Genomic DNA, 124,356 nt, shown 5'->3' with positions numbered 1-124,356 from the left:
CCATAATGAACAATGTCCTCTTACCCACGTGTTCACTTTCTGCATTTCCGTTAACCATGGTTGAAAAATATTAAGTGGAAAATTATAGAAATGACTCATGAAACTTTTTCTTGTTACACTAAATTCCATTGTCTGTTAGACCAGTTTTTCATTCACCTCTGGTGGGCACCTTGGTTCCTTGCCACAGGTGAGTTTTTGTCATGATGCAAGTATTCAGCTCCTTTAGGCAAAACCAAAGAGCAAACTGCTTGATTGTGTGGTAGCATGTGTTTGGTTTTGTAAGAGACTCCCAAAGGGTCTTCTGAAGTGACTGTACCACTCTGCGTTCCACAGCTGTGAACAGGTGGTCCTGTCCACCTCCTCACAGCACATTGGTGGCGTCTGTTCTGCAACTGCTGTTCAGATGGAGCCCTAGTGGTAGCTCACTGATCCCTTGGTTTGCATTTCCCTGTGGACATAGCTGTGGGGCATCTTTGCATATGTTTCCATTTCATCTCTGTGTCTTTGGTGACATGTTGGCGTCTAATTTTTATCATTGATCATAACTTCATAATAGGGAAGGGTTTCTCAAAATATATATTCTAAAGATCTCATGAACAGCTTTGTTTCTCTCAGATATACACCCTAATGGAGAAGAGTTTTGTGATGTCAGGTGAGGGTTGCATTCCACTTTCTCCAGCACTGCCTTGTGGTGGGGTCTGTACTTTACCCCCACAAGCCTTACCTGCCCTGGCCCGCCGAGGGCTGAGCTGCTACACTTTTGTACTGGGAGAGCTTGGCCAAGCACCTTGTTCCTCAAAGCAACCATGGCTGTCACACCCTTTATAGTGTCATATAAATGTTAGAATAAACTTGTTTCACAAAAAAATTTTATGAATATGGGATCTCACTGAATCCGTAAGGTCACTTTAAGAAGAACTGCATCTGTATGATGTGGAGTCTTGGATCCCTGAACATACCTGTTGTTTTTACTGTCTTTCAGGTAAGTTTATAATTTTTCATATAGTGGACTTACATGTATTCTTTTTTAGATTTTTGCTTTTTTATAGCATTGTACCTGTCTTTTATCAGTGTTTATTGTCTCTTGCTGGTGTTTAGAAATCATTGATTTAAAGAAAAAAGAAATCATTGATTTTGCCTGTTAATTCTTGTGTTCAGAAACCTTCCCAAAATCTCTTCATTTCAATAATGTACAGTGGAACCTCAGTTCATGAATGCTTTTCTTTGCAAACAATTTGGTTCACAAACAGAAGTGTTTGGCAAAGATCAGGTTTTTTTATTTTGTTCTGAGACAGGGTCTGTGAGGTGCAGGCTGTCCTTGAACTCACTATGTGGCCCAGGCTGGTGGTGGACTCGCAGCAACCCTCCTGCTTGTGCCACCACACGCAGCAACATTTAGCAAAATGTTGTTTTTGTTTGCAAACTCTGCATTGGGTGACGAACACAACTGCGGCTATCTTTCCCACACGAACAAACATCTTTTCTAAAATCATAGAACGAATTGTTTGTGAACCAACGTACCACTATCTTTCTAGTTTATTTTGCGTTTTTCCAGTAACACAGCCATAACCTATCTGAGAGCTTTGTTTCGTGTCTCCATCTTCAGACACTGGATTTCTGTTCCTTGCCTCCCTGCACTCTCCCATGTGTCCTGCTGTGATAGTGGCGTGGGACAGGGCCCAAGGCTGTTGCTTTAGCACATCATCTGTAAGGACAGTTTTGCTGGAAGGTTTTGGAGAATGGCTTTACAGGCTAAGCAAAGTCCTGGCTTTCCTTGGCGAGTTTCTGTCATGCCTAAGAGCATTGCTCGCATACCTCTGCTACAGCTGTCAGGGTGACCCTGACTCTCTCCTCCTTTGATATGCTGGTGAGCTGCATTAATCATTCCCAGAGTAGACTCCAGTTGGTCGCAGTGTCTTATGCTCACTTGTGTGGCTGGGTTTGGTTTCGCACACGCACACACGTATGTCCATCTCTGCAGTGTGTGTGTGTGTGACCCAGATGCGCGCATCTGTGAGGAAGAGTGCCCTCCCGTCCCTTCCCCAGCCTCAGTGGCCTTTGTGAGCATTGTCTGAGCTTATAAAACAGGGCCCCAGTGTTCCTCGTACCATTCCTAGACGAGCTGATGAGACGGGTCAGTTCTTCCTTGAGTCTCTCGCATGCTGCCCGGGCCACCTGGGCATGAACTTTCCTGTAAGATTTGTGACCACTGATTCGATTCTTTTAATGATTGTTCAATTACCTAGATTTTTGCTTTTTCTAGAGTCAGTTTTGCCTGAAGTGTTTTGGGGAAACTATAATTTTCTAGACATTTATACTGATACATTTGAAAGTTTAGATGGAATTTACAAAGTTGTTTACATGTCTTTATTTATTGTGCTACTGGGGATTGACCCCAGGACCTTTGCATAGAGCTACACCCCCAACCCTGTATTCTGGATTTGAGTACTTTGTCAGATTTATATATTACAAATATCTTCTCCCAGGGAGGGTCCTATTTTTCACTGCCTTAAACAAAAGTTCTTAATTATAACAAAATCCAGTTCACTCCTTTTCTTTCATAGCTAGAAATTTTAATGTTAAGTAACCTTTGCCTATTCCAAATTGTAGGAGAAATGTTCACATTTATTTTAGACACTTTCTTGTATTGACTTTCAAATTTACATCTGCAGTCCATCTGGAAATATTTTTTGTTTCTTTTTAAATTTTTAGTTTTATTAGTACATGTTTCAGTGCATAGTGATATCATTCCTTATGGGGAATTGGAAAGTCCTTATGAAGTCAGCTATCATACATACAGATTAATAGCAGGCCAAAAACCTGTAAAACACCCAAGACAATTATACTGAGTCAAGCTACACTTTTTTTTTTTTGGTACCCGGGATCAAACTTGGGTCCTTACGTTTGCAAGGCAGGTGGCGGCACCACTGAGCTAACTCCCCGGCCCTAGCTACACTTTTAGATACATTCTCCATGCTGTATTACAATAACTTTGTTCTCTTTTTCCCTCTTGTCTGTTTTTTATTTTGCACTTTGTGTAAATATTGAGTTTCTCGTATAAGAGAGACCATGTGATATGGAAGTAATTTCTGCCCATGAGTTGCAGGAGGATCCAAGACTTTCTTTGGTAAAGGTGCTAATCGCAGACTCCGTCTCAGTTTGCTTGTAAACATCTTCATGTCTTCATTCAGGCACTGTGTTTTGAGAGTACAGTCCTATTGGCTGTTCTCTTCAGCCACACCAGGTGTTCCTCCCACCTGCTGGACTGGAAGTTTCCCCTGTGGGCTACCTGCATGGTGCTGGTCTGGAGCGATGGATGGATGGGCGTCCTCTGGTCTCCTGCAGCCCCCTCTTCCTGTCTGTCCTCTGTCCCTCTGGAGTGTCTGTACATGAACTTTTTCTGATCCTGCTTGAGATTCTTTAGGCTCCTGGAATTGCCGCCTTTCAGCAGTAGTGTGCTTGTGTGTTGTCTGCCTAGCCCTTCCTCGGTGGCTCTGTGTCACGTACTGAAACCATCACTGCAGCCTCCATACCTCACGCCCGAGTTCTTGGCTGTGTTCTGTGTCGTGTAATGGTAATTTCATCTGAATCATGGCCGAGCAGATTGTGAAAAAAATCAAATAGAACACGTAGAAATGAAAACTGCAATAATTGGATGCTTAAAACCCAATGGGGAGGAATAACAAAAGATGAGACAGGACCAAGGAGAGATTTTTAAACCTAGAATATAGGTCATATATTTGCTTCTGCTTAAAGTCTGGTACACCATGATTTGTGCTGCACAACCTTGTGAAGCTCACAGCCCTGGTTCACCCACACAGTTCCCCTAAAGCCCTACAATGAGCTGGGGGCAACAGTTGGTTTCAAGCTCACTGTCATGCTAAGGGGTGTTTCTTTGGGTGCCAGTGCCCTCCTCCTCATCCCCAGCAGGAGCACACCAGGTCCCTTGGGGTGCTGGGAATGCATGGGGCCTGATGCATGAGGTGTGATTTCTGGTGACTGCTGAAGACGTGTGCCAGGGTCCCAGGTCTGTTGGGTACCCAGACGGCCCCTTCCTTGGCTTCCTGATGGTATTAGGACTTCTTTTGGGGGATTCAGAGGGATACTGTATTAGACATGATCTAAATTGGCTGTGGGTGGGTTGTAGGGTGTGTGTTTAGAAAGTTGATTTAGGACTGGGGATGTAGCTCTGTGGCACAGTGCCTGCCTGGCAAGCGCAAGGCCCTGAGTTCGATTCCCAGTACCAAAAAAGAGTTGTTTTAAATTCCAAATTTACGGGAATTCTTCCCCCAGTTAAGCTTGTGGTTGAGTTTAACCATGAAGTGGCTCTTTTGTGATGGTAGTGTGTCTTTGCCTCAGGATCTCAAGCGTCCTGTAAGAGGGTGCTTGTAGTCAGGTTTACACCCTGTTCCAACCCATGACAGAGATGATCATCCCCATTTAACTCTGAGCAAGTGGAGCACGAAGAGCTACGTGATTCATGCCAGCTGGGAACCAGGCCTTGGGCCCAGAGCTCCCTTCCCATCCTCAGCTCCAACCCTGAGCTGCTTGGCCTCCCTGGAGTGAGTGTGTGTGCATCCAGTCACGCGGGTCTCCTGCAGGGATGTTTCCCTGAGCGAGTGAGGCTGGAGGGGACACTGCTGCAGAGGAACCAGCTGCACCCAGGACACCAGACCAGCGCACAGGCAGGGTGTTGCCGAGTGCGTGGGGAGGGGCAGCCTGGGCACAGCCTCCACTCATGGGAGTCCCGGGGGAAGCTGGTGTGCTGACGGGTGCAAGAAGTGATGGGAAGTGAGCTGCCTGGTTCAGTGGCCCTGTGAGGAACACTGGGCTGCTGGCCTGATACCAGCCCAAGAGCCACTGCACAGAGGAGCCCATCGGTGCCACCCACCCACTGACACCACACAGATGGGCGTGCTGGCCACTCTGCAGCGCTCAGTGCCCACAGGCACTCAGGACCAGCACCGGGGGGTGTGCAACCACAGGACGACCTGCCACGGCGGACAGCTTCCTGTCAGGTAGCACTGGCCTCTCAGGACCCCAGACACTGAGCTCCTCAAGCCCTACAGAGCTGTAGCGAGGGCTTCAAACAGTGGGCTGTCGCCAACAGAGAATGGCAGACTGGAGGAGCAAGGCACCAGCTTCCCCTCTTCCTTTCCCAGGCTAGGGTGCCCTCAGCACATCCTGTTATGTGTGCAACTTACGGCACCCACCATGCCAAGGTGCCAGCTAACCGTACAGGGAAGAGGCCTCTGTGACCTCGTTTAAGGGGGGGGGTCCCCCAAACATGTGACCATGCACAGCTGCAGGCAGTGACATCTACTGCAGTGTGCTTTGAGGGAGGACTGGAGCTCTGTCCAGGCAGCAGACCATGGCACTCAGCTGCAGACGGAAGCTCCCTGTGCAGCCCACCAGGGCCACTGTAGGTTCTGGCAACTCCCCGCTTCTCCCTCCTCCCCTTCTCTCCTCCCCTTTCCCTCCCTTCCCTTTTCTTCTCCCCTCCCCTTTCCCTCCAGAGCCCAGCTTCACGACACACAGGAGCGCAAGTAGGTGGGGAACAACGTGTTCTTTTATTGATGCAAGTATGACCAATCACACCTAAATTGACATCCTGCATTATGGTACAGCTTTATACTCAGAGATCATCTCCAGAGACCAAAACATCAAAGTTAGGCTATGTATCAAATCAGGAAAGGAAAGTAGCAAACATGGACACTGTTCCAAGTACTGGAACTGAGACCAAGCACACACTGACATGAAGGCTCCTCAACACACAGGGAAATGTTCTAACTTTGTATCCAAATATATATTCTCAATTTGAGCCTTTCTTATCCCAAAGCGTAAACAGAGCAGTATGCACTGTCCTGTGCAATCCGTCCCATGGGCAGGAAAGTGCAGACACCCGGGCACGTGCAGCTCAGGCCCTCAGAGCCAGGAGAGGGCAGGGCAAGGTGCTCCGGGGGAGACAGTCGCCGTGGGTGACAGCGCCACTGACCCAGGGCTCGTGCTGGGTCATCGTGAGACACGGGTGGGTGCCTCAGGTGGGCATGCGGACCCGTCCCGATTGGGCAGTTTCATGGAAAGGACTCCAGCAGACTTGACTGGCTATCTTTGGGTTCTGACTGTGTGCACTGGCCACTGCACACACACCCAATGGGGCTCCTCGTCCCTCTGCGGGGTTTCAGGAGCAGCTTTGAACATCACCTTCCCCAAGTCTACTCTGATCTCATGACAGCCCAGGGTGCTTTTCAGTTAAACTCCCTAACGGGAGGCCAGGACTCACTCCCCTGTTGTTTTACATTTGTTCTTTTCCAAAATGCAATTAAAGAATCTGCAAGCTGCAGTCTCACAGAAAACACACTGCCAGGCCATCCCTTTGCCCTCCCTGACCCCTAAATCCCTGATAAAGAAAATGAAAATGTAAACTTTGGAAAGCCTGCATCAAAGGCTTGCCACCCTCCGGCCGCCCCAGCCCCTCCCCAGGAGCTGCTGCCAGGGCAGAGCTCGAGCAGAAAGACCGGACCCCAGTACCCTGTAAGGCACTAACCTGACATCAGAGACTGGCTGGGAAGGCGTTCGAGCAGGCAGGGCTCACGCTGCTGCTTTTGGTTGGGTTTTTCTAAATATTTTCTCATAAGATGTTCATAATCAAAGTAGAAAATAAAACTCTACATTTCATTAGAAGATGCTATCGTGGATACCATCTCCCTTGATACTCTTTCCCCACCCCTCCCCAAAGCAGGGCCCTGCCCTGTTACTCAAAATAAACAAAAATCTTTGTAAGTGCCAAAGGTTGATGCATGAAATAATTACCATTTTCTTTTTCATAAAAGTTATATACAAAATGGACCCCAACCAGTGAGGCCTCCTGGTCTCAACCCACATCCACTGAGACAGCGCACACGTGAGCGTCTTGGCGTCCGCAGGTGCAGGTGCAGGCGACCCACTCAGGCTCTGTGAAGCAGCGTGGTCCTGCGAGACAGGGCACAGAGGCGCTCAGTCTCCTGCAGGAGCACCAAGGGCGGGGCCTTCCTGCCACACAGCCCAGCCTCCCACCGTCCTCCGGGTGGCCTTTTGTCCCTGAGTTCCTACCTGAGGGCCTTCCAGCTGTCCTTCTCCATGTGATTCTCGGGGCCTTCACTCTCAAAGGAGGCGATGAAGAGAGCTGAAGGGTGGGGAGGCCTTAGAACCCGCGCCCTTGGTGTCTGCCCACCGTGCCCAGCTGTCACAGCAAGCGTCTGAGGCTGCCTGTTGGGGACTCCAGCATATCCTCCTCCTGGCAACCTCTCCTGTCCTCTGTCACCTGCCCACACCCACCTGCCCACAGACCCTCCTGGCTGGTGGCCTGGGTGTCCTCAAGGCTCGGGCCTGGGTGGAGTTGGGGCGCTCACCTTCCTCACTGTAGATGGGTGCTGTGAGCAGGTAGCTCTGAATCTTTTTGTCCTTTTCGAAGGGGCACTCCACCTGCGTCCAGGTCATGAACTCGTGGATCTGCCGGGAGATCTCCCAGAACTTCTGAAGGGACACAAGGCCAGTGGGATGTCTGTCAACCTGAGCTTAAAACCCGTGGTCAAAGGCAGGGACCTAGGCTGGGTCCGTATGGCCAACCTGCAGCCATGCTGGCCATGAGCCTCAGAGCTGGCCCAGTCCTCAAGGCCCTCTGTCCTGCTGCCCTGCTGTCTCCCTTTCAGGCCCAAGCAGGAGCCACACACCTGCCCAGGGCCACACAGGCCTCCCCAGGCACCCTATCCTGCCCTCCTCTTCTTGCCCAAAGTCCTCCTAACCTAGGGCCTAGGGCAGCCCCTCCAGCTCTCCGGTGAGGTTGGCGCTGAAGTCAGCACCCTGGGTCACTACAGCTTGCCACAGCCCAAGCTCTGTGACCAGGTCGCCCCTAGAAGGCAGGGGCCACACCTCAGGCCTCATTGCTGGACAGCAGCCCGCCCACCCTGACAGCCCTTCAGAGCCCCAGCGGGCTCAGGAAAGAAAATATGGCCTCTTCAGCCGCCACGCTGGGCACCTTGAAGTTGATGTGTCCATTGGGCAGGTGGTTGGTGTGGATTTTGTGCAGGAAGTAGATGTCCTTGACGAAGAGGTTGAACACAGGAATGACGATCTTCTCTCGGCTGCTGTTGGCCGTCTGGGACCGTTGCGTAGCGCCCTGCAGGGCCGTGCGGTAGTTGCAGAAGTTGCTGGATGGGTCCATGTGGTGCTGCAGGCAGGGTAGGGGACTGCTGAGCCCCAGACCACCCTGGGGCATCCTGGAGCAGGTGCCTACTGAGTCAGGGCCTTGCAGACTGTGGTGGCCACGGCCCTGCTCACACCCATCGTGTCCCCAGCTCTCCCTTCCTCTGGGCACCTCGACACCTCCCAGATCCGAGGCGTTCCATAAGACGTAAACGTTTTGCAATAAGATGGATTTCATTCTCAGACACATCTAGGCAGAGCCACAGATGATCTGGTCTCCCAACCTCCTGGCTGCCCAGGGGACCAAGGACAAGGATACATCGCCCAAAGAGGCCATCAGGCTGCTCAGTGGGCAGGGTCCCCTCTGTCAGACTGTGACACCAGTCCTCTGGGTTCCCTGCAGAAATCAAGGGGTGCTTGGGCACCCGCCGCCTGAAGGCAGAGTGAGAAGGAAGCCCCACCTCTCCCTGGAGCCCTGGCCCATGCAGGATGCTATGTAGGGTAAGGGCACTGCATCCGGAGACCTACCTCGAGGACGTCAAACTTGGCCGTCTTGACTTTCGACCACGTCTTCTTCAGCCGTGCCACAGGACTGAGGTTCATGCCAGCTGCAGGGACAGTAGCAGGGGTCAGGGTCCATAGAGGAGGCAGCAGGGCCCCTGCCCAGGCTGGCCCGGCCACTCACAGATGATGGCCATCATGGAGTTGAAGTTCCCGATGTTGAAGCACTCACGGGCCACATCGATGAAGAACTCCAGCATGCGGGTCCGGTGCTTCTTCTTCACCACCTGCGTGTCGGGGCAGCTCAGCAGGGCACCACCGGACGCAGGGCCTGAGACCCCAGACGCACTCTGCCCTGCTCAGTTTGCCTTGGGGGCCCGAGGACCAGTGAAGCTCCCACCCCAGGCTGGGGGAAGGCTGCTGGCCACAGGGGTGCCACTGGCCCTTTAAGACCCCTAGAGTAGGGGTCAGGCACTGCCTCAGCCCCGGCAGTGGGCACCTCGTGCATTTCCTTCTAAAGTCACATCTTCCACCTTGAGTCAGATGAAGCAGGTGTTGGGGCCTCCCTGGAGTGCAGGGCCAGTTGCCGCCCTGCTGTGATGCTCACCTGGCACACCTCAGCACTGCCCGCCCTGGCGCTTACCCGGCACACTTCGGTAGCCACCAGCATGCTCAGGCAGTTGAACCAACTGTCATAGGCCTCAAGGCTGTAAGTCTTGGCCACGTCTCCTCGGCACTGAAGGGTAAGGCAGGTCACAGGTTCCGAGGGCCCTGGCTGGACAGTGAACCCCATGCCGGCCCTGGTCCCCCACCTAGGCCCAGCCAGGCCTGCCAAGCATGAGCACGCTGTGCGTCCATCACAACCCCAAGGCAGGCACTAGAAGAACCCCTCCCTGGACCCAGAGAGTGCCATGCCTGGCCCACCCACCCTGTGGTTGTCCAGCGAATCTGTGTGGCTGATGATCTGCATCAGGTCCTCAGGGTGAATGCTGCTGACCCTCTCCTGTGGGGACAGCAAAGGAAAGTCACCTGCCCGCCTGCCTGAAGAGGGGATGGCGCACTGGAGCAGTGCCCTCCACTCCCACCACACCAACCTTCCATCCTGGGGCCACCACAGCACCTACCAGCCAGCCCCTCCATTCCCGGGGCTGCTGTGCTCCTGGGGCCCAGTGCAGGCAGAGACACCCGCTGCCCTGTGCACACAGACAGCAGCCTGGGACACCAGTGTGGCCAGCAGGATCTCTGTGGCAGCAGCCCTAGCCCTGTGGGGGTGAATGTGGCTGCCCACCCAGGCAGTGCAAGGCACTGACCAGCTCAATATGGGTCAGCTGCTGGGCCAGCACCAGGGGGTCACAGCACACGCCCAGGATGTCCTTCTGTGCTGCCGGCGGCTTTGCCTTCAGCACAGGCCCCTTGTCCACAGCTGGTGGCCGCAGCTTCTCCCGCAGCTCCTGAAGCTGGCTCCGGGCAGCCAAGGACAGCAGCAGGCTCTGGATCATCTGTGTGATGGCTTTCTTCACTGTGCCATTCTCCTGCCGGTGGGGGACAGTAAGGATGCCACCAGGGCCCACCCACCACAGAGGGACCCCCACCTCTGGGATGCAACCACCCAGACCTGCATGCACGCAGCCCACTCCTGGGCCAGGAGACATCCATGGCTGCTGCACGTGCACTGTTGTGAGTGAGCCTAGCCCACAGCTCACCAGCTGAGCCACCACCTGGGGGCATGGCGGGGTCCCTTGTAGCCACATATGGGGCTGTCCCTCAACCCCTCCTTCCCGAGGCCACTGCACACACCCTCACCTCATCACACTGGGTGACGCGGTACGCAATGGCCTTGAGCTCGCCAAGGGCCTTCTCATCCTGAAAGTCATAGGGAAAGGCCTCTGTCCACTCCTTCAGGAGCTGCACGATCTTGGCGGAGAAGGACTTCAGCTTGGCCTGGGCAGTGTAGACAGTGAGGCCCCCAGTCAGCCTGAACCCTGAGACAGCAGCCATCCCCACCCCACCAAGGGACTCCTGTGTGTTTTCCAGCCCCTGGGGTCAGCTTTATCACTTAAATGCGTTTTCAAAGCCCTACTCCATCACCACCCTGACACAGAGCACTGGTTTCATTTATTGTAATTATACATCGTGCGTAAAAAGCATGAGTTCAATAGCGTTAAATGAAACTCTCCACCCGTCCCTGTCATGGCACGCTGGCCTTGCTGGACTGGGCTTCGACTGTGCATCACCCAGGCCACTGCATGCCCACAAAGGGCAGAGGGGTGAGGGAAGTGACTGTCCTGCTCAGAAGATGCTGTGGGACCTCTGCCCAGGGAGGAAGGCAGGGATGTGGTGCTCACTCTGACCCCCAGAACACCAGACACCACGAAGACCAAAACCCCTCCATGCCCCAGAGCTTCCCACGAGCCCTCCTCGCTCGCTGCCTGCCCTACCCTAGGCCAAACTGATCCCACAGTGCAGGGTGACTGCCTATTGCTCTGGGGACCTGGACACTGTGGCTGGCAGGTGCCCTGGGACGTGCTACTTGCAGCCAGCCACCCTGAGGAAACAGATGGGCTACAGGGCGCCCGCAGCCTCATCTGCACACCTGTGTCAGGTGCCTGGCCATGCAGGCAGAGCCAAAGGGTAGCCAGAACAGCTCACGGCAGCCTTCTGCAGGAATGCTGGGTTCCTGGGACCTGGGGGCCAGCGGGGGCTTTTGGGCATTCCAGTCAGTGATGCTGAGGATGCCTGCAGTGAGCAGGCACCAGCCTAGGGGAACTACACCTGGGCTCTGCCACCAGCCTAACCCACCCTTGCCTCTGCCAGCAGGGCTGCCAGTGTGACTGAAGACTCAGGGCTGCAGCCTGGCAGAAGCTCTCAGCTGCCACCCAAGGGTGCCGGCAACTGCCTCCCCAGCAGCTCCCCTCCAACTCACCTTCTCAGGCCCAGGCTCCAGCTGCTGCCTCTGCTCCAGGCAGATCTGCCCAACGCGGGCCAGCAGGTCGTGCGGGGGCATGAAGACTCGGGAGGTCAGCAGGAAGGTGAAGATGAATGTCCTCTGGGGAGGGACATAGAACACAGGCCATGCCATAAGGGGCACCTGCATGGCCCCCACCTCGGGCATGGCACTGCTGGAGTCCCTACACCCTCCTCTCCTGACTGCTGCTCTACCCACCTTGTGCCCCAGGACGACCCAGAGGCCTGCGGGGTGGAGCCCAGCTGAGGAATGGGGGCTTCGTGTGGCAGAGAAAGCCCAGCCGGCGGGGGGCATGGCTCGCATGGCAAGGGCAGGGCTGGTCAGTGGGGGCGTGGCCTGTAAACAGGAGCATCCCTGCCAGCTCTGAGCCCCACCACCTCCACAAGCAAGCGTGTGCCCGGGGACACTGCTCTGAGTGGCCAGGCCTTTCTCAGTCTAGGGTGCCTGCTCCTGGCTCTACCCCTGAGCCTGAGCTAGGTGGACAGACGGGCATGGCCATAATGGACACATCTGCCCACACACCTGGGCCAGGCAAAGGCACTGGCCCTGCATCTCCACACTGTGTGGACTTCAGGGCCATGACTGTCCTCATGGTGAGGGGCGAGAATGCCCAGCTGGCATCCTGCTCCACAGCAGGCAAACAAGGGGATGGTCTCTGTAACCAGGGTGGAGACAGAACCATGGGTCCTTGCTCAGGTGGCTGACCCCTCTCCTTCCGGACCGGGGGTCTCATGCACAAACCAGGCTTCTGTTCCTACATGTCCTTCCCTCCCCTGGGGCTGGCAGCCTCCAGTGCCCCAGGGGCCGTCCCAGCTGCCTAGCCCCAGTGTCCCCTGCTGCTCTGCAGCTTTGTCCCCTGACCCCGAGCCAAGTCCCCCTGCATTCCTCCCCAGGCCCAGGCACTCACATCAGGGTAGTAGTCCACAGTGGGGACCAGGTGCTCCATCAAGGCCTCCAAGGACCCGGAGACAAGGCGTCCGTCTTGGAAGATGAGGTCCCCAGCGCCACTGCCCCTCTCCCCCATGCCGGGCTGCACCTGTCCGCTACCACCGGGCCCAAGGATACCGGAGAAGACCACAGATGTCTGGGGCATAGTTTCCTGTGGAGGAACAAGGCCATGAGGCTTGGGGCACTGTGGGCCTCCTCCCAAAAGCCTGCAGCAGTGTGTGGGGTCTGAGGAATGTGTCTTTGGCTCCTGCTCCTGCATACCAGGCCTGACCCTGGGGTGGCACCCAGGCAGAGGGTGAGTATAGAGAGAAGTGGAGAAAGCACAGGACCCGACCCAGGTAGGCAAGGGTTGGTGTTGGCCATGCAGCTTCCAGGAGAAGACAGGTCCTAGGCATGAAGACAGCCGGTATCAGGTCCTGCAGCCCAAATATGTGGAAGGGGCAGGCGGGATAGTGGTCTGAGGCCTGGGCTGACCACGTTCCCAGCCTGGCATTAGCAGGGACCAAGGGCAGTATCAGAACCTGAGGGCATATCCTGCCATAACCCAGGGGAGCTGGTAGGCTGGGTGTGGCATAAGAGGGCAGACCCTGAACACAGAGAAGAAGCCCAGGCCGGGGCCAGGGAAGACCCAGGACTCAGAATGAGAGAGGGCTGTGAGGGGGCAGAGCCCAGCAGGGCTTGGTTATCCAGGCAGGGACTACAGTATCCCTCCACTACCACCTCATGCTGCAGCCTAGCCTCTGCTAGGAGCTCTCGGGAGGCGGGACATGGAGCAAGCCCCCAGGCCTGTTTCCCCACTGCCCAAGGCAGCAGATCAGCACCTGGGAAGCCCACCCTCTTGCTGGCCAGGAGACGCCCAGATCTCAGGGCAGTGGGCACAACCACAGGGGACTGTGGGCCGGTCACACAGGGTGGCCCCACCCTCTGCCCATCCTGGCCCCACACAGGCCTGAGACCTTGCTGGCTCCTGTGTGGTGGCCCTTAAAGGCCCCATTGTCGGGAGGAGCTTGCTCAGGAGGTGGTGGACAGCGGCCCATGGTAGCCTTGCCGACTGCCACAAGCCCAGAGCCATGCTGGCTCAGTTTCTCCACTGTGCAGGCACAGGTTGCCATGATGGCTCCACTGCTCCAGAGGCCCAAGGCTGCTGTAGAGTAGGTGGCCTCGCCCCGTGCCACAGCAGCCAGGGCCTGCACCTCACTGAGGAGCAAAGGGCCTGGGCCCTGAGCTCAGATGCACGGGTGGGCAAATGGCAGAACACAGCTGGCAAGGAAACCCTGGGCTCCACACCGGCCAGGCAGCCCACCACCTCCAGGAGGCCTCCTGGGTACGGCTGGGCAGCTGGCTCGAGGTAGAAGCAGCTGTCCTTCCTGAGTCCCTACACAGGCCCCAGGGCTGCTCCATGACCACCTGTGTGGTGAATGGTACAGGTGGCCCCATCACTCCTATCCTGCTAGGCCTGGTGCCTCACACAGGCTCAGGCCCAAAGTGGGTCCCCAGGTGACAAGTGAGGCACACCTTGATCAGGACCCACCCTTGGATCATAGAGGGAGTGTTCCCTCTGCAGATGCATCAGGCTGTGCTGTGGGAGGCCCTAGGGGCACAGTCCTAACACCCATGGTGTGCAGGGAGCCTGGGTGAGCAAGAGCCATGCCAGACTTCACCCAGAGCTGTTCCCTCTGTGTGCGCTCAGCACCCTGCAACCCATGCAGGCACCTGGACCCACAGCCGACCCCACACAACACTCTAGGCCAGGGGTGGCAAACCTTTTAGAGCTTTCAGTGATGAAAACAGCCCACTGCAACACACATACCATAGGTTTGCCAGCCCTGCTCTGAGCCCTGCACGGTCCGCAGGCCAGCAGCTCATGCCACCCCCCAACCTCAGCCCAGGCCTCATTTGAGCTGAGAGTGCTGTGCAGCAAACCTGGGTGCCCAGCCAGGTGTGCACCAGGACCACGTGGGACATCCCAAGGCCATCCTGAGGAGCCTGACTGGAGTCTGGGGGAGCTTGGACTCCCCCTCTCTGAGGTCTTCAAGGGCCCAGGAAGCCCTGGCTGTGCCTAGCACCTAACCCACTGCAGCACCAGGCATGGCAGGGCCCCGGCTAGGCAGGGCCCTCAGTGCATGTGTCGGGGCAGGCTGCACCCGACAGCCAGCGGCCCTCACAGCCATCCTGTGCCGACGGGAAAGCAATACCTCGTAATTATAGAGCAGTCGACACAGAGAAGGTGTGAGTGACTCACAGCTTCCTGAAGAGCTCCCCACCACCTACGACACATGGGCCACCAGGGGGTGGAGACACTGGGGCCCAGGTCCTTGGAGAGGGAGGGTCCTCTGCCAGCTCCGGTAGCCAGTCAAGGCCTCCCTGTGTGGGGGCCAAGTCCCACTGCTGGGCCTTGAAGGGGATGGAGGTGGCCACCTGCCCGGCAGCAGTGCAGCAGCTCCCTGCCGGCCAGACTCAGCAACCTTTCAGTAGGTGCCTGGGGCAAGAGGCCTGGGGACATGGCAGGCACCTTGGCTTCTGAGAATTCTCAGCCACCACAGCACATACACACAAGGGAACGCAAACACACACACAGGTGAATATAGGAACACATGCAGGTGCACAACAGGCACACAGACGGTCACACACGATCACGCCTAGTCACACACAGGTGAACACCGTCACACAGCCGCACACACAGGCACACATAATCACACAGTCACACACCAGGTGCACACAATCTCATACACAGGTGCACACGCGGGCCGACAAGTGCGCACACCCATGCACGTGTAAGGGACAGCTGTGCCAGAGCAGTGGGGGCCCAGGCTCACAGCCTCTCGGAACTGCAGAGCTGAGAGTTGGTGCGGAGCCTTGGTGGCCCAGGGCAGTGACTTCAGGAGGGGAGGGAGGTGTGGGGCGCTGCCAAGGGGCAGTAAGCTTCCTTCGCATCCTCGCAGGATGTGGGGTGCCAGTGTACTTCCCACCCGCTTCCCACGTGGCCCCCAGCATCCCAGGCAGCACAGAGGCGGGCACCTGACAGACACAGCTGCTCTGGGAACAGGCCAGGCCACTGCCCCGAGGAGGCAGTCAGGCCCACACACGCCAGGACCCTTCGTGCCCCAACAACGTCCTCCTCCCACTTGCTACCTCCACCTGTCCCAGTGTCAAGTTGGAGGGTGACACCTGCCACCCAGGAGCCTCTGGACCCCAGAATGGCCCTGTCCTGGAGACCCGGGGGCCCGGCTGTGCCCCAGCCTCACTATGCAGGGCTTGCTATGTGCGGCATCTTCGTGTCCATGCCTGTCCGGGCCTGACCACACAGCGCCTGAATGTCCTAGATGTGCTCCCTGCCCCCCAGACCAAAGACCAACCCATGGGCAGGGCGACACGGCCCTGTGGCCCCCAGAAAGACTGACTCCTGCACACAGGGTGACAGGCCTGGCAACCCGCCATGCTGGCCGGAGCAGTGACACCACGGCACTGCCCCCTGGGCCATGTTGTCACACCCAGGCAAGAAGGTGAGCAGGGGAGGGTGGTCCAGCTGGGCTTCAGGCTGAGCAAGAACTGTGTCCTTGGAGCCCTGGAGGGTCTGTGGCATCTTACCCATGCCACCACCCTGTCCAGTCCCAGGAGACTGTGACTCAGGTCTGTCCAGCCCAGAGGGACCGAGGCAGCAATGTGGGAAGGTAGCCAGGTGTCACAAACATCACCCAGCACAGCCAACCCAGGATGGGCCAGGCCTCCTCCATCCACCCGTCCGTTCTCAGGACACTCAGGATTCTAGGTCCCCGGATCCTAGTCTGCAGCTCTGGGAACCGGTGGGAAATGCAGACACCACGGGTCAGCCACCCTTGTGTACTTCAAACATCCACCACAAGGGGGCAGAGTGCCCAGCATGGTGCGCTCCTGTCCACAGCAGAGCCCACGGAGACACCACTCATCTGGGGATACGCAGGCTGCTTGCCCTGTGCTGCCTCCCCCTCCCTCAGCTCTGCCCCACTGCTCCATGAAGGCCTGGACCCTCAGGCCTCCTGCCTGGGGGTGGGCGAGCGTGCCTTCCCACAGCATCCTGCGCAGGCTCCCAGGCGTGCAGCCAGTGTCTTGGGGACAGGGGACTGCGTGCATGGGGGGTGGGAGGGGCAGCATTCTGAGACGGCGATGCGGGTTCTATTTTTCAACTCAACAAGAGCGGAGGCTATTTTTAGCTCAGCAAGCTGCAGGCATCGCAATTAGCAGCTGAAGATTGCACCTCCTGCCAGTCTCACCCACCAGGAGGGTCCCCAGGGGCTGGGAGGGGTGGCACCCCAGGCTGGCTCAGAGGCACAGGGGCCATGCCAGCCACCTGAAGCAGGGCAGTGACACAGCTGGTTCTGCCAGGGCCACTGTGAGGGGACCAGGTCGCCCTCCTGGGCTCGAGATCTGGTTCCTGGGGGTAGGGCTGGGGTGCTGCTCAGAGACCTGCTCCCTGAGCATTTGTTCATTCATTCATTCATTCACTAGTTCATTCATTCACGCACTCACACAGGCATGCTGGCAAGGACTGGCCAAAGCTGGAAACCAGTGAGGCAGCTGCCCTGGACCTCCGGCCCCTCACACACCCTGGAGCAGGCAGCAGGCACCAGCAACCTCTTACGTCAGGGCTGCCTGCCTGGGGAGGCTCAGGGAGTCAGTCAGGAGAGCTGGGCAGGCGTGGGGGGTCCTACCCTAGGTGTGGAGGGGTGGGCGTGTGCCCCACTATCCCCATCTCCCCTGGAGCTGTGTCCCTAGCCCTGGCCCCACCTTCCCCCAGGCCCCAGTCCCATCCCTGCCTGGGCCTGGGGCACAAGTGCTTAGTGTGGGCCTCGGGACCTGCTGTGCCTTCATCAGTGTCCTGGGCCCCAAAGCTGCCACCACCCTGGTCCCTCCACAGCCCGCCCAGCCTGCAGGGGCACCCCTAGGACGTTCCCCTCCCCAGCCCAAAGCCCCAACTGGTCCCAGTCCTGTCTGTGGCCCCACATGGTGGGAAGGGTCTTGAGTGGCTATCGGCCACCATGATAGTTTTTGTCCTACAGCTGCCCACTGTGCCCCAGTGGAGGGTGAGGTGGACACTGCCCTTTGGGTCCCTCTGGACCCCCTTATCTCTGACACAGCACAGCAGTGAGCCATGCCACAGGCACAGAGTGGACAGGAGCCGCCCCTGCTCCTGACAGGTGGCCATGCCCCACTGGCCTGTGGGGTGGGAGATGCCTGGGGGCCTGGGCTATGCCTGGGGCCCCTGGGCTCTGCAGGGTGGGTCCTGGGGGCTATGATAGCTCCTGGGCCCCATGTCATCCTCCCAGCCCAAGGGCATCAGCTGGCCAGGGGCTGAGGGCCGCCTCAAGGTCGCCTCACCTCAGGATGCATGACAGGCCTCCGTTTACCTTGCTGTGACTCCAGAGTGGCTGCAGAGCCTCGAGAGGCACCCTCTCGACACAGGCCAGGTCCCGGGAGCAAGGCCCCAAGCTCTGCAGCAAGCTCATGTCCCGGCTCTCAACGTTCCCCCCTGTGCTGGGTGCTGCCCATACTGGCTGAGGAACCTCACCCTCGCCCTCACACTCCCAAATGTGAATTCTGCCAAGCCTGGGCTTTCTCCTCTTTTCTTTTTCTGTCCAGTCAGCTTCTTCTGGCAGCTGCTGGGGACAGATTGTCATTGTCCACTATAATGGTCCCATTCTTGAGGCTGGAGGCCCGGGTGGGGCAGGTGGGACTTCTGAGGACCCTGCCCTTTCCACCCTTCGCTCCCCCTCAAGCCCTGGGGGCCAGGGTCAGGCCACCCCAGGGATCACCGCATGAGGGCAGCCTGGGGCCTCCCCAAGGCCAAGGTTTCTGGGAGACACTCCCTGGGGGAGGAGAACAGGCAGGCTGTGTAGGCTCCGCCCCAAGCAGCCACCAGCCCCCGGACAAGCCATTCTCTGCAGACGGAGAAGGAGGTGCTGCTGTGAGTATGACCAGCATTCGGCCACAGACAGGACACGGGGCCAGGTCAGAGGCACTGACTCCATGGCTGCCTGTGGATGCTGGGGTTGGAAGAGGACCATGCAGTTCTTTTAAGTGACATCTTATCGGATGGAGCAAAGTTGCTTTGTGTGTTTAGAAACAAATAAAGACAGCATGGGCTGTCGTCCTCTTGGCTGGCCGTGGTGCGTCCCTGGCCACAGCCTCTGGGGCAGGACAGGGTTGTGTCCTGCAGTTCAGCATGGCCGCCTCTGTCCTCCCCAGGCTGCTTGCCCCAGCTTCTGGCCTTCAAATGAAGGACAAAGGTGCTAAGGGCTGAAGCCCCCATCCCAGTACACAGCTCCTGAGGGGCAGGGCTGGGACTGGAACCTGCACCACGGCACTGTGGTCAGATGTGTGGTAGGGCCAATGTGAGCTGCAGGGAGAGGCCACCCTGAGTGTGGGGCCACAAAGCCAAGTTTGGCCTGGGTCCGAGGGCCATGCTGGGCAGCTGAATCATGCCTTCCCCAAAACTGCCCAGGACTGAGTGACCCTGGCAGGGTAGCCAGCTCCCACCCCACACCACTGCAGGACCAGTGCTGACCAGCACAGAGCAGCTATGCTACTGAGTCACCTAAGATCCACATCTGGGCCTGTCACTTCTGTTGCCACATAGCTCTTAAGCCCCCATCCCGCAAGGTGCCAACGTGCTCTGCGTGGAGACAAGGTGGTGGGAGCCGGGGCTGGAAGTGCAGTGGGTGGAGATGGGCAGTCACATCACTGACCGGCCACATAGTAATGCCCCCACAAGCCCCAAGGGCCAGGCTGCAGAGTAGGTCACGCTGGACCCCCGCTCACTGCGCCTCTCCCCCCAGGGACCTTGTGTCCTTCGTCCCTCACAATCAGCCAGCATGCGCAAGGGTCTCCCGAGCCCTGTGAGCTGCCCGAGGAGAGAGGCCGAGGGTGGCAGGAGTCCTGAGGCATCATCAGAGGCATGGCTGCAGTGGCACCAGAAGGGGGTCAGTCATGAGGACCAAGCCCTGCCCTGTGGGACCTCCAGGCCAACAGTGTCAGGACGGTGGGAGGGAGGCCAAGCGGGGTCCGCCAGGGGCCTGGTGTCCAGCTGAGAGTAGACAGCAGGAAGCCCTTTTCCTGTCCCTGTTGGAAGCAACCTCTGGAAAACACAGAGCTGTGAGCACCTCCTTGCGGGCAGGGGACAGTGGAGGGCGCCAGGACCCACCATGATCCCGACAGGTGGCGGATGTCCACCCTTGAAATTCTGCAGCTGTGTCCTGGGCCCAGGCAGTCAGATAGCTACACAGATGAAGCCCAGATCCTGGGCCTGAGAGCCAGACAGGCACATCCTCCTGTGCAAGTTCCATCCACACTGTCCATGCCACTGGGGAGCTGAGGGGACAGAGGGCAGGGACACAGCGTCACACAACTAGACACTCAACTCAACCAAAATAAATCGCCTACAGGTTAGAAACATTCCCTAAACCATGTCTGTGTGAAAGAACAATGCAAACTCCAAACCCAGACTCATCAGAAAGGAAGAGAAAATCCCACGTCGGGTGACAAGGACGATTCAGCCAAAGCTGTACACAGAGAAAAGTCGGGGACTTCATGCGCCTTAGGAAAGCAAGATCAAGCTCTCAATCCCAAGGCCCAAAAGGCTCTTAAACAAGACAGGCAGCCGCAAAGGCGGTGGAGAAAGGTCCGGTGAAGAGGCACATAGGAGGATTAATCCGAGAATGAGCCCAGCGCTGTGTGTGAAATTCCAAGCAGAATGAAAATGCACCAAAGAAGTAAACTCTGGGTGGCCAGGCAGCTCAGGGCGGGCGCTTGACCAGCTCACAAGGCTGGGCTCAGTCTTGACCTCCAGCATAGCCAGAAAACCTTAAAAAAGAGAAGTCCTGGGAATTCTAATCCAGAAAAGGAAGAGAGGAAGGAAGGAAATGCAAACCTACACTGGGCGTTGAAAGGGCTCTCACTGTGAACATGGAGAAGAAACTGTAAAAGAATCCACAACGATGTTAGACACAATAGGAGGCTTTGGGATATTTCTAGGAAACATAAATAACCAGACCAGACTAAGCATGTTTACAATCCAGAGAACCAATAACCACATTCAAATTACGTTGGCTGACAGCCAAGAAAACCCCGGGAAAAATGGAGCAGAGCCGATGTCCATAGTGAGTATCCCAGGCTGCAGGGCTCGGGTGACCTATGTGATCTTAAACCATTTCCATGACACAATCCAGGTTGAAACACCAGCCTGCTCATCCTATGGAGCCTCCGTGACCATGACTCAAGCCAGGACAAGTGTGTTCCCACTGGGCAGTCACACAGATTCCTACCTGAAACTAGAGAGGAAAAATTTTGAGAAGCAGCAAAAGGAACTCGAGCAGCATGGGCACAATGGAGCCAGACCCCAAAGGTTATTCCAGGATCACAAGAAGGGCTTGTCTCAGGAAAGCTCACAAGTCAGCACTGGAACAGGCCATGGAGGACACAGATGCTTGTGCCGGACCCGGGCCAGCCCCAGATGGGTGCTGAGTATCCATTCCCAGTGCCTGCTCCAGATGAGTCCAGATGGGGCAGTGGTTGGTGAGGGGGTATCTGTGTGCTCGGGGCCAGCTCAGACTTTGGCAGTCAAGGCCCCTCATTCCCAGGAGGATCTGGCCAAGGACAGCTCTAGACAGGACAGCAGGCAGGAAGCCCAAGAGTAGGGTTGCTGCTTGGCTGTGAAAACAGAGGACAAGGGAAGGCAGGCCAGTGTTTCTTTAGCCTTTCATGCCGAGACCTCACCGTGCAATTCCCACATGTACACCCAAGATGCCTGTCCTAGGTTCCTTGTCACGGGACAAAGTACCCAACATCTGCAACTTAAAGAAGGAGATTCTTTGTCATTATATTGTATGCCTACAGTGTACCAATGATTAGAATGGATAATCGATAATGCAAAATAGGACGAAAAGGTCCGAAGGGGTAGGGGTAGTGGGAGGGGCAGGGGAAAGGAAAGAAGAGAAAGGAAAAATGCTGAGAAATGGAAAAAGTGGAAATAAAGTCTTTGTAAATAGGGAAGGGTGGAGGGGGTGAAGGGAGGGCTAGGAATGGGGGAAAAATAAGAACCAAGATGCATTATGTAAAGGTACAATTCCCAGTGAGAAATGGAATTGTGTTGTATACCTACAATGTACCAACAAAAGAATTTAATTTTTAAAAAAGGGGATTCTTGGCCGGGGATGTAGCTCAGTGGTTCTGCCGCCTGCCTCGAAAGTGCAAGGACCCGAGTTTGATTCCTGTACCGAAAAAAAAAGAAGGGGATACTTATTTTGGCTCAGTTTTAGAAGTTTCAGTCCTTAAAGGGTAGAAGGGCCTGGCAGAGGGGAGCTGCTCGCCTCACTGTGGCCAGGAAGCAGAAAGAAAAGCAGGAGCTGGAGAGGAGACACAGTGAACCACATCTTCCCACCAGACCATCCTCAGGTAAATGGGCAAACAATACGGGGTTGATTCACAGGCTGGGATCTCCTGTGGCAGCAAAGAGGAAGGAAGTATTCTTGTGCGTTCCAATGTGGACGGATGTGAGAGTCTCATGCTGAGCAAAAGGAGCCAGAGCTGGAGGCCTGTGTGTTTTCTCTCGTTTATATGAAATATCTAAGACAGCAAATCCACAGAGTCATGACTAGATCCGCAGTCTAGGGGTGCAGGGTAAGAGGTTGCTAGTCATGGGTACAGGTCTCTTTCTGGGATAATGAAAATGTTCTGAAGTGAGATGCCACATGGGCATGGTCCCACAGCGCTGAATCTGCTAAGATCGCAAAGTTGTGCACTTGGAATGGGGAGCTTGCCACTGTGTGAGTGATGTCTCAGCTGTTGAGAAAGGAGGGTCATAGGACCACCCCTAGCTCCCTCCATCCTCCATGAAATCAGGGAGAGAGACCTGCCACAGATTAATCTGCATTTCCCTAGCTGTGAATAAACAGCTAATGAGGTTTTCCCTCGCATTGCCTGCATCCTGTTGTTTTTCCGACTCACTCACCCAATGGTCTGTCCCCTGCTGAGGTGAAGGGCCCTCCCATGCTCCAAGCCTGGCAAATAGTTGACCATAACCAACCAAGTCTGGCCCTCATGAGGCTGCTCTGCTACAGGAAGACACAAATACCAGACCACAAGTGCCAAGGGGAACCCCAGAACGGCCAGGATCAAGAGGGGTGAAGGGCAGCTTCACATCCCCAATCACATGACTTCTGGGCAGAGGCCACATGACCCAATCCACGTGTCCCAGGGAATGTCACGTACCAAGCCTGGAGCAGGCGCACCCTTGCCTGCTGAGGAACGACTAGGGACAAGCTGGGTACAGAGGGGAGAACAGGCCCTAGGGGGCCACACAGGCCTGGTCGAGGGCTGTGCCCACTCCCGAGGGTTGCTCCACAAGTGACAGTCATCTCCCCTTACCCACGAGGGGTGCATCCGAAGACCCCATGGGTATCTGGAACCATGGACAGCACTGAGCTCTGTACCTACTGCTTCCTGCTAGATGCATGCACCCATGCTAACCGGGTCTCTGCGGTGGATCCAGGTGCCAGAATCACAACTCATGTGGTTTTGGGCCACTATCGAGTAAAATAAGGGCAACCTGAACACCAGGCCTGTGAGGCCTCGGCAGGCAGCCCAATACCTGGCAATTGTGTGAAGACCTGCAGATGGGCGGCATGGACAGCACCGATATGCTAGGCAGAGGGCCGGCCCACATCCAGGTGGGATAAAGGGGCAGCGAGAGCTCTCCCTGCACCCTCAGAATAGCATGTGATTTAAAATGTGCAAACTGTTTATTCGTGGGCTTTTCCATCTGCTATCTTTTGGTCACAGTGGACTGTGGGTAACTGAACCACGGAAAGCAAGTCAGAAGATGAGGGGCTGCTTCACCCCACCTGGTGACAAATGATTGGCGCTTACCCACCCTGAGTTTGGGGGCTGAGGGACTGCAGCCAAGGTGTGGGCAGGGCCTGCCCCAGGCCCAGAGGAGCCCCTTGCCCCTCCCAGCTGCAGGACAATAACCCCAGCCACCACACGGCCTTATCTCTGCCTCTCGGGCACTGGGCTAAGGGCCCAGCCCACCAGTGTGGCCTTTCTGTGACTCGACTGCATCCGTAAAGGGCCTGCTCAGGTTCCAGGGGATGTGGGTTTGGGAGACACTGGTCGCCCAGGCTAGGGCCCCCTGCAGGGCCTGGAATCTGCCTACGGTAGTCCCTGTGCTTTGCCCCACATTTTCCCTGCTTCCAACAGGGCATCTGAGTGGAGCACAGCCCCACCTAACCTGAACCACTTCACTTGAGTCAGCTGAGGAGGGTCAGCTTGCCTCAGAGAGGTGAGAGGCCCTCGGTGCCCTCTGTGCCCTCCAGGGACGGAGCTGCCTGTGTCCATGACTCCACCTACTGTGTGGCACCTCCCCACTGGGCACGCAGGAGCTGCCTCAATTATCAGCAGTGTCCATGTTCAAATCGCCCTGCAGTGCCAACCCCACAGTTACACAGGACGCTGCCAGCGTCTGACTGGAGGGAGGGAGGTCTGCCCCAGCACACAGGGTGAGAAGGGGCAGGCTCTGGACTCTACTGAGGACCAGAACTTGGGATTTGCTCATCTGTCAGTGAGGGTTTGAGAGGAAGCAGCTAAGAATGGTGTTGCACTGTGCCTGCGCTGAGGAAGGAAAAGTGAGCAGCTTGCAGGGGTCACCACGCCACTCCTCTGGCTCCTGCCAGCCTCAGGGACCACAGCACAGAAGGCGGGAACACGGGCTGTCCCACGAGGTTGCCAGGGGTGGGGGAAGGAGCCAGGCAAGAGTAGCAGAGATGGGGGGCATGAAGCGGAGCAGGTCCTGGTGAGGGCATTCTGAACAGGATCCAGTGTGATCCTGTGGGGGCGGGTGCCAGCCCTGCACCCATATGTGACTCAGCACAGAGAGGACAGGGCTCAGCCCGGGCTGCTGGGTATGGGTGTGGGGCACAGAGACACAGGGGACCACCCGGCACCTTAAGATCTGTGTGGTTCCTCTGCTGGCTTCTCCCTTTCGGAATGGGACATCTACTCCACCCCACCCAGCAGGGCCAGGCAGCACCCTGTGCCACCAGAAGCCTTCGAGACCTCCACATGAGGTCGCAGGGACATGAGGACAGCCCCTGGCTTGGTACCCAGGCACACGCCAGGGGAGTCCTCCCTGGGCCACCAATGCCAATAGCACAGCAGCCCCAGCTCAGTGGCTGCAGGGACAGCAGCAGGCAGCAGTGGTTCTGTGTTAGGTCAGATCTATGGGAGGCACCTGGGGACTGGGCCAGTGATGTGAAGACGACGCCCAAGAGCCGGCACTGGAGTCCAGGGCTGACCAGGGCAGAGGACACAGATCCAGGCTTGGGGGTGTGGGCAGGTGGCACATGCCAGGGCCCCTTCAGCCAGGGTGGGGGAGATCAGGGTGCCAGGCCCAGGGGCACAGTGGGGTGGGGAAGCTGTGCTTCAGGACAGGTGGATCTGTCTCAGCACCCCCACTGGCCTCCAGGAGAGGGTTCTAGCCCCTGCCTGGGGGCGGGGTGGCAGCCGGATACAGGTAAGGACACCAGGCAATGTGCAGACCCCAAAAGGCTTTGTGGTGTGGCTTCATCTGCTTGCTCAACCAGTCCAGCGACTTCTGGGAGCACTACCACAGGGCTTCTTCCTGGGGATGCAGCATCTCTCCCCAGCCCAGGCTGCTGGTGTTTAGGAAAAGGAGCCAGGGGCCATCCATAGTCCAGGTTTCGAGAACTTCAGCATGGTGTGGGCAGCAACCCCTGTGCAGGGGGCCTGCAGCTGTCTGGTGACGCTCAGCACCTCAGGAAGGTGGTGCAGGCCTCAGCTCCCGCTGGCTGCCCCACTGCCACACAGGTTGGCTCCACCACCACCACCCCCCCGACCTCAGCTGCGCCTGGGCCAGGGTCCCTGCACAGCACCAAGTCCCTGTCCACAGGACCTGGGCTCCCCGCCACAGGCCAGACTCCCATGTGTCCTGTGTGCCAGTGCCCAGATGGGAAAGGCTGTGCTGAGGGCTGGGAGTTTGCCTCCATACTCCATGCTTGTCTGGGTGCAGGAGGGGCTTGGCCAGGGCCACCTGCGGCCCCCACCCTGCTCGCCTCCCTAGTCCTGAGGCGTTGCCAGGGCAGGGGCAGCACGTGACTTATGCCAGGTCAGCTGCCCACGCTGCAGTCCCTGGGCCGCAGGGGCTGTCTCTGCCACAGACAGGCCCACAACTGATCTCCAGAGCTTGGTCTCCTGCAGAGGGGACTCCATGGGGGCCTCTGAGATAGGGAAAATCTTAGTTGCCTTTCTCATTGCTGAGACAAAATACCTGACACCCAAATATAGGCAGGAAAGGTTTATTTGGCTCATAGTTTGTAGAGGTTTCAGTGCATAGCGGGCTGGCTCCAAGGCAGGGTAGCATGGCAGACAAGCATCGAAGAGGAGAAACAGTTCATGGCAGGCAGAAGGTAACAAGGCAACAAGGGAGCTATTTAGGGTGGGCAGCACTCACACCCTTAATCCTGGTGCCCTTGATCCTAGCACTGCACCATGAATCACTCCCAGTGTCACACACTCAAGATCCAGCCACCTCTGAAAAGCCCCACCTATGACCACATGAGGCTTGGTGGGGGACCTCTAGACACAGCCATGATAGGGAGGTTATCTGGGATCACGCAGCTTGTGGGTGCTCAACACCAAGGAGCCCTCCCAGCCTAGCTGCGGTCACAGACACAGAGATCCAGCAGTAGCACAAGAGGCCCAGATGCTGCAGGGCCTCCCTCAGATGTAAGAGGCCAGAGCCAGACTCTCTGGGCAAAGAACCTATGGGAGCCTGGGAGAACAGGGCCTGATACAGCAGAGTAGCAGATCCCCAAGAACATAGTTCTGACCCATGGAGATCCCAACTTCCTGGCCTGCAGAGCCACATGACAAGAAGACTTGTTATGGTAGCATCAGGAGACACAGATGGTCCCTGGGCTACAGCAGCTGGCTCTGCCCCTGAGCACCAGGGGACGCCATGGTGGTGCTGATATCTCACCCTGCAGCCACCCTGCTGTGTCGGAAGCTGGGAGCCAGGGTCAGCTGTGCTCCAGAAAGGGTGAGCAGGCTCAGGGGCTGCAGGGGCAGCGGCAGGACTGTCACAGGGCACCAGAACAGCTGGGGACTCTGAGGGGCTGTGAGGGGATGGAGCCCACCACCACCCAAGGCTGCACCCCTGGGTCTTCCAGATCTAACTCCCTGGTCCAGCACTGCAGGCCATGGACCACCCTTCCCATCCTCCTGCTCCACCACAGGGCTCCCTGTGCCCACCCCACTGTCCACCACAGAGCCAGGACAGCTTCCCCAGGTGTGGACTAGCCCGGCACCAGGATCACCCCTAGCTGGAGGAACAGGCCCTGGCAGGGTATTCTGACAGTCACTCAGTGCCAGCCAGTGTCCCTGGGCTCAGAGTGGAGCTGCTGGCCTTGGGTGACTGTGGCAGCCCTTCCCAGCCCAATGCAATACCAACAGTGACACTGGAAAAATCCTCATAGATCCAGCTGCCCACCCCAGGGCCTGCAGGAGATCCCTGCACCCCATTCCTGGCACAGTACGCTGGGAATGTGGAAGGGTTCCTCCACAGGCAGCCACATTCCAGAGGGCACGGGGGATTTCCTGGGAAGCCCTGGCCACCACTGTCACTGTCCTGCCTGCCTTAGCCCTACAGCCACCTGGATCTGGCTTGGTGAGGTAAAAATGCCTGGAGGGAAGGACAGTCACTGCTCAGGGAGGAACAGCTGGCCAGTCCTGGAAGGCCCTCAGGGACAGGGCCAGCACTCACAGCACCTACTCTGGGCAGTTCCATCACAGGGGTACCTCCCTCCTGAAGGAGTGGCCACTTCATAGACCCACACGTGGGCTGGAGATGGATAGAGCACACTGGTCAGGCCAGAGAGGAGACCAACACCTGGACTCCACGGCAGGGCACCTGGCTGCAGGCTGTCCCCTGGACTGCAGGAAGAGCCTGGCCTGGGCCACCCACGCCCCCACCCACTGACACTTGTCCAGGGCCTGGCCCAGAGGACCAGCACACTGAGGCCCTCTGTGGCCCCCAATACCCTCCTCCCTCCGCGGGGACCAGCAGTAGGAACTACTTCGCCCCTGCCCTCCTCCCCACTCTCCTAGTTCACACTCCAGCAGAGGCCAGCGCCAGAGTCCTGGCCAGCTTTGCCTGGAGCCTGGGTAAGAGCAGGGAGCCCGGAGCCCAGGGGCAGGAAACCACACAACCCCACCCCAGAGAAGGGGCCCAGGGCTGGGCGGTCACATGGGCAGCTGGGGCCCGGCCTAAACACAGAAGAGGTGCAGGTCTGCGCCTGCCAGAGGGCCAGGGAAGAGACTCCAACTCACCAGGAGCTTGGGTAGGTGCCTGGGGATGGGCGGGCTCTAGGAGAGCAGGGAGCAGCTGGAGTGTGGCAGGAGGGGCAGAGCCTGGCAGGCAAGGGCCAGGGGCGGGGAGTAGGAGAGGGGGTGGGGGGGCGGGGGGGGATAGGAGGGAGGGGCTGGGCCTAAGAGGGTGTGGCTGTGTTGTGGGCAGGGCATGCCAGCTGAGGTGGGGCCTCGGGGAGGTAAGGAGCACTAGAGCAGGGCCTAGTAGGGCGGGCGGGGTCCTGGGTAAGGCCAAGCAGATAGGGTTGGATGTAATGGCTGAAGTAGTGCAGTTGATGGTAAGGGTTAGGCCTTGGGCGGGGGGCAGGGGCCAAGAAGGCAGGTCACAGGGCTCTGCCAGAGCAGAGCAAGGCCCAGGGCAGGTTCATCAACCCCCTGGGTGGAGGGCCAAGGTGCAAGTCCATCGTCCACATCCATCAGTCAGAGGTCTGGGCCAAAGGCTAGGAATGTGGGACAGCTCTGTGTAGCCAGGAAGCCACTGGAAAGGGCTGCAGGGAGTGTGCGCGTCCAGCTCCTCCCTGGACGGGAAGGGCCGGCTCCTACTCCCAACACACACCCAGAACCCAGAGGAAAGGGCCCACCAGATGGTGATGGTCCCTGGTATGTGAGGGGAGGGCACTGTGGCCTGGGCTGGGTGAGGGAGGAGCTGCACCTGCCTTGGGTAGACAGGGGTCCCTCTTGACCTCCCTTCAATCTGCCCTCCACACTCCCCAGGCCGTGGCTCCCTGCTCACAGAGTCCTACCAGGATCATCATGAACCACACTACATCCCGTGGGACCATATATCTAGGGAGGTGGATGCCCCAGGCTGAGTGCTCACTCCTAGAGGCCACTCTTTTCCTACGGGGGTTACTGGGGGAGCTGCCAGAGGCCAAGTCCCTTATGGCGGGGTGGCTTCTGTGGACTCCTGGCCTCTGAGCCTGCCTGTGCCTCTGCCGAGCAGAGGCCCTGGGGAGGGCACTCGCTCCCAGCATGACACCCCCCATCTCCTTCCCCTCCAGGGTTCCCTCCACCTCCTCCTTGGCAAAGCCAGCAGCCATTTGTCAAATGAGCCACATGGACAGCTCCATGGGGTGCCACTTCCACCACATCTCCTAGATTGGGTACTGCTTGGCCCAGGGCAGTGAGAAAGATGCCAGGGAGTGAGGTCGCCCAGGGGTTGTGGGAGCCTGTCCAAGTCTCAGTTCCTACCTGCCAATTAGGGGACGTCAAATCTGGGTCATCTGTGCAGAGGAACTGGGCCATGACACCAGGAAACACTGTCTGAGCTGAAGATGAGAGCCACCCCAAGGCCACTGTCATGTCCTCTGCACCCTGGGGACCCTTGAGGATGGATCACACTCGGTTCCCAGCCCAAACCATTGCTCATCACAGGCAACACTGGCCCCGACTCCCCTCGCTGTCCTGGCCAGCCTGTGGTCCCAGCAACTCTGCAGGGCTCAGTAGACTTGGAACCGCAGGCAAGGATCTGGGAAGTTCCAGAACCATCCGGCAGAGTCTGGCCAAGGCGTGAAGCCCAGGCTTCTCAGGTGTCAGCAAGCCCCAGAACCCCCAGAGGACCTGTGGAAACATGGTGGCCCTGGCACATCCAGGAGGCCCAGCCAGGGTCCAGCAGTTCCCAGGGCTGCTGACAGCTGCCCAGGGACTCCACTGGGAGGACCATGGATCAAACAGTGTAGCTAGGGGAGCATCCCCTATCCTGCACGAGCCGGCATCTCTGCATCCTTGAGGGGAAACACCCCAAGGTCAAATAACTGCAACATCCAAGGACTGGTGGAAAAGCAGGCTGGGTGCCACTCCAGTGTGGCCACACAACAGGGGAGGTCAGCTCGGTGACTGTTGCCCTCCAGAAGACAAGGGTGCTGGGGAGACGGCTACCGAGAGGGTGGCCACGGGACAGGGAGTGGCTAAGCTACAGAGAGCAGCAATGGGGAAGACGGGGCCATGCCAGCCCTGGAAGGTGTTTGGTTCCCACGCACAAACCAACTGTGGCAAAGTCTCCAGACAACGGAGCAACAGTGTGTGCTGTGTGACGAGAAACGCTATTGACTGAAGCGATGACGGCCAGGAGGTTTAGTGAGAAAATGTTCACATTTGCATTTTGTTTTTTTGAGTCCACATCCAAAAGTCTACAGGGCCCATGACTGAGGTCAGTGTGCAACCAGATACTTCACCCAAAATGAGAAAGAACAAGAGAAGGGGCCAGGGATTTAGCTCAGTGGTGCCACAGCCTGCCTCGCAAACGCAAGGTCCTGAGTTCAATCCCTGATACAAAAGAGAGAGAGAGAGAGAGATGGAGAGAGAGAGATGGAGAGAGAGAGATGGAGAGAGAGAGAGATGGGGGAGGGAGGAAGGAAGGAGGTAAGGAAGGAAGGAGGGAAATAAAGAGAATAGAGAAGGGGGAGGACAGTGCAAGGGAGGAGGAAAGGAAGAAAAAGAAGGAAGGGATTGGACAGAAGGGAGAAAATGAGCACACGGAGCAGGATGGGGACTCTTTGTGCTGAGTGCCGGGGTGAGGAGGTGGGGTGCTCACTGCTCTTTCCACGTTTCAGTACGTTGGAAATTTTCAGATTAAAAGTTCAGTTTGAAACACGGCATCAGCACATGACCATACCATCCGGGCAGCAAACAGGAAAGGCTAGAAATAAGCCGACACGCGTGCCACACTGCTCGTGCTCAGGGAAGGCGGGACTGGAGATGGAGGAGGGACGTGCTGGGAAGCGGTGTGGACACACGCACACAGGAAGGCTTCGGCTCCACCCAACGGCTCCAATAGCCACACTCGGAAAAGGACGCTGGAGGTCTAGGACATGCCAGGACGTCTCTCGGAGCAGAGAAGTCCTTTCTGTTCATTTGAACCCTGAGAAAATACGGACTGGCAACCACTCGTGACGCACAGAAGCTAAGGTCACAAGACTCCCACCTTATGTGAACACTACCACACCCCCAATCATCCGAAACACAAGACAGATCTCGCTACCTACATTTTAAAAATTCTCCAAGCAAAATCCTAGTACACACAATTAACACAATAAATTGAGGAAAAAAATATTTTCAATCCATCCTCCAAAGTATTGTTTCCTTTCTTAAAGAGCTTCTGTGCACCAATAAGAAAGCAGCCAGCGCCCTGGCAGAAACACTGTCACAGACACCAGACGAAGGCGGGCGACACGCAGGAGAGAAATGCTGACTGAAACCACAGTGGACACCTCTCAGCAGACGGTGAGGGCGCAGGGGCAGTGGGCACCACGCACATCCCACAGAGTGGGGTTAGCACGGCAGGGAGCACCCACCACCACGCACCCACATCAGCTGGCAGCACAGCCCGCGGGTCCAGCCGAGAGGCAGCATCCACCGTGACACCCGCCCCTCGGGCACCAAGAGTGACATTCTGCGTGTACCCGGGGAAGCCCAGGACAGCAGATGACATGGTTCCCACTGCAGCAGGGGCAGCCTGGGCTGGGGAGACCCCCAGTGCCCTTATGACACGACACTGGGCTTTGTGCAGGAGGTGGGGCAGCTCTGCCACCACCTGCTGGGGACCCTGAGGAAGTTACGTCCCTCGCTTCCTCCCATCTGGGGACAGGGCGGGGGGACACTGACCTGTGGCCTCTCTGTCCCCTGCCTCCTGCAGCATCTTCGGGTGAGGTGGACCAAAGGTAGCCTGGCGCCCGTTGCCACGGCAGCCAAGGACTGAGAGGCAGGAAACTGAGGCGGAGCCAGTGCTGCCACCTACAGAGGATGCAGAGCTGCCTTGAGATCCTCGAACCATGGCTCCAGGACACACACCAATGGCTCCAGTCCGCCCAGACCGTAGCACACGACAGCCTGCAGGGCCTTGTGGCTCTGGAACCAGGCCCCTCAGGACTCCCACTCCAGCCCAGGACCCCAGTGACTCCTGGGCCCCACTGCTTCCTGAAGGACCCCAGGACAGGTGCTCCCCACCAGCTGGTCACCCCAGGCCCCGCTCCGGGTGTCACTGTTGGCTCACCCTATCCTCCACCTTCCTAAGCAGGAAAGATGGATCCCGCTCCACAGAAAGGGAAACAGGCCCAGAACTACAGACCTTACACAGTTTAGTGTAGGCTTAGGCTGAACCCCAAACGGATAATCCCAACTCCCACCTTGTCCCTTCCACACTCTCCCACCTGTGGGAAGGCCCAGGACCCACGGCAGGACTCTGCTCCCGTACCCCGGGGTGGGGCCCCCTGGATGGACCATTCCTGGCAGTCAGGCCAGGCTGGGATCTGTAGCCTTTTGGCCCTGGCTGTGCAGTAGTGATGATTTCCCACTGGGGACACCGTGTGGGCTGCTGCGGGGAGCACACTGTCCACCTCGGCTGCTCAGCAAGTCCCATGGGCCCCATATAGGGGAGACAAGGCGCAGAGCAGGCCCAGTGGAGGCCACACCACCTTCCACCTCATCCAGAAAATCCCCCTGCCTCTCCCACAGTATCCCCATCACCCTTACACAGCTCTGGGGCCACACATGGGGCTACTGAGGCCAGACAGCCGCATGAAGCCCTGGTGTCTGCCGGGTCACCAGCAGGCAGCCCCAGGGAGTAGTGGGGCCCTGCCCCTCAGGCACCCACAGGCCGCTGGAATCAGCCCCTTGCTGACCCCATCCCAATGCCCCCCCGGAATCCAGCTCCTCCCACAGGCCAGCCAGTTTAGGTACCACCATGACCACACCTACAAATACTCTCCACTGCTCCCCCACGTGCTGTATGATCCCCGTGTTGCCGCCTCCGGGCCCTTTCTTGTGCATTTCCCAGACCCGGCTTCAGAGCTGTGAGTTCCCAGAAACATCTCCAGCCATGCCCTCAAGAGCCCACCTGCCACAGGGCTGCTTCTCTGTCCACCAGAGTGTCACAATCAGCGCACCTCTGGCCGCCCAGAGCTCTCCACGGGCCCTCCTGCCTTGCTGGGGTGGTCCAGAGGAAATACAGGTTGCAGGGTCCCTGCTAGGACCCCACCCCAAAGTGCCCTGTGGAGAACAGCCAGGCCAGTGCCTTCCCTGCCACCCGGGCCACTGTCCACGGCTGTGCTAGCACCCCCGAGGGCCTCAGCTCGAGTCGCACCTCTTTCCGAAGGTCCAGGCCTGCATGGGCAGGGCTGGTACCCACAATGTTTACAGGTTGGGCTGGCCTCGGGGACGCAAATCTTCATGGAGCTCAGTGGGGTCCCTACTGCAGAAACAGCACAGGTAAGTCCCACCTGGATGGTCACATGGGTGATCTGAGTGTCAGAGGCCCGAAGAGTCCCATGGGCAGAGGACGGGGGAGGTCCCGAGATCTGTGTTACCTTGGGAGGTACCCCCTCCCCATACCCCCGAGCACCCTCCAGCACCTCCCCTGCACCCCCAATACCTCCGGCATCCCCTAGCACCCTGCCCAGCACCCTCCCTAGCACCCTGCCCAGCACCCTCCCTAGCACCCTCTGCCTCCTCCTCCACCTCCTCCTCAAGCCACTCTTTAGCAGCGTTGCCAAGGCAACTGGATCCAGGGAGAACTCTCTTCAAGGTAGAGTCTGAGGGTGACACTGGGAACGGAAGTGGTGGTGACAACAGCAGTCGCTGGCCTCCCACCCACCCCCACTCCTCCAGCACCTGCCGGCTGTCCAGTGCCACCTCCCCACCCCATCCAATGCCTTCCAGTTGCCCTGCACTGGTTCAGCCAGTCCCTGTCCTGCTCCCTCCCCTGTCCCCGAGGACAGGGCTGGGCCTCCCCAGAGGTCTGCACCCCTGCCCACCTGGCACCCCCCCCCGTACAGCCACTGTCTCCAAGCTGGGCCCAGGGATCATGGGCAGCCCAGCTACAGAGGCCTGGGCACCTGTGCTTCACCCCTGAAAGATGCTGAAAGCCAGGGGATCCTGCAGGGATCACCATCCAGGCCTGGGGACAGAGGTGGCAGGAGCAAGAGAGGCTAAGGAGGGGCGGGGGGCCAGGGGTGCAGGCAGGGGAGGCTTGGGGGGCATGGTGACAGTAGACAGGTCACCTACAGTCCCTGGAAGTGTCCTACGGGCACAGCACACTGCTCACAGGAAGATGGAAGCTGTGGGTGGGGAGCGTGGTGCAGTCCTGGGACAGGAGGAGGAGCCACGGGGCCTACGAGCTGGGAGGTGGAGGACAGGGAGGAGGACCAGGCAGGGAGGCCAGGCTCAGAGTCAGACTCAGCCCTGGGACTGAGGGAGCCTGGGCCAGATGGCTGCGGGCGGCAAGTGCGTGGGAGGTGAGGACGTGGGTGAGCAAGGACAGGTGCTGCTTTTGCTGCGTCTACTATGCAGCCAGCCTTCCAAGGAGCACTTCCTCCAGGGCCAGGCACCATGCACATGCACGGTGCAGGGACCTGCAGGCCGGCGGGTGCAGTGGGGAGGGGCGCGGGGCCGGGCCGGGGGTGCTCCTCCTCAGCCTGGCCTCGACCGCTAGGGTCAGCCGCCGGCCCTGGTCACCATGCACTCTGACTCCCTGTACGCCCCTGTAGACAGGCAGGCAAGACCTCCTGGGCAGGTCATGCCCAAAGGCCCCCACGTGATTCTTAGAGCCCCCTGAAGTCTCTGCGACTCCCTCTCCACTGTCCTCCTAAGGCTGCGGGGCCGTGACAGAAGCACCCAACCCCTCCCTGGCAGGTGACACTATGAGACCCTCTCGGTGCCCAGGACCTGAGGCCCTGACTGAGCTCTGAGCTCCTAGCAGGTCAGAACTCCCCAGGGCACAGGACAACCACAAGGTAGGTAGCACCAACCCAGGCCAGGCCAGGCCAGGGCACTGCATACACCCTCTTGCACCCACAGCCCAGGGCCCCCGTGCCCACCGTCACCCACCAGTGCCTCCCTCCCTTCCTGGGCCTGCCCACTCCCCTGCTGAGCACCCTCCCTGCAGGGCCAGGTGGGCAGAGGCACTGACAGTGGTCTGGAGACAAAGGGGTAGGGAGGCTGGGTTGACCTGAGGCCCTCCTGCCCCTCCCCTCCTCTAGCCAGGGCTCTCTGGGGTGCAGGGACTCAAACCCTTGCTCTGCTCCCCGAGGCGCCCTGGAAGCAAGGGGTTCTGGGGCTGACCACCAAAAACCAAACCCAGCGCCCCAGTGTCCCCCAGCTGTCCAGAGCCCCAGCTTCCCAGTGCTTCCAGCTGTCCAACGCTGAGCCCTACAGGTGGCGACAGTTGTGCACAGGGACCCCTGGGTCTCTCCTGCACCCCGGACTCCACTGTACCACCAGGTCTGTTCCTTCCATGGCCAGGGGGCTGGCCCGGCCCCTCCCACTGGGGGCTACAGGTGCAGGTGCAGCCCTGTCCACCCTGCTGGCCATGGGCCACTGCCTGGTACCAGTGTGGGGGCAAACTGTCCCCTCCCCCTCTCCCTCTCCTCCTCCCCCTCTCCCTCTCCTCCTCCCCCTCCCTCTCCTCCTCCCCCTCTCCTCCTCCTCCCCCTCCCTCTCCTCCTCCCCCTCTCCTCCTCCTCCCCCTCCCTCTCCTCCTCCCCCTCTCCTCCTCCTCCCCCTCCCTCCCCTCCTCCCCCTCCTCCTCTCTCTCCTCCTCCTCTCCTCTTCGTCTTCCTCCTCCTCCCCATCCTCCTCCCCTGCAGTTGCTAAGCTACACCAAAATCCTTTGCTGTGTGAGTGGCTTTGCTCCGTTTCCACAACTGCCAGGTGGACTGGAGCCATGAGGCAAGCAGCTCCAAGATGCCTCCCAGAGAAAAACAAGCTAGCTGCTGGCTCTCGGGGCGGGGACCACCTGGGGATATCCCCTCACCTGTGCACCCGAACAAGCTTCCACGCCACCCACAGCCTACCCTCTCTGCTCAGGCAGGACCCCGGTCCCACCAGGCCGCAAGATCCGAGGTTCCACCCACGTTCCCAGACCCGAAAGGCCCACGTCCTCCCATTCTGAGCTCTTCCTCCTGGGCTAGAGTCCGGAGGTGCCCCAACAGTGTCGCGGGTGTCACCGTGGAAACGCCCTCGGGAGGCAACAGAACCACCAGTGCCGCGGCGCTGATGGGGAAACCGAGTCTGGGGCCTGTAGGCTGACAGTCAGGACTGGCTGCCAGGACCGAGGGGCTGCTGCTTTGCTTGGACCCAAACCCAGCGATGGTCCAGGGTCGGGGGGGCGGGCGGGGACAGAAGTAGCCAGAGGGTCTGGGGCAACTGCTGGGGGGACACCTCGTGGGGAGCACCGCCTGGAGACACGGCCACCGGGCCCTTCTCGTATCCACTTTGAGGGAGAGGGAGGGAATCACTGCCCTGAGCAGGGATCGAGGCTGGAGACACAGGGGCGGGGACCCCGCACCCCACACCCCACAAACTCGGTGCCCGCTGCACCTGCACAGCCCTGGCCGGCGCGGGCCCGGGTCCTCAACACCAGCAGCGCTGGACCCGGCCGGTGGGGACGGAAACTTCCATGGGCGCTCGCGCCCCAGGCCCCGGACTCAGGACCCCGGACCCTGCCACGCGCGCCCTGGACCCTGCGCCCTGCAGCCCGTCCCCTGCACCCAGCTCCCCGCATCCCACGCCCCTCACGCCCGGTGCCCCCACCCAGTCCCTACCACCCCCCCGGGCCATTCGACCCCGCACCCTGCGCCTACCTCGGTCCCAGCCCGCGCCGCGCCCCCGCCGCCCTTGCCGAGCCGGACCCCGCCACGCGCGCCGCCGGCGGCTCATGCTCGGCTCTGCTCGGCTCCGCGCCGCCCGCCCCGCGCCGCCCCGCGCCGCCCCCGCCTGGCCGAGCGGCTTCTCCGCGCCGCCGCCGGGATCGGGGTGCGGGGCGCGTAGCTTGGGGTGTGGGGCGCGGGAAGAGGGTGCCAAGGCAGGAACAGCCCAGAGGAGGAGGCGCCACGGCCCCGCACCCCTTGTCAGGTCCCCTGCGCCACAGCAGAGGGCCGAGGGTGGGGTCCTCGCGACCCGGACCCGGCGCAGGCTGGGGTCCAAAGTCACCTTGAGGTCCGTGGCCTGCGTCTCCCCGCGCCCTGCAGGGGGTTTCGGGCCTCTGCGGAGGCGCCTGAGCAAGGAGAAAGCCCGTGTTGGGGCAGGTCGGGGGGCTCTGCGTGGAAAATGGGGAGTCCCCAGCAGCGTAGAGAGGCCAGGCCTCCCAGCATTCACACTGCCTGCTGTGTGCCAGGTGCAGGGCTGGAAGGGGATGCAGCTGTGCGCCCTGCCCCGCTGCAGCTTTTCGGGAAGACGCAGCCAACTGACACAGAAAGCCGCCCCAGGAGAACAGGAGAGAGGGGCCCCGGGGTGCACCATGGCCTGCGGTGTTTGGGCGCCCTGGGAAGTCCTTACTGTGAAGGGGATATGTGCACACAGAGGATTCCAGAGCGCTGAAGAACCAGTGCTTGGGGCACTGCACTCTGTGCTGTAGGTGCAAAGGCCCTGGGGTGGGGTGCAGAGAGGAGTCACAGGGACAGATTGGTGCCAGGAGGGGGACAGGCCAGGCGCTGCCCAGAGCAACTGTGCAGCAGGGCAGGGTTTTGCAGCAAGTAATGTTATGGTCTGACTTTTCTTTTGATGAAAATATTTTCTAATGGGAAATCTCAAACGTTTATATTAATAGAGGCTAGGGCCAGGAGTGTGGCTGGATGCTAGAGCAACTGCCTAGCATGCACGAGGCCCAGCGCCACGTACAATAATGCCAGTGGTGATGCCAACGACAGAGCCCGCCCAGCTTCAGCCCAGACCGTGCTCCCAGCGCTGTCTCTGCAGTGCCCACCGGCCCTCCTCACCAGCTGCTCTGTTCATCTAGATCTGTACATCGTGCAGACTCGTAGGCTTTCAGGAAGAGTCGGCTGCTCCGGGCAAGGGAAAGCCTGTGCAGTGGCGGCCGTGCCCTGGGGAAGGCCCAACACAGATCCCTTTCTCTGCTAGGGGCGGAGCCTGTGAATCCTCCATTTCTTCTCAGGTCGCCGTTGCCAACCCAGTTTTTCAGACTTCATTCTGTCTAAATTTTCAGGCTCACTGGCAAGTTGTTCATGGCACCCTGTGTTACTCGGGCATTTGTAGGGTCTGTGGTGACCACTTTTCTTCTGCTATTGTCCATCTTTGTTTTTTGCTCTTTCTTCATCAGTCTTGTTAGGATTATGTCAATTTATACATATATATATATATATATATATATTTTAAGACAGTGTCTCATTGTGTAGCCTAGTTTGGTCTGGAAATCATGGTGATCCTCCTGCCTCAGCCTCCTGAGTGTTGGGATTACAGGTGTGTGCCACCACACCTGGCTAATTTTATAATATTTTTAAAAACAACGGACTTTGGGGCCGGGGGTTTAGCTCAGTGGTTCCTACGCCTGCCTCGAAAGAACAAGGTCACAAATTTGATCTCCAGGGCCAAAAAAAACAACTGACTTTGTTGAATTTTCTATCTGGGCCTTCGATTTCATTATCTCCACTTGGTTGTGCTATATCTGTATTTCTACTTTGGCCTTTTCCTCCTTCTTTTCCTCCTTCCTGGTGACGTTGGAAGGTGGGCTAAGTGGTTTTCGGTCTTCTTTCCTACTCTGCATTTGAGCTATAAATTCACCTTTTGAAAACTGCTTTACTCTCTCACAAGTTTCAATTTGTTTTGTTTTGTTTTCATTTCACTCAAGATTTCTGGGTGCACTTTTTTGTTTTGTTTTGTTTTTGGTACTGGGGATCAAACTCGGGACCTTGCACTTGCCAGGCAGGTGTGGTGCCACTGAGCTACATCCCCAGCATTGCATCCATGTTTACAGAGGTACAGTTTGTAACAGCTAAATCTTGGAAACAGCCCAGGTGTCCATCAACTGATGAATGGATAAAGAAGGTGTGAGGTTTTTTATACAGTGAAGTACTATTTTGCCATAAAGAAGGATGAGCTTGAGACATTTCTAGCTAAATGGATCCCCGTTGAGACCATACTCCTTAGTGAAATAAATCAGATACACATGGTTCTGGGGTTTGTTGTGTTGTTTTTGGTACTGGGGATTGAATGGATACACATGTTTAAATACCACTTTGTTACTCTGGTGTGAGAAACTGAAAGTGGAAATAAGGACCAAAATGTATAATGGATATTGGGAAACAGGAAGAAAATGTTCAAATGCGAAGGAGAACAAGGGAGGACAGAGGGAGAAAGGAAGGAAGGGAGAAGGAAAAAACTGAAAATAGAAGGAAAAAACGGAAACAAAGCTTTTGTACCTAGGAAGGGGAGGGGGCTTTAGGGGAGGGGGAATGGTAAAAAAGAGGTGGGATAGGGCCGGGGATTTGGCTCAGTGGTTTTGCCGCCTGCTGCGCAAGCAGAAGGATCTCAGTTCGGTCCCTGGCACCAAAAAAAAAAAAGAGAGAGAGAGGTGGGATGTACCATGTAGAGGTGCAAATTTCCTATGATGAGTGTTATCATTATGCCTAAAATGTACCAATAGATGTTTTGGTACATAAAAAAAAGATTTCTGTGTGTGAATGGAACTCAAGGCCTTGAGCTTCATCCCCAGAATTTTTTTTTTTCATTACTGGGGATTGAGCCCAGGGCCTTCACAATGAGCTACATCCTCAACACTTTTTTAAAAAATTTATTTTGGCCAGATGTAGTGTTGCACACCTCTGATCCTAGCACTCAAGAGGTTGAGGCAGGAGGATCACCATGAGTTCAAGGCCAGCCTGAACTACATAGCAAGGCCCTGTCTCAAAAAAATTTTTTTTCTTTATTTTGGACAGGGTCTCACTAAATTGCTGAGTTGCCAGGCCGAGCTCAAGAGAGCTTGCGACCCTCTTTCCTCAGCCTTCCAGAGTGCTAAAATGACAAGTGTGCATGATCATGCCTGGCTCTGAAAGAGGTATCTTAAAATCTCCAATATGGCCCCAAACTGGAAACGACCTTAAAGTCCTTCAGTAGGTGAATGGACAAACAGACTGTAGTATATCCATAAAATGGAATATTGCTTGACAGGAAAAAGGAATGAACCACTGTGAAACACAGCAACTTCAGTATTCTTACGTACATTATGTTCAGTGAAAGAAGCCAAGCCTGAAAGATCCACACTGAATGATTCCATGTGATGACTTTCCGAGAAGGTAAATGACGGAGCTGGAAACTGGCTGAGGTTGCAGTGTGTCTGTGTGTAGCACGGGGAAGGCCTCAGGGGCAACCGCAGTGCTGTGTCTTGAAGGGTGGAGGTCACACAGAGATGTGCCTTGTCAAGATTTAAAATGGCCAGGGCGGAGGATTTAGCTCAGTGGTGCCGCCGCCTGCCTCACAAGTGCAAGGTCCCCGAGTTTGATCCCGGTACCAGAAAAAAAAGATTTAAAATGGCCATTTATCAAGAGTGAATTCAACTGTATGTAAATTGTAAGATAATTTTAACTTCCAGTATAAATGGAGGCCATTGTGACCATGAATTCCGGGATCTCCCCTTTTTTTTTTCCACTCTACTGTTGTCTGGGGAATCAGCAGATCATTGGTGCCTGGAATACACAGCCAGGTGCAGTCTGGATGCAGCTGTGTGTGCAGCTTGGCTCCCAGAACAGGCAAGAGGGGAGCTGCTGGGAGTGCAGTTCTCGTGGGACCTCATAATTCTTGGGAGGGGATATTAAAAAGCAAGGCTTACCCCTCCCTCCTCTACAGCTCCCCTCACTGGGCCCCGGCATGGCCAGAGACCTCTCCAAGGAAAGTGTCTTCCACAGCCCATCAAGGACTTGTGCAGGCTTGGGTGGGGCCCAGGGAGGGGTCTCTGTGTCTTTCCTGGCTGGGACCGGAATCGTCCCCAAGGGCGCAGGGCACCAGGCCTGGATGCTGAGGGCCTTTGGGGAGGTGACAATGTCACAAGGTTCTGACCCTGTCGTCAGTCAGGGTGCTGAATCCACAGAGGAGACCGTGTCTGGCAGCACTGTGGGCAGGTGACAGAAGGGGTGGGGCCCGGGTGAAGGGCCTGGGCCGCAGAGTCTGGTCTTGGGAACTACAGCTGATCCCGAACTCTCTCCCCCTCTCCCTCTTTCCTGTTCCCTTCCTGCTGCCATGACACCCTGCCTCTCCAGAGGCCACAGCAATGGTCCAGCTGATGAGGAACAGGAGCCAAAGTGGCCCTCTCTTTGCAGTGACCTTCGTAGGTACTTCGTCACAACCACAGAAAGCTGAGCAACAGGCCGGCCCTCTTAGTCATCACTGCCACTTTGCCCTCAAGTGACCCTGGCACACCTTCCAGACCTGAGGACAAAGGAAGGGGGAAGACAGTCCAGGGGGCCTGTGGTCATGACACCCACTTTACACTGGGGTGGGCCAGGGCCAAGGTAGGCCCTGCTGCTGTGGCCCATCTTCCCCTGCCAGCGCAGCTGTCCTCCTGTCCTTCCTGTCTCCTTCTGCCTTGCTGCCACCCGGGAAGTGCATCTGCCCCTCAGTCCCCAGTGAGCCTTCAGATGTTCCAGTTTCATCAAAAAAGATTAAAAACTTCAGAAGGGAGGGAAACCACATGTAGGCAAAGGCCTTAACTCATTCTGCTCCTCTTGGAGACATGGCTCGGAGACATGGAAACCCTGGCTACAGGTGTGGAAGGGGATGCACATCTTCCCTGAGCACAGCCATCCTCGGAGCAAGGGCAGCTCTCACTGTTTTTCTCTCATCAAGATTCTGGGCCTGCTGGGTGCGGCTGGAGCACAAGAAACCCTGCTGCCAGCGCTTCCTCACAGCATCACCTCTGCCTCCATCCAGAGAGCACGATGCAGGCCTGCACCACAGCAGCAGGGCCCGAAGGTTTTGTTGCCTGTGACACAGGATGTGCAGTTCCAACATGGACTCTGTGTTCCTCAGGTTTCCCGTCACTGGAACAAAAGCCCAACAACCTCCAGCTCCAGTGAAAACCAAGTCCAATCACCAGCATCAAAAGAAAGATCTTGGGGGGGTCTGAAAAAAAAGAAAGAAAAGAAAAGAAAAACAGAGCTGGGGATTCACTCTGAGCTCCCTAGGTTTGATCCCCCTACTGGATGGAGAAAGTTTCAGGGAACAGATGAAGCTGGACATGATGGTGCACACCTGTGATCTCAGGATTCAGGAGGCTGAGGCAGGAGGATCACTATGAGTTCAAGGCCAGCCCGAACTGCATAGTGAGACCCTGTCTCAAAAAGAAAGAGGTGAAAAGTGTGGTAAAAACACTACAGAAAATTGGAACAGAAGGTCTTTATCTCAACCTGATTAAGGCTATCTATGAAAAACCAACAGCCAACATCATACTAAATGGTCAAAAACTGAAAACTTTCACACTAAAATCAGGAACAAGACAAGGATGCCCACTATCACCACTCCTGTTCAATATTGTTCTGGAAACATTAGCCATAGCAATTAGGCAACAGAAAGAAATAAAAGGAATAAAGATAGGAAAAGAAGTGAAACTGTCATTATTTGCTGATGATATGATACTTTACATAGAAGACCCAAAAAACTTGGTCAAAAGTCTTCTAGACCTAATTGACAGATTCAGTAGAGTACCTGGTTATAAGGTCAACACTCAAGAAACAATAGCCTTCTTATATGCAAATAGCAGACCCATTGAGAGAAATTCAGGAAATAATTCCTTTTACAATAGCATCTAAACAAATGAAATAACTAGGAATCAACCTAACAAAGGAAGCAAAAACTGCACTCCGAAGAAGGAGATCGAAGAGGATATAAGAAAATGGAAAGATATCCCTTGTTCCTGGGTAGGAAGAATCAATATAGTGAAAATGTCCATACTTCCAAAACTGCTATATAGATTTAATGCAATACCAATTGAAATTCCAACAATATACTTCACAGAACAACAGAAAACAATCCAAAAATTCATTTGGAACCAGAAGAGACCTAGAATAGCAAAAGCAATTCTAGGCAACAGAGACATGGCTGGGGGTATCACAATCCCCAACTTGAAACTATACTACAAAGCTACTGTGATAAAAACAGCATGGTACTGGCAAAGAAACAGACCCAAAGATCAGTGGAACAGATGAGAAGATGCAGAAACAATGCCAGACACACTCAGCCACCTCATCTTTGACAAAGGAGCCAATCGCCCTCATTGGAGAAAAGATAGCCTGTTCAATAAATGGTGTTGGAAAAACTGGATTTCAACCTGTCAGAGATTAAAACTAGACCCATACCTATCACTGTGCACTAAACTAAGATTGAAGTGGATTAAAGAGCTAAATATCAAGACAGAAACAGTAAACTTGCAGGAAGATAAGTTAGGTAGAACTCTCAATGACATTGGCATAGGAAAAGACTTTATGAACAAATCTTCAGTAGCACGGGAGCTAACAAAGAATCAACAACTGGGATCTTATCTTATTAAAAAGCTTCTGCACTGCAAGAGAAACTACCAACAGAGCTAAGGGACAACCTACAATATGGGAAGAAATTTTTAGCAGCTGTACCTCAGACAAAGGACTACTATCTAGAATATATAAAGAATTGAAAAAATCAGACCCCCCAAATTCAAAGACCCAATTCAAAAATGGGCATCCAAAATGAACAGACATTTCTCAGACAAAGAAGTAAAAACAGCAAATAAATATATGAAAAAATGTTCAACATCACTGGTCATCCAAGAGATGCAGATGGAAACAACACTGAGATTCCACCTCACCCCACAGAGAATGGCTGCTATCAAGAAATCAACCAATAACAAATGCTGGCTGGGGTGTGGAGGAAAAGGAACCCTTCTCCATTGTTGGTGGGAGTGCAAACTGGTGCAACCACTGTGGAAATCTGTATGGAGATACCTCAAAGTACTGGGTCTAGACATCCCATTTGACCCAGCTATTCCCCTGCTGGGGATCTTCCCCAAAGAATTAAAAGAATCATACCACAGTGATATATGGGCACCCATGTTTATAGTGGCACAGTTTGTAATAGCTAAGGTTTGGAAACAGCCCAAGTGCCCATCGACGGGAAACTGGATAAAGAAGATGTGGTTTTTTTATAAAATGGAGTACTACTCAGCCATAAAGAATGAGAAACTAGAGACATTTATAGCTAAATGGATGCATATTGGGCCATACTATTAGGTGAAATCAACAGGACACACATGTGTAAATACCGAATAGTTTCTCTAGTGTGAGAAACTGAAAGTGTAAATAAGGATGAAAATGATTAAAATGAATAATTGATAATTTGAAATAGGAAAAGGTCCAAAGGGGTAGGGGTGGTGGGAGGGGAAGGGGAAAAGGAAGAAAGGAAAAGAAAAATTATGAGAAAGAAAAAAAAATGGAATCAAAGTCTGTGTAAATAGGGAAGGGTGGAGGGGGTGAAGGGTGCACAGGTAATGGGGAAAAAATAAGAACCAAGATACATCATGTTCAGGTACAAGCACCCAATGATAAAGGTAAATGTACTGTATACTTGAAATGTACCAATTAATATATAAATTTTTTTTAAAAAAGGAAATGGTGAAAAGTCCCAGGTTAGGGGAGGAGGAGGAGGAGGCACCCAGCTGACAGGGACTCAAGGTTTGGAGGCGTATGGCTGGGCCCTGTGTCCGGGCATCCTCAGAGGGAAGCAGCTGGGGTGGGGCTGCACAGTGCAGCAGTAGTAACACCTGCAGTGAGCGTGGACTGCATGGGCTGCACATGCACCAGTCGTACTCTTGGGGGTTCCTGTGACCCCAGGAGCAGCTCATGGAGCTGAGTGAGCACTGTCTCAGGTCCCAGCTTCGCTACAGCAAAGGGTCCATGTCAGGGCAGTCAGGTCCCAGAGGGCACTGTTAAGAGGGCCTGGCAGTGTCCAGTCACCTGCCGGGGTCAGTCAAGGACGCTCCAGATGTGGTGTTTTCTTGGAATATTGTTATATAAACTACATTTTTCCCTGGTATTGGGGATTGAACTCAGGGCCTTCACACTGAGCTTTGTCCCCCGCCTTTTATTTTTCAGGGTCTTGGTAAATTCCCCACGCTGGGATCAAACTTGCAAGCCTCCTGCCTCAGCCTCCCTGGGTGCTGGAATCACAGTCCCGCATCCCCACACCTGGCTGGGTCAGGCACTGGTTTCACAGGGTGGCTGGCTGCAGGATCAGTGCACAGCTTCAGGGCTGTGTCCCAGGCTTCACCAGGGACGACTGAGTCATTGTCACCATGGGGCTGGGTCTCCAGCTCCCCCACCCAGTCAGGCTGGTGGCGCCCTGCCAACTCCTGGTCACATGCTCTGTCTTTCCGGGTGACCAGCCTGTCCAGAGCTATCTTCTACATGGAGGCTCAGATGTGGCCCTAGGGACCAGGGACCTTGGAGACCCCAACAGCTCGGCTCAGGGCCGTGGTACAGCATGCATCCAGCAGTAAGGGAGATGAGGAGCACAAGGGCGTGGGCCTGCTGCAGCTACCGGCCACAGGATGCACACCTGCTCTGCTGTCCCAGGAACGTCAGTGTCAACCCCATCGTGGTGTGGTGCGGTGCCCCAGCGTTCCGACCTGGGACAGGAAGTGCTTGTGCAGCGGCAGTGGGCAATGCTGGGGTCCAGGGCAGCCTGGCAGGTGCATCCTGCGACCTGGAGATGGAGCAGCCTTAGAGCAGCTCGAAGTCGTGTACCCAGGTGTGGCCTGGGCAACGCTCTGGGTCCCAGACAGGCCTGGGACGGGTGCCACGTTCTGTCCCACGGGTGTACCTGGCGCATCTTCTGCCGCGCTGCACGCTCGGTCTCTCCCAGTGTCCTCCGATTGAACATCTAACTCTCTCCTCAGAAGATCCCGGAACCCTCCAGGCCCAAGCTCCCTCCACCTGTCCCCCACTCAGAGACAGGCTGGGGCTGGAGGGAGGGCCTCCATGTGGAGCCCAGGGTTCTGTCCCGGCCCCCAACACACACAAGGACTCCCACCCCACCCTCCACCCCCCGCTCCTCCAATCTGTCTGCACCTGAGCACTGGGGTAAACCTTTCTTTTTTTTGGTGCTGGGGATTGAAGGATTAAAACTATTCTTGCTGAGCTGGTCGAGGACTTGTCAGGGATTTCAAACTGCTAAATGTGATGAGTCCCTCCCTCCCTTAAGAAGTGACAGTCATTTGCCATCCCATTTAGGATCAAGAAAAAAGTTCCATTAGTGTCAGTGATTTGAAACTCTTGTCCCTTTGTCATAGAAAAAGGTGTAACACTATGAATTTCAATGGCTCCTGTGAGGAATTTGCCACCGTGACCAGCAGACTTCCCTGTGGCACAGAGGACTCTTTCGGTCACCATCCATCTCCACACAGAGTCCATTGACATCCAAATACTTGAGTTTCCGGCCCAGCTCATCTGCATCCTGAGCGCCTCATTACCTCCTAAGGTTGAAAAGCTGGACAGACTGAAATCCAGCTTCTCGTCTTACACCATCAGAGAAATGGGGTCCCACTTAGGGAGACAGGAGATGGGGCCGGAGCGGAGGCCACCATGGGACACTCCAGTGGGAGCCGACACTCATGTCCCCTGCAGTGTCACCAGGTCCTCAGTGGGTCCTGGAGGAAAAGTCGTCCCATAAGAACTCCAGAGCATCTGTCCCCAGAGGGGTGCTCAGGAGGGAGTGGACCCCAGGAGATGCCCCGCCTCCCCAGCCTGGATCCCACTGAGCAGGGGATGTGAAGGACATGGGCAGCCCATGGGGAGGGGGGTGCCCCAAACCTGAGAGCTAGGGTCGGGGCCACCCAAGGCTCCTCCCCTCTTCCTAGAAGCACCAAGTTCCTTCAGCCACCTCATAGCAGTGGATTTCAACAGGAAGTCACTAGTGTTGACTGAGAGTGAACTCAAGTCAACCAGATCAAAGAAGATTGCCTTGGTATGGCGCTGATGAGGACTGCAGTCCTGGACACAGATGGAAGGAAGCGATCTTGAAATCATGCCCCCTGGTATTGGGAATGGCACTTGTCCCCTGGCTCCAGGACATTAGTGGGGAGACAGGACAGGGCAGGCAGAAGGGCCAGACACAGTGAGGCCTCTGGGCCTTGGAAGAAGGGGCCCTTGTATGGAGGTCAGCAGTGGTCAGCAGTGTCCCAAGAATCTGCGCCTAGCTGGGTCCCAAGATCATCCCACACACTGGGCCCTGGTCAAGTCTCTGAGAGTGGCCCAGAGTTTAGGGCTGTCACAGCTGAGGAATTCAGGTTATTTTGTTGTAAGGTACTCGAACTACCTGTGAAATCCTACACTGTCATTTAAAAGTGACTTCAACTGGTTTTAATTCTACGTTGCAAATTCTAGGGCAACTACGAAAAGAATAAAGAAAAATGTATAACTCGTACACTAAGAAAGGACAGAAACTGGAACTATATAAAATGTTCAACTAAAACCAAAAAAGGCAGAAAAAAATGTAGAAGACAAAGTAGGAACAGAGGAACAGCATGACACAGAGAAAGTAGGTAACAAGCCAGGCATGGTGCACACACCTGTGACCCCCCCCAGCACTCGGGAGGCTGAGGCAGGAAGGTCACCATGAGCTCGAGGCCAGCCTGGGCTCCACAGTGAGTTCAAGGCCAGCCTACATCACAAGACAGAAATGGACAGGTCCAGCAGGAAGGAAGGAAGTCATACAGACCTCTTCACCCACTGAGTATGTGGGCACCCACTCCTGGCTCTAAAGCACAAGGAACAAATTTCAAAGGGTAGAAATCCCATAGTCTAGCTATCAGAACACCATGGAATTAAACTAGAAATCAATTATAGGAAGAAAGCTGGGAAATGCTAAAACAATGGGAGATTAACACCCTTCTAAATAACATGTGGGTCAAAGAAGAAATCTTAAGAGAATTTTAAATATTTTTTACTAGATAAAAATGAAATGTAACATATCCAAATATATAGGATATACTTTGAAAACTGGCACATGAAAGCTACAAAACCTTTGTTTTTCTGCATGTTGGTGTACATGTGGATATCATGTGTGCATGCAGCTTTTATGTCTACATATATGCTTATGTGTATATATGTTTACATGGTGCCAACTTGACATAGAAGCAAATAAATGTTTATAAATTTTAAAAATTGGAAAAGAGAAAGAAAGAAAAAAAAAAGGTTGGGGATTTAGCTTAGTGGTTCCACTGCCTGCCTCGCAAGAGCAAGGTTCCAAGTTCGATCTCCAGTACAAAAAAAAAAAATTGTGTGGAAGCTGGGCATGGTGGCACACACCTGTAATCCCAGCACTCAGGAGACTGAGGCAGGAGGATTGCCATTAGTTCGAGGTCAGCCTGGGCTACATAACAAGACCCTAAAAATAAATGAATAAATAGATAGATAAATAAATAAATAAATAAATAAATAAATAGTGTGGGATATAGCAAAAGCAAAGCTTACAGGGCTGGGGACTAAGCTCAGTGGCACCACGCCTCCCTGGCAAGCGCAAGGTCCTAAGTTCGGTCCCCGGTACCACAAAAAAAAAAAGGAGCAAACCTTACAGGAAAATTTATGGCATTGAACGTATGTATTAGAAAGGAGAGTGGCCGGGGATTTGGCTCAGTGGTTCCGGTGCCTGCTGAGCAAGTGCAAGGTCCTGAGTTCGATCCCGGGTACAAAAAAAAGAAAAAAAAAGGAGAATCAATCTAGCTTCACACTTTAGGACAGTAGAAGAGTGAACTAAGTCCAAAATAAAAGGAAGAAAGGAACTAACAAAAATTAGACCAGGGCTTTTGGCAGGATTCAGAAGGTGTGGACATCAAACTGGGTGTATGTGCTCATGGGCTCCTCATTTACTAAGATAGACTGAGAATCAATCATTTTGCTTGGCCAAAAATCCTGGAATTTCCTATAAGCGCAGTAACTTCTACATTAAAGTTGGGTCAGCAGAGCTGGAACAGTTCAGAGCACCATTGGATTCAAACTGCCAAACCATCGGGCAGCAAAAAGACTATGGAAAGGGTGTGTGGAGCGTCATACTCTCTACAGGCTTGTGTGTCCAGAGCAGCCACCAAAGGCCAAGCTCCTGACCTTCGGGTCCAAATTCCGCTACAGTGGTCACACCCAAGTGCAGACCCACCAGGGGAGCACCCTCATAGATAGGCCAGCACCTCTAGTAAGTGAGTCTCCAGGAGCTTAGATGGAGCTCTGATTGGTGTTGGGGACCAAACTCCTGTGAGGGGTATTCCTGGTGCTGTGGGGGAAGCCTCAGCGTTTGGCCCTGGGGTTGGCGGCACTGCCAGGGCCCAGGATGAGGGCCCCGGCCAGAGCCCCTTACTCTCAGCTCTCTGAAGGAAAGAGCTCACATGAGACTTTGAATGTAGTGGGGAGAAGCAGCGGGCAGAGGTTGGAAAAGATGAAAGAGTAATCACAGAAGAAGTGAATAGTAAAGAGCTATCACCTGGGAGTGGCACACAAAGACTCCACCTCCCTGTCTTCTGAGAACAGCAGCAGCAGTGAGAGTGAGGAGGAAGATGTGGGCGAGTACCAGCCCCAGCAGCGTGTGACCGAGGGCACCATCAGGGAGGAGCAGGAGGAGAGTGACGAAGAGGTGGAGGAAGCGCCTGGCCACACAGCCCAGGTAGTGGAGAGGGAGGAAGCGGTGCCCGAAGGCAGCCCGGACAGACACGCAGGGCCCGGTGTGAGCCCCGTAGACACGGAGGCCCAGGACTGTGTAGGCGCCCCAGAGGGATCTGGAGAGAAGAGTGCAAACAAAGGCTCTGTTAAGCAAGACGGGAGAGAAGAGACCGAGGAAGAGCAACAGAAAGTTCATGAAGAGGTGTCTCATGTTGACATTGATGTTTTGCCCAAATTATTTGTTGTTCAGAGCCACCAGTGGTAAAAACAGAGATGGTAACAATTTCTAATGTCTCACAAAGGACAGAAATCTCCACCAAGGACATCCCCCTTGTCCAAACTGAGACCAAAACCATCCCATGTGAGTTTCCACAGATTGAAGGCAGGGCTGCTGGTGATTCGGGCACGTTACTGAATGCACAGACCATCACAGCTGAGTCCATGTCAGCAACGACAACCACGCACATCACCAAGACTGTAAAAGGTGGGATATCTGAACTGAGAATTGAGAAGCGCATTGTGATCACAGGAGATGCAGACATCGGCCATGATCAGGTGCTGGCCCAGGCAATCAGGGAAGCCCGAGAGCAGCACCCTGACATGTCGGTCACCAGAGTAGCTGTGCACAAAGAAACAGAGCTGTCAGAGGAAGGGGAAGAGTTAACCAAAAACGTCATTCTTTAAACAACATTTAACTTTGTGAACCTGGAAAATTTTGACCATTTCAAGACTTCATGCCACACCTCTATTCCAGCGTATTTGTGCTATGACTGGTAACCATGACCACAGGCTGAAGAGTTAAAATGCCAGCATCCAACCTTACCTTAACAGCGCTGATCTACACTGTTTCCGCACGTTTTTAATATGTTACTTTGTTTTATAACCACTTCTAAATATTCTTGGCTCTTTCTTTTTTCCCCCTATTAAGGGGTTTTGTTTTTGTGTTTTATTTACTTTGTGTACAACTACTTGCTTTTTATGACTCATTTGCTCATCTGACAGCGAACAAAGCCAGCCTGGGCTGGTAAGGTGCCGTTCACTTGAACAGGTGCTGTTGTGTGGAAAGGAAACTCTGACTAATTTAGATAGTGGTTTTCCTTCTTCCAAATTCTTTCCATTGAATTCCTACAGTAAATATTTGCAGAGTTTTCAGATTGCAGTAGATATACTCTCTGAGAAATATTAATACCAATTAAAAGTATTTCTTACATCTTGAAAATTTTCTAATGTTTGAGAATTTCACTGAAATGTTTTTTATATTGAACCCTTTTGACTTTCCAGTCCTGTGATTTTTTAGAGAGTCAGAGACTCCCCAGACTGGAGAATTACCAATTCACTGACCGTGCACTGTGTTCAGAGGCCTGTGGCACCATAGTGCCAGTGCTTCTCAAACACATGCTCTTCGACAGCATTCCAGAGCAGGAGGGAGGAGAGAGGGCGGTTTCTTCCCTTCTACTAAAAGAACCAGGCAGCTTAAAACCTTAGTGCTTTCTTTCTTAATGTTTCCAACTTCCAGTTCTTTCCATTATCTGAACACATGGATAGTCCCCTTGCTTTTTATTAAATCTCCCTGTCTATATGTAAAACTGACCTTTTGTTATTGAGCAGGTATATCTCTCAGATAACTTGATGACTTGTTCAGGTTTGAGGATACTGGGGAGAGGAGTAGGGGCCTCGGTGGTTGTAAGAAAGCTAAACCATTTAAAGCTGACACCAGAGACCTGATAGGGACTTATTAACTACGCTGAACATTTTCCTCTTACTTTTGACCCTATGTATAATTATGATGCCAGATTAGATTTATAGCAGCTTCAAGTTGCATTAAATGATGTTTTGCTTTCTGTAATACTGTTATAAAATAAAGTTTGTTTATTCCCTGAAAAAAAAATAGAGCAGGAAGCAATGGACTTGGAAAGAGAAAATCAATAAAACCAAAAGGTAGTTCTTGACAAGATCAATAAAATTGAAAAACCAGGCTAACAGATAGAAAGAAGATATGAGGAATGAGAAAAGGGCAGCACTTCGGAGCCCAGGGGCACCGGAACGGTGATGAGCGAAGACAATCCTGCCTTGGAGTCAACAACCTGACGAAAGGGAGGAGACCACTGTCTGAATGAGCCTGTCTACTGCAGAAACCAAGACGATGGTGAGCAACCTTTCCAAAGAGGGCACAGGCCCAGAGAGGTCCCTAGGGTTCACTTCTGCAGGGCGAGGCCGAGACCAACACCCTCACCCTGAGAAGCTCCCACCTCCGCTGTGCTGCCCACCAGGAGGGCGTCCACACCACCAGGCTCAGAGCAGCCCTCGGTGTCAGCTCTGCATCCTGAGCGGGAAACAGACTCTGTCCTTGCCTTAGCCAGACCTGTGTGGACCATCAGCACCAAGGACAGCGCCTGGCTGGGCCTCCTGGGGCTTGTCAGGCTGGGCCCGGGCAGAGTGCTCAGAGTGCCACTGTGGAGCCACCCAGTGCTGTGTGGACGTGGGCAGGTCCCCAGGACTCCCCACTGCCACATCAGGAAGAGGAGTAAGCTGAGGTTGGCTCCTCGAGTAAAGGAGGTGACCTGTGTGGGACCAGGGAGGTGCCTAGCAGGAGCACACCCAGCAGACATGCGGGCCCTGTCCACAAGGTGAGTTGGTGTCTGTACCCCACACAGTGCAGGGCATCCCCAGGGGAGTGAGCCCTGTGCCAAGGCATGCAGGGGGCCCTCAAAGGTTCGTGTTTGAGGAACTCTGGCCCCAGAGATGGGGGTGCTGCAGGCCTTGAAAAAGAGGGACACACAGGGGTCCTCAGGAGACATCCAGGGTGTATGACAATGCCCTCCTGAGGCTGGGAAGGACAGGGTGGGAGCTGCAGAGGAAGAGATGCCTGTGGGGAGGGAGAACAGCAGGCTCGAGATGACAGAGCTTCCCCAGGGTGCCCAGGGGTGAGAGTGTCTGTCCAGGGCCACTGTGAGCAGACTGGACCCCAGTGCAGCCGTCCAGGAGCAGAGCCCTACGCACAGCACACTGCTCCAAATAAGCTGTGTTCATTTCACAGTGACCGTGCAAGAGAATCGTGTGCCCATCTTATGCAGGGGAGCTTTCTAGTCCCCTGCAGCCACAAACTGGTGAAACGACAGAATGTCTCCACAGAAACTGCAGGTGAGGGCTTCTGTAGCAGGTGGGGCGTCCAGGGCTCGGGAAGGTTCGAGGACTGGGGCCCCATCCTCCCACTTCCTGTGGCCCATAGAGGGCAGTAGGTGTGCCCCTGGCCACAGAGCCCGGGGAGCCCCGCTCTAGGACCCCGCCGTGGTGCTCACCCTGGCTGGCACCCACTATCCTGGGCAGGGGCTGCAAGAACCAAGCTGTTGGTGCCGGACACACAGAAAATGGACACAGGAATGGCACACACGTGGAGGTGGGTCCCTGCCACATGGCACACCCAGGAAAGCAGCCACAACAAACCAGGAAACCCAGGCAGCCATGGACCCAGAGGCAACTGAGCAAACCAAGTAAGACTTTAGAATGAGTCCAAATGACATCGCAGAGAGGCAAGAGTGCACTAGAAGCCAGAAAAAGATTTCATTACAAATCTTGGCAGCATCCAGACAGGAAAAGTGTACAGATGACAGTCTTGTCCCTGGACAATCCTAAGGACACACACACACACACACACACACACACACACACACACATATGCTCACAGCTATTAGAGCTGCAGAATGGATGTGGAAAGCCACAGGATCCAAGGTCAACATGCAAAAGTCAAAAGTGTTTCCGCACAGCAGCCATGAGCAGGAAAACAGGGTGAAGAAAACAAACATGAGGGCTGGGCTGCAGCTCAATGGCAGCTCAGCTCAGCATATTTGAGGCCCTGTGTGTTCAATCCACACCACTGAAAGAGAGAGAGAAGAGAAGGAAGAGGAGGAGGAGGGAGGGGAGGAGGATTGGAAGGGAACAGGGAGAGAGAAAGAGAAAAGGAGGGAGGGAGAAAAGGAGAAAGAGACAGAGAGGGAGGGAGGAAGGACGGAAGGAAAAAAGAAAAAGGAAGAATTACATATTGGTTTGCTATTGCAAAATGCCACAAACCCAGGGGCTTAGGCAGAAATGGTACTGGTCGGAGTGTTCCCTCTGAAGACACCAGGGGAGGATCTGTCTCTGTAGATCTTTGGTGTCAGAAGAGTAACCCAGTCTTCATCTTCACATTGAGTTCTCCCTGTGTGCCCCTGCTCAAGTGTCCCTTTTTATTTGTTTTTGTTTTGTTTCGTTTTTTGACACAGGGTCTCACTATGTAGTTTAGGCTGGCCTTGAACTTGCAGCCTCCCAAGTGCTGGGATTATAGGCATGCATTGCCACGCCCAGCCCAAGTGTCCCTTTCTAGGTTTTTTTTTTTTTTTTGAGACAAAGTTTTTTGCTATGCAGATCAGGCTGGACTTGAACTCACTTTGTAGTCCAATCTCACTTCAAACTCGTAGTGATCTTCCTACCTCAGCCTCCCAAGTGCTGGGATTATATACATGTGCCACCACACCTAGCTAAATGTCTCTTTCTCTTTTTTTTTTGGCACCAGGGATCAAACTCGGGTCTTTGAGCTTTCGAGGCAGGCACTGAGCTAAATCCCTGGCCCTAAGTGTCCCTTTTTTATGAGACTCATGTTATGCTGGATTAGGGCCAACTCTGCTATAGTGTGGCTTCATCTTAAATTAGAAATTTAAAAAGCCTTAAGATCTATAAATTTAATACAATCTCTTTTATTAAAAAAAAACTGAATTTTTTTTTCTTTTGGTACCAGGGATCGAACTTGGGTCCTTGTGCTTGCGCAGCAGGCAGCGAAACCACTGAGCTAAATCCCCGGCCCCCAAAAAACTGAATTCTTTGTAAAAACTGACAAGCTGTTCCAAAAATTCAAGGAACCCAGAATAGTCACAACAATCTTGAAAAAAGATGAACCAAGTTGGAGGACTTGCATTTCCTGGTTTCAAAACACTACAAAGCTACAGTAATTACTGGTGTGGGACAGATGGACACAGAACTCAATGAAATAGAACTGCGTCCTGAAACAGACCCTTGCGTTGACAAGAAGTGGTCTCTGAAAAGACTGCCGTACAAGCCCACCGGGGAAAGAAGAATCTTCTCAACACAGGGGTCGGAGCCAGGTGAGTGTTCACCTCCAAAAGGATGAAGGTGGACCCCTACCTCACACCATGTGTAAAACTAACAAGACAGAAACCTAAACTTCAGAGCAAAAATTTACAAACTCTTAGAAGAAAACACAGGGAAAATCTTTATGTTGGATTTGGCAGTGAGTTCTTGGATCAGACACGAAAAGCACAGCTACTGGAACCCTCACACCACGTTGGTGGGATGTTAAAAAGGTGCAGCTTAGATGGAAACTAGGTCAGCAGCTCCCCAAAAACAAGACATAGAGATAGTGTGTGCAGTAGCATGGTCATGCCCAGGTGTACATCCACAGGAACTGAAAGCAGGACTCGAAGGGCCTCACGCACCATCTTTCACGGTGGCATCAGTCTCAGAAGCCAAAAGGTGGGAACCACCCAGGTGCCCATAACAAATGATAGATACACAAGACGTATGATCTGCCATGGAGCACTACACAGCCGTGCAAAGAAACGGAGAGGTGACACATGCTACACAAGGGCGAACCCTGAAAACATGACACTCAGGAAAAGGAGCCTAACGCAAAGGGACAACTGTAGCACCCTGCCGCTTACATGGGATACTCAGGTCAGCAAATTCCAGGGTCTGGGGGGGACAGGGAATGTGGTTATTTTGTTTCATTTTCTCTTCTTTCTTTTTTCAATATTTTAAAATTTAATATTTTAATATGATTAGTACCAGTTTGCAATACATAATGATTACATTCATAGGGAAAGTTGGTACATGTACATAACACATCATAATTCCTTTGTTTCATTTTTGGGGGCAGCCTCTAGGGAGCAATTCACCACTGAGTTATACCCAGGCATGAGTGGGGTCTTCTTGACTGAGAAAGCACTGTCTACAGTGATGAACAGGCTTTGGGAACAGGTAGCAGCAATGGCTGCACCACATTCTGGATACAATCAGTGCTGCTGAACTGTACACTTCAACATGGTTAAAATGGCAAATGTGACTGGGCATGGTGATGCACACCTGTAATCCTATAGGCAGGGGGATCATTGTGAGTTCACGGCCAATCTGAACTATATAACAAAGATCCTATCTCCAAAAAAAATGGCAAGTGTATGATATATCTAGATATACAGATATATGGGTTTATAGATATATACAGATAGATAGACTCAACTACAATTTTAAAACAATATTATAATAATTTATTACATTAAAAACTGCTTGAGGTTGGGGATTTGGCTCAGTGGTGCCACTGCCTGCCGTGCAAGTGCAAGGTCCTGAGTTCAATCCCTAGTACCAAAAAAACTCCAAAAAACCATTGAATAGTACACTGTAAAAGTGTAACATCTATGGTATATGAATTATATGTTAATGAAGCTATTTTTAAAAACTGGGAGAAGCTGGGCTGGTGGCACATGCCTGTAATTCTAGCATTCTGAGGACTGACAATCTGAACCCAGCCTGGGCAACTCGCATGACTGTCTCAAAAAATAGCTGGGGATATAGCTCATGTCAAAGGCCGCAAGTGCAATCACCAGCACCGAAAAGCATTTAAAAATAATAATAAATAAAAACCAGCAGAAACAGCAGGAGACAATGATGTAGCTGACTCACTCCATGTGTGAAACAAAGGCTCGAAAACCTGGAGACTAAGAACTGTGAGGCAGGAAGTAAACAAGGGCGCCATGGTTGGCTGGAAATGCTGCAGCCACTGCTCTGGCTGTGACCTTCCATCCTGAGAAGGGACATGTAGGGAAATGGGGAAACATTTGTGGTGCCCGGCCAGCTCCTCCAAGCCCACTCAACCGCCAGCAGGATGTTGGGGTACAGGAGACAAAGGAGAGTCCTGGCAGTCCTGGCGTTGTCAGCCCCCGCTGAGTAAAGCCACAGAGAGGCAGGGGCCCTGTAGAGAGGGCTGTAGAGTGAAGGTCTGTCATGAAAAACTGCATGGTAAATAGATACACTGTGTTCCTTGATGGGCAAGACTCAGTGGGGTACAAGGCCAACCTTCCCCCAAATTAGTGCAACATTTAAATTCAGCACCAACCACAGTCAAACTGGATGCCCCTATGATGTTTACAAATGAAGAGAATGTAAAAGAATATATATTGATGGGCCGGGGATTTAGCTCAGTGGCATAAGACCTGCCTCGCAAGTGCAAGGTCATGGGTTCAATCCCTGGTACCACCAAAAAAATATATATATATATATATATATAGAGAGAGAGAGAGAGAGAGAGAGAGAGAGAGAGAGAGAGAGAGGTAGGAAAGACATCCTTGGATACATATCACAGCAGGGGGAGGAGGCTGGTGCACGCCTGTAATCCCAGCACTCTGGGAGGCTGAGGCAGGAGGGTGGCAAGTCTGAGCATAGGCTGGGCAACTTAATTACTTAGCAAGACCATGACTCAAAGTTTTCTTTAAAAAATTTCATTTAAAAAATGGCTGAGGATTGAGCTCAGTGTGAAGAATCTGGGTTCAGTCCCCACTTTTAAAACATTAAATTAAAATCTACACATTTTCTCTTCAGTAAAAAAAAAAATAAGGGAGAGATGGCAGGAAACTAAGAGGAAGACTTGGAGATGGGGAAGGAGGAGGACAGAGAGAAGGGTGATGAGACAGAAAAAGAACCAGGTATGTTAAAGGCACGTACCTCTTTACAAAATGATATGCTACTAACCTGCACTATAATAAAAAATAAAAATGAAAACTGTCACATGGGAAGCCAGGCATGGTGGCACATGCCTGTAGTCCCAGAAACTTGAGAGGCTGAAGCAGGAAGATCACTTGAGCCCAAGAGTCTGAGACCAGCCTGGGCAATCTAGAAATACCTCATCTCTCACCCTGTTTTTGAAACCCTGTCTCTTTTTTTTGGTACCGGGGATCGAACTCAGGTCCTTGCGCTTGTGCAGCAGGCAGCAAAACCACTGGGCTAAATCCCCAGCCTGAAACCTTGCCTCTTAAAACAAAAAAAGCCAGGAGTGGTGGCACAGGCCTGTAATCCCAGCACTCAGGAGGCTGAGGCAGGAGGATTGCTGAGAGTTTGAGGCCAGCCTAGGCTACATAGTGAGTTCAGGGCCAGCCTGAACTACAAAGGGAGAGACCCTGCCTGAAAAAAAAAAAAAAAAAGTCTGGGCTGTAGCTCAGGGGTAAAGCACTTGCCTAGCATGTACAAGGTGCTAAGTTCCATCCCTAGCGTGTCAAAAAAAGAAAAAAACTAAAACAATGTGCCACACTGAGTGTAGACTGGCACCACCCCAGACTGTCTCTGCTGTTTACTCCAGTCGAAGCCCAGAGCTCATAGAGCCTCCACTTAGTCCCAGCATCATTTCCAGCCCCCACCTCACCTCCATGGAGGCCTGGGGAGGTGACCGTGGCCTGGGGCAGATGCCTGAGGCCTGGGGAGGTAACTGGGACCTGGTGTGGGTGGGAGGGTGGCCAGGGTCCTTTGGGCAGGAGGAGGCAGCTCTGAGGCAGGGACTGTGCACATGAGACTACATCGGGGTCTCGGAGCTTATCTTAGGGCATGGAGCGGGAGAGAGGCCCAGGAGAGAAAGCTGAGGGCCCGAGGCGGGGAGCAGAGCCAGGCACCCTGGGGAAATCAGGGTGCTGTGAGAGAAGGGCCCCTTGTGAGCACTTCCCACGGAGGCTGAAGAGCCCAGCCCTCCGCACAGCGCGGCCTTGCAGCAGGGCTGCTTGTCCTTGTACTGTCCTCTGGCTGGCTGCCCCACCCTGGAGGAGGTGAGCTCTCTGCCTCCACACATGTGCCTGGTCTCCAGTGATACAGTGATGGCCTCCATACCTGCTGTCATCTGATGTTGCCTGCTCTGTGACCCTCAGGCTGGCTGGGCACAGTCCCCACAGTGACTCCCCACCAGCCTTCCCAACCGCCACTGAGGGTGTGTTAACAGATTTTTGGGGGGACCCTGTGCCGGCTGGCCCAGGGCAGGTCCTCGCTGTGGTCCACATTCCCCTCACCTCTGTGCGCGGGGTATACAAAGCCCAGGCATGGAGAGCTCTGGTAACAAGAACGAGGCTCACGGAAGGGACACTGCACCTCTAGAAGACACGGCCGACCTGCACCCCAGTCCTGGTCCCCTTGCTGTCCTTCTCATTTCCCTGCATCTGCATTGGATCCCTGGAGGACACATCTCACTCTGCGCATGACCTGGGCTGCAGCCTTGCTGAGCTCTGTCTTTGGAGGCCGAGTCTCACTGTGTTGCCCAGTTGGTCCTGCCTCAGCCTGCACCTGGCCTGCCTTCAGTTTCCCATAGCATCGTGTGCCATGTATCCAATCTGCTCCTCCTGGATGGGGCCTTGAGCTGGTCACTTGTTGAGCACAATTTCTGGCTTTTAGCTTAAAATGGGCCTCAGGTAGGCATGGCAGGAAGTCAGGAAGGCAGGAGCTATGGGAAGCGACAAGAGCCAGTGGCCTGGCTAAATGATTGCAGTGACCAGCGACAGCTGCAGAGCTAAGGGTGTCCCACTGGGGCTCGGTGCAGAGCTGTTCCACAAGGATGCCCCCAGGGCAGACAGTGAGGACAGTGCCCAGCTGGTCTCCCCACCATCCCCAAAGCTGCACAGATTCCAGGACATTCTTTTTTTTTTAGGTACCGGGGATCGAACTTGGGTCCTTGCACTTGTGCAGCAGGTGGTGAAACCACTGAGATAAATCCCCGGCCCAAGGACATTCTTATTAGTATCACATTCTATTAATACTTTGCACATTTCACATTACAGAATTCACCTCCAGGCTCCTGGCACTCTCCTGCCCTGTGGGCTGGGTAACGGGAAGGATGTCCAGCTTGAGGTGGGCAGAGCAAGGATGGGTTTGAGGCCAGAGACCCCACACCTGGTGTCTGTGGCCAGGCTGCAGACTAGGGTATGAAGAGGCTTACACAAGTGGGGTCATGCAAGGAGGAGGATAGTGAAAGAAGGGAAGCCCGGGGCCTGGGCCCACTTGTCCCTGGCCAAGGTGGAGGAGGTGGGACAGGGTGGCCAGGGGGACCAATGCACACCAGGGACGTCACCTCAGCTAGGGACACAGACGTGAGATGTGTCCCTCCTCACAGAGGGAGATGGGGTGCTGGACAGAGGTGCTGAGGTCTGGTGGGACAAGGAGTTGGAGGTGGGACAGAGGCGTGTCAGGAATGAAGGACAGCAGGAGGGACACCTCCGGCCTCACGGACGGGAACTAGCCAAGGGTGTGTGGACAATGGGTGCCATCTCCCAGGTCCAGAGGTGTCGGCCATGAGCAGGGCTGCCGGTGACCTGCCAGGTGCTGCTCCACTCTTCAGGGTCCCAAGGGCTCAGCAGCACTACATCACTTAGCTAGGGTGCTTCCCACACTGCACACGCATGCACTTGTGCTCACACACACCTGCCTACACACACATGCAGGCATATGCACTCACACACCTACATACACACAGTGCACTCGCACACATGCTTACACACATGGGCTCACACACACTTGCATACAGACAATGCACTCACATGCATGCACACACATCCACTGATACACATCTGCATATACACCTGCACTCACACAGATGCACACGCATGCACACATGCATGTGTACACAGTACATGAATACACATATGCATACACACATGCACGCTCACACATACACTCCCCACTCTCCCGTCCTACTAGTCAGAGCTGCACCAAACCACCAATGTGGCTCCTGACAAAGGGACAGGCTCTCGGGGGGCTCCACTGTCCCTGCCCATGACTTAGGGTGCATCAGGAATCCTATGACCTTCAGGAAGAAAGGGGCACCTGCTGGGTGATACTGAAACAGTGTGTCTGATTTATGTCACTTGATATTATGGTCTCAAGGTGCATCCATTTTCCTATAAATACCTCAAATTTATCTTTTTTTTTTTTTTTGGTACTGGAGATCGAACTCGGGACCTTGTGCTTTCAAGGCAGGCGCCAGAACCACTGAGCTAAATCCCCAGCCCTCAAATTTATCTTTATTGTGTGCAAATATCACATTTTCTTTATCCATTCATCTGTTGGGAAAGAAATGACTTTGTTTTCCCAACAAGTGGTGACGGTCCTGAGAAGCCTGTGTACAAGAAGCCGAAAGAGCCGGATGTGGCAGCACACACCTATAATCCCAGGAGTCTGGGAGGCTGAGGCAGGAGGAGCACGTGTTCAACTCTGTGAGACCCTGTCTCAGAATAAAAAATAAAAGGGGCTGGGAGTTTGGAATGTGGTTCACTGTAAAGGCCTTGGGTTCAATTCCCAGTACTGGGAAGAGGAAAAAGGAAAGAGAGGTGGAGCAGGAGGAGAGGAGTGGAAGGAGAGAGAGGGGGACTCAGGAAAGGGCAGGAGCCTAAGCCAGCGGGGAGCTGCGCCAGGGGAGAAGGGTCTGCTCCCCGTAATTGCAGCCCACCCCCCCCTCAGGCACCCGCGCTGAGTCCCCTCCCCGCACCTTGGTTCCTCATGCCCCGTGGTCCACCTCGCCCCACCGGCCTCTCAGGTTCCCGCAGAAAAAGCGCTAGAGAGACCTGGCTGTTTTGCCATTGTCATGAGAACGCCGTCACTATGGGAACACCGCCTCTGGGCCAGCGCTGCCAAGGCGGGGCCCAAACGCGCCAGTGACACAGTAAGCGGAGGCTCTGATTGGCCGGCGGCGGACGGCGTGGGGGCAGGGCTAAGGACGCTGAGGGAGGAGCAGAGAGGATGCCGGGGCTGAGCCCGAGGCTCCCAAGCTTGTCCCCGCGCCACAGCCTCGCCCCAGGTCCTGCTTCCACTCAGACACGAGCCGACAGAGAGAGGCAGGGCAACAAGTGAAAGCGGGCACAGGGGCGTCCGCCCCGGGCCAGGCCCGCATATGCGGGCCGGCGCCTTCCCGCCGAGACCCGAAGGTGTCCTCAAGCGCTGAGCTCGGAGCCTGGGAGCCAGGACCCCAGGAGTGGGTGCTGTCTGCAGGCAAGGACCTGTGAAGGTACCTAGAACCGGCCGCACGGGCGCACACCGACCCTCGATCCTCGCAGCACTCTGGGAGGCTGAGGCAGGATTATAAACTCAAGCCGTCTGCGTCGATTAGCAATTTACTGCGACCCTGTCTCGAAATTTAAAAAATAATAAAGGCTGGGGATGGAGCTCATTGTAAAGATCCTGGGTTCAACCCCCAGTCTAAAAGTAAGGAAGGGCTTAAAAGTTTGCCGGGTAGTAAAGAAAAGTTCAAAATAATGCCCCCACCCCCCAGGAAGCAGAGTACACAATGCAGAAATCTCTTGGAAGAGATGCCTGAGCTTAAAGATTTACTAGTATTCGCAGAAAATCTGCTTGTTAACCAAAAAGAATTTAAAGAATAGACTGGAAAGGTGGTTATCTAGGCACAAATTGTATAAGGAATTTTTAATAAAATAATTTCATAGATCAAAACCTTAGAGGTGAAGACCCCCAACACTGAAGCTAAACACCACAGAGAGGTAAAAGCTAGGCTCCTCCCAGGTCAGAAAAAGCAGACCTGTGGAGCTTGGACCACACCAGCACCTGCCCCCGGGGTAGCCCTGCGGGACCAGCACCCAGCATGTCTGGAAGCCCTGCTGTGCCCAGCACTGTGGCTGACACAAACGTGGCCCAGGACAGGGAGCCAAAGGACCTGGGTGCCAGACAGCTTCCTTAATGAGGGCTGCAGAAGGAGGTGCCTGGATCCACCACTGCATGGGCCAGGAGGGCAGAGTCCTGTGGTGCCTCGCAGGCAGAGGCCAGAAAACTCACGCAAAACCTGCTCAGAGCCTTCAGGGCTCAACCAACCTGGCCGAGGTTACGTGACACAAGCAGACTGAAGGTGTGCATCACGCCTCCAGGTGCTGTCCCTCATGGCATCTGCACGGGCTCCACGTGCCACCCTTCCCCTCTGCAAACTCCTCCTCAATACTGACCTTCTCCTGCATCTCTCCTGGGCTTCTGTGACCACATGATCACAAACTTCAGGACTCCAAACACCAGAACAGTTTCACTCACTGTTCTGAGGCTGAAGTCTGAAATCAAGGAACCCAAGGTGTCATCAGGCTGGAGTCCATGCCTCACCTCTCCAGACTCAGCAACATCGGATGTGGATTCAGCTGAGCGTGACTGCACCATCTTGAACTGTCACCATCATGGCAGTGCCAGAATGACCCTCCACAGCTTTCCTGGATACCACGGCTAGATAAACAAGGCTGGCCTGTGGCTCAGTGTCAGCTCGCTTGCCTGGATAATCCATGCACAGACCCTGGGGTGGATCCCTGAACTGGAAAAGATGATACAACCACTAGTGACGTGTGGAGCCCACACCTGTGCCTGTGCCTGTGCCTGTGCCTGGGACAAGCCAGATCCATTCCCGGGTTCTGACTAAAGTACTTTTGTCCCACCCAGTACACACACCCTCCTCTGAACCAAACTGTGGGACCTACCTGGTCCTGCTGCCATTCAGAACCTATAAACTGCACCCTGTGCCATCCCTGGTTTGTGTGCCTTTCCTGGGACACGAGGACCAGGTTGTCCCAGAACAGGCCGGCCCCCTGCACTTCGTCACCCCTTCTGCACCCTGGTCCTCTTCTGTGACTCTTCTCCCACTGGCTCTTGAGAAGGAGACAAGGGATGACTCTTAGGGCCACCCATTCAGCACATGGGCAGAGATAATGTTTCCAGACAAGGTCACATTCACAGACTTCAGGACAGGACAAGGACAGACCTGGAGGTGGGGGACCTTCCTCCTCCTCCCAGTTCTGACACTAGCCAGGCCAGGAGCCCTGCTGGGGGTCCGCATGTCTCTACCTGGGCTGTGTCTTCTCACACCTGGTGGAGCCACGTGGGGCTTGCTGGCCTCCTGCCCCTCCCTGTATCCTCATGGGGAGCCCATCCAGGCTCAGCCCTTGCCTCCCACCAGTGTCCCATCATGAACCCCAATTCTGAGCAACACAGGACATGGCCACCTCTGGGCCCAGGCAGTGGGATGGACACTACTTGTGGTCACTGCACCACCTATGTGGTTCTGGCACCATCACTTGAGAGGTCTCTTGATGGGTCCTATCCCCATGGGATCCAGGAGCACTCTTCAGGGCATGTTTGGGTTTGGGCAGAGATGTCTAATTCTCAGCTACAGGTGGGGTGGCCTTGACCCATGACCCTGTGTATCTCCCAGGTGACAGCATCTTCCCTACCACAGAGTCAGCAGATACAATCAGAGGGGCCAGGGTCCACCTCGGGCTGCCAGCATCTGTGTCTAGACCGAGCACTACTTGCCAGGACTGTGAAGGGCCTGATGCTGGGCGCTGGGTGTGTCTGCTGTGGGTATCACACTTCAGTGCAAAGCAGGGGTTTTTGGTTGGTTTACTGTGTTGTGGTGCTGGAGATTAAACCCAGGGCCTCTTCATGCTAGCAAGTGCCCTGCCAATGAACTATAGCTTCCAGGGAAAGATTTTTTGGAGGAGTTTGTTTTGTTGTAATACCCAGGGCCTTCACACCAAGCTGTTTGTACAGCCCGTTTTTAAATTTTTAATTTTGAGACAAGGTCTCACTAAGTTGCTAAATTGTCGAAGGGAGCTGGGCTAAACTTATTGATCCTCCTGACTCAGCCTCCCAGAGTGCTGGGATTATAGGCCTATATCATGAGGCCTGGCTCCCAGCCCTTTTTATTTTGTATTTTGAGGTAGAGTATTGCTAAATTGCCCAGGCAGGACTTGAAATTGTGGTCTTTCAGCCTTAGCCTCCCAAAGGGCTAGGATTACAAGTGTGTACTACCACGCCCAGCCCAAAGGTTTGTGTGTGTGTATGTGTGGTACTGGGAATTGAAGCCAGGGCCTCCTGCATTCTGGGCAAGTGTTCTACCACTGAGCTATATTCCCAGCCCCCAAAAGTTTTTTTTTAAAGTAATCATTGTTAGCATAGTGGCACACGCCTGTAATCCCAGACTTGAAAGGCTGAGGCAGGAGGATCACCACGAGTTTGAGGCCGACCTAAACTACAAAGAGAGAACTTGTCTCAAAAAAAAAAAAAAAACAAATGAAAATAAATTAAGATAAAACATAAATAATCGTTGTTAAGGTCACAAGCTTATTCCCAGAAGCACCGTTAGCCCAGAGTGTGCAGAAGCAGACACCAAGCCCTACGTCAGTTGAGGACCATCACCCTAACTCTTAGGCCCATTTTCCAGGTGAGAAGAGGGGGCTCCCAGACATTTCTGCAGCCGAGACTTACTGGCCAAAACCCCGGTCACAGTGGCCCCAGGGTGGGCAGCAGGGGATGGCTCATAGGGACCACAGCCTGCTGTGTTGTAAAGGACAGAGGTCACTCTGGGCTCATAGCTCTGGCCCAAGACGAAGGGGCCACACCCAGCAGTGGCCTTCTTGCTGGCCCAGGGCAGTGCTGGGTATCTCATCACGGGCTGGGGAATGCCAGGATCCAAAGGCCCATGGACCCACGAGGCCTGGGAACAGCTGAGCTGTGCCTGAAAGCGGACTCCCCAGCATCTCCTCTACCTACCTGGTCCCGCTTCCCACACCACTGTCCTGAAAGGGGGGTTCCAGGGGAACAAACCACAGCGACCCATCTTCCCACACAGAGGAACCTGGGCAGCTCAGGAGAAATCCTACAGCAGCCCCTGACTCAGGACAGAACTGAAGGAGGTTTTTGACTACAATGGTGCAAAGCAGAGTGCAGTCAGTGGAAGCTGCACTGGGGGCTGGGCACGGTGGAGCTAGCCTGCCATCCCAGTACTGAGGTAGGATGGTTGCTGGGAGTTCAAAGCCACCCTGGAGTACCTCACGAGACCCTGCCTCAGAAGCAAGGTGCTGTATCTCGAATTTTGACTTGCTTTCCCGGGCCTCTGTCCTGCTCTGGGTGTCAGTGGTAAGCGCAGCTCCTAGTTGGCCCTGCGGGCTGGAACAGACAGTGGATGCTCCTGTGGGAGTGTCCTCTGACTGGGCATCCAGTCGATGGCAGGACGGACCCAACGCTGTACCAGAAGCAGCCCACTGCCAGCCAGTGTCAGTGTCCTGGGACCACTTAAGGGGGCCAGGAAGGCGCTGACGTTGGGCAGGTCTGATGTATAAATGCTCCTCTCCCTTCCCTCCTCTCCTCTCCTGTTCTGTTCTCTCTTCTGTGCTGGGGGTGGAACCAGGGCCTCATCCATGACAAGCATGGGCTCTGCCCTGAGCGACACTCAGCCCCTAAGTAAGTCTCTCTCTCTCTCTCTCTCTATATATATATATATTTTTTTTTTTTAAATTGAATACTGATAGAATAATTTTTTTTTTGGTACTGGGGATCGAACTCGGGTCCTTGTGCTTCCGGGGCAGACAGCAGAACCACTGAGCTAAATCCCCGGCCCACCCCACCCCTAAGTAAGTTCAACTTGAAATCATTTTAAATCATGATGGCCTCACCAGGACATAATACCACTAAACCAAGGAGCAGCGCATAGGAGTATAGAAAATGGTTAGACGAAGAGGGTTTAGATATTGAAAGAATAAGGAAAAGAGTAGACTGCTAAAATTAATCAGATGAAGAAATGATAGAGGCCGGGCATGGTGGCGCACACCTGTAATCTCAACATCAGAAAGCTGAGGCAGGAGGATCTCCACAAGTTCCAGGCCAGCCTGGGCTACAAAGTGAGTTCATAGCCAACCTGAACTACATAGCAAAACCCTGTCTCAAAAACCCAAGTAGAGGGCTGGGGATTTAGCTCAGTGGTTCTGCTGCCTGCCTCGCAAGCGCAAGGACCCAAGTTCAAGGCCCGGTACCAAAAAAAAAAACATATTTCACATTTGGGGCTGGGGATTTAGCTCAGTGGTGCCGCCACCTGCGTTGCAAGCGCCAGGTCCCGAGTTTGATCTCCAGTACCAAAAACAAAACAAAACAAAAAAGAAATTTTAAAAAAAGGGAAGAGAAAAGAAAAAGAAATTTCAGAAAAGGAAAATGCAGGTGGCCTGAGAGACCCCGGGTATTATGAAGACACAGGATAAAGAGGGAAATACCTCAGACTCAGAGAAAGAGAGAAAGACAGATGGAAAGACTCCCCGGGACAGATTCAGCAGCCAGAGGCACAGAGGCACAAGGCCCCGTGGCCCTCTTCCCTGGACAAGGTGGTGGTGAGCTGGCTCCAGTCTGCCTGCTCTCCCTCAAGCTGGTTTGCTGGCGAAAGCAGGCTTGTGAGAGCCCAGGCTGGGCTAAGACACCCTCAGCACGGTCACCAGGTGCTGCAGTTACCCAGATCCTGATCATCTGCACCCCTCCCTGTCCTTTGTGTCCACATCTGTCCACTTCCGGTCCAGCTGGAATAGGATCATCCCCAAGGAGTGATGTCAGAGCCTGGTCTCAAAGCCACAATGTCCAGTGGTGGGGGTCATGGGGCCTCTCTGTCCATCTGTGGATGAGCAGATCCCAGGCGAGGTTTCGAGGGTGGACACTATCCTCTGTCCTCGTCGGCCATCTCAACTCAGGCCCCAAGTGACAAGGCCAGTGGCCCTGGGTGGAGCCAAAGAGCCTTTCACCCAGGGGCTTTCTCAGACAGCAGTCCACACCACAGGGAAGGCAGGCACACGCCCACAGGAGCTGAGACCTTGGGCTGGTCACTGCCCACCTAACACACTAGTGCTGCAGAGCAGAAGAAACTGGGCTCCTGGGCTTCCTGCACCTCGCCTGGCTAAGGGATGAAGGGACCACTCCAACCCACTGGACAGGGACAGCCAGGGTGCACATAACCCACCCCACCTTCCACCCCAGGCCGAATCTGGCTCTTCCACGCACACTGCACCTGCCCACGCCCCAGTCTGCAACCTGCACACCTGGACTCACTCGGCAGCAAAGACTGCCTCCGTGCCTGGCATCTCTGTGTATCAAATGGACATCAACTGCAGTCAGACCTGAGCTGCAGGGGGCCCTGGCCCTGGCCTCACACACTGCAGCTGTGACTCTGAGCCAGGGGGCAACTGAGCAGAGCACAGTGGGGTAGCACCGGTCCAGGGTGAAACATGAAAGCTGTAAAGGACTCAGTGTGCCTGGTCAGCATGCCCATGTGCAGCCTGGCCCTGGCATATGCAGGGGTCTGCACCCCTCTCCCAAGACACTGGGGTCACCTCTGCCACCCACAGGACATTGCTCCTGGCCACGCACACTCACTATCTGCAGCCTTTGGTTTTCTATTAGAAATAGGAAGCTCACAAGTTCCAGCACAGTTAGGGGACTCAGTGACTTCTCAAGACCCCTTCTCAAAATGAAACATAAAAATGGGCTGGGAACATGGCTCAGTGCCAAGGACCTAGGTTTAATCTCAGCACTGCAAACAGACAAAACCAAAACAAAAACAAAACAGTCAGCATCCACAGCTGAATCCCTACACATGGCAGCCACAGAGACCCCAGAACCGGCCCCATCCCTGTTCCCCCATCCTGGTGCTCTGTCCCTGTGCTCCATCCCTGTGCCCCTGTCCCTGTGTCCCCATCCCCATGCCCCCCCCATGCCCGTGCCCCCCCATCCAGCCCTCCCCCACCATCCTATGTACTGTGTCCTCTCCATGCCAGGTCCCCAGTGACCCTCCCACTTGGTCTCTTGTCCAAGCCTCCACCCTCCCACACTCTGGCCACACCTGGGCTCTGGGGTCCCCTGTATGGGGTCCCCTTCCTGAGCCAGACCCCTCCCAGCCAGGTACTTCTAGGAGCCCCGGGCTCTTACCTCCACACACACACAGGGCTTCCCTGACCTTAGGGGTGCAGGTGGCTATGGCCCATGAGCGCATCAGGCTCCAGGGACACTTAGGATGAGCTCTGTCCAGGGCCCTGGAGTCCTGCTGCTCCTACGGCAAAAACACCAGAGGGAGGGTCCCCAAATCTGACACCAGTACTTAGGAGACCCCAGCAATCACACATGGAGGGGCCGCAGGCCATTGAGGAGGAGGTGTCGAGGAGGCAGGCACCGCCCAAGCACCTGGCTGCCGTCCCTTCTTCCTCAGAAATGATCTCTAATGTCCATAAAGCCACGATGGTGACTCTGCTGCCAAAGTCACAGTAAAGTCAGTGACAGGCAATTAATGTTCAAATCCAGTTCCGAAAACTGGCTGAGCTCTGTGCATTGTCTTGTGCTTCTGCTTGTTTTGCTCACAGTGCCCAAGGCAGGAGAGGCAGGAACTTGGCACTGAACCACACCCCACCCTTCTCTTACCTAATGCCACCCTTCATCCCTAGAGTTCTTTCCTGGGGAGATCTCTCCTTCAGGACCTGGGACCCGCCTCCTGCACTAGCACCATGTGGCTCACAACAGCCTTCAGGGCAGCCCCAACACCACAGCCACCGGCAGCGATCCAGAGGGGGCTGAGACCTGAGCCCCACGCTGGCCAAGCTGCCGCCATGCAGGCCCAGCTGCTGGTCCTGGAAAGGTGAGAAACAGTAGCCTTGGAAGAAAAGCTGCTCTACATCTCCTCCTGGTGGCCCCTCAGCCTGGAAGGTCCCAGCACTGGTCATTAGAAGTTAATATATTTTACTTAGAGGCAAGGAATAGCTCTCAAGAATTTGTGGAACCATTGTTTGTTTGTTTGTTTGTTTGTTTGTCTGAGATAAGGTCTCACTATGTAGCCCAGACTGGCCTCAAACTCTTGGTGATTCTCCCACCTCAGCCTCCCAAGTCCTGGGATTACAGATGTGCCTCACCAGGCCTAATTAAGAATTTGTATTCTAGGGCCGGGGATTTAGCTCAGTGGTTCTGCCGACTGCCTCAAAACCACAAGGTTTGGAGTTCAATCCCCGGTACCAAAAAAAAAAAAGAATTTGTATTCTGGCTGGGCAAAGTGGCATACTTGTCATCCCAGCTACTCAGGAGGCTGATGCAGGAAGATTGCTTGAACAGAGGAGTTCAAGGCTAGGCTGGACTGGGTATGGTGGTAAGACCTTGTCAAAAAGAAGAAAACCCGGTATCCGTCTCAAATCTTCGCATCCCTGCAGTCTCCGGGCTCAGGTTCATCGCAGCCTTTCCTTCTGGGGCTCTGAGCCTCGAATCTCAGCTTCCTCATCTGTCCATCCCTCAGGAAGTAATTAAAGTACAGAAGACTGTGGTCAAAATGGTTTCCAAAAGAAGACTGTCAAAATCTGAGGATAAAGAGGCATCCACCAAAGAGGACTCCAAACTAGAGAAAACAATCCAAAAATTCATTTGGAACCAGAAGAGACCTAGAATAGCAAAAGCAACTCTAGGCAACAGACATGGCAGGGGATATCACAATCCCCAACTTGAAACTATACTACAAAGCTACTGTGATAAAAACAGCATGGTACTGGCAAAGAAACAGCCCTGAGGATCAGTGGAACAGATTAGAAGATGCAGAAACAACTCCAGACATACTCAGCCACCTCATCTTTGACAAAGGAGCCAACCACCCTCATTGGAGGAAAGATAGCCTATTTAGTAAATGTTGTTGGAAAAACTGGATTTCAACCTGTCAGAGATTAAAACTAGACCCACACCTATCACCATGGACTAAACTAAGATCGAAGTGGATTAAAGATCTAAATATTAAAACAGAAACACTAAACTTGTCGGCAGGTAAGTTAGGTAGAACTCTCAATGACATTGGCATAGGAAAAGGCTTTATGAACAAATCTTCAGTAGCACGGGAGCTAGCACAAAGAATCAACAATTGGGATCTCACTTTATTAAAAAGCTTCTTTCTGCACTGCAAGAGAAACCACCAACAGAGCTGAGACAACCTACAATGTGGGAAAAAATTTTTAGCAGCTGTACCTCAGACAAAAGACTAGAATATATAAAGAACTGAAAAAAATCAGACCCCCCAAATTCAAAGACCCTGTTCAAAAATGGGCATCTGAAATGAACAGACATTTCTCAGACAAAAAAGTAAAAGCAGCAAATAAACATGAAAAAATGTTCAACATCACAGGTCATTCAAGAGATGCAGATGAAAACAACACTGAGATTCCACCTCACCCCAGAAAGAATGGCGGCTATCAAGAAATCAACCAAAAACAAATGCTGGTGGGTGTGTGAGGAAAAAGGAACCCTTCTCCATTGTTGGTGGGAGTGCAGACTGGTGCGACCACTGTGGAAATCAGTATGGAGATACCTCAGAACTAAGATTAGAGGTCCCATTTGACCCAGCTATTCCCCTGCTGGGGATCTTCCCCAAAGAATTAAAAGAATCATACCACAGTGATATATGTGCGCCCATGTTCATAGAGGCACAGTCTGTAATAGCTAAAACTTGGAAACAGCCCAAGTACCCATCAACTGGAAACTGGGTAAAGAAAATGCGGTTTTTTAATAAAATAGAGTACTACTCAGCCATAAAAAAACAAGAAACTAGAGACATTTATAGCTAAATGGATGCATATTGAGGCCATACTCTTTTTTTCTTTTGTACTGGGGATCAAACTCGGGTCCTTGCGTTTGTGCCGCAGCCAGCGAAACCACTGAGCTAAATCCCTGGCCTGAGGCCATACTCTTAAGTGAAATAAATAGGACACACATGTGTAAATGCTGAATAGTTTCTCTAGTGTGAGAAACTGAAAGTATAAATAATGATTAAAATTAATATTTGATAATTTGAAATAGGAAGAAAAGGTCCAAAAGGGTAGGGGAAGTGGGAGAGGAAGGGAAAGGAGAGAAGGGAAAAGAAAAATTATGAGAAAAGGAAAAAATGGAAGCAAAGTCTTTGTAAGTAGGGAAGAGAGCACAGGGAATGGGGACAAAATAAGAGCCAAGATCCATCAGGTACAGGTACAAGGACCCAGTGATAAATGTAAACGTACTGTATACCTACAATGTACCAATAAAAGAATTTAAGCAAAAAAAGAAAAAAGAAAAAAAAAAAAAGAAGAAGAAGAAAACCCAGTGGGGATGTGGCTCCATGGCACGGTGCCTGCCTAGCAAGTGCAAGGTCCTGACTTCGATCCCCAGTCCCGCAAAAAAAAAAAAAAAAACAACTCAAGGCCAGGCTCAGTAGAGGCTCTGTCTCATAAAAAAATTTTTTTTGTTGAGCCAGGCATGTTGGTGCATTCCTGTAATCCCAGCTCTCAGGAGGGTGAGGCAGGATGATCACCACAAGTTTGAGGCAGCCTGGGCTACATAGAAAGACCCTGCCTCAAAAATAAATAAGGGGCCAGGGATTTAGCTCAGTGGTTCTGGCACCTGAGAGCAAATGCAAGGTCCTGAGTTCAATCCCCGATCCCTGGTACTGAAAATAAATAAATAAATAAATAAATAAAAGAAGCAAGCAAACACCAAATTTAGTATTTCAAACTCCAAAACATTTTAATTTTACCTAATTTTTTTAAAAGTTAAAATTGCTAGGGCCAGGGATTTAGTTCAGTGGTTTCACTGCCTGCTGCGCAAGCGCAAGGACCAGAGTTCGATCCCTGGTACAAAAAAAGAAAGTTAAAATTGCTACCCAATTATTCTAACACGACTGGATTTTCTCTTTGTTCACTAAATTTCAACTTCTTTAGCAGGTCTTCTTCATTTGGCATACACCTCACTTTGAAGACTTGTTATTCCCCTTTGTAGCCGGGTGGAGTGGAGCATAACTGTCCCTCTGTTTATTGTATGTACAACAACAAACAGTTGGCTTCAACCCACTGCTGCTGTGGAGACCCAGGCCATGGCCCAGCTCCAGCCCACCTGAGTCCAAGCCATTCCTGTAGCAGAGAGGGAGGAGGTGCAGCTGCAGGCCTCGCTGAGCTGTCAGACTGTTCTGCCCGCCTGCCCACAGCACCTGCTCTCAACGCTTGTTTAGTTCCCCAGCTCCACTGGGCGGCTTCACTATCCGACAATCTCTGATGGAGGAGGATAAGGCTTTGCTGGAGAGGGGTTTCTGGGAATGAGATAAGCATGCTTTTGCATAAATATCTCTAATCTAAAATTGAGGTGCAGGGCAAAGCAAGAGTTCAATGACAAAGTCCACCCAGAGGCCCTGGTTCAAGGCCCAGGCTCCCTCCTCACAAAATATCTTGCTATTTGTCAGTCTCTGTGCCTGTGAGGTCATGCCCCTTTAGACCCTGAGCCCCAGCACTGCTGCCCGTAATGCCCTCCCAGCCCAGGCCCTGTCTTAGGAGCCGCAGGACCTCGAGGCTCCTGGGGTCCCCACCAGAGGCCAGAACAGGCCCTGCTCAAGGGATCCCTCAGTGTGGCCTCCTTTTCCTCCCTCCGAAAGCCCCTGTACCCTGGCCCCCACAACCGGCTTTGCGGACAGAGCCCTCGCCTTCTCGAACCTGTACCCTCCCTGAGCCTGAGCCTGACTCACTCCTCCTGTCCCTGTCCTGAATGCAGGGATGGCGCTCAGGGACAGGTGAGGGGACAATGGGCTGGCAGTGCTGACAACGGCAATTGCAAGACGTGTGTGTGCTGAGGACACAGAATGTTCGTCTGACAACCAGTGAGGATGCTCAGGGAGGCACTTTCAAGGACATGAACCTCTGAGGTTTGCCAGGCATGGTGCTGCGTGCCTGTCATGCAGCACTCTGGGAGTCTGAGGCAGGAGAGTCTCAAGTTGGGTCCTGGCCTGGATAACCTAGGCTGTTCCTGCAACACCTGCACTGCAGCCTGAACCTCGTACTCCTGGATTTGGGCAGAGAACAAAAGGACACAGAAAGAGGGAGAGGGCATCATCCCCAAGAAGCAGTGTGAACTGGCAGAGACTGAGCGTGACCCGCTGGAGTCCCGTCAGCCAGGTCTGGCCCCTGCAGTCTGTTGGATGCACAGGAAGGTCAGACTCAGCCCCGGGAGGAAGATGTGCTGTGGTGCTTCCAGGAGGGAGGTGTGTTCTGTCCTGGTGCTGTGGTCTGGCCCCCAAATGTGCTCAGGGCCAATGAATTAAGGCTTGATCCCCAAGAATGCTATCAGGAGAGGGTGGGAACTTGAAGAGATGAGGCCCAGGGGGCCCTTCGGTCCTGGAGCTGTGTCATTCCAGGGGGTGTGGGGTGTGGGCTGCTTTCTCTCTTTCACTTCCTGGCCATGAAGTGAGCATTTGCTCCACCACCTCCTCCTGCCAAGATCTGCTGCCCCCAGCTTTGGGCTGGAGACCTCCAACACTGACCTACAAGAGCTCTGATCTCTGCGAGCTGGTGCATCTCAGGTATTTGTTCCACCTGAGGACAAACAGAGGTCCAGATGCAGTTCTAGGGAATGCAAGAGAGCAGAGCCTGGCAGGAGCAGGGCGGAGATTCCCATGGTCACAAGCGGCCATTCTGTGTGGGCATTTGCAAGGACAGCGCCAGAGGCAAGACGGAGTGGCATCAGCTGCCCCAGGTGGCTCCCTCATCCCTGACACTGTGTGAACTCTGTGGTCTCACCACAGAGCACCCAGGGGCGAGCAGACGCCCACCCCATTCCACACAAGAAACTGATGGTCTGGAGGGTGAGTGAGGGGCCAGGAGCACAGAGTTGGGTTGTGGAGGGATCGAAGCCTGGGCCTCCAGACTCTGATGTGACAGAGTTGCAGCAGGGACATGGACCCAGGGGACCTGCTAGGGCGCAGACTGCACGGTGCAGCAGTTCATCCTTGAGGAAGGCCTGCAGAGCATGTGTCCTTCTTCCTTGAAGTGGGGCAGTGATTCCCTGCAGCAGAGGAACCAGAGGCTCAGCAGGAAGGCCAACAGCTAGCTGTGCCTGTGAACTGCAGGCTCTCAGGAGAAAGTAAAGCCAGAGGCTGCTCAAAATCAAGAACCCTGATAGGAGGAGACCCAGACCGCTGAAGCAGACTAGGCGGCTCCTGGGGAGCAGGGACCAGGAGAAATCCAAGGGGGAGCCCCAAGGCTCTGTCTACCAAAAGGCACCTGGAATCCCAAGTGGCACCCTACCCCCTGCTGCCCAGCTTCCTGAGCCTCGGCCCCCTTTCTCACCCTTCAGGGCCCTGCTTAGGCTACAGGTGCCACGTCAGCCCCTTGTAACATACAGCACTTGGTAATCTCAGCACTCTGGGAGGCTGAGGCAGGACTGAAAGTTTGAGCCTAGCCTGGGCAGTTCAATGAAACCCTGTCTCAAAATTTTTTATTTATTTATTATTTATTTATTCATTCTTGGTACGGGGGATCGAACTCAGGTCCTTGCGCTTGCACAGCAGGTGGCCAAACCACTGAGCTAAATCCCAGGCCCCCGTCTCAAAATTTTAAAGAGCCGGGGATGTGACTTGGTCAAGGGGCCCTGGGTTCAGTCCCCAGTCCTAGAAAAAAACGCAAACAAAAAGGTCCTCTGCAATAACCAGCTCTTGATAGGGGAGTGCCCTGGGCTGGGAGAGGTTGTGTGTGGGGCTGCCGGTGCTCAGCACAGGGCATGGGGGGAGGCGGCTCACATAGCCTGGGGGCCCAGAGTCTGCACTGTGTGACCAGCAGGAGGAATCACAAGGACGCTCAGGGCTGAAGCAGAAGAATCGTCCAGGGACTGGGGATCCAGGGCCTGGGGAGCCTGGGAGCTGCCAAGGGTTGGAGCTGTGGCGCTCTGGTGCAGGGGACAGCACAGGCCGCGCACAGGATCTGCCGCTGGGACCTTGAGAGGAGGCTGAGAGGAACGCTTAACTCACACGCGCCTGGGAGGATGGGGTTTGGGGTACTGAGGACTGAACTCAGGTTCTTCAAAGGGAGCTATATCCCTAACGCTTTTTTTAGACAGGATTTCCCTAAATCGCTAAATTGTGCACTCTGCGCTTACACTTGTGATCCTCCTGCCTCAGCCTCCCAGTGTTGGAGTACGAGTGTGGACACCAGCCCTGGCTGGAGTTTGTAGCCCTAACTATCCACTTATAAGCATGTCCATCCACACATGTGCTACTCAGTGTTGTGCCACTGTGCTCAACAGTTACGTCCTACATGCATCTAGGCCCTTGCTCAAGTCCTGTGTCTGTCTGGGTTTCTGGGAGGCCAGGGGCCAGGATGGGTGCCTGGCGGGGAAGAGGATGCTCGGAGTTCAGCACAGCAGCCAGATGGGAATGGAGCACAGGGGTCCAGAGACAGGAGGAGGAGGCGGCGGAGGCTGAGGAGGCGGCAGCGGCGGTGGCGGCGGCCTGGAGGAGGAGGAGGAGGAGAAAGAAGAGAAGTGGGCCTGGGATACGGCTTAGCGGCACAGAGCCTGTTTGGCAAGCTCAAGGCCCTGAGTTGGATGCCCGGTACCAAAATAAAAGGGGGGGGGGGCGCCGGGGATTTAGCTCAGTGGTTTCGCCGCCTGCTGCGCAAGCGCAAGGACCAGAGTTCGATCCCCGTACCAAAAGGAAAAAAAAATAGAGGAGGAAAAAAAAGTGGAGGAGGAAGGGGAGGAATGAGAGTTTCGCAGTCCGCCTCCTCCGCCTTCTCGAGGATCCTGGTCTCCCCAGGCCACGTCCCCGCCGCAGGTCCCGAGCCTGCCACCGCTATGCGCTACGCTCTCCATGCGCCCCGCGCCCCTGCCGCCAGGGGGCGCCAACTGCCGGCGAGCAACTGCGCAAGCGTGGAATGGCGGCCACCCGACTAGCAAGTCCAGTGACCTAAGCAGCCAATCCGCGCGAGTTAAACTGATTATTTCAACTGGAGGAAAGTTCCGCCCACACTATCTCTCCTGAGGCTTCACCGCAGGACCCCCAACCGACATTCCTTGATATTGATTGGATGCTGTTCGGCACGTCCAGCTCCGATTGGCTGGCTCCTGGCCCGGCGCGAAGGCCCGGACCGACTTATGGCGTCCTCGCTGGAGCCCGCGTTTGCGCGGGGAGGGTCTCGGCCACCGGCGCGGTTTTGCGACCTCCGCATCCTTTCCGTACCAGGCCACGGGGTTCGGCGTCCCCCTCTGCGCGACACCCTTGCCCTCCCGCGGTGCTCTCCTTAGGGCCACCTCTGGGACCCCGAGGAGAGGAGGGTACGGTCAGGTGTGCTGTACAGAGGACGAGCAGTTATCAAGGCTGAGGCAGGAGGGTCTCATTTTAGGGCCGGGCGGAGCTAGCCTTGAGACCAGGCGTTGGTGGCCCATGTGGGATGACACACGTCTGTCATCCCAGCACTTCGAGAGGCTGAGACAGGAGATTCACAAGTTCAAGTCCAGCCGGGGCAATTTAGCGAGTTAACAAGATCCTCATTTTTATATATATAAAAAAAAGGACTGGGGGTGTAATCTAGCGTTAAGGCCCTGTGTTCAATCCCCCGTTAAAATTAAACAATACAAGAAAAACAGGAAAGAAAGAGGCTTGTGCAGGTAGGGACGCTGGGCGCAGTTACCACCTTTGCTTGGGGAAAGCCTCCAGGAAAGGACTCCAGGTATACCTGTCTGGAGGCTCCACACTTGCCCCTCACCCACGACTTCTGCCCTCGCCAGCCCTGACTCGGGTTACTGTCACAGTTGACAGTGGGAAAGCTCACTTGTCCCCATCCTGGGCTAGGGGGAAGCTGAGGCAGGCCAGTCCCTGCATGTGGTCACCTGCAGTGGTGCCACACCTGGGTACCGTTGTCCCCGTGCCCAGGCCCAGGCGGGAAGTGGCACACTGCCAGCTCCTAGTTAACCAGCTTATCTTTAGATATTAAACCCGGAACTCAGAAAAGGCTGTGAGATGCACAGGGTTCTCTGAATACTTCATGTGTTAAGAAGTGTCTGCTGGGGTTGAGGTGGCTGGTAGAGCTAGAGCTCCTGCTTAGTGTGCTTGAGACCCTGGTTTCAATCCAGGCTTCACTGGCAAACAGCAAGGCAGTGTCTGCTGAAATGCCCTACGTCCCAGGAGCAGCATTCAGGCTGAGTAGCCTGCTTGGCCTGGGTTCACCACCCAGCTCCTGCATGCACATTCCTGTTCAGAGCCCAGAAGCCACAGAAGCACTGGGCTCTGAATTCTTATCACTAAAACAGGGAAGGCGGGGTGACAAGCACTGCCATCCACAGGGACGGTACACCCATGGGGAGCCAAGGTAGGAACCCAGTGCAGGTCACAGGGGAGCCCTTCTGGAGCCATGGTGCTGGGAACATCAAGGACTGCTCTGGGGCCAGGTGGCAGAGTGACCTGGACACAGAGTGGCACTCCCAGGGCGCCCTCCTGTCACCAGCCTGCCTCACCCCAGAAATGCTCTTTCCCCTGCTCCTGCTGCTCCTAGAATCCTTGAAGGCTTTAATGTTCTGGAGGAAAAGTAATAAAATAGGAATTTCTTAAGATTGACTAAAGAAGCTGGGTGCAGTGGTGCACACTTGTAATCCCAGCATTTGGAAAGCTAAGGCAGGAGGATCAAACTTCAAATTCTGCCTGAACAATTGAGAGAGAACTTGTCTAAAAATAAAAAGGGATGGGGATGTAGCTCAGTGTAAAGGCACTGGGTTCCATGACCCCCACCACAGGAAAAGCCAAGACTGACCAGAGGTAAAAGGAAGTGGCTGCTGCCTTGCCTGGCACGGCGTATCTCTCCTGCCTCCCCAGATGCAGCAGCTGTCACAGGCATCACGACACAAAGTGCACGCTCATCCATATTCATACATGCACACCAAGAGGCTGGAGACACAAGCTGCTGCTGCTGCTGCTGCTGCTGCTGCAGAGCAAGACTCTCAGGGTCCCCTTTAATCGATGCAGACCCAGCAGCCCAGGGAGAGGCCTCTCCAGCATCCACAGCATGGTTTCCTGGTGCAATTCTGCCCCCAGACTACTTCCTGAATCTAGAGCACAGGAACAGCCCTGCAATGTCAGAGTCTGAGGGCTGAGATTGGCCTTTGGGACACTGTGGCACCGAGAGGCCACTGTCAAAAGCACAGCCAGGCCAGGGAGGGTGGCCCACACCTGTAATACCAGGACTCTGGGAGGCTGAGGCAGGAGGGCTCCAAGTTCAAACCCAGCGTGCGCAGCTCAGTGGAATCCTGTCTCAAAGTAAAACTGAAAAGGGGCTGAGGATGCAGCTCAGTGGTAGAGAACCTGCCTGGTATGCAGGAGGCCTTGGCTTAGATCCCTACCTTGTAGGAAAGAAGAGCCCACAGAGGCATTGGCTGTAGGCAGTGACGGTCTAGATCCTCACTGCCTTCATGTGACAAGGGCTCGTTTCTGAGCCTCGCTCTCCCTCTCTCCCTCTCTCTCTCTCTCTCTCTCTCTCTCTCTCTCTCTCTCTCTCAGCCTCCTCCTCCAGGCCAAGGTGGAACTATTCATGAGATAAGACTACAGAAGCACCCAGAAGCCCCTGGCCCAGCAGGCCTACCATCCGTGTGTAATCTCCTCTTGACCTTGCATGGCCGGCACAGAAGACAGAGGGGTGGAGAGTGTCCCTCCTGCCCATCTTTCTGGGCCGTCCTCTTCCCACGGGCCTGCTGAGAGCAGCAGCAGCTCCTAAGCAGCCCCGCAGGTGGTGGCACTCACAGAGAGTTCACCTTTTTGCACAAGTGATGATGCCCTATTAAAACTGCCCTATACACTTTTCCATTTAAAAATATGCCTAGGAGAGCCAGGCATGGCAGTGCAGGCCTATAATCCCAGCTCTCTGGGAGGCTGAGGCAGAAATATCGCATGGTTGAGCCCAGCCCAAGCAAATTAATGAGACCCTGTCTTAAAAACTAAAATAGGCCTGGGGATGTAGATCATTGTGAAGACCCTGGATTCAACCCCCAGCACTGAGGAGGAAAGAGTCTGGGAACTATTTCCAAGTTAGCCACAGAGGTCCCAGAGCTGTGTGAAGGGAGGGGCCCCACTTCCCCACCACCCTCTTGGATGGAGGTCAAAGACATGGCCCATCCCTGCCTGAGCTCTGTATGGCAATTCCCATGTGGGTCCCAACACTTCGGTTCTGCAGGGGACTCTTGGAGGCTGGGGCTGGGGACCCCTCCCTGCCTGCCACCTGCAAAGCTAGCTGCCCATGACTCCTCCTTCTGCCGAAGACGACCTGCCTACCTCCCCAGCCAGAGACCCCAACTCTTTGCCAGCTAGTGTTCCTCAGCGTGAAGGACAGCAGGACAGGGCCTGGAGTCCTGGCCAACATCTAGTCCAGCAGTGGCCTCCTGGTCACAGGGCATCAGGCCTGGGCAGAGGGTGTCCTCCCAGTCCAAGTGACCGCAGTCTCAGGTCAGCCCCCATGCCATCTGCCCTGTGCCCAAGGTGGCCCGCAGAAGCCCAGGACCTGTGCTGACCTCAGAGCAGCCCAGGGAGCTACCGATGCCTCCCTCGCCTCGGCCTCAGCCCTGGCCAGGTGTGGCAGGTGGGGGAGGGTGGGAGGGCCAGAGGAGTCCGACCAGTTTCCTCAGCAGCTCTGGGTGGGGCCACAGGCTTTAAAGGTCTGTGCACAGCCCAGACCTGCTCCCGCTGTGCCCAGGTGAGCGCCCAGGTGTGCAGGTACTTGGGGGACTCCAGGGATGCCAGAGGAGGGGGTGGCCCCAGGTTCCTCTGAGGGTGGGTAGCAGGTGCCAGAAGACTCTAGGTAGTGGGAGGCCTGCTAGGCTTCTGAGGATAGAGGCTGCAGTAGCCTCGTGGGACCTGGAGGGTTCCTGCAGCAACAACTGTGCAGGGGTGGGATGGGCCAGAGCAGCTGGTCTGGAGAGCAGCCATCACCTTCGAGGGGCTGGGGGCTGGGGGTGGGGTGCACGGACTGGCCTGCCCTGGCCACATTCAGAAACCAGGTGTCCACTATCCCCTACCTGGCAAAAAAAAAGAAAAACAAAAACAAAAAAAACGTGTTTAAAAAAAAAACATGGGCCGGGGATTTAGCTCAGTGGTTTTGCCGCCTGCTGAGCAAGTGCAAGGACCTGAGTTCGGAGTTCGATCCCCGGTACCAAAAAAGAAAACCAAAAAAACAAACCATGTGTTTTTGAATTTACGTAAAAAATTTTTTTTTGGTTTTTTGAGACAGGATCTCAAGGTTGGCCTTATACTAACTATTCCACCCAGGCTGGCCTTGAACTCCTGGTGATCCTCCCTCAGCCTCCAGAGTGCTGGGATTATAGGTGTGCACCACCATACCATATATTTACATAATGTAAGAGGTTTGAAGTAGTAGACTATATTTTAAATTCAACAAATACTAGTTCACTTAACTCTACTGTGAAGCTTTCAAGGTTACTACTATTACAGTCACTGGAGCCCAGAGAGTGTAAGGGACCTGGTAGGTGGCTGAAATCCATGGTCTCATCCAATGATGGCGATGGTGGCTTCAGGGTGGACCGTGCATTAACACCGGCCTGGCTGATGCTGAGGCTCACAAAGCCAGGACCCAGTCCCCCAGGGAGGAGAGGGGCTGTGGGTAGAATCACACCCCAGAGAGAGGCTCCATGTGACTGTGGGGCCCAAGGGCCTGGAGCAAGCCTGGGCGGCACCCAGCCCAGCATCCCCGCCCCAGGCCTTTGTGAATAACCCCTGGGCTACCTCGGCTCAGACTGCGACCTTGACCTTGGCCATCCCTGCCCCTCCCCAAATTCCATTTGTTTCCTCCTGTGACACCGAGATAATGATCGTGTCTCAGGAGCAGGAATACTACAGAGCTTACCAGCACCATCCAAGCCCATTCCTCTCCACAGCCAATCTGCAGAGCCCAGGTAGGTGCAAGCATCTGGCCCCAAGCCTGGGGGCTTGAGCCCCCCCTCCCTGCCTACTCAGCCCAGTCCTCTCCCGTCTTGTCCACAGACCTGCCCGAAGGTGGTGCCATGGCAGCAGTGACCCAGGCCTTCCTCCTGGGACTAGCAGGTGAGTCCGGAGCCTCTCCCTCTCCGGGAGCTGGCATGCAGGGAATGCCAGCACGGGCAGGATGTGGGCACTGCAGAAACGTCTTCATGGGTCCTGAGTCACTGAGCCTGTTTCCTAGGAGGTAGAGAGGTAGGCACCACAGGAAGCTACAGGCACACCAATAAGTTGTCCATTCTGCACAAAGCAAGAACCACAGGAAGCCTGGGGCTGGGGCCGGGGGCCCAGGTGGGGAAGGCACTAGGAAGGGCAGACGTGGCCCAGGGTGGCCTCCATGCCCTGCAGATGGCACCCATGCCACCACTAACCGCTGTCCTCTGCTTTCTGCCAAGGCCTGCCCTCCACAGAAGCCATCGACCTGTTTGGTGAGGAGCACCCTTCTTCCCAAGCCCCCACCCTGTCCCAGGGTCTGGTCTTGACTTTCTCTTTCTCTTTCCTCAGAGAAGGAGAGTCCCTTCTACTACGGTAAGAGCTGCCACCCCACCCACTCCACCATGGCCCACTCTGGACCTCTCTGCCAGACAGGCCAACCGGGGCCAGTGTGGACATGGGAAACAGGAATGAAGGCTGCTCCCTGGGGTGGGGACGGGGATGGGGTGGGGGCGGAGCCACCATCCCCCTGCTCTTCTTCCCACCTTCCTTTCTTGCAGGCTGGGGCAGCTCCCAGCTCTGGACTCCTTTCAGCACTGCTTTCCTCCTTGCTCTGTGCACTTCCCCTCACTAGCCACCTGTCCCTGTTGGAGCCCACATGGCATCTCATGACTTGACATGCAAGTGGGTAGCTGGGCATCCCCCCCCACACCCTGCAGGGGGCCCACCCCGGCCTTGGTGGGGAGGCACTCTGCCAGGTGCTGCACCCCTGCCCACCCTAACATTACGGATGGGCAGCAGACTTGTGCACCCCACAGGTTGTGTGCATGCCTTGGGCTTGCTGTTTTCAGTGCTGGGGATGGAGCCAGGTCTCACACAGGGGTACCCTGAACCCTGGCCTGGCCCACAGCTGTCTTGGGCTGAGTGAGTGAAGCTCACTCTGCTCCCTCTCCTGCCCAGACTGGGAGAGCCTGCAGCTGGGTGGCATGATCTTCGGGGGGCTCCTGTGCATCGCCGGAATCGCCTGGGTCTTGAGTGAGTGGGGGCTGGTGGGGTGGTGGGGGCATGGCTGGGTGGCTCTGATCATCTTCCCTCCTCGTAGGTGGCAAATGCAAGTGTAAGCGGAACAAGGGACACAGGTGAGGGGGACCTGTGGGAGGGGTGGCTGCCCAGGTTTGGCATGCACAACCCCTACCCTGATGGAGACAGCTCTGCACCCTGGGGAAGGGACACAGGAGCCCTGTGCTGGCTGGTGTTCACTGGCTCTGTCCTTCCTACAGCCCCCTACCCAAGAAGGGCACTTCAGTCCTCATGCCAGGTGAGCTAGGCTCCCGAGGGTGGGCGAGGTCTGTGTCCCAGGTCACACGTGTCCCTGAGATCCTGCTCCATTCTCTGCAGGTGTCAGTGCCTGCTGAGGACCAGCCTGGTGGGACTCATTGCCCACAGCCTCACTCCCGGCTCCCTCCCAGGATGGCCTGGTCCCTTCTGGAGCTCATGTATCTATTAAACAGTCTCTCCACCTCATGGTCTCTGTGGGTCGCTGGGGAGAGACGAGGTACATTCAGTGGTCCCTGTAGCCCCATTTCACCTCCTACCAGAGCCTCATCCCCTGCATGGCCCATGCAAGACCCCCAGTTTCCAGCCCTTGCCCTGAAGGCCCAAGGAGCCCATGGCCCAGAATGACTCCTGGTAGCCACCCTCCTGAGAGCACTGAGACCCCTCAACCATCACCTGCTCCCTGGCCGTGACCCCAGATGGCAGTTTCTTTGAGGGGGCCCCCAGCTGTCAGTGCAGCACAGGGAACCCCCACCCCTAGTTTCCTTGAGACCCCAGGAAAAACCACAGCCAAGAGCCCTGCAGGTGGCAGCTTTAGACCCGAAGCCATCTGTCCATCCTTCCCAAGACCTCACTGGCTGTCCTCTTCCTACCACAGCCTGCAGTGGCTACTGACCACAGGTGCCAAAACTGGATGCCACAGGAGACAGTGGGGTACTGGGCACCCCATCTGGCCTGCCACCCTCAAGGGTTTCCAAGGGAGAGAAGGGGGCGCAAATCTCCTGGGCCATGCTCGGGCTCCTGGGAACAGAATGGCATCCATAGCAGATGCAGTGGACAGGGTCTCAAGGCAGTGCTCAGCCCCTAGAACCCCAGGCAAAGTAACAGTGGCTCTACCCACACAGCCTCTGTTGACCCAAGGTACGGCATCTGCACCCTGCTGGAGTCTATGGCCATACCACCTTTGACCATGCCCATCTCATCTACCCTGCTGCACAACCGGACATGGGCCCTCCTGCACCTCAGCCCTGCTGTGCTTCCAGTCCCCATGTCACCAAGAGCCCAAATGCTGACATCCAGTCCCAGGCAGACAGTGCTTGGGCAGGACACCAAGCAGGTTGGGGGACACACCCAGGCAATGAGATATCCCTCCGGGCTTCCCTTGGCAAGGTTAGGGGACAAGGTGGGCTGGGTGTAAACCCAGGGTGCAGGGTGCAAGGGGTTAATTTCCACCAACTGAGCATTCCACCTGAGGGACCCACCCCAAACACTTCCCAGTGCTGGCTCGGTGTCCTGGCAACCTACGACATGGGGCAGTGTCTGTGCTAGGGGGCTGAGGCACCCAGAGGTTCTCTTGGGCCAGCACAGGGCACTGGCAGCCTCTGGCACTTCTGGGACCTGGGCTCCATTCCTGATATAGTCCCAGGGCAGGGAGGGGGCTCTGCGTGCTTGGTGACGTAGCCTTCCTTGGTTAATTTTTACTATTCTCAGTACTGGGTATTGAACCCAGGGCCTTGCACTGAGATACATCCCCGTCCCTATTTATTTTTGGTATCTGGGATTGAACTTGGGACCTTGCACTTTCAAGGCAGGCAGTGGCACCACTGAGCTAAATCCCCAGCCCTTTTTTATTTTTTGAGACAATAATTCACTGAGTTGCTGGGCTCCAATTTGCCATCCTCCTGCCTCAGCCTCCTACTGTGCTGGGATCACACATGTGCCGCCACACCCAGGTATTTTCGTTTTTGTTGTTCTGTCAATAAATTTATGGTCGTTATCTGAAAAACTTTCACAGAAAATTACTTGGCTTAAACTCAGAATCCTGTTCCCTTGCTCTGAGGAAGCTTCTTTGGAGCTCCCTCCTTTTTAACCTCATCTATTTGGGACAGGGTCTCACTAAGTTGCTGACTACTTACTATCCCCCTGCTTCAGCCTCCTCTGTAGCTGGGGTTACAGGCTTGTGCCACTATGGTGGCTTTCTTTTGCTTCACTGATCATTCATGCTTACTACAGTGCAGAGGCCTCTCACAAGGCAAGCCAGCTTCTAAGCGCACTCTAGCATCACCTTAGGGCAGCAAGCAGGACCTTCTGGTCAGTTTCCCCACCTGCCCTGGAGGACTCAGGTGTCAAAACCCACAGCTGACACTTGGAAAAACTGCTTTCTTCTGACTTGAATCCATACTGTTGTCATTATTGTATTGGATAACAGGTCTTACATATAAACCCCAGGCTCTAAGATATATGGAGCTTCAGTGGGGGAGCATTTGCCTCCCCTGCAAGAGAAATACATCCAATTCTGTACTTCTATTAAATACATCTACTATTTCTGTTCCTGTTCCATTTTTTCAATTTAAAAACACTTTGCATTGGGCTAAGGCTTTAGCTCAGTGGTTCTGCCACCTGCCTAGCAAGCACAAGGTTCCAAGTTCAATCCCCAGTACCAAAAAAAAAACAAAAACAAAACACTTTGCATTGATTTTGAGATGTATGCATTTATTCTGAGGTCCCCAGCCCCACCACGCCTCTACTCCCTGCATGGGAGTAGCAGTCACACCCAGGATGCTGACAGCCACACAGCCATCCACATTATGGAGACACTGCCAGTCTCATGATACTTGTGTGCTGTTCAGTTCTGTGCAGTGTTACACATATGTATGTGGAGATGTGTGGCTACCACCACAGTCCATTGCAAGGGTCCCTCGTGCCACAGTGATTGTGAGGCCGAGTCTGAAAATTTAAAAGGGGGTGGGAGGCTGGGGATGTAGCTCAGTGCCAAAGCCCTGGGATCAATCCCCAGTACATTAAAAAAATTCTTCGGTTTGGGCAGATACCACAAGGAAAGGTGGACACGGTACCTCTGCTGGGGCTGCAGGTCATCCATAGAAAGTGGTACAGCAACAGGCAGAACCTCTGCAGCTTTCTGCTAATTAGACGGAATAAGTGAAGTGTGACTCCAAAATTCAAAAATCCTATCAGGCCATGTGGTGGTGACACCTGTAATTCCAGCTACTCTGGAGGCTGAGGCAAGAGGATCAAAAGTTTAAGGCCAGCCTGGGCAACTTAAGGAGACAGTGACTCAAAAACAATAATGGGCTGAAGTGTAGCTCAGAGGTAGTATACTTGGCATGCCCCTCCAGAATCCCCAGGTTCAATTCCAGCACTGACAAACATTATGCCCTCGATGTAGGATCTTTCTTGGATGCTGAGATGGAGCTCAGGGTCAGGCCCAGCTGTGTGTCCTTTTTCCTTTAAGTGCACCAGTGATGGCCAGGAGCACAGGCTGACAATGCATCTGTGGTCTCTGATGCAGCCACCCAGCTCCCTGCAGTAGCAGCATGAGTAGCCAGGCCACGCACCACCAGGCAGGAAGGCCAGATGAGGTCCACGGACCCTAGCCTGAGATGACTGGGCCCATGACACCTTGCCAAGGCCACAGAACCCTGTTTGCCCTCCCTTTAGCACACAGGGCATCCAAGGAGCCAGGCACCAATGGAGGGTCATTGTATGACATCTATGACATCACTGTAACAAAGCAGGGCCATTGGCTTCATCCCAGGAACACACAAGTGTTCTGCTGCCAGTTGTGAGAAAGTGAAATGCTTAAAAATCTGCAACTTGATGCTGACTGGAAAGGATGCATTCATAGCCGTCAGAGGTGCTGGTCCTATACCAGTTAAGGACTGCAGCCGTGAAGACTTGGTCCCTCTTCTGGGATCCACAAGGAGATAGGATGCTTGCCTTCCGTCGTGGCAGAAGTTAATACACACAGCACTTATTGTCTTGGGTGAGGGGCACCATCTTTGGCCTCTCCATTTGAGGGACCCAGCATGGGGTACTGCCCAGCATACCTTCCCATGATCCTAGGGACAGTGAATCAAAGTCTGCAAACCTGTGACCCAGGAGACCCACCTCCATCACCCTACCTACCTTCAGAGGCCATGGGGGCACTGTGGCTGCCCTGGTACCCAGCAGCCTGAGACTTGCCTGTGTAGTGTAACACTCTTGGTCTGACAGGAAGTAAAATGAGACCCTGGGGACCAGGGTGGCTCAGAGTAGTGTGTACCTCATGGAGGCCCTGGGTTCCCTGCCCAGCATCAAAACAGACAAGACCAACATCCAATCTCTGCTCCAAGATCTTACCTGCTCACCTTAGTAGTGCCAAGTTACCCTAGACAGAATGCTGTCAGCCTGCCAGGCCCAGCTGTTTAGGACTCCTGTGTCCCAAAGGCTGCCACCACCTGCCACCTGGACTCCTCAAACCCCCACTTTTCTTTCCTTACCAACTCAGCATCCTCACTCCTTCAGAGCATCCCTAGCTGCTCTGGCCAGAAGGCCCATCCTTCCCAGTGTACCTATCACCTGTGTCCCCTCCCTGCAAGTGGAGCCCAGTGGGTTAGCAGGAAGAGGCCAGGAACCAACCCACTTTGCACCCTTAGCCTACTCAAAGACTGGATCAGGCTCCAAGCTGGGGGTGGGTTGATTTTTGGTGCTGCACTGCTCCCCACTTCTCAAACTAGTTTTCTGCAACATGGGTTGGCCAACTTTTAAGAAGCCAGGTAGTATTTCTGGTTTTACAGGCCAGTTAACGTTTTCACTTTTTCCAGTGCTAGGGACTGATCCCACGACACTGAACTACATCCCCCTCCCCTTTTGGGCAGCCAGGGTCTATGTAGTTCAAACTGGCCTTGAACTATGTAGCCTGGGCTGGCCTGAGAGCCTTTTTAATTTTAAATTTTGAAGCTGGGCATGGTGGACCATGCCTGTAATCCCAGCATTTGGGAGGCTGATACAGGATTGCTTGGAGTTAAAGGTCAGCCTGGGCTACAAAGTGAGTTCAAGACCAGCCTAAACTACACAGCAAGACTGTCTCAAAAAAGCCAAATAAATAAATGTAAATTTTGAGACAAGATGGCTCAAAGTTTCTGGGGCTGCTAGGATTACTAGCATGTGCCACCACACTGGGCTTGTTCTATTTATTAGGAAAACTCAGATAAACTTCTACTCAGCACTGAGGACACTGAGACAGCAGGACTCACATTTGAGATGTCTCTTGTACCACATAGTCAGCTATGGGTTCTTAGGAGGCAGCATTGTGCAAAATCATCCTTGGCCTACAGGTAACATGAAAGTGAGGGGCAGGCTGGATAGGGTTGGTCCAGCCCTTAAGCTTGGCTAACTTCTACAGACCATGAGACCTTGGTGTGGGTATCAAGGGTCCCCAACATCTAGACAGGTGAGGTGACACACCCTAAAGGCAGAGTGTGTGCTTGGGCTGACCCACTGTCCAGTGAAGCCTGCAGCCAGGTCTGACAGCCCAATCCCAGTAGCTTTCTCCAGCCCCCAGGTCTTTCACTCCTCCTGCTGCCCACCAGCACCTCCATATGCCTATCTCACGCCATCAGGGCACATGTGCTGGGGTGAGGCTGGCAGGCTAGGCACAGCTGTGAAGCTCAATGTTCCATCAGACTACTCAGGAAACACTTGGGTTCAGCGAGCAAGCTTCCCTGTAAAAGCAGGAGCAAGGCGCGAGACAAACACCTTAACTGGTGAAACCAGGGTACCTCAGCCACACTGTTTGGCAATCAAACACAGGTGGGAAGATGGAAACAGAGGACCTCTGGGACCACACACCTGGCAAACCCTGCACGAGAGGCTGAGGCAGGAGATCACCAAGAGCTGAAGCCAGCCTGGACTACATAGTGATGAAACTGTCTCCACACAACATTAAAAAAGAAAAAAACCTGGGAGAAGCACTACCCACAAAGTATTTCTGCATAGAATGTTTTTGTAAAGTTGTATTGCCAGATGAGAAGCATGGTAATGAGCCACATGTCACTGCCTGGGGCTGGACACTTGCTCTGCCGGTGGGCAGCCGTTTTGGTTGGTTTGGTACCGGGGACTGAATTCGGGTCCTTGCGCTTGAGAAGCAGGTGCTGAAACCACTGAGCTAAATAAATCCCCGGCCCTGGGCAGCAGTTTTGACAGCAGTCTAAAAACAGGTCTCCCGTTCCAGTGTGCACATCCCCTAATAACCTGTCCCTACCAACTCAAGAAGGCACGTTCCATAGGAAGCACAAGAACACTGCCGCCACATCTCAAAGCAGACTGGAAACGTAATACAAGGCAGTTGGCCAATGGCCGTGAAACACTCCAATTTGATGGGAGTGGGGCTGGGGATTTAGCTCAGTGGTTTTGCCGTGTGCTGCACAAGCACAATGACCAGAGTTCGATCCCTGGTACTAAAAAAACCCCAACAAATTCAGACACCAGATGTGCCAAGGCAAGTAGGCCACTAACACCAACCTGCCCTGTGTCACGCTGGGGCTGTGTTCCTTCACCCTCTACAGGGTGTTTCAGTCACCATTTCCACCATTCATGTGTTGAACATTTTATTACTTTTATTTTAGCCTCAATGCTAATAAAAGGGAGATCATAGATTTGATGTAGTTTTCAAATCCACACCAAAACATTAGGATTAAAATGAATTCTTGCCAACCACCCATTTTGCTATTTGCTGAGCAGATAATCTGTGCCAGTCATTGTGAAAAAGTCTTTATTTTAAGAAAAAAATTTAGTTAACAAAAATTTTTTAACAAGTTTCACTTAGCAAAATACACCCAAAAGGAAATCACATTACAAAGAAAGCTTTAAGTCAAGGCCTCACCAATTCCTACAGTATTAGTATTGTGTCTCAATTCTCAAAACTAACTTTTTAAAAAGCTTAAACTTAACCTAAAAGATTTAAATGAAAATATAAACTAGAATGAACAAACATGAGAAATGTTCCTCTTTGAATTAGGGATCTAGCACCTTTGAGTTGTCCAAAAAGTACATCTCCCCAAGGTGTTCACGGGTCGGCGCCAAGGATCCAAAGTTTCCTTAACATACTTAACTACTTAACTCAGGAAACACCACTCCAAGTATACTACCCAAATGTTAATCGAGAAAAGCGGAAGGAAGAAAATAGTTTTAGTTTACTCAATATCACATGCTAGAAGGAAAGTTTGCATGAGAAAACACTGAAGAGGTAATTTTTTAATCCAGATTTCACAAACTCATGGTGCAAAATGGGTCCCACAGCTTCCTCTAGTCATAAACTGCTCCTCACTGCGTGTCGGCTGCCTGTGACAATTTGATCGAGGACTTCAACCTCCCTAAGCAACTAGTCATACCCCCCCATGCTGTTCTGACCGCTGTAGCTGGCCCCATAGCAGCCACTCACTGACTGGCTCTCTAGGCCACTGTAGGTGGCCTGGGCGGCTGACACCCCCATGCCCTGCATCACCTGGCTGCTGTAAGCCCCATTGCTGGCCCCCGTGGTGGAATTGAGAAAGAGTTCTATGTAGCGGTGCTGCATGTTGGCCCTGTCCTTAGACATGGCTGCCACAGCTTCCTCGTGGGTGGCGAACTCCACATCGGCCTCCCCCGTCACTCTGCCGTCAGGCCCGATCTCGATGTGCACTCTCACGGGGTTGAGTGGTGAGAAGAAGTTGTAGATGTCGTTCTCGGTGGCTTTGTAGGGCAGCCCCCTCATGTGGACACAGTGGCCAGTGGTGCTCTGCACTGTGAACTCGCCGTCTCCGTATCTGTGGTCGTACATGCCGGAGAGACAGTAGCTGAGGTCTCTCCCAAACAGGTCGGTGGTGAAGCCGTAGCCATCGCTGAGGCCGCTATACTCCTCATAGCCCCCGTAACCTGCACTGTAGGCCCCGGAGCGCATCCTCTCCAGGCCTGCCTGCTTCACAATGCCAATGTACCTCCGTGCTGTGCCGGGACGGTCATAGGGCCCAGGCCGTTGCACGGACATGAACTTCAGGGGTGGGTCTGAGTACGACCTCACCTCCTCCTGGCTGCTCTTGAACACCTCGATGTACCTGTGCCCGATCCTCTCCTTGTGCTTCCCGAGTGCCTTCTCAGCCAGCTCCTGCGAGGCGAACTGCACGAAGGCCTCACCTGTGATCTTGCCCTCGGGGTCCACAGGCAGTGTGATCCCATTTGGCACGATCTCCAACCCTGAGAAAAACTGCACGATCTCTTCCTTTGTGCATCCAAATGGGAGTCCCCGGAGCCGCACAAAGCCATCGTTGGCGGTGTCAGCGCTGTTGGGACCGCTGTGCTTCAACACCCAATCCATCTCGGTTCTGTGAGACTTGAACACCTCAATGTACCGGTGCCCCATGCTTTCCCTGTCTTTTTTCAGGGCCATTTTGACATCATCTTCAGACTCGAGTTCAACAAAAGCCTCACCACTCTGCCTGCCTTCTCTAGTGTAAATGAAATGGACACCTGCCACCCCATCACGAATCGTGCAGTCGGAGAGAAAGTTCTGCACGTCCTCAATCGAGCAGGACCAGGGCAGCCCACGGAGCTTGACCACATAGCCTTCACCTCCCTCAGGGCCCAGCATCGTGAGCACTCGGCCAGGCGGTTGCTAGACAAGCTTGGGCGCAGCTGTGTGGCTGTAAGAAAGCAAAAACTACTTTACATGATTTTACTTTTAATAGGCATGACAAGAATAAGAAAGCAGCAACAGAACTGAAGCACCAAGAACAGCCAGGCCAGGCCCCTGGAGTCCTACAACATTCGCCAGGCCAAGGCAGAAAGATCCCTAGACATGGTTTAGAAGCCAGCCTAGGAAACAGAGCACACCGTCTCAAAAAAAAAAAAAAAGAAAAAGAAAAAAAAAATTAAGAAAGAAAACATACATTTCAGAGCTATGAATCAATGCCAGGTCATTCAATAAGAAGCAAAGAGTAAAGAATGAAGAGCAGAACAGTGATCTGCAAGTTTTGGTATAAAAGTTAAGTATGTTTTCTTGGTCAATTACTACAAGCTTTCAAAGGGAAGAAAAGAGAATGAATTTGGATGCAACATTTAGAAAGATTAAAAAATTTTCACAGCTCAGTGTGTTGACATACATCTATAGTCCCACATACTCCAGAAACTGAGGCAGGAGGATCACTTGAGCCAAGCTAGGACTTTAGGGCCAGCCTGTGCAATACAGTAAGACCATGTCTCTTAAAAAAAAAAAAAATCAAAACTAGATAATCAGCATTACATCAAGGAAACCTATAGATAGCAAACAATCATTGAACAGATAACCTATAGAAAACTTTTGCAAATTATGTATTTGACAAGGGATTAACATTCAGGAATCTTTGGTGTTGCTGTAATCCTAGCATTAGAGCTGGCTAAGTAGGAGGATCACAAGTACCAGCCTAGTTAGGGAAATTTGACCCTGTTTCAAAAACATTGAGACAAAGTCCCTGGGTTCAATTCCCACTACCAAAAAGAAAAACAAAAAACAAAATAACAACAAAGCCATTGGGCAAATAAACAATGCTCCCATTAGCAACAGTTTTTGGGGGTTTTTTGGTACCAGGGATCGAACTCGGGTCCTTGCACTTTCGGGGCAGGCAGTGGAACCACTGAACTAAATCCCCGGCCCAGCAACAGTCTTGAATAAGTCTTTCTCTGGGCGGTGGGGTCAGGTCCAGGCAAATGCCAGTTCAACAAGGCAGCCTGAGCCACCCAGTGAGCAGACCACCCACCTTCGGAACATTAGTTGTACACACAGCAAGTAAGGGCTGAACTGCTGGACTTTAGGTCTACGTCCACAGGGAAGACACTACAAGGCCTGCATTTTGCTGCCAATGTGGAAAGGGTACCGGGACAAAAAATAAGCCGTACCTTCACATCCAGTGGGGCCGAGATGCCTCTGCTGACACGGTCAAGTGCACACAGCACCTGAAGCTAAACTCATGTGACAGAGAGGGCAAGCAGGCAGGATGACACTGGACTGTGTGTAATCCCAAACACTCCAGGAGGCTGAGGTGGGAGAAACTGAAAGTTTGAGCCCAGGCTCAAACATTTAGCTCAAAAAATACAAATTGAATGGACTGGATGCAGCTTAGGGTGAAGGGCCTGGATTCAACCCCCAGTATCACCAAAAGACAAGTCAATGATAATTGCGACATAAAACCCTAAAGCAGTAAGGTAAGCTCTGAAGAAGTAGTGAGAATGAGATGCCTATCAACACACCTCCATGATGCAGACTCCACTCACTTTATCTACTCCCGACCAAAGATGACAGGAACACCCCCCATGCATGCCTATTTAGAACAGTGAAGAACTCAGATTCCTTCATACCCCCTAGTAATAGTGCAATGCCACAAGCAAAGTAACTCAAAAATGCTGCCAATATCAAGCACCAGGAACTCATTCACCACCTAAACTGAGGATGTGGCACAGACCCTCACTGGGTACTACACCTCCCAGGCCTCATCCAAAACCCCACAAGCAGCTACCACAGCCCCCCTTCTCTCCTGCCCACCACAGAAATTTGTGTTTTATTGTGCTTCTGGGGGTGATGAGCCTAGGACCACAGATAAAGGTAGGGGCTCCTGGGACTCCTCCAGGCCCAGCACTGTCTGTCCTGGGTTTATGAACATTCCTCGCTCACACAGAATCTCGTGGTGCCACGAAATTGTTCCCAGCCTTAGGCCCAGCATCCTCCTGGAGTATGAGCTATCATCCACTATCTCCTCCCTGAATCTTCCTCCAATGACCCCTACCATTCCCCGGGGGGCCCTAGGCACTGCTGTCAATTACTTCTGGAAGTCTAAGGCTGACATTTCAAAAACCCACTCTGGAATTGCACTTTCCTCATCCAGTCCCTTCTCTCTTGTTCTCATCACCCAGCTTAGACCCCAACTACAATGTTGAGCCCCCTTACGTAAAAAACAGCACTTGGTGGGGCAGGGATTTAGCTCAGTGGTGCTGCCATCTGCTTCGTAAACACAAGATCCTGAGTTCCATCCCCGGTATCAGAAAAGAAAAAAGAAACAGCATTTGGTAACCTCAGCACTCTGGGCAGCAAGTTCAATCCCAGCCCGGGCAACGCGGCAGGATCCTGTTTCAAAAAATAAAGAGCTGGGCCGGGGATTTAGCTCAGTGGTTTTGCCGCCTGCCGTGCAAGCGCAAGGACTGCATTCGATCCCCGGTAACAACAAAAAAAACCAAAAACCAAAAAATAAAGAGCTGGGCTATAACCCAGTGGGAAAGGTTTGGGTTTAAATCCCAGTACTGCCAACAAAACAAAAACAACTCAACAAAATCCATGACCACTCCGGAAGATGCACATTTGGCTGTCCCATGGCCACACTAGCAAGCCAGCTCCACACACCAGGAAGTGTGTCTTGAAGGCCAGGGTTTCCAAGGCTCAGTGCTGCTGACACTCTGGACTAGACAGCTCTTTGTTGTTGCTACTGACCTGTACAAAGTCAATGTGTACCTGCAACCCCTGTCTCTACCCACTAGAGGCCAGTAACACCCCTCACTCAAGCAGCAATAATGAACACTGGGCAAACATCCCCAGAAAGGTAAGGCTGCCCCGAGCTGGGAATTTGTAGGTAACGGAATATCAATCTCTGAGGAGAGCCCCCACACCCCTTAGGCATCAAGACAACCCTGCAGTCTTTTTTTTTTTTTGATAAAGGGGATTGAACTCAGGACCTTCTGCTTGTGAGGGAGGTGTGGTGCCCCTGAACTAAATCTAAATCCCCTGCCCAATTTTATTTCTGAGACAGGTTCTATGGAGTTCAGGCTGGCCTTGGAAGTGATTCTCCTGCCTCAGCCTCAAGTGCTGGGATTACAGGTGTGGATGGGCCACCATGCCAAGCCAACCCTGCCGTCTTATTCCACACCTACTTCCAAGAGAGGTTGGGACACCTGAAGGGAAGTCCCAACGTTCAAGCATTGAACAGCATTGAACATTGGTCAACAACAGGGAGCTGCCTCTGTTTCCTTGTAGATGATCATGCACAGCTCTGCTCTGGGCCCCAACCCAGAGAAATTCCTCTTCTATCTTCACTATCCACTGAGCACTGTGCCTCCCCTGTGAAAACTCCACCCAGAGTCCCTAACTGAGCCTCCCACGGTCCTCCCTCCACTGCCACCTCTACCTATGATGGAAGGGCATTGCTCTACCTACTGAAGGAAAGGACAAACCTTTACTGTTCTCAAAGTAGAATGTAACCACTCGTTCCGGGGAAACCCTCTCTCCAGGTGGCCCCACCTATTCCAGAGTCTCCATTATCTCTGGGCTTGGGACACACAAGTTTGGGGCTTCCTAAGGCTGACTGGTGAATATAACTATTGTAGTGTCCTGACACAAATGAACTCCCTATGCTCTTGACTTGTACAGCATTCCAACTGCAGGATGAGTAACCTTACCTGCATCTACCCAGAAATCCCAGGAAAAACTCAAGTCATCTCCAACATCCCCCTAACACTGAAATCCAAACTCAGGTGATCCTCTTCTTCACAGAACTCACCCTAAACCCTATTCATTATTCGATTTCAACAATGGTGCTCTTTAAGGGTGGGGATCATATCCCCAAATTCCTATTGTAAATTGAGAATACCACAGATTAAAAAAGACTTAAATCAAGTATGGAGGAACATATCTGTAATCCCAGCTACTTGGAAAGCTGAGACTGAAGGCTCAAGCCTGGATCACACAGTGAATACCACCCTCAAAAGAAAAACAAAAAACAAAAAATTGAGGGCTTGCGAGGGAAGGGGATAAAGCTTACTTAAAAATAAATGAGTAGGGAGCCGGGGATTTAGCTCAGTGGTTCTGACGCCTGCCTTCCAAGCACAAGGTTACTGAGTTCGATCTCTGGTACAAAACACAAGCAAACAAATAAAATGAGTAGGGATGTAACTCTGCGGTAGAGTAGTGGCCTAGCATATGTGAGGCCCTGGGCTCCATTCCTAATGAAAAAGAAAAAATTGTCCACACAGCATATTGAACCTCACTGCTTTCCCACCCTATCTTAAATGTCCTGAAATCACTTATATAAGCCCACAAATAAGCAAAATCGCACATATTCCTTTATGCTATTTCTTTTTTCAGGGGGGTACCGGGGATAGAACTCGGGACACCTTGTGCTTTCGAGGCAGGTGGTGGAACCACTGAGCTAAATTCTCGGCCCTATCCTATTTTAATTCCAATAAAAATCACCTACTCCTTGCTACCCTCCTGTCCACAGCTCAAGGGTCACTTCCGTGTCCTCAGCATTTCCTCAGACCTGACACCCCAGGATCCCCTGCCTTTGCTCCGCACGTGGCTGCCCCCCCCCCCCCGCTGATGCACGCGCTAATTCTCCCTCCAGTCTCTGCCAGCCTAATTCCGCTAATTTAATCCCCAGATCTCTGCTCTAACCCATCCCCTTTCTACAAGAGCGTCCCACTTCCACACTCCAAATTCCGGGTCCTGTGCCCTCCTAGTATAGTCGCTGTGTCAAGTGTCTTCGGGGCCGCCCAGGCGGCGCCTGGGAACAGACTCTGCCCCACGCCGGCTCGGCCAGAGGTGACCGAGTGGCAGCGCCGGCCCGGGCCGCGAGTGATTTAGACGCCGCCCCGAGGGCCCGGGCACAGCGCGTGGGCTCCAGGAGGCGCTTCCTCCGGGAGGGAGCCGTTTCCGGTCCAGGCAGGGAGCGCGCTGTCCTGAAACTCGGACTGGGCTACTTTTGCGCCATCTCTACTTCCCGCCCCGTGCTCGCTAACTACTCTCAGCTGCGCAGAGTTCCGAGTCCCGCTCGAAACTAGGCTGGGGCGACTCACCTGGGCGTGCGCGGGCGGCAGCGGGGCACACGGTGGGCACTCGGGTCGGTCGTCCTGCGGAGGAGAACAGAGACGAGCGTCGGCGGGGCCCGGCAGGCGCACTCGCGCGCCGCGAACTTCCCGCGATTGTTACATAAGGCGGGGGCCGGACACCGGCCATCTTGCCCCGCACCGCACTTCCGCCAGCCCGCCAGCCCGCCCGCCGCAGCCCAGCCCGGCCCAGCCCGGCCCGGCCCGGCCCGGCCGCCTCCCCCTCCCCGCCAGCCAACTCACCGAGGTCGCAACTGGCGCACGGCCTCCGCGCGGCCGCAACCACTCCCGGGGCGGGGGACAGGCGGCGGGCGCGAGTGCTTTTGGCGGGAAGCGCGCGGCGGCGAGAAGAGCGAAGCGCGGCCTGCGCGCCACGGAGCCAAACTGCGAGACGAGCGCGAGCGCCGCGCAGGAAGGGGCGGGCGGGCGGGGCGGCTTCCGGGGGGGAGGGGCGGGCGGGCCGGAGTCCGCGCTCGGGTCACGGGGCGGGGCGGCACCGCCCGCCGGGGCGCAGCCAATGGGAGCGAGGCCTACAGGTGTGGTCGAGCACTGACGGCGGTAGGGATGGGGGATGTGGGATGTGGGAAGGGTGGCCCCAGCGGCCTCGCGCGGCAAGACTACGGGCCAAAGGTACGCAAGCGCGCTGAGTTCGTCGAGTGGGACCGAAAAGCCGACCCGTCCACGGAACAGCCAGCCCCAAGCACACGATCTAAGTGACACGTACGGATCACAAGACTTAAAAGATTCCCGCAGGATTCAAATGCACGGAACACGTCTGGCTCTCGCTTCGAACAGACCGGTAAGGATCTAAGCCATTACGCGCTATTAACATTTGCCTGAAAACGACAGCAAACGTGGTTCTGTGTAAATACGGGAGCTCCTTTTTAGACACAGCCTGAAGTATCTGGACGAAACGGTGTGAAGGCTGGGACGTGTTTATAAATTATCCACAATGTTAGTAGGTGGAGATACTGTAGAACAAAAACTCCATGCCTGGGTGACAGGCATAGGGGAGTTTAATATTCTGCTTCTGTGTTTGAAAATAGTCTATAATAAAAATGCTACCAACTCCACTTCATTGCTCATTCTTACTATCAGAGTAAGCTTTTCAGGACTCAGTATTCAGCTATCTCTGGAGGGGAGAGTAAGAAACCACACTCAAGTGAAACTGTTCTGAAGGAAAACTAGCCGCAAAACTGATGTATTCAGAAAGAGCACCCTCTATGAAAATGGTCTACACTGCCTAAAAATTAACTTTGCTTAAAATTCTCTTCCAATATGCACTACTTGGAATTCTAGCCGTCTGGCACGGTGCCTGACTGGCATTCCATAATCTAAGGCCAAGGAGAAGTCACTTGTTTCCAGGTGGAATGTGGATGACTGGAGTTCAAGTTAAGAGTTCAGGTGGTATATGGAGAATGAATGGTGGGAACTGATGCAGGGAGCTGGGAAGGAATAAAACATGTCTAGGAAAGATCATGGTGAGACCGGAGAATGTGAAAGAATCTGAGTGATGCTCAAAGAAATTTACCAAGCCAAGTGTGGTGGCACAGGGATTAGCTCAGTTTGGGGTTCTGAGGAAGTGACATTTAGACAGAAGCACAGCAGGGTGGGAACTCAGTTATAGAATTCCATGCAGAAAAAGAAAACTAGGGCTGGGGATTTAGCTCAGTGGTTCCACTGCTTGCCTCGCAAGCACAAGGACCTGAGGTTCGATCCCCGGTACCAAAAAAAAAAGAAAAAAGAACTCTTCTTCCCATACAGCTAAGGTTTAAAAATACAAGTTAGCAGCCTATGTTGCTTTTTCTCAAATTCTTGTATTTTTTAAATACAGCCCTTTGCCATATGTTTTAGTTGAACAGTATTAATAGTTTTATTTTGCAGTCAGACATTTTAATCTATGTATTCAGCTCTCATGAAATTCATGAAACAGACCTGGAGCTACCACTTCTGCTGCTTGTGTCTGTGGGTCTAGGGAGGCAAAATTCTGGGGTGGTACAGTTCGAGAACAGAGCCCAGACCCATTTGTTGGTGATGTCTTCTGATTCTGTGGGAAATGAGAGTTAATGGCCTAAAAAACCTCCTCCAAAGCAGCAATTCTTATCAAGTTCAATTCAGTGGGTCTTAAACATTTCATGCTATACTGGACTCACTTGACAATATGATGCAAGCGTGGACCAACCTCAACTAAGATATGCACCAAAATACACAACTGTATTTTTCAGGGGTTCACAGTATCAGCCCTGAAAACCTTGACCCAATTTACACCTGTATCAAGTCCAAAACACAGACCTATCCTAGGAGTTAAGGACCAAGAAGCTCCAAATGGATTATGATGCTATTAACATTTTGAATTCTGCTCTATTCCTTTTTTTTTTTTTTTTTAGACCAAATCTTGCTCTGTAGCCCAGGCTGGCCTTGAACTCACAGCAATCCTCCTGCCTAAGCCTCCAGAATGCTAGGATTACAGGTGTGTGCCACCCAACCTGGCTATTACTACATTTTATCCACTGAAGAGGGTATGTCATGATCTAGATTCGACAGGAGAGCAGTTTTCTGTCATCCTTTAGTTATGGGCCCCTTTTCTTAGCTTGCTTACTGTAGCTAAGTCTGGGATAATAAAAATGCCCTTATAAAAAAAATTTTAAACAACAACTTATTAGGGCCAGGGATTTAGCTCAGTGGCCTGCCTTGAAAGCACAAGGTCCTGAGTTCCATCCCAAGTTACAAAAAAAAAAAAAAGTGTGTAACAACTACTGCTGAGCATGGTGATGCACACCAGTAATCCCAGCACTATGGAAGGAGATCACCATGAGTTTGTGGCCAGACTGGGTATATAGTGAGGTTAAAACCAGCATGAACTACATAACAAGATCCCCTTTCAAAAAAACCAAAAACAAGGCTGGGGATTTAGCTCAGTGGTGCTGAGCCTGCCTCGAAAACAGAAGGTTCTGAGTTCAATCTCCAGTACCACACACACACACAAAAAAGCACAAGGACCTGAGTTTGATCCCTGGTACCAAAAAAGAAAAAAATTATTATTAAAAGGCAAAGATGACAGTATAATGTAATGTTAGGCAAATCATATCTGTAGTGATTGTTTTACAGTTAACGTAAGAAGCCAGGTGTGGTGATGCACCTGTAACACGAGTACTCAGAGGTGGAAACAGGAAGATTAGAGTTTAAGACCAGTCAAGGCTACTGAGGCTGACCAACAACAAAGACAAAAAAATTAAGGAAAAAAAATTTGTTTCCAGTACTGAGGATTGAAGGCAGGACTTTCTCATTAAGCTATATCCTCAGCCCTCTTTTTCTATCTATCTATCTAATCTATCTATCTTATCTATCTAATCTATCTATCTATCTAATCTATTTATTTATTGGTACCAGGGATTGAACTCGGGACCTTGCACTTGTGAGGCAGGCGCTGGTACTGAGCTAAATCCCTGGCCCTTTCAATTTATTTTTTACATCTTGAGACACAGTCTTGTTAAACTGCCCAGGCTGGCCTTGAATTTGTAGTCCTCTTGCTTTTGCCTCCCAGAATGCTGGGATTACAGCTGTGCCTGAAAGGTACAACCTTTTACCCTACATAGAACAAGCAATAGTTGGTTGCTGTATTGGTTACTGACTGCATTTTGTGAATGACTCAAGAAATCAACACCTTGCTAGGCTTGGTGACACACAACTATATTCCTACTTCTTGGAAGGCTGAGGCGGGAAGATCTCAACAGCATATCTAAGAAGTTCGTGTCCGAAGGTCCTGCTAAAGGAAACAGTGGATAGGAAGAGGATCCCAGATCACTACCTAGGCACCAACTTTTCTGAGGCCCTCCCTAGGTTTTGGCCGCTGGCCCCCAGGGAGTCCCTGACCACACCCCTCCAACAAGGGGATCCTTGAGCCTGCAGGGTGGGTTGGCATAGTCAGAACCAGTGTTAACAGGCCACTGGGCCACAGCATATTGCCGAGGGAGAGAACGATTGAGGAGGCCCAGAACCTAGAGATGCCGATGCTCATGAGACTACAGTGCCCACAAAGCCGAGTAAATCACACTCCAGGGAGGGCAAAAAGTGCTAGATCTAACCACCCATTTTTAACGGGGGGAAAACACACACAAGCACTCAAACTCCATTACAAGCATTCATAAACTGTTACAGAATAAAAACTTTCTGGTTATAGCAGAAAAAAAAAGGAGTCACTGAGTTTTGAATTTGTAAGAAATGAACAGAAAGAACAATGGCCTGGCAAATCACATGAAAGTACACAAAACAAAAAAGGGCAGAAACAACAGTGGGTAAGATGCAAGGAACACTGATGTCACCCAGAGATCCTCTTCAACATGTGTATAAGTAGACTTCAAGAAGCAGCAACTGATTACTGCTCCTTCCCTCAACCCCAGTACTGGGGACTGAACCGACAGCCTTTGCTCTGAGCTAAATTCCCAGCCCTTTTTAAATAGTTTTTTATTTTTATACAGGGTCACTTGTAATCCTGCCTCAGCCTTCCGGGAGTTCTGGGACTACAGGCATCCACCACCATGCCCAGCTGGTATTTGATTTTTGTCATGTCAAAGAGATCTTTTCATAGAATTCTCTTAGCCTATAAAGCTATTTTGACGTGTATTTCTATATTTCTATCTATAATCAAATTGAAATTGAGTTTCCATTTCCAAACAGTTTTAGTTTCAGAGGACAATTTCACTCACTCAAGAATTCAGATAGGAATATCCTAAATAAAACAGTCCAAATTCAGCAATACAGAAAAGCAATAACAATATAATAACCAAGATGGACTTCAGGAGTGCAAGGTTAATCTCTATAATTCAGGATCCTGCTATATCATGGGAGACAAAGTATGAGGTAAATTTTTGGGTGTCTTTTGTGTGTGCACATATTGGGAATTTAACCCACAGCATTCCCACTGACCTACATCACCAGCCTTTTTTTGTTTTTTGGTGCCAGGGATCGAACTCAGGACCTTGCGCTTGCAGGGCAGGCGGCAGAACCACTGAGCTAAATCCCCAGCCCTTTTACAATTTTTAAATTTTGAAATAGCTCTTAAGAGTTAGCTTTTGGGGGCTGGGATTTAGCTCAGTGGCACCGTGCCTGCCTTCCAAGTGCAAGGTCCTGAGTTCAATCCCCAGTACCATAAAAAAAAAAAAAAGTTAGCTTTTGGAATGAAGTATTTTTGTAGACACTCTCATTGGAATGAGGACACCTTGTAAGGTGATTATCATTTTACAGTAAACACAAAAAGCAGAGACTGAAACATCACCACAGGAATGAATGGAATCAGAAAACCTAGACTATGGGGAAGGAGCTTGTAGGCAAACACCCTGCTATGTTTGACAAATATGTCACACAGAAGAGAATCCTTTTAAGTTGGGGACTGCCGGGTCTACTCACACTAGAAATGGGGGTGGTACAAATTGAGATGTGCTATAATGTAAAATTCATATTAGATTTTGAAAACTTCATATGGAAAAGGTTAACTTATTATACTACACACAAAATATCCTAGAGGTATTAGGTTAAATTACTATTAAAGCAAACCACATTTTTTAACTATCTGGAAGTGTAAAATTACATGCCATGACTTACATTATATTTCTATTGGCTAGCACTTGTTCTGGATTAGAACATAATTTAAGAGATTACCTACGATACCTCCTCTCTACCAAGGTGGAACACCTTGTTTGGATCCTGATTCAAACCAGCCATACAAAAAACATTTAAGCAGTCTTGCAAGCGCAAGGACCCGAGTTCGATCCCCAGAACCAAAAAAAAAAACCAAAAAAACATTTAAGCAGTCTGGTCCTGTGCAGCTCTGTGGCAGAGTGCTTCCTTAACATGCACAAGGCCCTGTGATCCATCCCTAGCACTGGGGAAAAAAGTAAAGATATTACCAAGGAGCTTTCAACTATGTATTTTTTAAAAATGTGAACTATGAGTGTTGCAGTGACGTACACCTATAATCCTTAAGAGGCTGAGACAGGAGGCCAGCCTGGGCAGTTTAGTGAGGCCACCTCAAAAACAAAGGGGGGGCCAGGGATTTAGCAGTGGCGCTGAACCTGCCCCCCAATTGCAAGGGCCTGAGTTCAATCCTGGGTACAAAAAGGGGTGGGGGGGCTCGGTGGTAGAGCTTGCCTAGCATGCATGAAGCCTTGAGTTCAATCCTCAGCATTCCCCCAAAAGATGTGCAGAAAAACCTTATGGGGGCCCAGGGAATTAGTTTAGTGGTGCTACACCTGCCTCACAAACGCAAGGTCCTGAATTGGATCCCCAGTACCAAACAAAAAAAAAACTTACAGGGAATTAGGGAAGCTGCTCATTGTCAAGAACACTTTCTCTTGACATGTTTCAGACCCTGGGGTTCCAGCACAGCAACCCCTATCCCCCAAAAAAGATCTTATAAAATGGTCTGGGATTGGCTGTAAAATAAGCTGGGCTGGTCTTAGTTGAGCTCACTTCTCCCTCTGCTCACCCAGGCCTTTGTAAGACACTGGCTCAGCACAGGGTGGGGACAGGGCTCCTGTCAGATCCAGGTCCCAGTTGAACCCTGGGCAAGTGATTTCTCCCAGGCTCCATTTTCTCATCTGTGCCATGGGTTAATAAGCTCTTTTAGTCTGGTGCTGAGCACACAGGAAAGGGAGACAACTCTTGTGTGCCTGGACTTAGGAAGAGTAATGGTGGTTAAATGCTCTGGGGCCTGGTTGGTCTTTTGGCTCTCAAAGGACTTTCTTTGGCCTGATACTTCCTCCTAAATCACATTTGCACTTGAGAATTTTAGTGAAAGAACCTTCATAATGCACCCTTAAATGAAAACCTAAGTCACTTGCCAGCTTTAAAAAGTAGTAATGAGCCAGGGATTTGTCTCAGTGGTTCCACTGCCTGCTTCAAAAGCACAAGGTCCCGAGTTCTATCTCCAGTGCCAAAAAAAAAGTAATAATGGGGCCCGGGGATTTACCTCAGTGGTTACACCGCGCTTGCAGATGCCAGGACCCAAGTTCGATCCCTGGTACAAAAAAAAAAAGTAATAAAGAAAAGAACATTACAAAAAAAGGTAGGGGGGACCAGGGATTTAGCTCAGTGGCACAGCAGCTGTCTCACAACCAAAAGGTCCAGTTCGATCCCCAGTAGGGGGTGGGAGGGAAGTGAGGTACAGGGCTAGCAATGCAGCTGGGTAGAGAAGCATTTGCATAGCACACAGGGGGCCCTGGGTTGGATCCCCAGGACAGATGAAAAATAGTTAAGTTAGAAAAAAAGACCTTAAAGTGTAAAAACAAATCTTACAAAATTTTATACAAGAACATAAACCTTCCAGTGCAAAAGATGGAATTGCTTTTAAAGTAATCTCTTTTTTTTTTCTTTTGGTACCGGGGATCGAACTTGGGACCTTGCGCTTTCGAGGAAAGCGCTGGAACCACTGAGCTAAATCCCTAGTTGTCCGAAGAAATCTCTTTTAAGGGCCAGGGATTTAGCTTAGTGGTTCCAGCCCCTGCCTGGCAAGCGCAAGGTCCCGCGTTCAGTCCCCCGTACCAAAAAAAGAAGAGGAAGGAAGGAAAGAAATCTCTTCAAGAATTAGCCTTTTGGTACCAGAGACTGAACTCAGAACCTTGCAGGTGCGCCTCTACTGAGCTAAATCTCGGGCCCTAGAATTAGCACTTTTAAAGCACTCCTTTTCAGGGAAGAGGGGTGGAAGGGGAGGGAAATGGGAAAGAAGATATCCAATACAGGTACAAATTCCCAATGATAAATGTTAGCATTGTGTATATCTAAAATGTACCAATAAATGTTTTGCTTCAAAAAAAAAAAAAAACAAACTCCTTTTTGCGGACAGACCCTAATATAAGTATGTACTTTTGTCTTAACCGAGTAACCGGAAAATCTCATTCTTATTAAAAAGTAAGACAGGTAGATTTCAAGAACACGATTAAAGTAGAAGAATTAGTACTGTGGCGATGGCTTTGTGAATAGTCGCTGGCGGCAGCCGGTCACAGGAGTGGCGAGGACAAGCGAACTGGCGCTCCACACCTGTAGTAGTATGCACAGCGAAAGGAAAGGTCGGAGGCGGAGCTCCGCGCAGATTGCCAACCCAGCGGGCGCGGGCACGCGCGGCGCCACGAGGAGACAGAAAAGGCCGCGGGTACCGAGCTTCGTGGGCGGGGCGCTCGACCTTGTGCAATCCAGGCTCCCGGCCACGTGGGCGCAGCCGTCGTTTCCCTGGGGCCCTGCGCCGGCCACACGCGGCCCTCGATTCCTGCCGCCACCCGAACGGCAAAAAAAATCCGCCACGCCGGCCCCAACCCGTGAAACTAGCCCCGAGGGTGCGTCGCCCGCACAGATCCCGCTTTGCTGATCGATCTCAAACGCCAGCTCGCGGTCGCAACACGAGGCTGAGACCCTATTCCACCTGGGGTGCGGAGCGCGACCTCAGATCACGCTTCCCCGAGCCCAAACCCAAGGCCTTGGTACCAACAAGAGGACCCACTCCCAGTACAAGCGCGGTGCGGGCCCCGACGTCAGATCCGCCTGAGCCCAAACGCCAACCCAGAGGTCCCACCATGAGAAACCTATTGGTGCGGAACCCACCTCCCTGGCTGTAAGCTCCAGCCCCACAGTCTTACTCCGGGTGCTCCCCAGCGGCCTCACCTGCGGCTCCGAGTCTCCGAGCTTCCGTCTCACACCGGCGACTCGGTCGTCCCTCGGAGTACCTAGAGGGTGGAACGCGGGAGACTTGGCAGTTGCGGCACAGGCCGTTGGGGCTTGTTTACTGTCACCATGGAAACCCCAGCAGCGCGCGGGCGGAGCATCCGCGAGGCGGAGTCAACCAGCGCGCGGCGGCCCGGCTCCCGCCCGTCGAGCGCACGAGGCGCTTCCGGAAAAAGCCGTCCGGCTCTCAGCTTGCCCGGCCCCGACTCGGCCCCGCGCTCCGGGCACCAGGAACGGCAGCCCCGACAGCCCCGGCCCCCTACCCACCGCCAGTGCCGGCGCGACCGCGACTGGCTTCCTCCGACCCCACCTTCCTCACGAAGACGCTGCGAAGTGCTGCTTCCACGACGGAGCCGGAAGGACGCAAGGACGGCGGTGGGACGGGGCTTCGGCGGCGGAAGTCCGTGGGCCGAACCGCGAGGGCCCCATTGTGACGCACCCAGAACGGGCCCGGGGATTGGTCAGCCGGGGCCCAAAGAAAGGAGGGGGCGGGGGCGGGGGCGGGGGGGGAGGGAGCGTGCCGCAGGCGCAGACGCGGCCCTGTGGGGGAAGGGAAGCCTGGAGGACGCCGGGCGAGCCGCGCGGAACCCGGAACCGAGTGTGGAAGACACCATGTACGAGCAAGGAAGGGGAGCCCAAGATCTCAGAGAGCGAGGACTGGTCGGCTTCGGGAGTGGGACATCCTGAGCCCCGGTGCTGGGGAGACACCGTCATGTGCCTTCGCGGGCACGCGGTCCTCGGGCGGCGAGCCTGACCCCAGCCTGGCCTTCGGGGGCAGTGCCGGCGGTCGTTGTCCCCTCTGGCCCGCTCCCACCCTGGACAGGGCTGACGGCTTCCGGACCGCGCCGAGGATTCAAGCAGACGGCCAGATTAGTGTCGGGGGCCGAGGGTCGTCACCTCAGAGGGCTGGGGCAGAGCAGTGGTGGAGCCGCAAAAGCTGCTGAGCAATATTGTACTCTTCCTAAGTATAGTCACACGCATCACTGTTAAGAACAAAAGCAAATCTGAGAACAACTGTGGCTGGTCTTTCTCTTTTTTTTTTTTTTTTTTTTTTTTTTGTGGTAGCGGGGATCGGTCCCAGGTCCTTTTGCTTTCGAGGCAGGCGGCAGAACCACTGAGCTAAATCCCCGGCCCAGGTCTCATTTTCTGATGAACATAGGCGGGTTTTACAAACTACAGACCTCATATGAGGCCTCTCTCTGAGGCAGTGAAAGGAGAGGAGAGATCACAGTTCAACCCTAAAACAGTACAGAAAATGAATAAACACCTCTTCCCCAACTTGAATGCCCACTGGTTTTTCTTCAGTGACAGCTGCTCCAGCCTTCAATCTCCAGCGCCCACCACCCCACCCCACCCCACCCCCGCGCCAAGTTAGGATGGTCAGGCATGGTGGGTGCCACTTTACTGTAATACCCATTACTCAGGAAACAGAGGCAGAAAAATTGAAAGTTCAAGCCCAGCCTGGGCAATTTAGGGAGACCCTGACTCAAAAAGGGCTGGGGACCAGGTGAGTGACCTATGCCTGTAATCCAGCCACTTACCACTCTAGGAGGCTGAGGCAGGAGGATCACAAGTTTGAGCTCATCTTGATCAACTTAATGAAACCCTGTCTCAAAAAAGGGGGGGGGGGCGGTGCAGATAGAATAAGCCCGTTTCCTTGGACTGACCACAGTCACTGTGCTAACCCAGACACTATCACAAGCCCTCTTTAACATTTTCCTGATGCTTCGTGATTCCCAAGGTGTGTGATCTCCCTCACTAGCAACTAAGAATCCTAGATAATAGCCCTCAGAATCGGGAATACATCAATTCACTGAAAAAAATTAGTGTTTGAAGCAGGGCATGGTGGCACATGCCTGTAAACCCCAGCTCTGGGGAGGCTGAGGCAGAAGAATCACCTCGAGTTCCAGGCCAGCCTGAACTGCACAGCGAGACCCTGTTTCAAAAATAAATAAATAAATTTGTGTTTGACCCTAAGTGTGTCTCTGGTAGTTTGATGAATAATCGCCAGTATAAGTAAACTTCTATATTTATATATTAAATAACATAACATACACACAAAGATAAAACCCCAGAGCCTATATGATAATGAGAAAAATATGAAAAGATCAGATCTTCACATATAAATGTGAATGCAGTATGGGATTTTGGATTGGGTTCTGAGACAGCAGAAAGAAATTAGTAGAGGGCCAGGGATTTAGCTCAGTGGTGCCACTGCCTGCCTCACAAATGCAGTGTCCCATGTTCAATCTGAAAAAAGTGGGGCTGGGAATGTGGGAATGTAGCTCAGAGGGAAGACCCTGGGACAACCTCAGCACTGCAAAAACAAAAAATGTTAACTGGTGAGAGGTATACAAAAACTTGACTACCTTTGTAAATTTTCTTACCTAAAATTATTCCACAGTAAGCCTGGCATGGTAGTGCACACCTGTATCCCCAGGACTCTGGAAGGCTAAAGCAAGAAGATGGAAAGTTTGAGCCCATCTTGGACCATTTAGGGAGTTACAAAGACCTTATCTCAAAGTCAATAAGTCTCAAAGATGTTCTTCACGCAGGGACCCTGGGTTCAGTTTCTAGTACTGGAAAAAAATTTCAAAATAAAATTTTCATTAAATTCTGTCTGGAGGCATAGCTCAGTTGTAAAGCACACTTTCAGCATGTGCAAGTATGTCTCACTACTATCCCACTCAAGCAAACACAGGGCTACTTCCAGGTACAGAGAAAATTGTGCCAAAGGTGCCATTTTTTAGCAGTGCTGCACATCAAGCTCAGCTACTCTGGAAGCTGAGGTTGGAGGATCACTTGAGCCCACAAGTTCAAGACCAATATGGGCAGCACTCCAAGAAACCCATTTCCAGAAATAAAAAATTAAGGGACCCAGTGATACAGCAATGCTACTTCTGGATATACTATATATCCAGAAGAATTCAAAGGAAGGACTCAAATATTTGTAGTTATGTTCACAGTAGTACTAATAGTCAAAAGATGGGTGCAACCCAAATGACCACTGACAGATGAGTGGATAAACAAGATGTGGATATACACACAAGGGAACATTAATTATTCTACTTTAAAGAAAGGAAATTCAGACACCTGTAACAGTATGCATGAACTTCAGGTATGCTGCTGAATGAGCCAAGTCACAGATTCCACCTCTGTGAGGTACCCAGGGCACTGGAATCCACAGGCACTGGAGCTCAGTAGGTGAAGAGAGTTGTTTAATGTGTGCCAAGTTTCAATTTTGTAAGATAAAGAGAGTTCTGGAGAATGGTTATGCAATCATGTGAATGTCATTTACACTATGAAACTGTACGCTTCACAATGGTTAAAATGATAAGATAAATTTTATGTATATTTTACTACAATTAAAAAGTAAGGGGCCAGGGATTTAGATCAGGAAAGCGCAAGGTCCTGAGTTTGATCCCCGGTACCAAACAAACAAAATTTAGAGGCAGGAACTGTGACTCTGAGGTGTAGTGTTTGCCCAGCATAGGTGAGACCTTGGGCTCCATCCATAGCACCAAATGATAATAGTAATAATTGGAAAAAATTAAGCAGACGTTCTCAGTGACCCTGGGCAGGTTTCAAGTCCTCAATGGACCCTGTATCCCACAGTATACCTTCACATTTAGAAAAAGGATGGCAGGGCATGATGGCACACACCTGTAATCCCACCACTTGGGAGGCTGAGGCAGGAGGATTGCCATGAGTTTGAGGTCAGCCAAGGCTACACAAGGAGCTCGAGGCCAGCCTATACTACATAGGGAGAGAGCCGGGTGTGGTGGCACATGCTCGTAATCCTAGTACTTGGGAGGCTGAGGCAGGAGGATCATTGTGAGTTCTAGTCCAGCCTGGGCTACATAGTGAGTTCAGGGCCAGCCTGAACTACAAAGGGAGACCCAGTCTCAAAAAAAAAAAAAAAAATGGGGGTGATGGTTCACACGTAATCACAGCATTCAAGAGGCTGAGGCAGAAGGTTCACCTCAACTTTGAGGCCAACCTGGGCTACACATAGTGAGACCCTATCTCAAAAATACAAATGAAAAAGGTGGGGCCCACGATTTAGCTCAGTGGCACCATGACTGTCTGGCAAGCACAAGGTCCAAGTTCGATCCCTGGTACCCCAAAGGAAAAAAAAAAAAGTTACGTGAAAGAAAAAAGGAGGGATCGCCGGGCACGGTGGCACATACATGTAATCCCTGTACTCTGGGAGGCTGAGGCAGGAGGATCACAAAGGAGTTCAAGCCCAGCCTGCCAACTTCGTAATTTAGCCAGGCCCTGTCTCATAAACAAATAAAATAAGAGGCTGAGGATGTAGCCCAGTGCCAAACAAAGCCCTGGGTTCAATCCTTAGTAGCCAAAAAAGAAAAAGGAAAGGGCTCAGAACAACCATCTTCAATCTGCCAGCCTTCTGGCTGCCTGACTTCTAAAGGCCTGGAATCACTTTATCTGAGAAATCTTGCTAATGATTGTAATTACCTCATGATGAGCTTGTTTGTGTTAGGGAGTTTCACCTGTATGTATGTACCGATAAAGTGTGGCCTTCTGATATGTCACCCTCCCACTTTCCGGGCCACTAAATCTCCATTAGTCACCCATGAAACCTGCCCTAATCTGAGTGAACTCCTACTGAGATCACCCCATCTTAAGAATTGAAAGCAGAGTGGGAACAGGGGGAGCACAGGGCTGGGAGGCTGAGGCAGGCAACGTACAAACCCAAACCCGACCTGGGGTAATTTAGTAATTTAGCAAGACTCTGTGTCAACATAAAACAACAGAATCCAGGCACGGTGGTGCACACCTATAATCCTGCCATTCCAGAGGCTGAGGCGGGAGGACTGCTGCCTGTTTGAGGCCAGCCTGGGTTACAAAGTGAGGCCCTGTCTCAAAAATCCAAAAATAGGGCCAGGGATTTAACTCAGTGGTTTCACTGTCTGCCTCGAAAGTGCAAGGTCCCGAGTTCGATCCCCGGTACCAAAAAAAAAAAATCAAGGATCTGCCACTTTCTATCTAGATGACATTATACAAGTCTGTCATGTGTGAAGATGATATAAAACTGCCCATCTCTTGGGGTTACAATAATTAGCTATCAGTGCCACACATGCCTGTAATACCAGTACTAGGGAGACTGAGGCAGAAGGGTGGAAAGTTCAAGGCCAGCCTGGGCAACTTAGTGATAACCTGTCTAAAACTGAAATGGAAGCAATGAGAGGAACTCAGAAGTAATGCTGCCTACCTAGCATGGGTTCAATTGTGTCATTGCAAAAAAGGGAAAAGAGATTGATGATAATATAAATACCTTGTCCCACACAGTCCTGGGCAGATGACTGCTGCTGCAGGTAGGAGAGCTGGGTTTCTGCACAGAAACAGAACCTGGCTTTCCTGGGGACAGGGCTGAGCTGCTTTTGGGTTCTTGCTGTTGTAGCAGGTCCGAGGGACACGGATCCTGTGTGCAAACATGACTGCTCACCTGCAGCTGGGATCCTGGAGGCTGTCACACCACCCTTCGGATGCACCACCCTGGGGCCCAAGGACCTATGTCATGGGGTCGGTCCCCATGCTGGGAGTGGGGAGGCCATGCTCTGGGAGCTTCTCTGTTCCAGACAGCCAGCCTGAGCATCATAGTCTGGTTTCCAAAGTCTCAAGCAGTAGCCGGTCTTCTGCCAAGTGCAAGACAGAACCAGTCCAGCCACACCTGAAGGGTTCTTACATTTTAATTATTTAGTGCAGGGGATGGGCCTGGGGCCTCAGGCATGCTAGGCCTGTGCTCGCCACTGAGCCACACTTCATTTGCGTTTTTCCTCCCTGATCCTCGTTTCTGCACACCGCTGCTTTCGCAGTGCTCTCTGAGGCCGTATGGTCAGAGATGAGTCAGTCACACACATGAGGAGGAGGAGGGGGAGGAGGCGACAACTCAGAGTCAGTTGTTCCCACGTCTCTGGGAAGTGGGAGCGTGTGTCTGGGAACAGTGAGGGCTAGGGCTGCTGCAGATCTGTGGGTGCCCTGAGTTCTGATCAGGGTGCAGGAAGGAGCCCTGCAGTTGTCAGCACTGCAGATGCAGGCACCATTGGGTGCTTAGAGATCTTTAGAGAGATTTTGAAATATTTCGAAATATTTCATAATTCAGAAATTCTATTACTGTGGGTGTAGCGGTGCAAGCCTGTAATCCCAGCATTCAGGAAACTGAGGCAGGATTGTGCTGGAGGCTAGGGCGACCACTGCGGTCTGAGCCAGTGTGCACAAGCCCTGGTTATCTCCCATCCCTGCCCCCAGCATCCCAGGGTTCAGCAGCAGGGCCTGTGGCCCAGGGGACCCATGAGAAGAGAGAGGAGGCAAGCACAGGGAGCAGTGTGGGCAGGATGGGGAGCACCCTGCGAGGCTGAGGCAAAAGGACTGCAAGTTTGGACCCAGCCTGGATAATCTAGCAACTTGTCAAGACCCTGTCTCATTTCTCAAAATCTAAAACTAGAGGTTCCATTTGACTCAGCTATACTTCTTTTTGGTATTTTCCCAAAAGAATTAAAAGCATCATACCACAGCAATATATGTTTATAGCAGCACAATTTGTAATAGCTGAAGCTTATTTTTTGGTTTTTTTTGGTACTGGGGATGGAACTCCAGGACCCTGCACTTTTGAGGCAGGTGGCAACACCACTGAGCTGAATCCCGGGCACTGTAATAGCTAAATCTTGGAAATAGCCCAAATCCAAATCAACTGACAAGTAGATAAAGAAGATGTGTTTTTTTTATATAATGGAGTACTACTCTGCCATAAAGAAGGATGAGCTTCAGACATTTATAGCTAAATGGATGGACCTGGAGACCATACTTTTTTTTGTTGTTGTTACCAGGGATTGAACTTGGGACCTTGTGCTTGCAAGGCAGGCGGTGGAACCACTGAGCTAAATCTCCAGCCCTTGAGACCATACTCTTAAGGAAAATAAATCAGACACACATGTTTAAATACCACATTGTTTCTCTGGTTTGAGAAACTGAAAGTGGAAATAAGGACTGAGATGTATAAAGGATGTTGGGAAATGGGAAGAAAGTGTTCAAATGGGAAGGAGAACAAGGGAGGAGGGAGTGAGAAAGGAGGAAAAGGACAAGAAAAAAAGTGAAAATAGAAGGAAAGAATGGAAACAAAGCTTTTGTACATGGGGAGGGGAGGGGGCTTAAGGGGGGGGAGTGGGATAAAACTTTTAAAATAATGTTTGATGGGGCCAGGGATTTAGCTCAGTGGTTTCACCGTGTGCTGCACAAACACAAGGACTCGAGTTCGATCCCTGGTACCAAAAAAAAAAAAAAGAAGAAGAATGATGTTTGAATGTTAAAAAAAAAAATGATCCTGTCTCAAAATTTTAAAATAAAAAGGGCTGGAGATATAGCTTGGTATGAAGGCCCTGGATTCAGTCGCATGACCACAAAAATAAAATAAAATGGAGGGAGGCATTAAAGGGGCTAAGATGTAGCTGAATGGTAGAGGACCCCTGAGTTTCTCTCTGGTACCAGAAAACATAATAAGTCTTAGCAGACAGCTCTCAGAAGAAGGCTTGGAACCAGCCTGGCTCTCTTCCCCCAGGGCAGTGAGGCCCAGGAACTCCTGGCCAACTCTGGCCTCCTTGCTCACTGTGCCGGAGTGGTCAGCCAGGACAGAGGGCTCACCAAAGGCCTTGGGCAGGCTCCGCCCCCCACCTGCCCTGGTGCTTTGGAGTGGAAATGGCAGGGAGAGGAGCTGTTCTCATCTTACCTGCAGGAGGTCTGGTGAGGTCACATGCAGGTCCAAAGAGAACCAGAAAGAGTTCTGAAGTCAAGGTGCACAACTGCCCCCATACCCACAGGGCATGTGTTCAAAGCCAAGAGTTTCAGACTCTACTGAGCCCTAGGTGACAGTGCCTCTATATATACGTACCTACATACAAGATGTGATCAACATAAACTGTGCATATGTACATTTTAAAAAAATGCATGACAGTAAAAGACACATTGTCATAAGCTCCCCTCAAAATGCCCCCCCAAAACACACTCATCCCATTGTCCTTGGCACTTTCTGCAGCAGCTCTGGAGACCTCTTTCCTGAGTGTCTTCAGTTGTGCTCTCCTGGTTGCCTCAGCATCCTGAATTGATTCAAAACATTTACATTTCATGGTCATTTTGACTTTGGGGAAGAGCCAGAAGTCTCATGGTACCAGACCCAGCGAATAAGGCGGCTGAGGACACAATATGTTTTCACAAGCTTGCCTTTCCATGAAATGGAACTGGGAAGCAGCAGTCACTGCTGATCACATCTCATAAAGACATTCAGGAAGGAGGACTCTCAGAACTGCTTCAGAAAGTGACAAGAACAAGAGGATAAGAGTTTTTGGAATGAAAGGGATGATTTTGAGGGGGGATTAATGGCAATGTATCTTTTACTGTAATAAATTTTTTATTTAAACATTCACTGTTGTTGTTGTTTTGAGACAGGGTCTCACTATGTAGTGCAGGATACCCTTGAACTTGCTATGTAGCTCAGGTTGGCCTTGAATTTGTGGTGATCCTCCTGCCTCAGCCCCCCTACTGCTGGGATTAGGAGAGTCATTGTGTATTTCGATGAAATCTAGTATCTATGATAAAGTTTAATTTATGAATTAGGCACAGTAAGAGATTAACAATAATAGGGCCGGGGATTTAGCTCAGTGGTTTCATTGCCTGCTGCGCAAGCGCAAGGACCCGAGTACAATTCCGGTACCAAAAAAAAAAAAAAAAAAAAAGAGTAAAGAGAGTAACAATAATAAAAATAACAGCAACAGGAGTCTGCCTGTGGGCTCCCTCCACAATGCTGCACACCATACTTTCTAAGCAGGCCCAGGTTCACACGTTGGAAATCCTGGAAAGGAGCCAAGTCCTGGGTGGGAAGGGGCAGGGTAGCCCCAGGGAGGTCAAGCTCCATACAGCAGGATACACTTTAAAAGCAGCAGTTATTTGCATCTGGGATTTTCCACTTAATATTTTCAGAGCACTGTTGACTAGTGCTACCTGGCACCTCAGGAAGCAGAACCAAGGAGGAGGGCAGCGCCTGTCTCTACACTCCCTGCAGAGAGGTTGCTCTCCAGCAGGCAGGTCATTTGGGGCACAAGAACAAGGAGCAGTGGGTACCTTTACTGTGGTTTCTTCAGGAAGGAAAAGGTCCAGGGGACTCGGGGCACAGTGGCTGCCTGATACTGGACCCTGCAAGATTAGGGTGGATGTGTGATGTCTGGAGTGCCAGAGCCCCAGTAAGGAATGCAGCTGGTGTTGTGGATTTAATCGGCTGTGGGTGTCTGAGGAGAGGAGCTAACTGGTCTCTGGCGAGGGCCTGAAGACTGGGTCAAGGCAGTGCACAGCCATACCGAAACCTCCTTATGGAAAGCAGTAGCCTTTAAAGAAATTTACCTAGGGCCAAGGATTTAGCTCAGTGGTTCCGCTGCCTGCCTCAAAAGTGCAAGGTCTTGAGTTCGATCCCCAGTACCAAAAAAAAAAAAAAAAGAAATTTACCTAAATGTAGAACAAATTTTGTTACTCTCATCCCAGTGCTTCAAAACTCCTCTCTGACTGTATTATTATTATTTTTTTTGGTACAGGGATGGAACTCTGGACCTTGTGCTTGCAAGGCAGGCGGCCACACCACTGAGCTAAATCCCTGGCCCTCTCTGACTGTATATTATCTTCAAACTCTTTCTTTCTGGTATATAGGATCTTACTATATACCCCAGTCCGGTCTTGTACTCACTATGTAGCACAGGCTGGCCTTGAACATGAGGGGATCCTCCTGGCTCATGAGGCTTCCCAAGTGCTAGGATTAGAGGTGTATGCCATCAAGCTCTAGTTGAAATTTTGAAATTTTCATCATTCAGAAATTCTAGTCTGCTGTGGGAATGACTGACTGAGCCACGGCAGCCCTGCCAAGACCTGCCTGCTGGGTCTTGCATGCTGATGTGTCCCCGTGCCCCCTGTAGTCCCTGCGCCTCCTCACCAGCTGCCCAGGCCAGCCCCTCGTCACCTCTTGTTTGCTGGCACTTTGTGAGAGAGGTACTGGAACAACCCAGGCTGTATGCCATTGTTGGTGAAAAAAAAAAAAAAAGATCTTCTAGAGGAGAATGCTTCTCCTAGGAGGAAGGCCTCTTCTCCTAGGAGGGATGCTGATCAATTTGATTGGGCCCTAATGACACTGGATAATTTTGTCTGAAGAGCTGGCTGTATTACAAGGGGCTTTCTGGGCTGGGGATTTAGCTCAGTTGGTTCCGGCGCCTGCCTCACAAGCGCAAGGTCCCAAGTTCGATCCCCGGTACCAAAAAAACCAAAAAAACCCCAAAAAACAAGGGGCTTTTACAAAGTCTTTGCTAGTATGCATCACTCAGGTAGCCCAGGTGGTGAGCAAGCCTTGCTTCTGCTGTGCAGCTGTGGTTCCCTCTTACCTGAAATAAGTCTTAAAGAGAGAACAGATTTTGTTCATAAGATACAGTATAAACTCCAGGAGTTGGATATGATTGTTTGAATGTGTGATGTGTGTGAAAGGTGTAGATATTTTTTATTTGTGTAAAAGAACATTTCTTTTTTTTTTTGTGGTACCGGGGATCAAACTCGGGTCCTTGTGCTTGCGCAGCAGGTGGTGAAGCCACTGAGCTAAATCCCTGGCCCAAGAACATTCTTTTTTTAAAATTAAGTATATTGGTATACTTTAAGTATACAATAATTACATTCATCATTGGGATCTTGTACCTGTACATGATGCATCTTGGTTCTTCTTTTTGCCCCATTCCCCTGCTCTCCCTTCACCTCCTCCACCCTTCCCTATTTACAAAGACTTTGTTTCCATTTTTTCCTTTTCTCATGTTTTTTTCCTTTCCCTTCTTTCCTTTCCCCTTCCCCTCCCACTTCCCCTACTCCTTTAGACCTTTTCTTCCTATTTCAATTATCAATTATACATTTTGATCCTTATTTACACTTTTAGTTTTTCACACCAGAGAAACTATTCGATATTTACATGTGTGTCCTATTTATTTCACATAAGAGTATCGCCCAGGGCTGGGGATTTAGCTCAGTGGTTTCACCACCTGATATGCAAGCGCAAGGACACAAGCAAGGACCTGAGTTTGATCCCCGGTACCAAAAAAAACAAACAAACAAAAAAAGAGGATGGCCTCAATGTGCATCCATTTAGCTATAAATGTCTCTAGTTTCTTGTTCTTTATGGCTGAGTAGTACTCCATTTTATAAAAAAACCCACATCTTCTAAAAGAACATTTCTTTACATAAATTCTATAATTCAATTTTTTTAAAAAAGAAATTCTATTTGTTGCTGGGTGTGGCAGTGCAAGCCAGTTATCCCAGCACTCAGGAAACTGAGGCAGGAGGAGTGTATGCTGGAGGCTAGCCTGAGGTACAAAAAAAAGCCAGGCTCAGAGGTGCACACCTTTAATCCCGAATTTGGGAGGTTGAGGGAGGAGGATTGAAAGATCAGTCCTGCCTGGGCAACTTTGTGAGACTCTGTCTCAAAATAAAATAAGTAAAGGAAAAAATAAGTAAGGGCTGCCCGTGTAGCCCAGCGAAAAGGCCCTGAGTTCAACTCCCTTGTACTGCAAACAAAATAAAACAAAAACATGTTTACAGTGCCCGGGGCCTGAGGCATGCTAGGCAACCACACACCACTGAGCTCCATCTAGCTCAGCCCCAGCTCTAGCCCTAGCCCCCATAATTTTGTTTGTTTGGTTTTTTGAGACAGGGTCTCACTATGCAGTTGTTTGGCCTTGAACTCACTATGTAGACATGCTGGCCTTGAACTTGAATTGATCCTCCTGCCTCAGGCTCTCAAGTGCTGGTATTGTAGAATAGGTAAGTTAATTAGATATCTTGTAGGCAGTTAGACAGGGCTGGCCCTTGAAAAGCCAACATGGAGGACGAAGAGCCTACCTGGAGGACAATCAAGGAGCCAATATGGAGGACAATCAACACCTCCTCTGAAGGCCAACATTATATAAAAGAAGAAACTACTACACCCTCGTGCTTCCCCTGGGGATGAATAGCAGGAATTGATATTCTAAATACGTATCAATCACCTGGGTGGGGGCCAAGATTTTAACCCAGGCTTTCCAGGAAAGATCCCTGACCCACCCTTACTGAAAATCCTTGTATGCTTGCTAGTGACTTGCTTCCCCATTTGACCCCCATTTAATCAATATTACCTGGGCCACTATACTTGTCCTAATCGTATTGGCTAGTCATGGCCACCTCATGTCCACCTTGTAATTTTCCATTGGGTCTTATAGTTTTGTCCCACCTTGAACCCGCCTCTCGTCTTGGCTTTGCTCCATAAAAATGCCCTGGGAAATAGGGTCCCAGGCAAACCACTTTCTGGTCCCCCTTCTGTCTCTCTTAGTTAGAAGCTATCTTTCTCAAAAAATTTTCCTACTCTTAACCTCCATTGTTCCTAGAATTCATTCTTCAATTTTAGAGAACACAAACTTGAGTTTCACGTATCTAGTAGGTTTTGGACTTACATCTATTCCCCCATATCACTGGGATAATAGGCATGCGCCACCATAGCCAGCTAGCCCTCATAATTTTTTATAGAAAAGACAGGCAGAAAAAAAGAAACTGCCAGGTGCCCTGCCTCCCAGCACACCTTGGTCCACATGCAGGCATCTAACCGTACCCACTTTGTAGTGGGGGAGCCAGGGGCAGGCTGAAGGCTGGTGGTCCCAGATGGACACAGACCCTGAACTTTGGGACTTTGCTTACCACAGGCAAGCCAGGGTCTCATCTCCTGGGGAAGCGGACAGAGCAAAGGTGGCCACTCGGGTTAGAGGCATGGCTTGGTGGTGGCAAATATAAGGCGGGTTCCCATCCCCAGCACTGCTTAACAACAATAAAGGCAGTTACTCTACCAACACCACTCATGACTTCTAACCAGCTGTGGTGTGCTTGATAGAGAAACCACTTCAGGCAAGCCACTGGGGAACTCAGGGTACCCCACCCCCCACCAATATAAAATGCTGTGAGAGAGAACTGCAAACCACCTGGGGCCCACAGGCACCTCACCTCTCATGTGAGCACAGGGCTACCTCTTGTGTACACACTTAGCTACTGGGATCAATGGAATTAACTGGGGTGGGGTTGGCTCCAGGATAACTTGCATCCCTAGCATATGCTGGACCCTGGTTTCCACCCCTGCACCACTAGTAAATGATAAAATAAACCAGAGAAGGCTGTGGCTGCTGAACGTGCCTACTCCCCTCCTAGATTATCTTACCCTTGTGATAGTTAGGTTTAAATCAACATGATTGGCTGTTGAGCTGCCCAGAGGGTTAGTAAAGCAAACTCATAGGTAGTGTGGGTGGGTCATGAGGACATAACCTGGAGGTCCATGTCTTGTCCTTCACTCTTCCTCTCTAGCTCTGTTGCCCTGCTCTATTTCCTAGCCACTCTGAACTAAGCATTTTGCTCCACCACACCTTTCTGCCATGATGTTCCTGCTTGGAGCCAGCCAGTCATGGACTGAATCCCTTAAAACTGTGAGCCAAATTATACTTCTCCTTTAAATTTTGAGTGGCAGCTGCTGTGTCCCAGACAGGAAAGCTAATACACTCCTCATCTCTGCCTATCTGAGGACCTCCCCTGAAAGAGAAAGGCACCATTTGGCGCTATCTGGACAGTCCCAGTTGGCTTTCTTGCCTCCATTCTCCCATCTCAAAGGGGTACGAGAAACCGAGAAAGGATTTGAAGCCAGCCTGTGTGGCCTGTTTCTCCCTAGGATACAGAGGGCAGCGGGTGAGAGGAGACAACGGCTGCAGCCCAGCGCCCAGACCCAAATTCCAGAAGCAGATCCCTGAAACAGCCTGCACTTCCCATACCTCACTGAACAATAATGAGATGCTAATGGGCCGTGATGAGGTTTGAATCCGGTCAAGTAGAATTGGGCAAAGTTCACTGAACATGAAGGATGTGTTAGCTGTTGTGACTGCTGTTTAGCAGACTGTGGTTTTGAGCTGAGTCTCTGAGCCTTGGGAACCCTGTTTACACAGTGGTACTGTCCTTGGAGAGGCCCAGGTGGCTATCAAGCTTCAAGGGTGAAGGGAATTTTTAAAGGCTTCCAACTAGAAGACCTCAGTGGACACTTGTAGGGAACAGGGAAAGGGGACGATACTAGAACCTCTGCAGTAAGTCCTAGTCTCCTTTGAGCCACGGCAGCACAAGGGGAATTACAGGAAAGGTAGAAAAACGAGACTTTGAGAAGAAGCTGAGCTTTGGGTGAGATCAGTGCTGCTCTGGGTGGCAAAGACGAAAGCCCCCAGCTTACCTCAGTACATCGGGAGAAACAAATGTAATAAATGACTTGCAGAGAGTTCAGCACATCCTGCCTAAACAAGATGTAACAATCCAAGAACAATGAGGAACGGAGTAGATGTTTGTTCCTCCCGGGATGTTTTCAGCTCCCAGGATGTTTCTTGTCCTGGAGAATCACAGCATCACCGGATCATTGAGGTCTCAGTTGTGACCAGAGGCCAAAGTGGAGTTATGTCTCAGAATGCCACAGCTGGGCTATTGGCAGGAGAACTAGGCTAACCAAATGATTTTTCCCTAAAATTACGTAACATTGCTCTCAACAGACACTGGACACTCCAAACCTCATACCACTCATCATGGATAAGAAGTTTCTAATTTTTATTTTTAGGTGTTGAGGATCAAAGCCAAGACCTTGCACATGGCAGGCAAGCACTTTGCCACTGAGCTAATTCCCAAATCAAGCAGCTTATCTTAAAATTTAAAATATTTATTGAATGGCACTGTGTGATAATTCAGTATACATAATAAAAAACAGGCAATGCAAATTGTAAGATGTAGCATTTTACTATGTCCTTCATTTGTAAAAAATTCAATAATTTTTAAACTACAAGCTTTTGGGGATGGGGGTTGAGACCAGATACTGCTATGTAGCTCAACAAGGCCTAGAACTAGTGATCCTCTTGCCTCAATCCCCTGGGTGCTAGAATTACAGGTGTGCACTAGCACATGCAGCTCTTAAATTACAGATCTTAATTACCTGGGAAACTGTACTAGTAATCTTATTGGTTGATCATGGTTTTGTTCTTCCTCATGCTTACCTTGTGATTTTCCATTGGGTCTTATTGTCTCCTCTGACTTTCTACCCGCCTCACCTCATGGTTTTGCCCTATAAAACACCTCCAAAAAGTGGGGTGGGCAGGCAACCCACTTTCCTGTTCCCTTTTTGTCTCTCTTAGGCAGAAGCTATCTTTCTCTCTCTCTTTTTTTTGTTTTTTTTTGGTACCAGGGATTGAACTCCGGTCCTTGCACTTGCGCAGCAGGCAGCAAAACCACTGAGCTAAATCTCTGGCCCTATCTTTCAATAAATTTTTCCTAACAATGCTGAGATTGTACCTCACTCCAGAAAAAATGGCTGCTATTAAGAAATCAACCAATAACAAATGCTGGTGGGGCTTTGGGGAAAGAGGAACCCTGCTCCTCCACTGTTGGTGGGAGTGTAGACTGGTGCAAGCACTGTGGAAATCAGTGTGGAGAGTCCTCAAAAAACTAGGATCAGTGGGCTGGGGATTTAGCTCAGTGGTTCAGCTGCCTGCCTCGAAAGCACAAGGACCAGAGTTCAATCCCTGGTATCCCCCCCCCCCAAAAACCTAGGATTAGAGGGCCGGGGATTTAGCTCAGTGGTGCCACCACCTCCCTCACAAGTGCAAGGTCCTGAGTTTGAGTCTCAGTACTCCCCCAAAAAACAAAACAAAAAACTAAGATTAGAAGTCCCATCTATTGACTCAGCTATTCCCCTGCTGGGTATCTTCCCAAAAGAATTAAAAGCATCATAGCACAGCGAAATAGGTGTACCCATGTTTATAGTGGCACAGTTTGTAATAGCTAAATCTTGGAAACAGCCCAAATGCCCATCAACTGATGACTGGATAGTGATGATTTTTTTAAATAAAATGGAGTGCTATTCAACCATAAAGAATAATAGACAATGGGCTGGGGATGTAGCTCAGTGGTTTCGCCGCCTGCTGCGCAAGCACAAGGACCTGAGTGCGATCCCCAGTACCAAAAAAAAAAAAAAAAAGAATAATAGACATTTATAGTTAAATGGATGCACATTGAGGCCATACTCTTAAGTGAAATAAATAGGACACGTGTAAATAGTGAATTGTTTCTCTGGTGTGAGAAATTGAAAGTGTAAATGAGGACCAAAATGTATAATAGATAATATGAAACAGGAAGAAAAGGTTCAAAGGGAAAGGGGAAGTAGGAAGGGAGGGTGAGGAAAGGGAAAGAACGGAAAGAAAAAAATATGAGAAAAGAAGGAAAAAGTGGAAACAAAGCTTTTGTAAATAGGAAGGGATAGAAGGGTGGAAGGGAGGGAAGAGGAATGCGAAAAAACAAGAACCAAGATTAAAAAAAAACAACAGAACCAAGATATATCATGTACAGGTACAAATTCCCAATGAAGAATGTGATCATTGATAGCCCCCTACCCAAGTTGGGCCCCTGCCCAAGCAGACCCGCTACCCACATCCACAGAAGCATAGAAATAACAGGGAGGCAGCAGCTGCCCTGCTGCTCCTACCACCACCCTGTTTATCAGCCAGCCCCAGGCCCATCACCCATGGGACTCTAAAATTTTCCACCCTCTGGACCAGTGGCCTCTCACCTACCTAAACTCCCCCATATCAACTGCACACCCTCCTCTCAGTGCCAATGGTATTTTCGCCCTTGGCCTTCCTGCACTCAGATGCCAATAAACTCATCCATCACGTTGCTTGAACTTTGCCTGACTTGGTGGTCTCAACAGTGCCTCAGTCTGATCTTACAATCATAATGTATATCTAAAATGTACCAATAAACTTAATGAATTAAAAAAATAGCCAGGGATTTAGCTCAGTGGTTCCGGCGCCTGCCTCCCAAGCGCAAGTTCAGTGTTCTATCCCCAGTACCAAAAAAAATAATAATTTTTTCCTACTTTTAACCTCCATTGTTCCTAGAATTCATTCTGTGATTTTAGAGAACACAAACTTGTATTTTGGTTATCTAGCAGGTTGGGAGTTATAGTATTTCCCTTATTTGGAGTACTTGCTGCCCTGTATCACCAGGACTGGCAGGAGGCCTCTGACCAAGACAAGGCTGTGGTGTCAGAGGCAGAGACTGCTGCATTGCTGAGAACACACATGAGGACTGGGGCCTGCAGAGCTTGCAGGTAGAATAGTTTATGGAGCAAGATTCACAGTTCTTGGGTCCTGAAGCATCAGTTTTCTTTTCTTTTCAGATTTTTCTCATGTTTGACCCAAATTGGTATCTTTCTCTCCAGAAACAGACCTTCTCCAGCACAGGTGCCACGGAGTCTCTGTGGGTTTTCTTCCTGAGAATCCCTGGGGCTAGGCTGGGAGGTGGCGGCTTTGTGGCAGAACTTTGCTTAGGCAAAAACCTGTGTTCAAGACCCAGCACACACGGCCAACAGCCCAAAACCCATCTGATCTGGGTGTGATGGTTAAGTGTCCGGATCCTCATTGCTCTGGAGGCTGAAGCAGAAAACTCAGCAAGACCCTGTCTCAAAACAGAATGCAAACAGTTTGCCAGGTGGCTCACTGATAGAGTGCTTGCCTAGCAGGTCTGATAACCAGCTCCACATGGGAAAAAACAAAAGCTGGTGTTGGTGGAACCTGGTTTTGTTGGTACTTAGGATTGAAGCAGGGCCTTGGAATTGAGATATGCCTTTCTCACCTCATTTTTTTTTGAGAGCGTCTCCTTATGCAGTTCAGGCTGGCCTTGAATTCAGTGATCCTCCTGCCTCACCCTCTCAAGTGCTGAGATTACAGGCATATACCAGCCACCACACCGGCCTCTCACTCTTTGTTTTGAGACAAGGTCTTGCTAGGTCACTAGATTGCCCATTGGCTGGGTTTGAATTGTGATCATCCTGGCTCAGCCTCTGAGTGCTGGTATTGTAGGTATGCATCACACCTGGCTTTGTTCTGTAATTATACAATAAATTACTTAACAGTCTCCTCAGAAGCATTCACCTCCGGAATTCTTGTTCCCACACCTTCTCATTTCATCCCTGAAGGTAGCTTTTCTCTTGACAAAGCTGCTTCATCAGTGTCCCCACAGCACACTCAGGAGCTGCTGCTAATATCAGAAGATGGGTAAGTTAACTAGATATCTAGTAGCAGTTAGACAGGGCCAGCCTGTGAGGAGCCAACATGGAAGACAATTGAGCCAACAGAGACAACATAGAGGACAACTGAGCCAACATGGAGGACAGTGGAGGAGTCAATATGGAGGAAAATCAAGACACAGTCACTGAAGGCCAGCATTGTAAAAGAAGAGAAACTACCACATCTGCACAGGATGACTAGCAGTGATTGATAATCTAAATAGGATCCCTGAAGGGCTGGAGGTTTGGCTCAGTGGTTCCTCTGGGCACAAGGTCCCGACTCTGATCCCTGGTACAAAAAAAAAAAAATTCCATGATCCACCCCTTACCACTGAAAATCCTCACTCCTTGTACGCTTGCTATGTGACTTGCTTCCCCATTGGGTCCCCATTTAATCTATATTACCTAAGCAACTATACTTGTAATCTTATTGGTTGATCATAGTTTTGTTCACCTTGTGATTTCTCATTGGATCAATATTACCTAAGCAACTGTACTTGTAATCTTACCTGTTGACTATAGTTTTGTCCCACCTTGAACCCACCTTATCTCATGGCTTTGTCCCATAAAACACCTTTGAGAAGCAGGGTAAGTGGGTAACCCACTTTCAGGTCCCCCTTCAGTCTTTCTTTTTCTTTTTGGTACCGGGGATTGAACTTGGGTTCTTGCGCTTGGGCAGCAGGCAGCAAAACCACTAAACTAAATCCTCGGCCCATCCTGCAGTCTTTCTTAACAAAAGCTATCTTTCAATAAATTTTCCCTACTCTTAATCTCCACTGTTCCTAGAATACATTCTTCTATTTTAGAGAACTCATGCTTCGGATATCTAGCAGGTTTGGGAGTTACATCTATTATTGCCCCTGTATCACTATCAGAGCACAATTCTCTGGTTTTAAATTTTGTTTTGTTTTGTTTGAGACAGGGCCTCAGTGTGTGGTCCAAACTGGTCTTGATCCTTCGGCCCTCCTCCTGCCTCTGCCTCTGGAATGCTGGGATGATAAGCGTGCACCACCACGCCTCTCCTGATTTTAAAACAACCTTCAGTGAGATAGTTCTCCAGACTACAAGCAGATGCCAGAGTGAGGCTGTGTGGTGGCTGCATAATTTTCCTTCACACAGATAAAGATCAAGGCCCTCAGGTGTGGCAGTTTGACCCTGTGGGTCACTGCTGTGAGTTTAAAGCCACTGAGCAGGAGTTAAAAAGGTGTCAATCAGCATCCTGAGAGAAAATAGTGAGATTTGATAGAACATTTGAACAAAAAGCAGAAACTGCAATTATGTGCCTTTCTACTGTCCTATCGATTGAGTCCAAACCTACAGA

At 52.4% G+C, this 124,356-nt stretch overlaps 3 protein-coding genes, 1 long non-coding RNA gene and 1 pseudogene across 19 annotated transcripts; 3 read left to right on the top strand and 2 right to left on the bottom strand.

Moving 5' to 3' along the window:
• Nucleotides 1-5,551: 5,551 nt before the first annotated feature.
• Rasgef1a (RasGEF domain family member 1A) lies at nucleotides 5,552-104,834 on the bottom strand. Of its 10 annotated transcripts, none has more exons than XM_087210746.1 (14): nucleotides 104,789-104,834; nucleotides 96,107-96,160; nucleotides 12,558-12,749; nucleotides 11,609-11,731; nucleotides 10,489-10,626; nucleotides 9,996-10,217; nucleotides 9,614-9,688; nucleotides 9,329-9,421; nucleotides 8,870-8,972; nucleotides 8,713-8,792; nucleotides 8,018-8,209; nucleotides 7,392-7,515; nucleotides 7,093-7,165; nucleotides 5,552-6,972 (listed from the first exon to the last, which is right to left on the bottom strand). In XM_087210746.1, the coding sequence occupies exons 3-14, from the start codon at nucleotides 12,741-12,743 to the stop codon at nucleotides 6,948-6,950; spliced, it is 1,434 nt and encodes a 477-aa protein (XP_087066872.1). In that variant the 5' UTR covers nucleotides 12,744-12,749; nucleotides 96,107-96,160; nucleotides 104,789-104,834; the 3' UTR covers nucleotides 5,552-6,947. The 10 variants fall into 10 exon arrangements, with proteins under 10 accessions (XP_087066872.1, XP_087066870.1, XP_087066869.1 ...); XM_087210744.1 differs by lacking the exon at nucleotides 104,789-104,834 and adding an exon at nucleotides 96,380-96,432; XM_087210743.1 differs by lacking the exons at nucleotides 96,107-96,160; nucleotides 104,789-104,834 and adding exons at nucleotides 31,616-31,744; nucleotides 36,589-36,689.
• Nucleotides 34,215-50,133, top strand: LOC101723854 (band 4.1-like protein 2; annotated as a pseudogene).
• Nucleotides 79,705-84,764, top strand: Fxyd4 (FXYD domain containing ion transport regulator 4). 5 transcript variants are annotated; one of them, XM_087210751.1, is made up of 9 exons: nucleotides 79,707-79,771; nucleotides 80,895-80,967; nucleotides 81,056-81,115; nucleotides 81,445-81,477; nucleotides 81,554-81,577; nucleotides 82,163-82,237; nucleotides 82,305-82,341; nucleotides 82,483-82,520; nucleotides 82,601-84,711. In XM_087210751.1, the coding sequence occupies exons 3-9, from the start codon at nucleotides 81,076-81,078 to the stop codon at nucleotides 82,615-82,617; spliced, it is 264 nt and encodes an 87-aa protein (XP_087066877.1). In that variant the 5' UTR covers nucleotides 79,707-79,771; nucleotides 80,895-80,967; nucleotides 81,056-81,075; the 3' UTR covers nucleotides 82,618-84,711. The 5 variants fall into 5 exon arrangements, with proteins under 5 accessions (XP_087066879.1, XP_087066877.1, XP_087066878.1 ...); XM_087210752.1 differs by having other exon boundaries at nucleotides 79,739-79,763; nucleotides 82,601-84,712; XM_087210753.1 differs by lacking the exon at nucleotides 81,445-81,477 and having other exon boundaries at nucleotides 79,705-79,771; nucleotides 82,601-84,764.
• Hnrnpf (heterogeneous nuclear ribonucleoprotein F) lies at nucleotides 89,014-104,850 on the bottom strand. Of its 3 annotated transcripts, none has more exons than XM_013069013.3 (3): nucleotides 104,789-104,850; nucleotides 96,107-96,160; nucleotides 89,014-90,936 (listed from the first exon to the last, which is right to left on the bottom strand). In XM_013069013.3, the coding sequence occupies exon 3, from the start codon at nucleotides 90,882-90,884 to the stop codon at nucleotides 89,640-89,642; it is 1,245 nt and encodes a 414-aa protein (XP_012924467.1). In that variant the 5' UTR covers nucleotides 90,885-90,936; nucleotides 96,107-96,160; nucleotides 104,789-104,850; the 3' UTR covers nucleotides 89,014-89,639. The 3 variants fall into 3 exon arrangements, with proteins under 3 accessions (XP_012924467.1, XP_087066874.1, XP_087066875.1); XM_087210748.1 differs by lacking the exon at nucleotides 104,789-104,850 and adding an exon at nucleotides 103,104-103,151; XM_087210749.1 differs by lacking the exon at nucleotides 104,789-104,850 and adding an exon at nucleotides 96,380-96,464.
• Nucleotides 96,889-100,759, top strand: LOC110347372 (uncharacterized). The gene is made up of 2 exons (XR_015451134.1): nucleotides 96,889-98,606; nucleotides 100,615-100,759. It is a non-coding gene; the product is annotated as an uncharacterized LOC110347372 (long non-coding RNA).
• Nucleotides 104,851-124,356: the final 19,506 nt, after the last annotated feature.

This window comes from Heterocephalus glaber, unplaced genomic scaffold (assembly GCF_053883595.1).
Source record: "Heterocephalus glaber isolate CG9 unplaced genomic scaffold, H.glaber_assembly_v1.0 deba00001195, whole genome shotgun sequence".
Classification (NCBI taxonomy): domain Eukaryota; kingdom Metazoa; phylum Chordata; class Mammalia; order Rodentia; family Bathyergidae; genus Heterocephalus; species Heterocephalus glaber.
Note: the sequence above shows the minus strand (reverse complement) of the source record. Positions and strands in the feature narration are given on the sequence as shown.

What these genes read in the sequence shown, in the direction of transcription:
- Hnrnpf (XM_013069013.3), bottom strand. Translation starts at nt 90,884, where the DNA reads ATGCTGGGCCCTGAGGGAGGTGAAGGCTATGTGGTCAAGCTCCGTGGG.
- Fxyd4 (XM_021251637.2), top strand. Translation starts at nt 80,880, where the DNA reads ATGATCGTGTCTCAGGAGCAGGAATACTACAGAGCTTACCAGCACCAT. An exon ending in AGCCAATCTGCAGAGCCCAG is followed by an intron (nt 80,968 to 81,055) that starts GTAGGTGCAAGC and finishes TCTTGTCCACAG; the next exon opens with ACCTGCCCGAAGGTGGTGCC. An exon ending in GGAGAGTCCCTTCTACTACG is followed by an intron (nt 81,578 to 82,162) that starts GTAAGAGCTGCC and finishes TCTCCTGCCCAG; the next exon opens with ACTGGGAGAGCCTGCAGCTG.
- Rasgef1a (XM_087210738.1), bottom strand. Translation starts at nt 18,081, where the DNA reads ATGAGCTTGCTGCAGAGCTTGGGGCCTTGCTCCCGGGACCTGGCCTGT. An exon ending in AGCTGACCCATATTGAGCTG is followed by an intron (nt 9,689 to 9,995) that starts GTCAGTGCCTTG and finishes CTGTCCCCACAG; the next exon opens with GAGAGGGTCAGCAGCATTCA. An exon ending in CCAAGTTTGACGTCCTCGAG is followed by an intron (nt 8,210 to 8,712) that starts GTAGGTCTCCGG and finishes CCCTGCCTGCAG; the next exon opens with CACCACATGGACCCATCCAG.